This window comes from Vanellus vanellus (genome assembly GCF_965231255.1).
Source record: "Vanellus vanellus genome assembly, chromosome: 10".
NCBI lineage: Eukaryota > Metazoa > Chordata > Aves > Charadriiformes > Charadriidae > Vanellus > Vanellus vanellus.
The window spans coordinates 22,750,939-22,871,425 of record NC_138915.1 but is presented as its reverse complement, the minus strand read 5'-3'; the positions used below and the strand labels follow the sequence as shown (position 1 = coordinate 22,871,425).

General features: G+C 50.4%; 1 protein-coding gene across 2 annotated transcripts; it reads right to left on the bottom strand.

Moving 5' to 3' along the window:
- Nucleotides 1-18,038: 18,038 nt before the first annotated feature.
- Nucleotides 18,039-79,058, bottom strand: MBNL3 (muscleblind like splicing regulator 3). Of its 2 annotated transcripts, XM_082488262.1 has the most exons (8): nucleotides 78,184-79,058; nucleotides 50,267-50,431; nucleotides 40,295-40,495; nucleotides 38,592-38,828; nucleotides 30,328-30,478; nucleotides 25,832-25,926; nucleotides 24,225-24,298; nucleotides 18,039-21,494 (listed from the first exon to the last, which is right to left on the bottom strand). In XM_082488262.1, the coding sequence occupies exons 1-7, from the start codon at nucleotides 78,355-78,357 to the stop codon at nucleotides 24,242-24,244; spliced, it is 1,080 nt and encodes a 359-aa protein (XP_082344388.1). In that variant the 5' UTR covers nucleotides 78,358-79,058; the 3' UTR covers nucleotides 18,039-21,494; nucleotides 24,225-24,241. The 2 variants fall into 2 exon arrangements, 1 of the variants encoding a protein (XP_082344388.1); XR_014269544.1 differs by lacking the exon at nucleotides 25,832-25,926 and having other exon boundaries at nucleotides 18,040-21,494.
- Between the last annotated feature and the right edge of the window lie 41,429 nt (nucleotides 79,059-120,487).

Sequence of the window (120,487 nt, the reverse complement as noted above, 5' to 3'; positions counted from 1 at the left end):
GAGCCTTCTCCAGGCTGACCCCCCCCACCTCTCCCAGCCCGTCCTCCCAGCAGAGGGGCTCCAGCCCTCCCAGCATCTCCGGGGCCTCCTCTGACCCCGCTCCAACAGCTCCGTGTCCTTCTGCTGTGGGGACCCCCCGAGCTGGAGGCAGCACTGCGGGGGGGTCTCCCCAGAGCTCAGCAGAGGGGCACAATCCCCCCCCTCGCCCTGCTGGCCACGCTGCTGGGGATGCAGCCCAGGGTGCTGGTGCCTTTCTGGGCTGCGAGCGCCCGTTGCTGGCTCAAGTTGAGCTTCTCATCTGCCATCACCCTCAGGTCCTTCTCCCCAGGGCTGCTCTCCAGCCATTCCCCACCCAGCCTGGAGTTGTGCTTGGGATTGCCCCCAGCCATGTGCAGGACCCTGCACTTGGCTTTGTTGAACCTCATGAGGTTCTCCCACAGGCCCACCTCTCCAGCCTGTCCAGGTCCCTCTGGATGGCATTCCATCCCTCCAGCATGTTGACCGCACCACACAGCTTGGTGTCATTGCCAAACTTGATGAGGCCACTCGATCCACAAAAGCATTCCCACCCATAGGAGAAGCTGCCCTCTAATCTAACCAAATTTGTTCCTGGGCACTAGGCCACTGCTTCTCAAAAGTCTGCAGAATTTCAGCAGATACGTGTGAGATGCAGGATTTGTCCCTTTCCTTTGTGCATCTCCTCTTTGGTTGCAAGTCTGAGGCAGACACAGCTGTCTGTCTGCGTTGTGTCCATCCCGTGCTTCCAGCAGGTCCTAGAGCGGTGCCTGCTCATGCCTAAGCGTCACCCAAAGATGCGGGTAAGGTACTGTAGAGGGGTGGCTCTGCTTGTGGCTGTTTTCGCAAATAGCATTATTTTATTCACTTTCTTTCCATAAAGAGAGTATGTCCATTATGCGGAAAGCTCAGTGAGGACTTTTAGCCGCCAGAACAAATCTTACATAAATTACGCCAAATCTGAGTTACTCTTCTTTATTACGTGTAAGTAATAACCCCTCTCCTTCCTTTGCCATCGCCTCCAAAATTGTTTTGTCGAGTGAATTGCTGGCATGAGACAGACATGCCTGGATGGAAGATGCTTATGTGGCTGGTGAATCAGCTCAAACCTGTAAAAAGGTGAGCATTAAAACAGGCTGTCTTCAACCCTATTATAAATCATGAGTAGTTGCAAAGCACCTAATGCACTCAAGGTGCTCAGGATAAAGGAAAGATGCTGTAGGAGCTTCCCATCTAATCTTAACCGTGACACAATCAGCGACAGTGACAAATAGGGGGGAGGGAGAAAAGGGGCAAGGGAGGATGAGGGTGACAATAATGAGATTACACGGTCACTTAGGTTCATTATGTGCATGCCTTTGTGGCATTGCCGGTCCATTATGTTTGCCATGGGTTGAGGAATGACTAAGGGAGAGGAACTGGGGCAAAGAGCACAGCGATGGGGCAAACCGAAGAAAAAAAACAAATACATTTTGGTACAATTTGACTTAACCAGCGATGCCTCACTCCCGGGCTGACTGGACAGCCCAAGGGGATGGGTGCGGGATTGGGAACCTGGATTTTTTTCCTCCGACTCCCTGGTACATAATCAGTATCGGTTTAGATTCTGGGAGATTTCTTTCTCAGCTTACGGCCCTTTATACCTGGCCTTACATGTCTACAGCTGAAAAAAAAAAAAGGCTGATGCCAAAGTTCATTATTCTTAAGGCGAGTCATTCCCTTCGTTAAACAGTTTGCTCAGCTATTGCACTGCCTTGGACGCTGCCATGGACTTGGAGCCGCAAAAATAGCTGGTGATGTAAAAGGTTTAGAAACTCTGGGTGGGAATAGCTGCTTCTGCCATAAATGGCCAAGCCCTGAGCCGGCCACGCAGGGCACCTCCTGTCGATACCGCCGCTCTGCCACTGCTGTCACCACCTCTGTACCATACCGGTGAGGTGTGGCATACCCCAGGTCAAAGGTCTGATTTAATCTCTGCTGCCACTTTCTCCCTGGCTCCCGCCAAGGAGAAAGGTGCAGGGCTCAGTCCTCCGTGCTGCCCCAGGAGGGTTTGCTCTCTCTCAGCAAAATAAACCTCCCAAATGAGCATCGGGGCAGGATTTGACTGCTGCCAGAGCGGCTCTGTGCTGTTGATGGCCTCAGCTGCTCCATGCCATGCCCGCAGCCAGCAACAATCAAGCAGGCTCTTATTAAATTAACCTGCTAAGGCACAGATCCTGCAGGGACGTTGGTGGAACAGACAGATGGCACAAGCAGGGGCCAGGAAGAATTGCGATCCCCATCTCACCAACGTGAGGGATGAATCCTGCCTGGCGCTGTGTCCAGCAGAGAGGCAAGAGGGAGGGCAGGCAGCACCCCGTCCTGCAGAACCAGCCCCGAGAGGCGGCAGAGGGGCATCCCCCAGCTTGGGAAGGAGCGAGGGCTCTGGAGCATCTCCTACGGATGCCAGCGTGGGATGGCACCACCTCCCCACCCCAGCCACGGTGCGGATCCTGCCGCTGCCTCTTGCAGGCTGTCCACGCGTCGTTATCGACCGGCTCGCTGCTGTGACTCACTCTGTCTGCCTGAGCTATAAACCAGGCTCTTCTCCGCCAGGAAGCCTCCATCAGGCTGCCGAGTGAAGGCGGCTGGGTAGACGCGGAGCAGCCTGGATTTCACCTAAGTTACCGTCTAGCTGGGCACATCATTTGCGTAAATACATGCAAAACCAGCTTAAGACCCAGTGTCGTTTCTTCTCCGCCTCTTCCAGCGGCTTTGCTAATCCACTTATCGTGCCTTATGGTGCTCAGCGTGTAAGCTGCGGGGTAGGGACTGGCTCCTCGGGGCTGCTCTCCCATGCGGCTCTTTCCAGGTGGTCCTGTCGTACCTGTCGCGTAACTGTAATGCCAGCTTTCGATTTCAGCTCCGTCAGATTACAGTGAGATATGTCTTAGGGGCTGGATGTGTTCGCCTGGCCCAGACTCCTAATTCTGGGGCTGTTTCAGGCAGTACGACCTGCAGAGATACTTGCCTTCTTTGCCAGCCTTTCCTGCCAAAGTGGAGATGACTCACAGGCAAATTCCGAGGACCTTTCTCAGAAATTTCTTACTTCTGCCACCCGTCAGCTTTTAGCCATTACTTTAGCAGCACTAAAAGGCACGCTGGCGCTTAAAAAAAAAAAAAGGAAAAGGACGTTTTCCAAAGCAATTACTGATTCTGGGGCAGAAGTGGGGCTGCACTGAATTATAATTGATACAACAAGGAGGTTTTGGGGATTTCTGGGAGGAGAAGCATCTCTCTCTGGTCCCCAGGCACTGTACCGACGGGTGGTGATCACCAACCATTTAGAAGAGCTTGGCCCAGGAGCTGGTGGTTGCTGACAAGCCGCGCCGCAGGGGGAGATGCTGTCGCTACCCCAGGCTCACAGCCTGCAGCCCCTCACCTCCGCACCAGCCCTCTCTCCTGCTTATCCCCTCTGACGCTGCGTCTCCTGCCTGCGAGATCAGCATCTCGCACTGGGCCGGTGAGCGAGTCTCCGGGCAGCGACGAGTCGCCCCTCCGCGCGAGGACGCCGGTGGTGCAGCAAACGAGCTGGTTTCACAGGTCGCTCCTCTTCCTGTTTTCTCCAGACACGGAGCGATCTCCTCACTGCCCTTCACGGTCCGAGCTATAATCCGTACCGCAGTGCCCAGGAAGCACCTCCAGCTATCGCTTACCGTATCTGCGTCGGGCTCGTGCCGAGCCGCAGCTCCATGGCTCCCCAAAAATGGCCCGTCCTCCGCACGCACCGCGTGATGCCGGCAGGGCACGCTCTCCTTGGGTACCAGCTTCCACGAATTTCTACAAAGCTGAGGGCACGGGGCTGTCCTCAGAGTTGACCTAGTCAAATCACCAACACATGCGACAGCCTCTCCCTAGAAATATATACACATACATATTTTAAAGTTTCTAGCTGACATTGTGGTAGAATAAAACTGAAAATACAGCTCCTGAAGGATCAAAAGCCAGAAGGCAGCAGGGAACACATAAACCAAACCTGTTGCTTTAAACCCCAAATGAAAAGAAAGGGGGAGGGGAGGTAAATACACTGTCAAGATACATTTTTAAGAGCTGTGAAAATAAAGCAATTTTAAGCTGTCGTCTAACAGAAGAGTTCCCATTCACTTTTAAAATTCCATGGGTTTTCCTTTTTTGATCACATTCCTGCAACATTTGCAATTCAAATGCTACAGAAATTTGCAAACTTGTGCATGAAATGCCCTAGCAAAATGAAGCAGCCAACAATTAATTAGAGTGAAACCCTCTGCTTTGAGAGAAAACGAGAGAAAACATAAAATTCAACCCAAATAGAGTCCTGAGAAAATACTTTAATATGATGCTGATCTTAATAAGCAAAACCATTTCTTTCTTCTTTTTAATAAATTACTTCGCACTTGACAATTTCCTTGTAGCAAAGTGACAAGTATTATCCCGAGTCGTTAATTCTTCGGTGCCGACTCCAGCGCTGAGCTCATTAAAGCACGCTGAATCCCCGGGCGGGAGCTGCCAGGTTGTGCTCCCACCCAGTGCGACGACCCAGTGCGAGACCATTACAACCCCTGTGCAGCCTCATCTCCTCCAGCCCTGGGACAGGCGGTGCCACCCAGGCGGCCCAGCAGCGCCCCTTGGGTGCTTTGGTTTGGTGACATGGGGACGTTTCTGCTGAAATACCCGTGCCTCTTTCCCAGGGCAGCCCGGAGCATCCCTCCTGGCCGGGATGGGATGCGCGCACACACGAAACGCGGGTCCTGGCGGCACTCGCGGCACGTGGGAGGGATGTTTCCCAGGTGGGCAATGCCACCGGCACCAACTGCTGTGGGGTGGCACATCCGCGTGGCACGGCCTCGCTCGCCCGCTGGCGGCACTCGCTTTCCCGCCGGTCCTGGTTTGAGGTAAAACGACCGATTTTGTTCAGTAACTTCGCTTCTTAGCGGGGCCTCTTCTAACTACTGACATGAACTGCACATTGCGCAGACGGTGTTCACTCTCTCAGAGTGATGAGACCCACGTTTACAGCTGACGCCCGGGCATGGGATGCAGAGAGGCTCTGCTTATACTTACTGCTGTGACCCCCACGGCCAACCCACTTTGTTATGTGCCCCGTTGGAGGGTCGGAAGCGGAAAAGCGCAGTGGGGTCCCACCTGCGGGGAGGAGCGGACAGGACAGGTGACCCCAAACTGACCAACGGGGTATTCCATCCCATCTGCCTCATGCTCAGTATAAAAGCTGAGGGATCAAAGGGTCACAGGCTCTTCCTTCAATGGCCGATGTCTGAGGAGGACTCTGTCTGTCCGTCTGCCTGTGATCCCGATCCTGAATGCAGATCTGGAATCCAGTTCCCGTCCGTCACTGAGTCCAGCCTGGGACTGCCCCAGTGCCAGCCGGTGACGTGATTGTCATCTCGGGAGCTTGATACGGTTTTGTATATATTTCATTATTTCTTTTTATTTTATTATTAATATTTCATTAAAGTAGTTTAGTTTTGTCTAAACTCATACATCTCTTCTTCCCTCCTCTGCCTCTCTCTTTGAGGAGGGGTAGAGGGGAGCATCCGTCGGTCCTATCTGGGGTCCCCCAGGTCCCCAGTAGCTGATTTGGCCTCAACCGCACCACCACCCATCGCTTTTCCCCAGCTGAGGACTCACGTACGTGGCATGGTCACTGGAGAACCCGTGTGTCAGGCGCATGTTCCCGGACGGCGGCGCCGCATGTGGCTCTCGCACGGGTGGAGGCAGGTCATGGGCTGAGATGCTTCTGGAGGAGATCAACCTGAAGGACGGAGAGAAAAGGCATTCCAGGCAATGGCATCGGCAGAGCTGCAAGCAACGGCCAGCCAGGCCCAGCTTCTCCCCAGGCGGCGTTTGCAAAAAGCTAACAAAACTGTCCGCGAAGCGAGAACAGGGCGAGCTCCTTACGAGGTGCTTTATCAGCCTTCCTGGCAAGGGAGGCCGGCGGTGCAATGCCGCGTGTCCTCCGTGCCAGAGCCTGTCAGCTCCCCCTGGAAACGGCACCTGCCCGCTTGGAGGCAATCCAGGCGCCAGCGAGGGTCTTCGTGACGCTCCGGAAAGCTGCAGCCTGGCTAACGCGTGGCATCCGTCATCCTCATCCCGGGGAGCCGAACCGTCAGACCTCAGAGACCGGCTGCTCCAGGAACCCGGCACGGGAGATGAGAGGTTAAAATGTTCGGCCAGGGAAGGTCCTTGGAGGAGGAAAGCACCGAAACTGCTTAATTAGAGTATTCAAATCGGATGGGGTTGCAAAGCAGTTAATTTCTCAACTTGAAAAAAAACCCAGAATTAATATTTGCCAGCCAGGATGAGACGCAGCGGGGGCTGTCAACAGCCTTGCTGGGGCTCCCCGTACTGGGGGGGGGACTCCAGAGGTCCCCGCTGTAATCGCCCGCGGTCTTTAGCGTTTTGTTCTGCAGTTTAAGAACTTGCTCGAGTTCATTTTGTGGATAAAAGCTGGCGATGCAAACCCCAGCTACATCTCTGCCTTCAGCAGCAAGGGGCTGCCGGCTGGGTCGGTTTTGCAGAGCGGCGCTTCGGCCTTTCAAAGAGTTTCCTAATTTGCACAGTCTGCAGAGGATCAAACCCGCGGCTGGCGAGAGCGAGGGGGGCTCTGACGGGGCCGGCGCTCCCCCCCAGACTCCGAGGGAGCCGGCCGTCCCGCTGACCCGGCGCGGACGGACAAACAGAGCCCGGCACAAATGTCGAGGGGCCACTGCCTCGTCCATCCACGGCCGGGGGTGTCTCGGCATCAGCAGCCCCCGGGCGAGCCCAGCTGTGCCGGTGCCGGGGAGAGGATGCTCTCGCCGCTGCCTGTGCCACGGCAGAGCCGGAGGGGAAGTGGGGTGGACCGGGGGTGCTGGGGGGTGTGTGCCGAGGGTCATCCCTGGGCCAGTCCTCATCCACGGGCCGGCAGCTCCCCTTGATCTGGTCCATCTGCCTCATCCCTCAGGCTTTTCTCATCTCCTGCTTTTTGCTTTTCTAATCTTTTCCCCAATATTTAATCCCATGCCAAATTCTTCCCCATCCTCTTAAAATTCTGCAAGTCTCGTTTATTTATTTATTTTTTTTTTAAGCTTGGCTGCATAATTGCAAAGCGCCCCAAATCCTTCTGTGTCTAGTCTTCATACCTCGTGCCATCACTATGTTCTGATCACTTAAACACGAGGTCTTTGCATATTACGCCTGCTCGACACAATTTTTCCCGTGTTCCCTAGAAAGAAAATCATCCTTTGTTCTCCAGTGGATGAGAGGGGACGGCAGAAGCAGCAGCCGAAGGTCCTCACCCCGCGCTGCACCGCGAAGCGACGCCGATGGCTGAGCCGCGCTGGGGTTTCTCTCCTGCCGACATCTGGTTGCCCTTCAACGGCCGCGGGCGAAAGGCTTCGACACCCTCCATCAGCACCGCAGCAGGCGAGGTGGCTGCCACCGTCCCTGGTGTCACCTGCCGAGTCTCAGCAGGGTGGGAAGGGGGAGGAAAAAAAAAGCCGCTTCCCCGCGCACGGAGACGTTGCGCCGAGAGCAGAGAAAATCAATCTCTGGCTGCTGAGCATCTCTGGCACTTTGTGCTGCTGAAAGGGATAATCAAGCCCAGCCCCGGAGAAGACAAAGATGGGAGGAAAATAAAAGCTTTCCCTCTCAGGCTGACTTATGCCTGGGGTTGGGGCCCTCCCGGGGGATCCCAGCGGTGGTTTTTGGGAGAGGATGCGCCGGGGATGCTCTTGCTGCTGGGGCTGGTTCAGCAGCAGCTGCCGTGAGTGCTGGATCCGTGAGGATCCCGCAAATTTGTGCTTTTCCTGCTCCCTACGGCAGGTCTGGAGGGACAGGGGAGGGGAGGGTGGCTGCTGGGGCCGCAGGGCTGCCACCTGCACTCGCGCCAGGCTCGACCGGGGGACGTTGCCGGAACCGTAACCACAACCACAACTTGTCCCCTGTCCTTGCGACAGCCACATCTGGTGCAGGTGCCGGTTCTCCCCGGGCTGGGGCTGCGCGCGGCTGCGCGGGTCGGAGTTAGGAGAGGAGGAGCAAAGTGCCACAGTGCCCCTCGTGGGGCAGAGCGGAGGGAGAAGGTGCTCGAGGGCTCCTCACCCACCTGCTAACACAAGCCAAGGGCTGAGCTTTGCCCTCCGCAAGAGGGTGGAACGCTTTCCCACAGCCACCACCACCTTGAACCCGGGATCTAATACTCTGTTGCCTCAATGATCACCAGATTAAAAGAAAAACCCACATGGGAAAGAGGAGTCCTGCTCCCGGCAGCACACCCTGAGCTGGCCCAGCCCCAGCTTTGGCTGCTGGCAGCGCGGGCAACACACATTTCGGCAGGCAGCCCCCTGGCCCCATCCTTGCCGAGCCGTCCGACAGCGGTGGGCAGAGCGGCGGCAGCGCCAGGCACCCGCAACCAGGGGACACGGGGAGGGCCATCGTGTCCCCGCACTGCCCCAGGGGAGCGGAGCCGTCACCCCATCCCCGGATGAGCGCTGCCGGAGGGATGCTGCATCGTTTGGTGTCCTGTGGAAGACGCCGGTGGATGAGGTGTGGGGAAGCAGAGGAGGAGAGAGGCAGCCGGGGCTGGAGCAGCTCTTCTCTCCCCGCTCCTGCCCGCGCGCCGCAGCCCCGTGCCAGGGCTGGCCGGGCTGGCTGGCGGTGGGCGTTCGTGACTCATTATCCCTGGTCACCATCCGATGACACATTTACCGCCAGCAGGACGGGCCTCCTGCCAGCGCGGCAGCCCTGGAGCCTCGCGGGAGGGTGGCCGGGCTCTGCCAGCGGCTGCAGCGGTGCAGACGGGCTCAGAGGGGTGGTGGTGGTGACCGGCTGCAGCCCTGGGATCCCCAACCCCATGTGCACCCTTGGCTGGGTGGGTAATGGGGGGTCCCTCTGTCCCGGCAGCGGGTGCCCCGGTACCCAGGGTGCGGGCACGGGGCCGGCTGCGGGCGCTGGAGCTGTGCGGGCAGGGTATGGGCAGGGCAGGTCGGGGGGCCAGGGGCTGCCCGGCACCCCCACCGCCCACGGCACCCACCCTGCTCACCCCAGTATCCTGGCTCGCGGTGAAGTACCTTTAAAACACTCTATATTAAATGAAGAATCCGACTCTGCTCCCCATGCCAAGCCCTAATACAGTGCAGATCTAAATACAGCACTAATGCGAAAGCTTAAAGGATTTCCCATAATTGAGCAAAGCTGGTGGAGGGGCGAGAGCCTGGCGGGGGAAACTGCAGCCAACCTCCCCCACCCCAGCACGGGCCACCCTCTGCCCAAACCTGCTGGTGGTCCAAATCTGGCTGCAGCCCCCACCCTTGGGCTGCATGACATGGGAAAGTCTTTCAAGGCTTCATCCCACCCAGCCTAGAGTCCCAACTTGCCCTCTTTATCCTCTCCAAAGTCATAGAATCATAGAATCATGGAATGGTTTAGGTGTGAAGGGACCTTGAAGATCATCTCATTCCCACCCCCCTGCCCTGGGCAGGGCCACCTCCCACCAGCCCAGGTTGCCCCAAGCCCCGTCCAACCTGGCCTTGAACACCTCCAGGGATGGGGCAGCCACAGCTTCTCGGGGCACCCTGCGCCAGGGGCTCACCGCCCTCAAAGTGAAAAATTTCTTCCCAATATCTCATCTAAATCTCCCATCTTCTAGTGTAAAACCCTTCCCCCTCATCCCATCGCTCCCCTCCCTGATCCAGAGTCCCTCCCCAGCTCTCCTGGAGCCTCTTTAGGCACTGGAAGGGGCTCTGAGGTCTCCCCGGAGCCTTCTCTTCTCCAGGCTGACACCCCCACCTCTCCCAGCCTGTCCTCCCAGCAGAGGGGCTCCAGCCCTCCCAGCATCTCTGGGGCCTCCTCTGGCCCTGCTCCAACAGCTCTGTGTCCTTCTGCTGTTGGGACCCCCCGAGCTGGACACGGGCACCCCCAGCATGAGAAGAAATCCCCTTGCTTTATGCAATAGCAGAATATCATCGCCATGTGTGAATTCCCACCCCCCCATCCTCCCTCTGCAGGCACTGTGGGGCGCGATGGGGCCGGGGGAGCGGGATGGGGCAGACCCGGCTCCTGAAGCCCAAAGGCTGCTCGGAACAGGGGATCTGCCAAGCCGGCACCCGCTCCCCCCGCACACCCCGCCGTCACGGGGATGGGGTGGCCGCCAGCGCCCTCCACCCCACCAAATCCGCAGCCTTACCGTTGCACTCCCCCGGCCCTGGCGCTGCCGCACGCCGCCTCTGCCAACAGCGATGGCTTAATGGGCAACGTCCCGCGCGTCTCCTTACCGGCGCGGCAGAGTGTGACCCTCGGGCGGGCTCACCCCGCAGGGCCAGACGGCCGATGGCTTTGGTTCAGGCTTGTGTTTCTGCAGGGGAAAGCAAACAGCACTTTTCCTCAGCAGTTTGCCAACAGCCCCGCAAAGCGCCCGCCAGCGCCTTTGCTTCGGCGCAGACACACGCACCCCAAAACACCACCCGGTGCCCCTGGGCACGCCGGTGCCTTCGGCGGGGGCAGCTCACCAGCCCGAGCCCTCGCAGGCACCCAGCCGGCGCCGCGCCGCGGTTCGTAGGGGCAAACCGGAGGGCTGGCGGGGCTGCGGGGTGAGCGGGGCCGCCAGCGGGGTCTCGGCCACGAAGCCCTCCGCCGGTGGCCGCGGCGTGCACAGGGCATCCAGCAGCTGCAGCAGAAACACCGCCGCCGGAGCTCAGCTGAATTAGGGCGGCGTGAAGCATCAAAGCAGAAGCCGCATCGGTTACAAACACAGGCAAGGCTGGGAAGGCCCAAGATAACAATTTACGAGCAAATAATTTACATGCACGGTGGAGCAAAGCAGAAGTACCTCTGCGCAAGCCAGCCGCAGCCGCGGAGGGCTGAACGGCGCGGCGGCGTCCTACCACGGGCTCCTGCCCGGCTGCGGCCATCCTCGCTGCGGCAGCCGGCGCGGGTGTCGCAGTGCCGTCGCCTCAGGGCTGGATTTACACCTCCGGATGCAGGGCGATGGCGGAGGGGAGAGCCGGGGAGAGGATGGAGCACGCTGCTGCTAAACGGACGGGCAGAGCCACCCTGAAAAAGGTGAAATGAGGAGGAAAGGGGGAAGGCATTGGCAGCAAACATCTTCCAGCCGAGCCAAGCCCGGCCGGGATGCCGTCGGAGCCACCTCGCCGGGCGCCTGCTCCTCCGAGCCCATCCCCGTGGCCTTCGGGCTGCGGCTCTTTCCACCTCCGAGCAGGTCCCTCCTCCCCGGAGGGACATTCAGGCCCTTCGCAGGGATCGCTTGTTGGGATGCGCCGCCATTTCGGAGGTGTGCCGGAGGCAGGGTCCCACCCGGGCTGGAAGGGGCACATGGGTCCACAGTCGGGCAGGAACATTTCGGAGCACAGGCGGGAGGGGACGGGCTATTCCCCGTGCTGCCGCCCGACCCCCTCCCGGGAAGGGTTAACGCGCTGCTGGCGTCGGAGAGGGTATTTTAGATCCACGGCTCATCGGGGATTAGCCAACCACTTCTTTCTTCAGTCTCCTTTTTCTCATAATAAATAGATCGAAGTGATCTATTTAACCAGCCCTAAGTCCAGATTGAACAAAAACTGGCTGTGGACCACAGAGGCCCATGTGAAGATGGAGCAAACCTTGGAAAATAGATTCCCCCCCCCCCCACGTTTCCCACTGAAGCTTCAACAGCCGAAGAGCTAAACGGAGATTTTTACTGGACTCGGCTTTCCCGCGCACGCGTGCCCCAGTGGAGAGGCAGACGGATAGGGCGGGGGCTGTAGTATTTCCAAATGACACGCGCCGTAAATACAGCATCGCGTATGGTTTGCGCAGATCCTTTAATCCAACTCCGACTACAAAGCGGTTTGCAGCAGCTCCTCCTGTGACTTCTGCAAACGGGCCCCAGGTGACATCCCACACCCGTCCCCGGCCCAGGGATGCTCTTCACCCTTGGAACACGATTTCAACTCTCCTGTTAACGGGCCGCCCTCTAATTTCGGTGCTGGCGTGGGACTCCCACCGCTCCCCACCGGGGCTGCGTCTCCCGAGAGGAGCTGTTGTCCCCCGGGAGGAGCCGTCGTCCCCTGGCAGCCAGGGCTCAGCCCTTCCCACGGCTCCGAGGAAAGCATCCCATGAGTCCCCATCCCCTTCCCCAGAGAAAGCCAAACCAGAGGAAAGCTGGCAATAAAAGCTCAGACGCATTCAGGAAGGATCCCGCACCACGACCGGACCACCACAGCCTCCACCGCTTGGAAAAGTTTCACTTCCCTGGTTTTTTTTTTTTTTTTTGGCTTAAAAAGCAATTCGGACGCTTAATTGTGCCATCAGATGAGGCAGGAGACATTTATAGAAAAAAGCCGCAAGTGGCCTTGACACGCAAACGGAGTCAATTAACCTGCCAGGAAAAAGTCAGGGAAACGGGCTGATGAAAAAGAAGGAGTTCTATAATTTATCCTGGGCTCGCTCTGTCTTTTCTCAAAGTCAACGGCGCGTCCTACTACGGGTGATGGGGAGGAGCGGTACCCGCACAGCCCCCCCTCGCCGCGCGCCTCCTCGCCGCGCCGCTCCGGCCCCCCCGAGCAGCTCTACCCAACCCGCATCCCCTCAAATACTTCTTTTCAGACTCCCATTTCCCCCCGCCCCGGCGTCAGATTCTCAAACTCCTTTGGGAAAACGGCCCAGGATCCCTCCCGCCCTGCGCTCCCCCGCCCTCCCGTTGGCATCCCACCCCTCTGGTTGGCCCCGTCCCGGCTCACCCATGCCCGTGGCGTCCCCCGCCTCGCCGCAGCCCGGGTGCCGAGGCCGGACCACCGCTCGGACGCTTGCAGAGTCGTTACTCGCATCTTCGGGGGCTTCCCGACGTCGTCTTCCGCGGCCGCCCGGCAGACGAGCGACGCCGCAGCGCGGCACGGCCCCGCTCCCCCGCTCGGCGCCTCCAGTTGGGCCCAACAAGTGTCGAGAGCGGCTGGTGAAAGCTAAAAGGGGGCGAGCGGCGATCTCGAGCCATTTTAAGGGTAAAAGCCCCCTTTGAGGGCAACGCTGTCGGCAGGCAGGTGGCAACCAAGGCGGTGATTTTCGCAGCCCCCGGGGGTGGGCACTCGGGAGGAGCGCCGGGCAATCCCGACTGCTGTGTTGACCGCACGGCAGCCGACACGACCGCTGAAAGAGACAAATTAACACGCAGATGACCGCGCCACGAAAGCCGCAGGCTCGGAAGGACAGTCCGTTTTATTCTCCGTGGTTATCTCGGAAGGCAGAGCTCCCATCTCCTCTCGGATGGCAGCGCGGATGGGGTCAGAAAGGAAGCGCGGAAAAGCACACCCCCCGGCGCACCACGGCACGCGTGGCTCGGAAGGTCTAAGGCACAAGAGAAACCAAAAGGCAGCATCTGGAAAGTTTTACTTTTTTATTTTTCTAAAATACAAATGTCTTTCTCGTGTTAGTAACTTTGAATAGGATAGGCCCAGTGCATCCGATAAAAAGGAGGCACTGGCTACAGAATTCAAAATACTGAAGGTATTTTCTGGAAAGAAATTTATTCTGTCGTTCTACACTTTAGATATAACATTGAATCAAATTCATTAGTTATTATTTTTTACATCAGAACCTTTAAAGTTTGGGACTAATAAACCGGAAAAGTTTTTAAAGTAAACTCCTATTAATGTGTAGATATGGATCCATAAAAAAAACATAACCGAGAATTTTATACACTTTATTAAAAGATCAAAAAATAAACAATAACAATATAGAAGTAACATACTAAAATGAGTAGCATTATGCACATTTCTAAAGCACGTACAAGCACTACAGCAATATAACGTGGCGAAAAGAAAAAGAAATTCAAAGCGTACACCCTGTCGGTAGCAGTTGAGGGAATGAACTATCGTGTTATGGAACTGACATATCGCATTAGCCTACGCCTTGTCTGGATCCGATGATAGTTTAATTTCTTACAATTCCACAGGGCTAACTGTAATTGTTTGTAGATATTTTTCTAAACTATACCATTAACTTGATATCTAATGTTTCCCTTACTTCGTTTTACCAGAAATGCCTACGAAAAGAAGAATGTGCTTCGAAGATCTCTACTTTACACAGTACAGTATAGATGTTTTCATATATTTAAATGCAAAACCGACAATTTAGGAGAACGGTCTCTCTTTGATTTTAGTGATTGCCTAAAACACAATTCTCTATTTATAAAAAAAAAAAAAAAAAAAAAAATAGCGATCTGTTGTCAGGTGATAGAATAAAGAGTGTGGGGAGTCTCGGTTCGTTTTCGTGATTTAAATAAAAAACAGAATTAAACCAAAGCTAATTGGAAAGAAAAAAAATAATAAATCCCATAATCCAATCTAAGAATGGTCTTATCATCCCCTCATCTGCTAGGATACAAAAGCCATGGCAACAAAATCATTTGGCTTCCACCACTATCAAATAGCATCTGTGTACAGTAATAAAGAACTGGAACCTTGTAATTCGGTGTCAGGTAATTCTCTCTGTTGTGTGTCTGGAAAAATAACTTCATTTTATTTAAGAGTTGCGTTATTTTTTGCATGTTTAAATATCTCATTTGAGAGGCATACAGAGTTATTTTTGACGATAGAGGATGTCAGTAAAGATCACTAGCAAAGATTTCAGCAGTGTTGTGGTGATCACGACCACCCCAACGAAGTCTGACCGGCTACGACTCATTTCATAGTGCAAAATATTTCTCTCTCGTAACCCTCCAAAGGCGAAAGAGCTTGATTACAAAAATCGGCGAGGGCAGAGGCGGCTACAATTCGCCCATTATTTCGTATTAAAATCGTGGTTAGTGTAACACCCACGAAAAGAGGCAACAGCTGATTTATTATTATTTTTTTTGCCCCCCCCCCCCCCGGGTTTGAAGACGGAGCGCAGGGCGCTACAGCTCCCGTTCAGCAAACCGCCGCCTTAACCGCAGCCCGCGGCGCGCTGGCCGGGCACTCGCCGCCAGCACCGGGGCTTGGACCACCCTGTCCCCGTCCCCCCCCCTCCCCGAGATGTCGGCAGCGGTGGCCCAAGAGCAGGTCCTGCGCTGGGCGGTGCCACCACCGCGGTCCCCAGCCCTGGACCGGGCAGGGAAGGGGGACGGCGACACGGGGTGCCACCACCCACCGGTTCCACTCTGGTGGTGGTGGTGGGGGGGCTCAATCCATCGCTTGAGTCAGCATCAACCCCCCCCCCCCAACACTGGCAAAACATGCGACCTTTCTGAAGCAAATCTGGGGCTTGGATTTTGCCAAAAAATTAATAAAAATAATAATAATAATTAAAAAAATACGCATTCTAATCAAAAATAACCGGGTCAACACAGAGGGGCTTCAGCTTCTCCAAAATGGCCCCGGTGCCGCAGAGCCCCGGCAGCACCGGCGCGGCCACGGCGGAACGGCACCCAGGAGGCTGCCCGGAGGCCGGGGGACGCCGGCTGTGCCCTCCTGCGCTGGCAACGCCACGCGGGGCTCGTTAAGCCCGGCCAGAAGCACCAACCTCAGCCTCCACCTCCCTGCCCCAGCGCCGGCCCGCGCTGCCGCGCGGCGCTCTCAAACCGACACCCCCGTTGCCGTACGGCAAAAAGAAACCAGCCCCAGACAACCCAAACCCACCCCCGTCCTCCCGCTGCGCATCGCACCCTTCCGTTCTGTTGCCGTGCCCCAAAACGCTATAAAATAATAACATCATAATAATAATAATAATAAAAAAAATCAGCATGTCGCGGCGCGGCAAATTCGCCCCCCGGGATGTAAAACGTTCGCTGCAACGACAGTCACCTCGCAGAGATAAATGCCCCCCCCCCCCGCCTCCCCCCGGCCGCCCCCGCCAGAAATAGGATTAGGAAAAATGCGCGGGCACCGCCACGGACCGAACGGTCCCAACGGGATTCACCGGGAACGCAGCCTGCCAGAAACCCGACCTGAAAATGTAGGCCGATTAAAAAAAGGAAAAAATGGGGGGGGGGGGGGGGGGGGAAGAAAAAAAAAGAAAAAGAAAAAGAAAAAAAAAAAAAAAAGAGGGATTCAAATCTTTGCTAGTGACCTTACTAATTAATTAAGCACTGTTTCCCATTTCTCCGTGCTGCAGGTTGGAGCTGACCTGGTATCAGTCTGCTGTATAATAAGCTATGGCAAACTACAAAGCTTTTACAACAGCAAAGCAACATCATGCTTTCAGATAAGTTTTATAGCAAAAAACTCCTCCTTTTCAAAGCCTTAGTAATACCTATCTCTTTTACAAACTTTTCCTGTATTATTACAGACTTTTTATATTCAAAATAAGTTCCAAGGATTTCTTTCGTGGACTATGTACATAAGTGCAAAAAAGGTGTGTCTCACACATTCGTACACGAACTGAATCAGTTTAACTGCAGCATATTTGTATCTTCAACACTGTTACGGGGTCATTCCACAATATTTTATTTTTTTTTTTTCTCTCTCTCTTATGTACAGTTTTTGCTAATATAAATTAGTATTAAAATAGTTCTATGCTTAATTACTTAGCCCTGATCGTAACGTAATCGCGTGAGCGCTCGATTCCTGGAGAAAAGAAAATCGCCGGCAGAGCTACAGTACGGAAACGGATCGATTCTGAATTCCCACCGCGTGACTGAACGTGAAACGAAAGCAAGACCGGTCGCTACGCCGGAAAGACAGGCCGTCGTGGTTTTCGGAGTGAAAATACTGTGGAATAACCCTTGCCACACAACAATTTCTACAAGCTATAAAACCTGACTCTAAATCCATGTGTTGTAAACTTCTTGACTGAAAAAGTGACGTTAAAGACACAAATTCAGCGTTCACATGGGACTTTGGGATTTTAAAAATATTCAATCATATCTTTATCTGACAGTATCGAACTGTACCTTTAACAAGCTCATACTGTTACACATCACTTTTAATTTACATGTGAAAATTTCACAAATAATGTATACAAAGGTAGCCATGTTGTAGTTTTGTTGCCATAGCAACAACAACTTAATATAATTAGTTAACAATGAATCTATCATTGTAGGAGTTACATACAAAGTTAATTTTGTTCTTAAACTGTAAACTATACAAACTAGTTATGGACTGTATTCTATACCTTACCATGCTTCAGTCTTGGTTTAGAATATAACTAAATGGGCTGAGTACATGTATTAAAAATCTTAAACTTTCTCTAACTCTCCTTCAAAATTAAATTCGTTAGTTACTAAAGATATCAAAAAAAAAAGCAAGAACGAAAAACCTTAAAAACTAATGGTAGAGAAATGAAAGTAAATGACGTGAATGAGCGCGTTGTAGCCCAGTGACGATGTGTTGTAGCTGTATTTACATTTGGATTAGGCTAGCAACTATTTTATTTTTTTTTTTTTTTTAAAGTTATTACAGTCTTTAACATACAGTATATACTCTAAGGCCTTCAACAGGCACATGGTAAAATCAGGTCCATATCAAACTAAATCCATTCAACAGGAATGGGAAATTCGCTTCCCCCCACTCCCCTCCCCTCCCCCCCTCCCCTCCTTAAATTTCACCTTTGCCGCTTTTCACGTTCTGTGAAACGTACAAGGGATAAAGAAAACGAGGACTCCAGTTTCTCCATCGCGCCGTACCCCTACAGCTCCCTCCGCTCTCCCGCCCCGGCCGGCGGCCCGCGGGAGAAGCCGTCTCGCCCGGCCGCGCGCCCTCTCCTCCGCCGGCCGCCCTGCACCCACCGGCCGCAACCCCATCTCCAGCTCCGGCTGGGACGCCACGCCACGCCGGGAAGGAGCCCGCCGCGGGATGCCGAAGCACCGGAGCGGCTGCGGCCGGTACGGCCAAGCCCCGGCGCTGCCGCCCTTCGGGGAGCGCGGGGGGCGCGGGGCTGGAGGGAGGAGAGGAAAAAGCGTTGCGGGGTGTTCGGGGAAGGGGGTCGGGGTCGGGGTCGGGCTGGCCGGGGGAGGTAACGGCTTCTAGAACATCGCGATGCAAAAAAAACCAAAAAAAAAAAAAAAACCAAAAAAATACAGAGTCAAAAAAAAAAAATCATCATCAGCTAGAAATTCCCAACTTAAAAAAAGAAAAAACCAAAAACCAAAAACCAACCAAAAAACCACGGCTGATTGTGAAATCGTGTTCCAAATTACTAAAAACACTGTATTTAACAAAAATAATCTTAATAGTTTTATGAATCCATTTTATTTTAAATCCCTCTTTTATTGTCTGCTTATGTTACAGTTTAGTAGTAGTACTTTTTATTGAAACTACTAACAACCTTTTTTTTTTCGTGAAAATGATCAATCTCAGCTTTCATTTTCCCTCTGCATGACCCGTTTTATCCAAGTTTCAGCATTTCTTGCATATTGTTTGCATAAGGCTGAGAGAAATGGACAAAGAGAAATAACTTTGGATAAATAAAAAATATAGGTTCATGGAAAGTGGGAAGCTTATAAAAAATGTCACTAAAATTATATCGATTTAAACAAACTTACATACATCTCGTCAAATAAAGGATGATATTCATGCTTTTATGACATTTGTTTAGAGTCACTAACTAGCTCGGTGACTTTGTAATAGTCTATTTAGGAAATTTATAGTCTGGCGACTGTATTTTTTTTTTTTTCTTTTCTTTCTTGAACAAAGAAAATTAGAGCAAGTCATTGCACAACTAGTTTAAATAGTGCTACCTCAAAATGGCATTTTTGCCGAGATTGTTTTGAATTTGGTGAAGTTTAGTGCTTCAAGCTTTTCTTTCCTTAAACTCATTTACAAATTAACTCTAAATTTGCCAGCAATATAAAAACTGTTGTGGCACCTAATATAACTACCCTGAACATCCCTCATTGGACCTCTTTAATAAAAAATAATCCTTAAATCCTTTTTTTTTCTTTTTTTTTTTTTCAGTGCTTTAAATGTGACATGAAAACAGCTGTATTCTAGGTTTACATTCTATGCACATCTATGCCAGATGTTTAAGTCGATAAATAAAATAGGAGGTTACATCAAAGTGTCAAGATATACAAAAATCCATTTAGCACTGAAAAAATTCCAACCTCCTGGAACTCATAAAGCCATACAAGCTTGAATGCATCCTTTCTGGCTTAAAAGATCAGCTCTGTTCTTTGTTGAGGCACTGGCACAGGTTGTGCAAAACCCATTTTTGATACACAAATAATTTCAAACAGGAAGTACTCAAATCCACTTTTTTTTTTTTTTTTTTTTTGTTTTTCCCTCCACTAACAACGTTATGGTTTTGGGAAACAGAAACTCCGTGGTGAAAAGAACAGGGATGCGGTCGCCAAGAGGAATGAAGAGTCTCTGATTTCAGGCAACGCTGCTGCTTGTCAACACCGATGGTTGGGAAACGTCTACGGACGCAAGCGACTGGCAAAGCACGGGGTTCGTAAGGGGTGGTCTTGGGACGGGGGGCGGGAAATATATTTTCCCCTCTCTCGGGGCTTGGTTCGAAGCCCGCTGGAATGAATGGAGAGATTCCTTCCAGCTCGAGGTCTTTTCGAGCCGAGCTCTTCAAAGGTTCTCGCTAGGAATGTGTCTCCACGGGGGGATGGAGACCGCTCTGGGACACGCTGGTTGCGCCCCAGACGCCCCTCCGTCGCTCGCGGTCTGTGGAGACACACATCTAGCGAACTACCTGTGCTCACTGCTGGGGCAGAGGGGGGCAAGGGAAGTCTCTAACCAAGGCTAAGGAACTTGGAAAAGAACATACAACCTGCTTGTCAAAACCTGGCACCCTACAGGACCACCGTGAGCTGCAGGTGGCCGTCCCTCCGGACACGGGGAACTTGCTTCTTGCTTGGTTTCAGTAACGATTCTCTTTCTCCTAGAACAGAATTTGTGGATTTACCGGAGCAAATCCGTCTCTTCCGTAATGCCAATGATACCGTAGAGCTACGACAGGGATGAAGGTGGCTGGATGCTCAACCGAAATGCATTCTGCAGCCAGATTGTTCAGCAACGCAGCGGAACGACAGGTTGGGCTGTCCAGGGCGCACGGGCTGGAAATCGCATTATTCGTGCGTATGAGAAGGAGGTATTGAGAACTAGCCCTTGTTGTGTGGCAAACATTGCTCTTGAGCAAGTAGAAGGTGCCAAAATACATCCACTGACCTACAGCAGCTCCATTAAGGTGAATGTTTGTCTACGGTGCAAAGCTTACGCTGAGCTTTTCCCTGCTGCGTTTGCTTGAACGGGCCAGAGACGGCGGGGTAAAAATCACCCACTTAAGGAAAAAAGGGGATTAAATAACGGGTGCACGCTGACAAAAATTCAAGAAGAGCCACGTCAGATTTCAGGCCGAAATGTTTCAGCGTGCTTAGAGCGGAGAAGCCCCCGGGCAGGGTACGACCCAGCCTGGGCTAAGTCACGGCTACGCTCCAGCTATCGGCCGGCGTTTGCTCCTCTCCAGCGCAGTGAGTCTTTGCCCAACTGAAGCTCTCGCACTTCACCACCTATTATTTTTAATTTTTTTTTTTTTTTTTTTAACTGCACCATGAGGACAGCAGGAGAGATTGTGCGCCGTTTGCAGCTGAGAATGCACTTCGACGGACAACAGAGCTGCAGAAATCCCTCGATGCTCACCACGGTCGGAGCAAATCGTTCCTGTCCCCTTACTGAGCGTGGGCTTTTGTGGGGTTTGTTGGTTTTTTTGGGGTTTGGTTTTGTTTTGTTTTGTTTTTTCCCAAAAGTTTCCAGAATCAGCTCATTGTATTGCAACAAATACACTGAACTGGCCTAAAAATGAGAGCCGTCCTTTCCTATCGCTTGTACTAAAAATTTGGAGACTCTGTCCGAAGGCAAATTTTTAAATGATAAAAGGAGCATTTAACACAAGCAACTTCAGCTGACGTTAACAGCGAAATCCAGCAAAGGGCAGAACATTCCTGTGTCGTGTTTTTTCAAGCACATAATTCCTGTTTCCCACAATAACATTTTTAGTAAAAAACAAACAAAAACCCATAAAACCTACAGTATATGAAAACTTAAGACATAACAATAATGAAAAAATGGTACTGAGTATACTTGATAATGATGTACACTTTAAAACAAATCAATAGACTATGATGTAAACAAAACAGTAAGATAACACTTTAAAAACAAGACAAACATTTATCCATCGATAGTATACAGTAAACCAACAGTCCGCTGTGCAGATGCACTTATCAGGATGGTAGTCATAAAATGATTAAGTGTGTTAAAGTAATGTGTTATAAAAGTCTATTATAATTTTCTACTTGTATATCTCATATAACAGAGCGCTGTTTGTTAATTGTTTCTATAGTGCTTTTTTTTTTTTTTTTCTTTTTTTTTTTCTTTTTTGACATTCCCATTGATCAGTTTTTGGTTAACATGTAGGCTGCAACAGGCTTACTGTAGAGGTGGTAGAGAACGATAGAGGGAAGAGGGGATATATACAGAAAGGCCATGCGCAGCTTCCCACCAAGAAGTCCTGGTGCTCCATAATTTTACTGTTCAGAATTTCAACATGGTCTGCTGCAGGGGAAAGAAAAAAAAAAAAAAAAAAAAAAGAAAACAACAACAAAGAAAGAATGAGAAGTTAGAGAGAGAAATAGCTGTATTTTAGTAAAAGTCATTCTAATAAGATACATCTGCATCCTCCCTGTGGTGCCCGAGAGATTGCCGTTAGCACGTTGCAGAGAGAAAACATTTTATTCCCTTAATTTTCTGACGTAGGGCGAAATTGCTAATAACACACTCGGTGTCCCCTTCGATCTGCACTTAGGGCTTTCCACTCCCAGTGCGCTTCGCACACGCTGACAAGACAATTAGCGAAAGAGGGAGGTGGGCGAATAATTTTTGAGACAGGACGGTAGGTAGAGAGTGACCAGGGAGAGGGCCAAAGAAGTCCCCGACCCCTGTTAGCTCCCGTTTCCTTCAGAGAGAGCCACAGATGGTCACATCAAAAACTGATGCTAAGGAGCCACGAGCCAAAGGAGAATCGGGCCCCGAGACAAAACACAGACGCGCAAACCCTGTGCTCGGAGGACCCTCTTCGGGGAGCAAATCGCCTCGATTGGGATGGACCCATGAGGATCCTCCCCTGAAGGACCCCAGCCTTTTGTCTCCGGCAGAGCTGGGCCAGCCGGCCTGGACACGAGGACCTCGTCAACCATGGAGGGAAAGAAAACCATCTGCTAGAGCAGCAAGGGTTTCAATTACCCAGTTCCCACTCCGGGCAGCTTTGGGAATCGCCGCTCCACACTGCACAGTGCCAACCAAGGACCTTCACGGTGCCAACCAAGGACTTTCACAGTGCCAACCAAGGACCTTCACGGTGCCAACCAAGGACTTTCACAGTGCCAACCAAGGACCTTCACGGTGCCAACCAAGGACCTTCTCTGGCAAAACACTTGAGCACACGCACAACTCCATGTGCTCGGGTGGTAGCACGAAACGAAATGTTCTCGAGAGATTTGCTCGCCTTTATGCACGGACACAGGAGGTAACAACCCAGGAAAAGGATCAAAACGTGCACACTGCCACATGGAAATGGTCGCTGGTGGGTCTGTGAGCACTGGGGACGCCAGGGGACATTGCCCTTTTCTACCAGCCTCCAAATGTGGTTTAAGTCCTGCATCTGCGAGGTGTTAAGAAGACAAGTGGCAGAGCAGTGGCTCATGAACATGCTCACACTGCCCTCACGAAGCCTCTGACCCAGACCCCCTCCATGCCTGATCCCCAGCAAATCCCATCAAATTCAATATGATGACCCTATTTCGTTCAAGCAAAGGTTTTTCACGGTCCTTAACAGCACGGCCGATGCTTTATTCGGACAGACTGCGCCGTGCTCCCTACTCGCTAAAGAAATATACCCCACGGAAGTTCCTCGCCTAGTCTGAAATCACTAACTATTGACAGTGCGAGTTTAGGGACACAACATAAGAGTGAAAAGAATTCAGGAAGAAAAGGGTTTCCCAAAATAAATGCTGAAAACAATCTCAAAGAGTTCAATCTCGAAGAGTTCAAGAACGAGGCTCTTCCCATGCAAATAATTTCCTTATCGGGGGCAACAGACTGTTTTGCATGTGTTATGGCAACGGGTTAACATGTCAGGTGTCACGTCTGTCTGTTGTTTGGGAGAGCAGTAAGCTGGGTAACACGCAACACTTTCACTAAAGGGGATGGCTCAGCATTCCCCCCTGGACTAAGAGGGGTCCACGGCCACAGTTGGTGGGCCATTTATGCGTACAGTAGTTAATTCAGGTCAGCAGAGATGAGGGCCACCACCAATATGAGTAACTTCTGTTGAGAGTTTTCCTCGCCAAATTGAAATAGCTGCCTGTAATACGTGACCTAAGGAAGAAACGGGCTGCGTATCCGTGTACGCTAAATGGCCTGCGTTGGGAAAATCCGGTGACCTCTTCTTGAGTTGGCTGAACTGCTCTTTACTCTCTTGGGGTAAAAAAGTAGAGTGATGAACTGAAACCCTCAAGGGATTTTCTCTCGTGAACATCAGCTAACGCTCACAAGTAGAAGCAGTGGAAAAATGACACTGCTGCTACGGCTGTGAAATAATACTCTAAATCCAAGAAAAGGACAAACTCCTCCCTCGTTCCCACTCAGAGAAACCCAGGAGCCCAGGGAAGCCCAGGATCTGCAGGGAAGGTGAAGGATATATGTTGCTTGTGGCTTTCATCCAGGTCTTAAAACACGTACGAGGACCTCTGAAGAATCCCGCCGTGAGCCAGGCCCCCGCTGCGGCTGATCTCTGCTCAGAGCGAGCCTGCCTTGCAGAGGCACAGCAGCTGAGGGTGACCCAATCCTGCTCACCCCGGGAAAGGAAATATGCCACCAACAGCAACAGAGGAGCGAGTTACACCTTTTCAGCTGACTCGTTGTACCAAGAGCAGTCTTTGCCATCAATAGCGCAAATCCCTGAGGCGCCTGCGGGCAGCCGGGAGCCGCGCAGAGCAAGAGGAACAGTAAACACAGCCGTCGGACTCGGGGGGATGCAAGAAGGGAGGCTGCAAACACCGTAAACCAGATTTTTTTAGACGCAAGGCAACACTGCTTGTTGTAAGCCGTAGGGGCCGGCCTGTATCTGCGCTGCAGCTGCGGAATTGCCCTTGAGTTGGCAGAGCGTGAAGCCACCGGCGTCCCGCCGGCTCCGTCCCCCTGCCCGAGCCGGCCCCCCTTTTGGGGGATGCAGTGCCCTTGTACCGAGCAATCCACCGTAAAGAGAAATACCGAAAAGGAACTTACTGTTCTATCGGGAACTTCTACATCTGTGAAACAAACATGCTGCTACTCAGTTCATCTACTGATAACTGGGATATCTACAGCAAAAAAAAACAAAGAACACAACACATTAAAACATTGTCTTGAGATTGAGCCGCTCATTCTGTCTTCAGTTTCAGGTTAGTAAGTACATCAGTGTCTTATAAAATGGGAACAATTCCCAAGATGTCTTTGTTTTGCCACACATTAAGTATACAGAGTAGCCGCATCACTACTGATGCCTCGTGGAGTACGGACTGGGATTGTAACCCCGTAGACTACGAGAAAGACAAAAATACCCTGAAAACTATCTGGCTGAACCAGGACTCATACAGCCACAGTAGCAACGCTGCACAGGAATTTCTCGCTTGCTTCTCCTGACCGATACGAGGATGAGTTAAGACCTGCTCTGCCTGAAAATAACAACGAAGCACAGAAAAAGACTAGCAATCCCTACTGCGAGCAGCAAAACACTGCCTAGGACTTATGCAGGCAAAACTTCTACTCAAAGCCTCGTGACCTCGCGCTAGTGAAAGCCTAGAGGAAACCCCCTGAGATCTTACTGACGTTCGGCATGGCCAACAGCCTCCTACAGAGCAAAGTGACACCCCCTTTTCTTTGCAATAGCTCTAAACCTGAGAGCGTGACAAATAAAAATGCTAAAATTAGTACTGGGGAAGGGGGGGGGGGGGGGGGAGATGGGGAGGGGATAAAAAAAAAAAAAAGTGTTTGAAACGTCTCTGGTCTAACTGGGAAAAGTTGTGGCACACCGAATTGTCAGGAAGCATCACTAGGACAGGTTGTGCGTCTACAGTTCAGGACTGGTGCGGAAGCGGCCATCGCAACTCAGTATCTTCAGAGGAAAGTTTGGGAGAGAATTATGGCTCGGCAGACATGCATGAAATCCTGTACACTTATGGCAGTGCTGCAACGGCACGTACTGCACATCCAGAGTCACTTCTGTAGGGATGGGTGACGTTCCTGGTGTAAATAAGCTTCAGATTTCATAGCCTCGCCCCCGATCTTTTGGGTTGGTTTTTTTTTTTGTTGTTGTTTTTTTTTTTTTTTGGGGGGTGGTGGTGGTGTTTTTAGAGTCCAATCTTGCGGTGGGGGGGAAGCCGCTTTTGTGTTTTCACTTCCACTTTCCAGCCAGGAGAGGACATGCCAAAATACCACGGGGAAGGATGCTCGGGGTGGTATTTCTGCTTGAGACTGAAAGCAGAAGTGCTGCAGGTCTCGCCAGCATGGTGGGGAGTTTTACAGCCTGGTTTTTAAGGACCCGCGGGGGAAAACGGGAGACCGGTGGTGATGGTGGTGGTGTTTTTGGAGAAGCGCTTGCACCCCTGCCAATCGCCCATCCCTACGCTCCGGCCGGGCTCGCCACCCATCCCTCACCGATCCCCGGACACACACACACGCACACAACACACACACACACACACCACACACACACGCGCACACGCTGCCTCTGCGTGCCCGAGCCTGCGCCGAGCCGAGCGGGTCGGGAAGGAGCTCGGCCCCGCGCAGGATCCGGCCCTCGCCCGGTCCTCGAGATCTGAACACGTGAAAGAAAGCCATTGAAAGGGCCAAACCTGATTGGCGGTAGCTGTTGCAGCGAAGGGGACGCTGGTGGCAGGAGTTGTTGCTGCAGACACAGTGGTGGGCGTAGCACCGTGCATCATGGGCACTTTCGGAAGGGAACCATGGAAGCGACATACGGGAGGGTGGAGCGTATATATATATATTTTTTTTTTTTTGGTTTTTTTTTTTTTTTAATGTAACCATGGCAACATGTGGTGGATTTGGGGGCGTGGCAGGAATCACAGCAACAAGCCATGTGACATCGTCATGAAGGACACATCGGGGCGCAGCATGCAATCACAGTGCAAAGCAAGACAGCGTTGGGAAAAAAAATAAACAAGAGAGAAGGGGAAAAGCCAATTACAATTATAATTAAGGAAAAAACCAAAACATTCTCAACACTTAGTACATTTATAAGCAGAACAATGATGTATTAGACTCCGAGGGCCAAATTTCCGAAGGGGGGAGAGGGCGGGTGTGCTAGCAAAAGCCCACGTCAGCTCGCACCCGTGGGGAGTTAGACACAGCCAGTGCACGTTCCTTTGGGTGGGGACATTTTGGCAAGCGCACCCTCCCACCCACCTGGGAAAGCTTGTCCCCTTCCCTCCCCACCCCGTCCCCGCCAGCAACCAGAGGTACATGATGCACTTTGCAGCGGCTGCCGCAGCCCTTTCACCGGGTTTTCTTGCCTCTCTCTAGCGGGGACGACGTTTCGGCACGGGACAGAGCCGGAGGGGCGGCAAACGAGCGGCTGGCAGCCCGAGCTCTCTCCGTACAAATTCAGTGTGCTTCCTTTCCACCCTAATTCTGGAGGATTTGGCAAAACTCCCCTCGTGCGGGGTTGGGGGAAAGGGGATGGAGAGGGGAGGGGGCCGAGAGGGGAAAAATACACGAATGCACCTCAACGGCTACAATTTGCAGAAAGAGCATCCTAAAGGACAACACAGCAGCAGGGAGCTCGGCAGCCTCCTGAAGCTGCGCATCCCGCAGAGCGTGGTGCTGCAGGGGATGCTCCGGGGGCATGCCCCAAACCCGGGGAAGGTTTGCGGGGCTGGGGAGCCCATGGGAAGGCCCGGCTGTCCCCGCAAACGCGTGGCGGGGAAGCAGACTTGCCTTCCCCCCCGTCCCAGCGGACACCGCCGGCCCCATGCATGCCCGCGGGCCGGGCACGCTCCGGCCATGGGACGCTGGAGCACATGGGTTGGGGTTTCCTACAGGCAGAGAGGTGTGTTTGAAAGGCTCAGCTCCCCGTCATGCAAGCGGCGTGTCCTCCCTACGCTATGGGGACGGGGAGGTTCCAGAGCAGAGTGCTTCGCCATTCCCGCCACAAGCCCTGCGCCCGCCCCGGGGGCTCCCGCTCCCTCCGCTCTCCCTCTGGCTGAAGCCGGCGCACAGCTGGATGCTGGTCACCTTGTATGACCTTGGTTGGAGGATGAAAGCTCGGCTTTCACCCGTCCTGCTGTGCCCGGCAGCTGCAGACAGAGGGGAAGGTCCCTCAAAGACCTGCACAGGTTCCCAGTAAGACCCAGATGCTGAGCCTGAACATACTGGATGCCTGCAGCAGCGACGAGCGTGTTCTCAGCCCTACCGCTTCACTGCGTCCCACGTGCACCAGCAGCGGTACCTCCCTACGGTCCCTTGTACCTGCACGGCTGACACTTCTCTAACGAGATGACTCTTCAGCCCGTCCACGGTCTAAGCCCTGCTCCTCCCGCTGTACAAGCAGCGCCCTGCTCCGGCAGAGGGGCTGACCCTAGATGTGTTCCTCCTTAGCGCCTTTATTGAACCAGCCTCCTAAAATGTCCTCAGAAGGACAACCGAAAATCCAAACTCTAATCCACCTGATGCCTGATACAAAAAAAAAAGAAACCGACAGGATCCTCCCATTGCTATTTCCTTTTGTTGGATGACTTAAATGGGTTGTAAAGACATTTAAGTGACAAATTTTTGTCTCTGCAGCGGAACTAAATAGGGGTGGGAACACTTCACCTTGGATTCTCTTATTAGTCACACGAAACACTGCACTGCACAGAAATTAAAAGGGATACAACCATTTAAGCCTCAAAGAAGACAGAGGATAGACAGTCACACCACTCAGCCACCCAGGTTCTCACTGATGCATACTAAACTTGCTGTCTCTTTCAGATTAGGAAAAGTTGAGAAGTTTGTGTAGAAAAACCTACCAACGCTTGCAGTGGGTGTCATGCACAGAACTGACCCTGCACACCATGCATTGAAGCGTGGAAAGATGAACAAAAGGGATATTTCATTAGTGAAGCTTCAGTGTTAGAAATCACTTTAACTAAAAAGCAGGTATTCTCTTTGCAGCATTCAGTATTTAAGCACATGCAAACAGATTCTGCATATTGGTACGTAAATAGTTTAAACTCAGTTTTAAGAGATCATAGCAAACCAAATTAATTCTTGAATTCTTGGGTAGTAGAGAATGTACTTCTTCTCCCACCCTGGTATTGAATTATATGATCTATCCTAGAAATCTGGGTTGTTTGGGGTTTTTGTTTGGTATCGGGTATGTTGACTTCTTTCTGATCGTGTCAACAGAAAACAAATTGCCCTTAGAGGAACATCATGCTCATGTTAAAACTGACTTTCCAAAAGCAATTCACTCCTGCAAGCTGGGACCGGGATTCAAAGTCTCTAGGTTAAGTTGAAAGAGGCAGTTTTCTTCTGGACTTGAAACGATCGTTGTGATGACGCCATTTTCAGTAGACACCCCGACCTTCCTCCCCCTTCATGGCAACCCATGATGCTGATCTCTCAATAACCGAAGAGGAGAAACTAAGAAAAGCAACAGCTCGCTTGCCCTCCCCACGGCGTGAGCTGCTACGTGCCGCCTCTCTGCTTCGCCTTCCCGAGCGCTGCAAAGGCTGAGACCAGACCCGCAGTCTGATGCATAAGGGAAAAGGGGGATACGTAACGTAAATTCATCAGAGATCCGTCCTCTGACTGGAAATTTGCTGCTCTGCCCAGCATTAATGTCTTCAGACGAGAGCAGGTGCCAGCAAACAGACCTGTTACGCATCAGCCCCGCGCGTAATTTCATTGCCATGAGCCAGGGCACAACAGCACACCGGGAGTGCCGGGTGAAAAGCTAATTTACGGCGCTCGCATCAGAAATGCGTGTCCTTATGTCAACTTTGGCAACGGCGACCTCAAGGAAGAGGAGCGCATAGCCAGCGGGGGGGACTTGGCATTCTCAGAGGTGTCAGTGTTTCCTGGAGAAGTATTTCATTTGGCTCCTAACAGAGTTTCGGGAAGGTCAGCTCAGCCCGTCCCCTCCAAGAGCGCTTTGCTGAGCAAATGCCTCCCTCAGTCTCTCCGTACAATACTCCACTTCCCTGGAAGAACATCTCGGCAGCTGCTGGGTTCTGAGTGTCCCCAAGTGCTCTCATAAGAGGAAGGTCACAGGAGCACAGGGTTCAGGTCCCAGCTCTCTGGACCCACCTGAGACAGTTTGGTCTCAGCCTCTAAAGCTCTTCCCCTGACCCCAAGGAATGGCAAGGCCAAGGCGCAGGTCCACGGTGGTCACCTCGAGGGGCCAGCCCAGAGAAACACTTTGTATATATTTGTAAATATCGTCTGGCAAGCGAACACAGCATTAAATATTAAAAACACCAGGCCTTTGTTTTCTTACGATGCTCTGCAATGATAATAATTATACTAAAAAACAAGCTATCAGCTCTGGAATATTCCTAATTCAGCCACTTATAACAGTTACTACTCTAAGCAGGTTTGGTTTTTCATCTGGCTGCAGTGAATAGAGGTTAATTGGCCAGTCAGCAGTCGCATCTGCCACGTCAGTATTTCAAGTCCTATACGAATTACCGAACTGCATCTTTCAATTTTACTCTGAGACCTTAAAAGCTGGGAGTTAAATTGCTTTTAAAAAAGCTTAGGCTATCGCACCGGTCAAAAGACAAGCAAAAGGGAAATATATGCCTTTAAAGAGGATTATGTAATTTGTATTTACTAAAGAGGAACCGTCCCCTCTATAAACATCGTGGCTGTTGGGATACGTAGGTCACTGAGACAGGAGCTCAGAAAGACACCTGCAGCTTCAAGTCAGCAGGCGGATCTACACAGAGGTCCACAAGACATTTTAACATGAGTCCGTAAGAGTGCTACGCAAGAGTCAAAGAATTAATTTGGGATTGACTACTTGAACCGTAAAGAGGAGAAACAGGAAGTATGAATTCAAGAAACATGCAGACCTTTCTCTTAGTTCGACCACTTAAAAAAAAAAAAAATAACCCCCAAAGCAAAGAAAAAAGGCTAAGAAGGGATCTTTACAAGTGAAAAGCTCTGAATTGTAGTAGACGAAGAATAAAATGAGTCAAACAATATACGTTAACTTTTCATCCATTTTTAACACGAAACCACGCACTAATACTCTTTTACTAGGGACTATTACAAATCTGCTCATTAGCTCAACGCCTAGGTCATAAAAAGACAACTATGCTGCTGGGGAAAGCAAGGAGACGCTTACCTGTAGGGATGAACGTAGGCTGTTGCAACTGCATGTTGGCTAGAGCCTGTTGGTAGTGGAAAACGCTTGGGTTAAAGACTGTGGTGGCACCATTGTTTTTTTCAAGTGCTGGCCTCTTTGGTAAAGGTTGAAGTGCACCAGGCGGCAGGGCCTGTGGATAAGGGAGGCATTAAAGACAAGTGGAGTAAAAAAAAGGGGGGCCCAGATGTAGATCAAGCATGCAATAAATAATAGGGGGTCTTGGCGGCAAGTCACCTGCAACTGCGTCAGCTTAGGGAGGCAGGGAAGAGAAGGGCGGCCAAATCACGGTAGGAGTAGTAGGTGAAACAGTTAGTAACGTACCAGGAGGAGGGGCAGAGTCGAGGCGGAGGGATGCTAAGGGAGCTTTTCAGCAGGGCTGACTTGGGCACGCAGGGAAAAAAAAAAAAAAAAGCCCGAGGAGGAGGAGGAGGAGGAGGAGGAAGGGGAGAGGTGATCACCTGGACAGGGTACTACGAAGAGCAGTTGCAGGCAACAAGCGTTTAGAAAAAAAAAAACAAACAAACAAACCAGCTAAGAGAAACAGAGTAGATGACTATTAAAAACCAAGAAGATTAGCGTAAGCAACAAATGCCATGGAAAAAAAAAATAAGGGACACTTAGGCCTGTCTCAACACCTCCCTACACGTACGCGTGCAAGTGTGCACACTTGTGTGCAGCCAACCCATGTGTCCAGGTGGTAAAGCCGTCGCTGTTGCCAATCACACCCATAACGTGACATTCATATTAAAACTCATTTCCACTCGTTAATAGCGAGGCTGAGCGACGCGGTCAAGAACAGGCCTGATTCTCCACCGCTCGCACCGGTGGCACAGCTCACCACCAGCCGACCTGGACCCGCTGCCAATTTCGAGGAGGTGGCCTCGCACCGTTAAATACTGCTCGCTCCGTATTAACAGTGGAAAAAGCCGTCGACAAATCTGGTGTTCGAACAAGATTTGGGTGGGCCTTGCTATCAGGCAAATCCTCTCTTTTTGTTCTATCACACCACCGGGCTTCTTCCACCCCGTCAAACCTGTTTCATGATCAGACTTGGTAAAAAGCATTAACCCAACTCAGGGACTTTTCTCGGTGAGTTACTCATCATTCACCCGAGCGTGTCTCAACAGCAAAGTAGTATGTCAGGTTCTTAGGAGACAGGAATGTTTCTAATGATTTACAGCTTTTCATTGTACCCGAGCAAAATCCACATTTTTTTTTTTCTCCACGTTGTGATGGAAAAGGGTCCTTTCTAATTATGCCCCGCAGTCCTTTTTGCACGTAACACTCCCATTGACGTCAATGAGACTTACGCACGTGGAAGTCATGCAGAATCAGGTCATTTCTGCCTAGCTGTGTTAGTCTATGTCGTGTAGCAAAGCAATAGCTGAAAAATAGGGTTATCACTTCTATTTTTTTGTTTTTAATAGGTGACAGTGAAGGGTAGGTAATGGAGGAGGTTTAGCTAATGAAGGGTTAAGGCTACAAACACACAGTACTTGGAAGAAAGGACACAAGCGGAGATTTGAAAGCGTTATGAAGATCAACACACAACAGAACATAAGTGAAAGCTTGCAACAGTTTGCCACCATCTAGAAACAGGTTTCACTTTAAATTTAATTCGCTATAGGAGACTGCTCATCTGAGAAATGTTAAGCAAGATACTTCCAGGCAAAACATTACTCCATCCTATCTCTATTCGCATGGTGGTTTTAATATTTAAAAAAAAAAAGAAAATTAGAAGAAATTGCATCTGCAAAACTGCCCTCAGACATGCACACATCCTCTGCTAATGCTAGCAGGCATCCAGTGCCAGCATTAGGACTTCATCTTTCCACACTTCTTCTTGCTAGTACCAAAAGACAGCAGTCAAACACGGGACAGCGTTCTCAGACACAGACACCAAAACCTTTTGCTTAAGGTCCGTATTTTGGGACAAGATCTTCTAGGTACAGATCTAAGAGTTTCCATTTCTAGGGAAGCCTTCGTTGATATCTACGTTAAATCTGACCATATCTACATCTCGCCTATTTAATGATCGCTCCATGAACGTTCCTTCAGGCACGGGACAGATTTGCAGCTTGTAGAGACTGGAGTAGCTCCGCTTACATCAGAGGTGTTCCACAGATTTACAGTGACTGAGGAACTTGCTGCTTAAATTCATGCTCCTTACTGTGCATGATTGCAAAACATTCTTTTTCAGACGCTTCCAAAATCTGCCTCAGAAAAAAAAATAATTACTAATTATAGCAAAGCAACTCTGCCAGGCACATAATGGACTTTTGACTCCTTGCTTCTCGGCCAAAGGCTGTCACCACCCCAAAATGCCCATTATCCCATAATGGCAGTGCCAAAAGCAGAACAGCTGAAGGCTTTGAGACCTCGCCGTGATGTCCTGGCTCTTTACAGGACAATTCCTGAGCCCAGCGCTGCAGTCAGAGGGAGCACACAAACACCCACGGGCCATAGGGATGTTAAGGCACAACGGTCTTCCCCATCATCTCTCCACCATCATCTTTCCTCCTAGCCTGCTAAAGCCGCTTGGGAGCAAGGGAGAGAAAGGAGCTATGGCAGTCCCTGAACAGCAGCTGGGCAGAGAAACTCAAATAAATACAACATTTCCAGAGTCTTCTAACGAAACAAGCACACTTCTGTGGGCACAGGAGCCAGGAGCCCATCGCCATCTGCTTCTGGTTTGACCCAGCCTTGTGGGTCACGTCTCCCACCCCAGCAGCTGGGGGAGCATCCAATACAGGAGCACGTCCTAAAGATGTGCTCCTCCTGTTGCCAACCTGTCTAATTTCAGATATCAAGGTCCCGGAGGGCCCAGGGAGACAGAAGGATGTGGCTTCACCACTTCTTCAGCCCTCGTGTTGAGGTAACGGCCTCAAGTCCGGGGCACGCTCACTGAAAGGTCTATCTACAAATGCCTGGGAGAGGTGTCTAAAATTGCACATGATGAAGTTGGGCCAATACAGCTCCTGCGCAGGGATCTGGGATGGACACTGGAGCAAAGAAGTCTGTCTCTTTGGAAACAGGCCAGCATTCCTGTAATGGTCTCAGGACCTGCAGGAATTGTAATTGCTCATGGGGAGACATTTCTGTCACGGGTTTGAAGGAACGCCCCAAGCGTGTCCTGCAGCACCTACAAAACGCAACAGGAGACTCCTCACCACGTTGTGACCTTACTGAATTCTGTGGCAAGTACCTCCCTGCTGCAGGACAGGAGCTAGACTAAATCCTTGTAGCAAAGAACTTACTTGCTGAGTTTACCTCATCCTGCGGCTTGTCATTTCCCTCTGGACAAGCTCTGACCATCACAGGCCTAGCAGTGACCTCGCACAGTAACCTTTTCTGACTTTCCAAGAACTTTTTTCCAGTACCTAAAGGGGGCCTACGGGAGAGCTGGGGAGCGACTTTTTCCAAGGGCATGGAGTGATAGGATGAGGGGCAGTGGCTTCAAACTGGAAGAGGGGAGATTTAGATGAGATATTAGGAAGAAATTGTTGACTGTGGGGGCAGTGAGCCCCTGGCGCAGGGTGCCCCGAGGAGCTGTGGCTGCCCCATCCCTGGAGGTGTTCAAGGCCGGGTTGGACGGGGCTTGGGGCAACCTGGGCTGGGGGGAGGTGGCCCTGCCCGGGGCAGGGGGTCGGACTGGGTGGTCTTTAAGGTCCCTTCCAACCTAAACCGTTCTATGATTCTATGATTCTTTTTTGCCCATGTGTGCGCATATGTGTATGCGACCTATGCACTGCTGAAAGGGTTAATTTGCTTCAGCATCCGTGTGACAGCCTGCACTGATCCCACTGAAGAATTCCCACTACAAAAATGCCAGACACTCTCCCATTTTGGGGCTGGGAAAGCCACATTCCTGCTGGAATCAGGCAGGAACCAAGCAGCTGAACAAAGAGGTTTGTGCCACTTCTCCGCATGGCATGGAGAGCAATCTTTCAGCATGACTGACAGATAAAAACACTCTGCACGCCAAAGTCAAAATTTCCCACGTGCTGGTTAACAACCCTCCCTTTTAATTTTTTTTTTTTTTTTTTTTTTTTGCAAGACGAGGACTGGATTAAATCTTTGCAACTAACAATTTAATTGCACCTCAAAGTTCCCCTCAGATCGCTATCTCCTGGGAGAGGATCACACTTTCACCCCCTCCGCACTCAGCAAAGCGGGGCCGGGTCTGCATCTGGCTCTCTGCTTCAGTCCGAGGCACTACAAAACACAAAACTATCTGAGAGAGGGCAGAGGTGGCGCCCGTTCCCTGGTGAGCAGCAGAAGCGATCTCAGCAGCTTCCTCTGAAGATTATACACGCTCTTATCGCCACTGTGAAGCCTCCTCTGGTGCAGCCTTCCCAAAGGGTTCAGAGGAGGTGACACATTCCAACAACGCGGTTTGCAAATCTTCAGATGTTTCAGAGCAGGAAGACTATTAAAAGTAACTTATCTGATAGGGTTTTGTTAAGCAGCGGAGGTCAGGAGGGTAGGGGAGTTACAGGGCTTTCCCATCCTCTGCCAGACCGTGGCTCCTTGGAGAGGAGGCTCTTGGAGAGGGTGGTGAGGCACCACACAGGTCACTGCCGGCACCTGGGAGTGAGGGGCTGTCACGTTGTCTACAGCGTAATTCCACAACTGCTGGCGAAAGCTGGTCCCTAGCAAGGTTTCCTGCTGCTGCTGTCTAATACCCTGATAAGGAAGCCTCTTGACTACTTAAAAAACCCCAAAACAAGTTTTCAGAGACGAAGGCGAGCAGATCAGCCTCTGCGCCCCAGCTCTGGGAATGGGGAGCAACACCGGCTTGAAGGCTTCAGGGCTGCCCTGTGTCCACTCTTCCCTTTCCCCCCTATAGCTGGGCGGCAGGCGCCATCTTTTGTAGGATCTATTGGATCCCTCATTATTTGGGTTGAATGGGAAAGAGTTGTCTTCTGTGGAGCCAGGACGGACAGCAGACTGGGAGGATGGCTATTGCCTCGCTATAGACCCATAGAATCGTCTAGGTTGGAAGGGACCTTTAAGATCAACGAGTCCAACCACCAACCTAACATTGCCAAACCCACCACCAACCCATGTCCCTACAAGTGCCACGAAGATAGATAAAACACATTTGAGACTCAGAAAATCATCAAAGGTGGCTTACATGAACACGGTTTGCAGACAGAAGCCTGGGGAGCAGATCCTGCGCCTGCAGCAAAAGGCACCCACAGCGAGGTCCCTTTGGTGACACTGCAATATTGGGGGAGGAACCAGAGCCAGAACCAGCTGTAGTCACCTCCCCACCTTACTGAACATGCCACCAAAGTCCCGCACTGAACCCGGCACAGATCTCTGTGGGTGCTGTTAGCTCTCTCCCTCTGCTTCTCCTAATGCCAGGAACCACCAGGACTGCAGAGGTCCCACATTTGCGCTGTGCCTGTTGCACAGAACACCGTTTTGCAGGGCGGTACCAGCAGGACCCTGCCAGGCAAGGCTGTGCTCTTGGGCGTACCACCAAAAGTTGCTGGATCTGTCCCGCGCCACCCGGTCTTCTGGCACATCCAACACACCGCAGACCTAATGAGTTCAATTCTCACCGCAACATCGGGTCTCACAACTCCAAAGCTTCTGCTGTTTGGAAAAACACCTCAAAACTCAGCGCTGTCTCCCCCTCCCCCCCCCCCCCCCCAAGGTTGTCCGCTGCCTCCAAAACGCAACTGGGCTTCAGGAGGCAAAGCGCGGATGGTTAATGGATGGTGTACAGGGAGCAGGATTGGCATGTCTGAGCGGACACTGCAACATTTCTGGCCGGGATGGGCAGTCTCCCCAGGCACTAACACCACAGACCAAGCGCGGAAGGCTTTCATGCAGACTACGATGGTTACGTGCAAAGCCAGAAGGTGAAAGGTCCAAGTACCAGGTCAAAGGTTGCCTCCAGCGGTCGCTTCAGTGATCTGACAGCTGGCTGAGTCTTAATTAGCAGGCAGCGAGCACATGATGGCAATGGGCCGGGGAGGGGGGCCAAGCACAGTAACAAAAACAGCAAGCAGAGGTGTGTCAAGAGAGAGCGACATTTTGGGGAGGCGGAGAGAAAAAAAAAAAAAATAAAAAAAGAATGCATTATACAATATATTAAAAAGACGAGGCATGCACAACGCGGGGTGGCTGAGTAACTACCTGGCCTAGCGGCTAGTCAGCTATTTCGCCCCAGTAAATTTTAAAAGTAAAGGAACATCATCACGGGACACGTGCGGTGGAGCATCCCCACTGCGGCTGGCGAGGAGCCCCCGGGGTGGACTTGCACTGGGCTTCAGCCCTCGGTCTGCAGCTCCACACCACACGGAGGGCAGCGGGAGCGCTCGTGACAAGGGAGGGACCACCGGTAGAGAAGGGAAGTTCAAGCACGTGCTTCAGTGCCATCCTGAACTGGGGACTGAGCCTGGCCCAGTTCGTCTGACTTCGCTGCACAGACTTCAGCCAAGTGCATAAAGCCACTCCTTGTGCATGTGACCCCCAAGACCGGGTCCCTCAGACCTATCTTCTGAATTTAGGTTTGAAGTCATTCCAAATCTATTTTAGAAGGCACACCCAATTTGGCTGGTGTATGTTGTTTTGATCCAAGAAAACTGGGCACCGTTCTTCCCTTTATTAAAGTCTTATTCCTCAACAGGTACAGTAAATGCACCAAACCTTGAAAAGTCAATGAATAATGTAATCTGTTTTGGTAGCAGGGGTGATGCAACAAGCCATCAATAAATATTTTAAAGGTTCTAGTTAACGGCATACAAATAAGGTTAATTACATTTTTAAGAGAAGCCAGCAGCATGAATAAAACACGCACTGGCTTTGGTTAAGTAGCATTGTCCTAGTTAATTAGTGAAAAAGTAAAGATTCAATTGTTAAAAAACACAAGTGTGTCATTTCAGAAGGTTCTTTTTCAACAGTCCTGGGATCTTCTTTCAACAATAACAAAAATAGTACAAAATCTAATAAACAAACTCTGCAGGACAAATACATACTGCAGTATAAACTGGTTCTTCAAATTACATTCCAGGTAATATTGATGCTACAAGGAGGGCAGTTGTTTAATTTCTAGAATCTTCTTGGTTGCGCATTACGTTTCACTGTGAATGAAAAGCAACCTCTTTTACTGTCTTTAAAATAAAAAGGTATTTAGAAAAATTTTAGCAGCCTTACTTCTAAAACAAAACGGAGGCAAGAACCTTTTTCATATTAGTTATTAAAAAAAAAATTAAAAAAAAAAAATCACAGAAGAGATGAGGTTGGAGGGGACCTCTGAAGATCATCTAGGCCAACACCCTGCTCAAAGCAGGGTCAACCAGAGCAGCTCGCTCAGGACTGCGTCCCAGTTCTGAGTATCTCCGAGGACTGAGCAACCTGTTGCAGTGTTAGGTCACCCACATGCTAAAGCAGTTTTTTCTTATGTTTAAATGGAATTTCCTGAATTTTGATTTGTGCCCACTGCCTCTTGTCCTTTCACTGGGCACCACAGAGACGAGTCTGCCTCCGTCGCCTTCACTTCCCCCATCAGGAATTTATACACATGGGTAAGAACCCCCTGGGCCTCTTCTTCCCTCCCCAGGCTGAACGTCGCAGCTCTCTCACCTCCAGAATAAATAGATGCCATTAAACCAAACGCAACAGAACGGCAAACATTTACTCCGGCTAGGAATTTGATCTGGTAAGTCTTCCTTGACTCGTTTTTTAGAATTGTGGGGATCAGAAGTCACAATTCAAACTAAAATGCAGGTGGCACCTTCTCTACCAAGTCCACAGTATCCAACAGGTCAGGAAGTCACCCTCGGTTTGAGCCCTGTCATCTCACTAAGCCTTGGCAAAGGGATCAGGCACAAGTTTGCCCAGCTCGAACAATCGCTATTTGGTCTGCTTTTAAGTCAATGGAAATTTTGCTACCGACTTCAACAGGCCAGGATCTCCCTGCAAAGGACGTATTATGGGATGGGCAGTCTTTGCGTACTGCGGAAGCTAAAATGACATGTCACGTCATGATGTCACGTCAGAAAAATCACAGGGTTTGCCACCGTGTCCCCCGTAACTGGCGAGAAGTGCTGCGCCACTCCAGGCTTCATGCTATGGTGAGCACATAGAAAGGATGAAGAGATACTGCACATGCTCTCAGCTCTTTAGTCAGCCATTTACAAAGCGCTCTACTTTTCCACAAATGACACATATGACACGAATGAAACCTCTCAGCAATGGAAATACAGCTTGAGAAGAGCTCTACTTACCATCGCAGCTGCAGCTGTCTGGTTCACCTGGTGTTGAGCTGCCTTGATTTTGGCTTGCAGGTGTGCAGGGGGATGAAAGTACTTGCATTTCTCCCTAGAGCATCGACCTTTGATGTAATCCATGCAAACTGTAACAGTATTTTCATTTGTGTCTATCATTGCAATATCTATAGGGTGAGCATAGCGGCAATCATTCTCACCACGTGTGCAATTTCCACGCTGAAACTCTCGACAAACCTTAAAAGAAAGTCACATTGTTGAGCAGGACATCAAGTTACTCTTCAGTCAGTATTTTCAACACATAGTATCAGTTCAGTTGGCCACATTAAACTACGCGTGTACGCTAAATCCACGCTCATATACCAACACATATACCAACAGTCACAGGCGCAACTGGTGCTACGCACAGCTGGTGAGGGGTACGAAAAAACCCGCAACAGTACCAAGGCCAATTATCAAATTCAAGTGAAGTACAGAATTTGTGCAGAACGGAAAGCGACCCTGGGTAGTCAGTACCGTTTCTCCAAAACTTACGGAGTTCAGAATTCCTCTCCTGCCTCTAAAGCTTAAATGTTAATAACTGCCATTTGTGTCTCAGTTGGATTATGTATTCGTTATTGGGCATGCTCTCAGGTAGGACATTTAATTCAAATGTTGCATGGGGCTGTTATTTGCAACAAGTACCTTTTCTTAACTATGAGGAGCCCTTTCACATAAACAGTCTCACTGCCCTTCACAATAAAACTCTGACCCTGGGTTTACTGACAGCGCGTTGGATCACACTGCAATGTGTTCGTAGGGTGTTACCAAAATCGCTAGCTTTACGAAGATTTTGCAGATCCTCCTAAGTTATGAGCGCTGAAGCAGAGAAAAAGGTTTCACAAAAGGGATCTGTAAGATCTCCTTGTCTGAGGAACTAAAAGAAATTGTTGAGGATTATAGCTGGTGGTATAGATCACGTACCAGTGCACTATCAGGCTGAGCGTGGGGAAAGGGGAGACATCATGTGAGAAAAGAAGGAATCAGCAGGGCAATCTAAAGTACATAACACGAAACAGTGTGTTTTGAAATTACAGCCTTCTCCACTACCTTCCTGTGTTATAATTTACACCTGCAGGGGCCTCTGAATTCAGGTTCTCAGCCTTTATCTCCTGCAAAGCTTCTGCTTAGGGTTGGAAAGACAATTACAACTCCCCGAACACTGAGCCCCAGCATGCCCAGCCAGCTGGGGGGGAGCGGGGTGGTGGTGTAGGAGATGCCTTTCCCATGCCCATAAACAGCATTTCCAACAGCGTATTGCTCGAAGCTTTCTGCAAAAGCTCAATAAGCTGATCTTGAGACAAGCAAAGCGTCTATTACTTCCAAAACATTTCCCACTCAACTCAGCGAAAGGGCAGACCATCTAATCGCATTTTTTTTTTTTTTTAAGTGTGGCAGATCACACACAGGAAACAACAACCCCAGCCCTGCTCTAATGCCCGCTGAAATCAGAAGAGTTCTCCCAAATTTCCAGTGACTTCCAAGGATCTGGCAGCGGAGCCCACACGAGAATCTGCCCGAGCAGAGAGCGGCAGACTGCGTGAGGAAAGCTGCAAGTTAAACTCTGCGCTATGCTGCGCCGGGTCATTCTAGCAGCGAGCAAGAACGGGGACCACACGCCCTGTTCATTTCCATCAGCAGTATCGTATCAGATGTCCAAATACCTCCAGTTTATCCGTACGCATCAGTTTCTGCCCAGCAGAGCCTCCTGGTACTGTAACAGTAGGATTTCCGGAAACCAGGACAGGAGTATTTGGTAAAAGCTCTGCAGGAACCAAGCCCATCCCAGGAGACACGTGACTCAGGTAGGGACTAAAAGCCATCGTGGGGCTCGTTGCAAGCGATGGAGTCACAGGAAACGTTGTCTGCGTATGGAAAGAGGAAAAACAAAATATTAGTTAAAAAAGCTCTGTCTTGGATTACCCCTCAAAGCCTTGCAGCGCTTCAATCCTCTTACACAATTTGATTAGCGACATCAAAATGCCGTGCTCTCCAATCTGTTCATTTATCGCCATTTACTTGCGACCCGCTCGTTTCTCCTGACTCACGGCTTTGTGACTCACCCTGAGCACAAGGCATCTTTATTTGTCAGATCAAAGCATATTGATGATCTTTATAGTTTAATGACACAATTAAGGATTTCACGCCAGCAATTAGGGCAGGCCCAAATTAAACAGACTTCTCATTCCCAAATAAGTGTCTTAGCTTCTGTATGTCTGTACAGAGCCCCCAGGGCAAACTGCAGCTCCAGGTAACCCCGTTAGCTGCACGGTTGAATTCACTACCAGCCTGCACCGGGCTCAGCGTTACCACGGCTGGTCTGGCCTCAGGTAGGCAAACGGGACCATTTAGAGTCAGGCGAGGCATCTCTGCGACGGCACGCTTGGAGGTCTACTGTTCTGCACGTCTGGGGTTTGTTTCAGACGTCAACAGCCTCCGAGCAAAAGCCATTTTGCAGGAGCATCCTGAGCCTACGCTCCATGTGAATGGCAGCAAGAGGACAGCAAAGCCACTAGTGTCACAACGTGCTAGACGGAATCACGGAGTTTTCAGAGTTGGAAGGGACCTCTAGAGATCATCTAGTCCCACTCCCCTGCCAAAGCAGGATTGCCCAGAGCACATCACTCAGGACTGCATCCAGGCGGGTCTTGAACATCTCCAGGGAAGGGGACTCCACCCCCTCCCTGGGCAGCCTGGGCCAGTGCTCTGTCACCTGAACCGTAAAGAAGTGTTTCCGTGGATTTGAACGGAACTTCCTGTGTACTAACTTGTGCCCATTGCCCCTCGTCCTGTCACTGGGAACCATTGACAAGAGCCTGGCTCCATCCTCCTTCAACCCACCCTTTAGATACTTGTACGCCATAATAAGGTCTCCCCTCAGCCTTCTCTTCTCCAGGCTAAAGAGTCCCAGCGCTCTCAGCCTTTCCTCATAAGGGAGATGCTCCAATCCCTTCATCATCTTAGTTGCCCTTCGCTGGACTCGCTCCAGCAGTTCCCTGTCCCTCTTGAACTGGGGAGCCCAAAACTGGACCCAGCATTCCAGTTGTGGCCTCACCAGTGCAGAGTAGAGGAGGAGAATGACCTCCCTCGACCTACTGGCCACACTCTTCCCTATGCAGCCCAGGATTCCATTGGCCTTTTTGGCGACAAGGGCACATTGCTGGGCCGTGGATAATTTACTGTCTACCACAACCCCCAGATCCTTCTCCTCAGAAATACTTCCCAGCAGGTCCGCCCCTAACCTATACTGGTGCCTAGCATTCTTCCTCCCCAGGTGCAGGACCTTGCACTTGGGGAGGAAGACCTCATGGCTTTGGCAAGAGTGGGTGGGTCATGGGCTTGGACAAGCCCTGCACAGAGCATACCAGGTGAGATGGCTCAGGTGGGCTAGCACGAGGTCCAGGACCCCAGCTGGGCTGTGAGGAGCGACGTCCCCATGAGGAGACACAACAACGAGCCATGAAGACCTTGACCGCTTCTGACCCCTAAACGGCATTGGGCAGGCCCTGCAAGCGCAGCAGAGCTTCAGCGCCAGTGGCCAGAGCAGCTCCCCAGCACGAACTGGGAAAGGAGCCGCCGTTCTGCCAAGCAGGCGAGATCACACCAAGCTCCTATGCAGGTGCTCGGTTTCCAGTCTGTGAACAGCCCCTACGGCCAGGGAGCTTGTGAGACCTTAAAGCACCAGATCTGAGGTGCGTTTGGGAATGAAACCAATTCCAGCTGATGGAAACCCCCACCCTGCCCACCCCACAGAGTCGACCAGCCCCAGGACAAGCAGCCCGTGACTCAAAACCCTTTATATCTTCCCCTTCTGTCACCTGCTCCACTGTCAACTCCATGTTACGGTTAAAGCCGTTCAACTTTGCGGGTGTACGTGATGCTGCCCTTGGTAGCTAAAGCCTCTACTCGGCAATAAATGCAACTGTGCATACAAAATGGCCTGGGGTGGGGTTTTATTTGGCCACACACATCATCCCCTATCCCCCTTGCTTTTATTTTTGTACTTCTAGTCTTGTGGGTTTCTAAAAGAAACCACATATGGACAGCGTGTTTCTCGACGGCATCTTCATCCCAATACTTTTATACGCTAGGAAACACTTTGCTGTTTGCAATCTGGAAGAATCCAGCCCACAGCAGCACCAGCCAAGCTGTCCTAACCTATCCTTAGCTTAAGGATGCCCCCTTCCTAAGGTCACGGTGACAGCGCACAGCTCCTGAGCTCATGGGAAAGGGGATGACAGGTCACTTCCAGCATCCGTCCCACTTTCTCCTCCACGATGAGGAGACACGGCCTCCGGAATCAGCGCTGCTGGGTGCTTTAAGCGTAGCAGAACCAAATAATCCTCTCTCTGGGATGGATTTCTGATTTTCCTTCTTTTGAGCCTAAGTCAAGCCCCGCTTCAGCTGATGGGAGACTTTAACCATTAAACCCAGAGATCCTCCAGTCCACAGCCCTTTATTAAATCATTTTCTTCTCTCTTTCAATTCTCCATGGCTCCCAGACATTTTACACCTTTTGCTGCTGGAAAAAGCTCTTTAAGGATCTTCAGACACTGTGACTCCCTGAACACTGTGACTCCCTGAACACTGTAGCGAGAAGGCAGCATCCATTAGGCTGTTTTCTTTTGTGCAAGCACCAGTAATTACAGCGGCATCTGCTGAACTTCTGTCACCGTTTGCACTGTAAATGCTATTTTAAGGAGTTTGTCCAGCCTGGCCAGTCTGCACAGGGTTGTGCTGGGGCCCAACACATCTTGTCAGCACTTGTTTTGTGTACCCATTTTGTGTACCCAAACCTTGCAGCGCATGTGGCTTGTACAAATGTGGGAGCAAATCTACCCCTATGGGTTTCCAGCACCCAACACATCTTGGAGATCCCGACAGAGAAGATGTGGCACAGACATTGCTCTAAAACTTCAGAGATCCTCGAAGTCAGGCTGCCCCTGCCTGGGCTCCGGCACAACCAGAAGCCACCGCCAAGACTGAGCTGGTTTCTGAGACAGGGGGGTGATCTTCCTCCCACTGCTCAAGTGGAGGATGCCAGGGAGGAAGGCTGGGGGCTTGCAATGCCTCGCGCTGACCCAATTCACCAGAAACCGGTTGGAAGGGGTGTGAAACATTGGCAAAGAGATGATATACCAGACCCTGCACCAAAGCCACTACAAAGTGGGAGGCAAGTCCCCCAAAACGCAGTCCCTATCTCTTAAGGGTGTTCCCCAAAACACAGTCCCCATCTCCAAGGCTGTTCCCTCAAGAGCAGCCCCTCTCCTCACTGGGAGCAACTGGCAAGGGCCGAGGGACCTGAACCCAAGCTGAGGTGAGTGGAGAAAAGATGTCAGTGAAGAGCAACGGAGGAGTACAACCTCCTCCTGCTCCCGGGACCTGCAGAGGGGTGCACAAAGGAGCAGGATGGGTTTTTCTTTAAGACTGCTGCTGGTTTTTCACCCGTTTCCATGCCCTGACATCTCCTGCCACGTTCCTAAGGTTTCTCAACCACTTCTTCTGCCCGCCTGAACCGTGCGCCTGGTGCTGCTGACGGCAAGGGACAACTCTGCTCCACAGCCTGCCCGTGGGCAGGGGACCGACACTCGGTGGCCACATGGGGGTCTTCAGCGGAGGCACAGCCAGAGACCTTGCTCACCGTGTTACACCCAGAAGCACTGGGGTTTGTAAGTCTGGAGCGCGCGATGCGCGCCGAAAACTGCTCCTTTGTAAGCTGGCATCAGGGAGCTCTGTATTTATTGTGGCTGATGAGGGGAAAAGATGGGCTGCGCTCATTGCCAGCCCCGACTGCCTGTCTTGGATTGGGAAATCCAGTCTGGCTCACGCATCAGTACCAGTAATAAAGATGCTGCCAGCCAAATCTCTCCTCCCTTTACGTCTGTGCAGGTCCCTCGTGCCAGGCCTGTCCTGAGGGATTTTGAGCGCGTTTCCTCCTTGCAGCCAGAACCTGACTGTAATTTCTACTCCAAACGGCACTGCTCTCCTCACCACGCGTCCCATCCACCTCTCGTGACTGCATCCCACCAGGGCACCCGACACATCAATGATATCACTGTACGCTGAAACATAAAGCCTCAATTTCGTTGCTGGTGTGCTCTAGGGCAAAACAGAGGGATCGGAAGTATCCCCACTTACCCCCTGCTGCCCCCCTTAAAGCTCTTGCAAATTCAGGAAATACAGGGGCAGGTTTCCTTGCAAACTGCCTTTTATTAACCACAGCACGTGCAGACACTACCAGTAACTCCTGAGCAGAGGGGAACAGGTTACAGGGCAGTGCCAGAGGGGTCCAGACTGGTAACAGCTCACAAGACTGGTTTACTATTAAAATGCTTATAAGAATAAAATTTAAAAAAAAAAAAAAAAAAAAAAAAGAGGCTGAAATAGCTGTTGAGAGAACCCATCTCGGGGGGAGGCTGCCAAGGACTGAGCTCCTCACAGACCCCAAGCACGGGAGCCACTGGGTTGAAGGCATAAGCAGAGAGAAGGGACAGTCCCAGGGAGGGGCATCTGTCACCACCGGTGGTGACAGAACCTGGAACAGCTGATTTTGTTAACAAACTAGAAGTTGCATTCGATTTGCCTAGCAGAAATCGTACCAAAGCTAGAGAAGAAAACACAGAGTGGGTGTGAAGAGGAAGGCAGAGGAGCGGCTGGTGTTTTGTCAAACACAAGCGCTGTCTCAGCCGAGAAGTGTTGATTCTGAGTTACCTCAGACCCTAAAAAGGGAAAGCCTGAAAATGAGAGACCCAGTATAAATACAGAGGCGTTGACGGCCTGAAGGAGGGGAGACAGGTCCCTGCTAAGCAGCTACGCAAGGAAAGCACACAAAAACCCGCAACAGCTTTTATTATAATCTGGTGATAGACACATAGAAGATAAAGATCTCCTACTGACAAGACTGAAGACCCTGATATTGAAAACATAATTGATGCTGTTCAGAAAAAGCAAAAACCTGTGTTCCCCTCCAAAGCAACTGCACGGGGCTGGCTGTACAGCCACCCCTCTAACGAGAAGGCTGAGCATGCGGGAGTGAACCCGACCGGCCGAAGCATCCAGCTACCTACCACCACAGATGCTCATTTCCCCAGTCTGACCACAAAGACACACTCATAATTCAAAGGATATCTCATTTGTGGGCTGTTGTTGTGTAAAAGTCGGGTGTTAATGCCCCACAGCATTCGGCAGACACCAGCTCCTGGGTGGACCGTTCCTAATGTGTCTTTGACTAGAGGCCGAGATATAGATCGGGTTTTTGCTGAATGGAACGAACGCATGCCCAAAATACCTATCGAAATATGCTCCAGCGCTCATTCCAAGCATCACTGGCCAAGTGAGTTGGTCACCCCGTGCTTTAACCTCTCCATCAGCACCAAGGGGCGGCAGCAGCAGGGTCCCGCTGCCGCAGGAGGGGACGCAGGGCTGGGGCAAAGCCTGGGCTGCCTTTAGAAGCATGGGGGAAGCAGAGCTGTCGAGACACCTGGAGAGACAGTCCTGGCTACAAAGACCTTGACAGGAAGAAGAGATGAAGGCCTTGAAAACAAAGAGAGGGGGAACAACCTCCCAGGGTGGCAGCAGAGGCAGTCGGGTCAACACGGCCGTGCTCTATCCAACCGCGGGTTCAGACACAGCTAACGGCAGTGCCTCGCAAGCCACTGCTCTGCTCCACCAGGTCAGCCCAGAGCCGGTGCTGAAGCACCTCCATGGCCAGCTCCAAACGTCTGTCTCACGCTGCTGCAAAGGGACAGAGCAGAATGGAGAAGGTGGGGATCAGGCCCAGGGTGCAGCACTTTTTGGGTGGCCTTCCTTTGGCACACACACGGCTCACAGAGACATTATCTTGAGAAACCAGAGACGGCACTGACCAAAATAGCTCTCCATATCGATGCCAGAGCACAGCTCCATCCACCTTCAACCTGGCTTTTACACAGTCTAACAGAGACAGAGGCACAACAGCAGTCCAGAGAGTTTCCAGCACAACCAAAGCCAGCAGTCAAGGTGAATTTGGACTTTCAAAACCCAAAACTTTACTAGAGTCTCCCTACTTGGTACCTACATTGTCTCTCCAAGGTCTCTCTGGACAAATACACCATGCTGAGTAAATACGCTGCTCCAGGTCCTTGCCTGACTCGTTTTAAAGTGCTGTAGGAAGCAGTCTGTTTAAAATTGCATCACGGGCACCGAACATTCATGTGATTCTCAGCTTTGCACGGACAGTTAGCAGCAACAGCAGAGAGCAACCACAGAGACTTCGGAGAAATAAGCTCACACTAGCAACCATTAATTCACACCTAGTAGGCTTCCGTCAGCAGCGTGCGGCAGGCAGCCCACCGGGGACACGGCCCTCCTCCGAGCAGCGCCTTCATTAAACAGCCATCATCAGGGTCCCGGCTCTCCGTTCGACTGGAAGATTAGCTCTTGCTGGACGTCAGCAGCGGTGCAAGAAGATCTGGTGGCGAATGTTTAGATGCAAGCGTATAGACACATTCAATGCCGTGTCAGGAAGCGTGGTGAGAAGCTGCTATGTCAAGTGCTGGTTCTTTCAGTTGGGTTGTTTTTGGTTTTTTTTTGGGGTGGGAGAAGTGTTTGGTGGTGGGTTTTTTTTGGTGGTTTTTTCTTTGTTTTTTTTTTTTTTTACATGGTAGCTTTTCTGGTGAAAACGCACTTTAAAACGTCTAAGCATTCAGCTATTGTTTGGAGCTATTAAGTGCGCTGTTCCAGATCTGGTGTCTCTGGCAAGCATCCCAATTAAGCAGGCATCCCGTTGATCAGCTTTCTGATCACATGGGATTTGTTCTGCTGCTGCATCTGATATAATACTTTCTGCTTTGAAGAATTTCATGCGTAGCCAGAAGGAGGCCCCACCCTTCTCGTTTAGAGAGGAAAAAAAAAAAAATAATTCTCATAGGCGCCTTCCACTGGCAGCATCTTCAGGAAATCAAAGGCAGGTGAAAGAGCAATCTCTTGTTTGTCCTGAAATTGGTGTGGAGCAAGTCAGGCAGCAGGAATTAGACCAAGAGCTCGTTTACTCTGCGCAAAAAGAGTGTGGGAAAGCAGGAAGGGAGCAGTCATCGCAGAACAAAGTTTTATTTTTCTTCTTTGCCCCGGTCTCCCTCATGGCACAATTCAGAAACCAGGGCCCTTTCTCATCAGATAAGGTTACCTCTGAAATGAGAGTACTAACCAGACAAACTGACAGATTCCGCCTCAGAGGCAATTTAAAAGGCAGGAGTGAAATTGCAGGAGCGAACTGGACCTGCAAGATTGCAAAATGGGAAGATGGGAACTTTCCAAAGAGGAAATCCCAAAGATGTTTTGAATAGCCAGCCAAAGAGCGTCCACTGTGAATTCCCCACAGAGGAAAACCCCAAACAGGAAAGGTTTGCTTTTGGTATAGGGCTAGGAAACCAGTGCTACCATTTTGTGGGAATTCAGGATTTTCTTGTGATGTACTTTCAAACTCCATAAAAAGAGGTGCCGAGATCACAGCAGATTAGAGATTAAGGCGCAGAGCAACTAAAGACTTTTTTCCGTGGCCCAATTTTTCTTCTGCTTCACTTTTCCATCTTCAAAATGGGAGGAATAAACAGCATTTTCCCAGCTTACATGGCAGGGTGAAGATAAAGCTGCTAACGCATGCAGGATGACCAGACTGAGGGCAAAAGTGGAAAAGCCTTCACAAGACAGGAGGAACATGCCAGACTGGGAAAATGCCCCAGTATGGTGGCAGCGCACCACCACGAAGGGACACTGGCCAGCTTTCCCTGCTTGAAACACAGCTCTGTCTTTTGGCTTTTACACCAAACAGCACAACAGCCTACAACAAGGAAGAACCCTTCACCCGTCTCTTGTGAGGATAAAGCAGAGACACCTGAGCTTGTCAAAGCCAGGGTGGCAGACGCCGAGTCTGAAGCCCCATCTGGGCAGAGGAACCAGGAGCTGTAGGTGGGACACCAGGAGGCCAAGCGCAGGCTTGTGCACCTTCTGGCTGGACGAGATTGTCCTAGGGATCCAGCCAGAACTCCTGTGTGCCACAGCACAAGGGACCTCAATCGACAACTGCACATCAAGGGCACGTTGCCCCAGGAAAGATATTTAGCCCCGACTTTAAATGGAGAATTCCTAATTAGGCTCTGGTTTAAAAATGTGCAGCTTATTTATGTCAGCACTGAAAAGCTGCTTCAAGACCTCTGATGTTTTCTTAAAATATACATAGCGACAGACTCAAACTCCGCTGACAAATGTCACCCCCCTCCCAGACACACCGACCAGCAGACACAAGCCATCCCCTCCCTGGCGTAACAGGGTTCTCCAGCCTCAAAACCTGTTTTTAACCAACAGGCAAAAGCAGGACAGAGCAGTGAAGGCTGCTCTGAGCTCCCTGCTCTGCTAAAACCTGTCTCCCATGGGCTTCCCTCCCTACCTGAAGAGAAGGAAATCTTTCCTGCTGTTAGTATAAAACAACATTACTGTGGAAAAATAAGTGCGACGGCTGTGAAATTAGCACAACTCTCTGCTGGAACAACTGCAGTGAAATAGGTCTCACTCCCAGACATAAAACAGAATTAAGGTCTGGGTAGGATTCATCTTCCTCAATTTTAGCCCACCGGTACAACACATCCAGTCGAAGGGTGTCAACTGGCCTCTTGCCACAGCATGGGAGAATCACATAATGGTTTATGTTGGAAGAGACCTTGAAGATCACCTAGTTCCAACCCCTCTGCCCTGGGCAGGGCCACCTCCCCCCAGCCCAGGTTGCTCCAAGCCCTGTCCAACCCGGCCTTGAACACCTCCAGGGATGGGGCAGCCACAGCTTCTCGGGGCACCCTGCGCCAGGGGCTCACCGCCCCCACAGGAAAGAGTTTCTTCTTAATATCTCATCTAAATCTCCCCTCTTCCAGTTTAAAACTGTCACCCCTTATCCTATCGCTACATGCCCTTGGAAAAAGTCCCTCCCCAGCTCTCCTGGAGCCCCTTTAGGAACTGGAAGGCCGCAATATGTTCAGCCTGGAGCCTTCTCTTCTCCAGGCTGACCCCCCCCAACTCTCCCAGCCTGTCCTCCCAGCAGAGGGGCTCCAGCCCTCCCAGCATCTCCGGGGCCTCCTCTGGCCCCGCTCCAACAGCTCCATGTCTTTCCTATGCTGGGGGCTCCAGAGCTGGAGGCAACACTCCAGGTGGGGTCTCCCCAGAGCAGAGCAGAGGGGCAGAATCTCCTCCCTCGCCCTGCTGGCCACTCTTCTTCTGAGGCAACCCAGGATACGGTTGGCTTTCTGGGCTGCGATCGTGCATTGCCGGCTCATGTTGAACTCCAGCATCCTCACCCCAGTGTAAAACAGGTACCCAAAACAGGATCTGTTGGAATTGCGCCACTCAGGACTTCTGGGATATACATGAATTAACTGGTCAAATATCCACCTGGTGGGTGAGACCTTTCCAACTTGATGCCCTTAATCTCGCAGCTCCTTAGTTATGCGAAGAAAGGGGAGCCACAGCTTGCAAGAAGGTAAAATCAAGACATCCCTCTGGAAGACGCAGCACAACCAACCGCCTGAGCGAAAGCAGAGGGCTGGGGCCTCCGCAAGCCAACGGGAAAGAAACACGGAGCGGCGTGAGCCCAATTCTCTGCTGTGACTTACGATGGGCTGTAGCTGGGTGCCTGGGAGCATGAACTGCATCTGCTGAGCGAACATGGCTGCGGCCGTCTTCTGCTGGATCAGGTTGTTGCGTCCATTTATTTCAAGCTGTGTTTTTAAGTGTGGGGGAGGGTGGAGATATTTGCAGTTCTCTCGGGTACACCGGCCCTAAAAAAAAACATAATGAAACAGCTTTTCAGTGAATGTAACACTCGGGGCAGCCAGGGAAATTCAGTGAAGGATTTGCTTGGGTTATTGTAACGTCACCACCGTCCAGGCAGAGGCAGCTTGGTGGCCTCCGTGCCTTTTTTGTGATTTTTCTATAGCCTTGCAATACTTAAGTGATGGGAAGAGCAATGTGACTTCTCCCACAGTAACACTAACCAAATACTGTCAAACTAAACCCAAGTTAAGCTTCCTGATGTTGTAAAAAAAAAAAGTAATACAAATATCAGTATTTTCAGAAGCTGGTGGCAACTGTTCCAGAAACAACAACAAAAATTCGCGGTTTTCTTGTGTGGCTTGTTTTTCCCCTCCCTCCCAACACCAGAACACTTAATCGGCCCTGACAACCAGACAGCCAGAAACAAAAACTGTCTCCATCACTTCCCCAGCTGCGCCGGGGAAAACACGAAGAGAACAGCTCTGTGAAGCAGCACCTCTCGTCTCCAACACGCCTGTGCTGAGATGCTGAGAACTGGTAGTCACGGGAGGAAGAGTTGGAACAATTTTCCCTTCGTGCTTTCATTCGTTAAAAGCCACAGTATGTTGTAAAAGCCACAGTGTGTTGCATCACTGATTACTCCCGCTCCCAAATAAACACAAAGCACTGGCTCCTAAAAAGCAAAGGGTCACAAATGTTACAGATCACCTCAAACCAACTGAGACCATCCCTTTAAAAAAACCTAAATCTATAAACTGTGCCTTGCTCGTAGTGTTTGCAAGTAGACATAGGGAAATAAATACCAATAGTCCACTGAAGGCAGGAAATTAGTAACAAATTTTGTCATTAAGATGGAGTAATTGTTGAAAAATAGGTTTTTCCCTCCCTCCTTCTCTGTATATTCCCTCCTCAAGAAATCGAGGCATAAAGAATACAAGAAACATTTTATGCAACTTCATGCGTAAATGTTATAAATAACTTATGGTAAATTTTCTCGAGGAATTAATTCTTCTGTAGCTACTCAGAGCCTAATAAAACAAGGCCAGGCGTGGGGACCGCAGCGCTGCCGCGTGACAGATCACTGATAATTGCTCCTGCAGCCAGCGAGGGAGCGGGACCATCCATTACCCAGCCTGGCCCCGGCACTCTCGTCAAGGGCTGGACACCGAGTTCTCAGTCTCGATATTATTTCATTTGCTTTCAGAAAAAGGGACACATGGGGTGACCCCACATCCCTGCTCCTGCAGGCGGGAGCACGCGCGGCAGAGCTGTCACCCCATCGCCATGGGTCTGCCCACTACACACCACTGCACCCAGGGCATGGACTGGTGGGAAACCCCTAGGATGGGACCCTGCCTGCACCCTGGGGATTTTTAAGACCTGTCTCTGCCCGTACAAACGTAGGGGTGGAATCATTGGACAGCCTGGGTACCACTGCACAAAGCCGACACCGTGACCCACCACAGGGGCTGCTTTTGAACCCCCAGCCAGGCTCCTCCGCATGCCAAGAGAGGAAAGCAGCCGAAGCTTTGCAAGCTTTCTGTGTGTTTTTTTCTGCCCCTTTTCCTGGTGGGGATAACGGCTTCACCGGGGAAGGGGCTGCAGAGCCCATTTGCAGCATGAAAGGGGCCGTACGATGGAGCATCATGAGAAACAGGCTTCTCTCTTATCTGCTCCAAGGAGATCTGAGAGTTCCTGGCTCCCTGTTGTTATTTAGAAGCAAATAATTAAATGCAAAAAGTGATGGGCTAAACCCGCTAGGACAGGAAAAAAACAGTCCCAAGCTTCAGCAGCCTGCCTTTGTGGAGTGAAACTCTCTGCCCTGCTCCTAGAAGAGCCCAGTGGCTCTCGACAACCCAACTCAAAAAGAAAGAGGCTTTTTAATGCTATTGTTTTGGCTTCTCGGCAATCCAACAGCCCCAGATCCCCAGCAGTGAGTTAATTGCTCAGAGGCCCTGAGGACATGAATCTTCATCGCCAGACACCGCCTCACATCTGTGTAAAGCGAGGGTAAAATGGTACTACGCAGCTGGATGGTGCTCCGATGACCCAGCGCTACTGCAAGGTAAATAACTGCATTAATCTGGAAGGAGAAGGAGACTCATCAGCACTAGGCAGGTCTGGGTCATCCTTCCAGCTGCACGGGACCAAGGTCCCTCCACAGCCCCTTCCCGTCACCTGGGACCCAATAGGGTCTGGCATTCAGGCTCAGAGTGTATCCACAGTGTCCCACCACCACCGCTTCTGTGGGGCTGCCGAGGTTGCTGCAGCCCAGGAACGGATGCCACGGAGCAGCGGGTTGTCCATGGCCAGGCAGCTGCTCTGTTCTAAGCTCCAGATCCATCAGCTTTAGAAATTCCTCCTGGTTGAAACTTGGCACGAGTGCTTTGGGTTGGAAAAACACTAATTTCTACCAAATTTGGAATAAAACTGTGTCGCTGTTTCTACACTGCAGGAATGGAGAAGATAAAAAAGAGCTACTATTTTTTGTAAACAATACTCACAGGGCCTTCTTCAACTTGAAAAGGACTTTGCTATTCTGACTGAAATTTTGCATGTCATTGATACCAGCCACCCCAGCTTGGTGTGAAGCTTTGTTCTACTTTTTTCTCAAAACAGAGTTTGTTTAATTCCAACAGGGGGTTCTACAAACAGAACGCTTTTATTACCAACAAAAAAAAAACCCAACCCCGTACAGCACGAGGCCTTGATCCTGCAGGCAGAGCTGTGAGCAGAAACCAGTGCCCACACAGAGTGCTGCTGGTTTCAATGAGGACGTGTATTTGCAAGGAACAGAGAGCCGCACAAACGCTGCTGCAGAGCGAAGGCTGTGCAGTGCGGCACGGCTGTCAGCCTTCCAGGGCTCCAGGAAGACTAAATGAATCACTGCTGAGCTCAGATTCAAAACCGCACCTCCAGCCCAGCTCCTCCTCGCCATCGTTTTGATCCTGAGCATCATCAACTGCTGCATTTCACCAGGACGGGTTAGACGGCACGGCTGAGTCAGGCTGTCCTCTCCAACACCACAGTAGGTTCTTCATCTCTCCGACAATGAATTTTAGGAACTGATGATGTGACTGAGAGTGACACAAAACGTTCCCAGTTTAGACAGCCAGCTATGAAACAACTTTCAAGATGTCTCGTTCAAAAGTGATGGGCACCTCTAGTATCCTCTGAACTCCGATACTGGTAGGGGTGATCCCTTCTTCTACACTCCCATCACAATGCCCACAGTTCTCAGTACTTCTCAGCAACACAGACACTCTTCAAGACCAATTTCAGCCCTACAAAAGCCACCAGAAGGACAAAGGAACTGCCATTCTTCACTTCTCAGTACCAGCTGCAACACAGCAGGGAAAACAACAGGGAACCGGTAGCAAATCTGCTGTGTGGATACCGGGCTGGGGACAAATAAGGACAACTCCATTTTATACCTGGGTGGCCTAGGAATACAACATGAGACAATACAACAGGAGTCAGGCCCCTAAGGTTCAGATAAGCATCTTTATGCTAAAAGGCACAGTTTCTGCTGCGGTGACTAGCTGTTGCTCCAGCACATGGAATGCTCAGCAGAGGGACCAGTGCCCTGCATAGAGACCTGCTGAGACGCTGTCCAAGCCGAGCATCGCCCCAAAAAGCGCCATCCCAGCACCGGGAGGGGATCGCTGCACGTGTTGGGAAGAGGCACGGTGCTCAGAGACCGAGCTGTGTCAGCAAGCAGCGTGCTCAGCCCGCTGGGACCAGCGCAGCCGTCCTGTTGTAAGTGCAGGAGTTCTTTGCCGGTTCTGTTAATTCAGCACCAGTACTGACTCCAGGGAAGGTGCATTCCCACCCAGTCCCAGGTGGCATGTGAGCCTGCAGCCAGGGAATCACCACCCAGCAACAGGCTCTGCTGCTGGCCTTGGAAACACGCTAAATATAGCCGTATTTTCTGGCTCTTCACAAAATGGAAGGAGTCTGGAGGACCATATTTCGTCAGCTTCTTTGCCAACTACAGCCAGGAGGGAAAAGCATATGGACTGCACTTCCCAAGGCTTGCAAAATGGATATTAAAAATAAATCATTAGAAGATTTTATAAGAGTATCTTCTCCCCCTTTCTTCCCACACACTCTCCCACCCTTACAGTAAGGCTGCTGGCATGTGATTGACTCTGTGTTGCCAACTTAAGTCATGCTGTGATGGCGCATACTGTAAATGGCTGGCATCTGACACTAGCTAACATGACAGCAGCTTGCACCGCAATAAAGCCAGCTGTTTCGAGTGCGGCGCTGACGGCAGCACACTTAAATCCAGAAGAAAAACCTGCATTACACCTGGCTGGCTGGAGTCTGCTGGGCTGCGCTTTGTCATCTGCATCCTAGCTGGGAGGGATGCAAATAAGAGCACGCTGCCTACTGCATCGGGCTGATGAATGTACCCCAAGCACGCTGCACAAATTCTCTTCTCGCTGGCTGCTGAAGCAAGCTGCACTGTGCTGCAGAAACCCGGCTTCCAGCACAAACCCAAGCCTCGCTCACGTTCGCACCACTAATGCAGTTTGTAACGGTCTCTTTAATCCTGGACACCAGCGAAGAGCTTCCAGAGCAGACACATTTCTGGTTTTAATGTCTGCACTGTATGTCCTGTCAGTCACCAGCAGTTCTCATGTGAAAAATCTTTAAGCTAATGTTGCTTTTCACACACTGGAGGCTGCAGTAGGCTTGTGCCCTGACTGTGCTGTCTTTTCCACAGACACTGATGACATGTGCAATGACTGACAGCAAAAAGAATGAAAAGAGACCAGGCAGGAAAGGATTTCCATGTTTTGCACAAAACCAGGCACCAAAGCACAGCTTGTCTACATAACTTCTCCCTGCATGAAACAGCAGATTTCCAACCCCCCCAAGAGGAACTCGGTGGGGAGGCACATTCAGAGATGCGCTGGCCCTGCTTACTCACTGCCTGTCGCTCCAGCGCCGAGGCACGAAACGCTCTCTGCTTTCCATCCCACTCAGCACGTGCACACAGAAGCCGCCTTCTCCTGGCCGGGGATCCTCACTCCTGCCAGAGCCTTGCATGGCTTTCACACATACACTACCGCCTCAGCCTCCATGGCATGTGCCCCCGCGTCTGGAGGGCAGAGACCGGGCTGCAGGACTGCCCACGGAGCATGAACGGTCACGCAATAGCAGGAGGCAGAAAGGGGGGGGCTCTGGGCTTCATCCTGGCATCCACACAGCACAGCTGAGAAAGCGGATCAAGCAGCACACGCTGCTCCAGGTCCACCCCTACTGCTCTCTGGTCTCTACGAAAAGAGAGGTACTGGGAGACAGACTTGGTACCTGGTGAAGCCCGAGCTCCAAGTCCTTCACCTGCCCTACAGGGACTTGCAGCTTCAAAGTTACCCTCCCAGGAAAGCAAACCACCAGGGTGTTGGGAACACTGTCCATCCGCCACCCCAAATCAAGTGCTTGCCATCGTTTGTCCCTAAACAATTATGCTCCAGGACTCAGCAACTGGCATGGCTGGCTGCGTGGCCTGGCTCCTCCTGCCGTCCCCACCGTGTGGCCTGGCTCCTCCTGCCGTCCCCACCGCGTGGCACATCACATTCCTCTTCCCGCACAGGTAGAGAGCTGCACTGGAGGGAGATGGCTGTCCATCTCACTGCCGAGCAAAACACCTTCCACTCAGCAAACACCATCAAATAGCATGGAAATAGCATGTTTTCAACCGGCAAACAAAGGCGGCTGGAGCAGACAAGTCAGCCTGATCATTAGCGAGTCTTGCGTCTCACGGAGAGGTGTTCGTGCCGCCGAGCTGTCACTCGCTGCAGTTCAAAGCCTAACTTTGTTCATACCTTATCTGCAATTCCTTTCTACCGGCTGATGAAACGTTAAAAGTTACTCTGCCAACCGAGTCAGCGAGAAGTACAACCTTGCAACCTCCCCCGAACACTGACCCTGGCGCAGTACATCAGGTAACTCCTGCTTAATAGCCATGCTTTCCTCCTCGCAGCGCTGGAGCCACTCGCTTTTACAGAGAGGTTTTGGAGTGTAACTATGTACAAAGCACTCCTTGAATGTGTTCTCACGGAGAGCTGGTAACCCACCTAACAGGGATGGTAAAGAGCAGGTCTAGAAGGACACAGAGACGTGACACACCACCCCCAGGCCTACACAGATCAACTCCGCCTATTTTACTTTGTATTTATTACTCCTGTATTTCCCAGACAAGGGACTCCAACACACCGCTCTCCTTGCAGCTCTAAAGCCCTTCCTGATTCTCGACTGCAGTTTTGCTCCTCCTGCAACTGAAGCCTATAACTTGACTTGCCCCAGAGGGCCAGAACAGGCATTATTCCCTCCTTCCTCGAGGAAGGGCCCATACTTCAAGGCTGCAGTCACATATATCGCCCTTCCCCAAACCCCTCTGCTCTAGACTATGCGAACCACGCTCTTTCAACTTCGCGAGCGCAGTCTCCAAGCCCTTCATTAGGCTGCTCCCCTGACAAGGTGCGTGCACACACGGGGCACTGGGCTCCAGATAACCGCTTACCACTGCCATGTACGTACCAAGATTACTTTTTTTTTTTTCCACATCCTGCAGCTGCTGCTGCTGCTTATACATCCCTGCATGACATTTTCTTTCCTTCTAACAGCGTAACATTCTTGAGTCACCCTCAACAAGCCTTTTCCAGAACTCCTGCCTACCCTCCCATGTTGCATCCTGCATCGCGTAGCCGATTTGCTTAAATGCAGTATTGCACACTGCTTTTATTAAACTTGCACCCCTTTTCTACGGATTATTTTTCTGACCCATCACAATCTGCAACTCCAGAGCTGGTTCTCTGTAGTTCCTCCCAACTCAGAGCACCCTACAAGTTTAACAAACATACTCTCTATTCCATCATTCAAGTCATCAAAACAAAATAAAACAAAACCGAACAGCCTCGCCAAGCACATTCTTCCGGATTGCCGCCGAACTCAGTTTTCCAAGCAGTTGCAGGCTGTCACATAAAAGTTTCTCCTATGCTTTGTTTCCTGTCTTGCTTGGAAACAGATTCATGCCACGTCAGAGACTCCCAAATCTAATGCCAGTGCTCCATCCTCCCTATCTCCTCGAAATAATCCACCTCAAAGGCTTTTCAGTTCTCCTGGTTTTTCTGCTCCTCTCTGGACATCTGCAGGGATGCTGGAGAGCCAGTGCTCCGCACCCCTCCTGTGCCAGCTCTCCTGGTTGCCACCAGGCAAGCATTCGCACACAACGTTTGGTACAAAGGAACTGGTGGTCATAAGTTACTTGTAACAGCAATAAGAAAAAAACACAGCATGGCTAGTTGCTGACATTTCTCAAATGCGGGTGTAACACCCATTTACAGAGAGCCCAGAGACTGCTGTGATGGTGCAGATCCTGCTGTGATCAGATCATCGCTGCAAAGAAAAAGCAAAACGTACCTTCTGGTTAGCATCACCAGATGGCAATCAGCCTCGAAGGGAAGGGAAGCAATGGAGACTTCCCATCATAAAGAAATTCCAAATTATGTGGATAAAAATGCTAGAGTTAAGGTTAATCTGGTAGCTTCCAGGTATGGATGATCTAGACCCTGTGAAACGTGTGTTCTAGCTAGGAATGAGCATTGTTCATGAATACATAATGTGCTGGAAATGGGATTCAAGCAGTCCTTAAAAAGCACAAATCACAGTTTTGCACCATCTCTAGGACGAGCTTTGCCTAACTTTTTCAAGTTAGGCTCCAAAGAGCCACCTTCCTGAGCCTGTGCAGACAGACGAGGAGAAAACTGCTAAAACCATCCCACACGTTATTTTGGCTTAACTCAGCTCCCCTGCAGTCACTCAAGAAACCTCTTCAGATTTTATGCTGTTCTGAACGATGCTCTGAGCTGCAGCAGCAGCGTGTCAGCTCCAACCCGGGGCTGCTCAGGTGAAGAGGGACACGTCTTTTGTCGGGAAACAGAGGATAAGAGTCAGACCTGCCTTCCCACACAGCTTCAGTGGAAAAACCTGAATATCTATCGCAAGCTCCCAGGGCTACCAACGCTCCCAGCACCCTCAAGGTAGCCCCGGCTCGCCGCCGAAACAGCGACTGAATTTCATGGCTTCAATGAATGTCAGGTCAAGCCCTTTCCGAGCAAGCCCAGACTTGATTTTTGACTGAAATGAGTTGAACCCTGATGTGTTGCATGATTTGAAATGAAAGCAGGTGACATTTGGCAGCTACAACAAGAGTTTTGGGTCCTTTTGAACTGAAAGCTCAGAGCAAAGCTCAGTGGCATGTGCAAGTGGAAGGCAGCTAGAAAGCCCTCGGAGCAAACCAAGCAGAGAAAGTGCTGCGTTTGCCCTGCCGAAGTGAGGCTGGTGCATTCTGCACAGTCCCAGTCTGCCCAGTTCTCCTCTCCCTACAGCTGTGGGGCTGCGCCCTGGGAGGCCAACAAGGAGGTAAAAAAAAAAACAAAACCTAACTGTAGGGGTCTAGGCTTAAAAAAAAATATATTCCTCTGCAGCTTTAAAAAAGGAGGTCGGACAAACAGCCACTGCAATCCAAGTAGGGTCTTCACCTCCGGTGAGTTAGAAAAATGCAGAAGGAATGTGAAGCTGAGACAAAAATCCCTGGTTAGCACATCGCTGCCGCTCTTCAGCCTCCCCGTCTCACCCGTGTGACTGCCCCGCTAGGATATTTTTGCTTTGCAGGGAGATGGAAGGAAGGACAGGAGGAAAAAAAAAAACACGTCAGCATCATTTTTGCAAATGTATTCGAGTCCAGACAAAAGCTGCCAGCAGCCAGCTGAGCGGACTGCTGAACAAACACTGCGAGAGACCTGTAACACCTCCATCTCGCTGTCATTCCAGCCTCTGTCGATGGAAGCCAACCTCTAGCACAGCCACAAACCAGGGCTGAAGACCCCGTGCACCGCCGGCTAGGGGCACAGGCTGTGCTGAAGCCCTCTCTCCAGCTGCCACTCGCAACCAGAGGCAGAGCCGCTGCGGCACATGGTCACAATGAGGGGGTTTTGGTCATCTACCTGTCCTGCAGCTGGATGGGTCCCCATCAATAGGTATTATGTGAGGAACAGCAGCATTTTGTCCAAGCAGGGGACATGCTTCCCATCGTGTGGCAGAAACAGTTTAGCAGCTGAACAATTTCACCAGTATATATTAAAAAAAAAAAATAAATAAAGTATACTGAGCACATAACACTGCTTCACTCACACCAGGGTAAGAAACAGTCATCAGATGCAAAGTGATGGGAACAAATAGATGCACAGCATGGACAAATCCTACTGCAGATGCCGGTCCTTTCAAACAGTGCGCACAGCGCTGCAAAGCACTTGGACGGGGGGTTTCTCGAGACGAGATGCACTCTGCTGGGATTCAAGCACGCTTATCTAGGACTCTCTTTCAAAGTCTGCAGCCTCAAAACGTTTGTCAAGCTTGTTTTTGCTACACAGCTCAAACCAGAGCAGGAGAGAAAAACAAAGCAGAGACGGCAGCGTTTCTACATCGCTGTCTCCTTTTTTGCTATCACCTTACCCAGTGACAGTTACTCGCAGCGACTGCCAAGGACTTCAAACTCAGCAGGCAAACCCAGCTCCAAACAGAAAGGATGGCTCGTTAGCGTGGAGCTCAAGTATTTAAAAAAGTACCATCACCCCGCTATTTTTTTTTTTTTTAAATTTTAATTAGAAACAAGGAGGGGGACATAAAACTACCGTATTCCAGTAGACTAAGCAGCCACAGGCACCAGCCTAAACTCCCAAAGCCTCATTCACCTGGCAATTAGGGAAGCCGAGAGCTGCTGTGAGTGAAGTTTTACTTTTGCACATTGCTGAATGCAGCAATGTTCTGCTGAATTTCCCCAGGACAGCACAAAGAGGTCGTGGCTGTCCTGCTTTCACGCAGGATTTTCATTCTAAGCTGTTTGTTGTACTTGAAGGTTCTTACAAACTCGGAGCAGTTATTTTGTTGGGGAAAAGCCCTGTAGCTCCTTCATTATATTTTTACATCTTGACAACTCTTTCCAGCTCTGTTCTCCTGCCAAGCTCTCTTCATTCAGGCCAATGGTATGCTCTGTTATGCTCAATGAAAAACGTGTATTGATTTTAACATTTTTGGTTTGTGGAACATTTTTGCTTGCTCCAAGCAATGGACAGTGTTTACCAAGTCCAAGAAATATATATTAAAAGAGTACGGCACTGTCAAAGTATATTTTTCGTGAGCTGTAGAGCCACAGAGCAGAAAAACATGTTTATCTGAGAGATTACTACTCGCAATGAACAGCAATCTCATTCCACAAAAGAAATAAAGACTTCATCGAGCTCTTTTCTTTTGTATTTGCTGATACATTTTGATTAGGGTACGTTTTGTGAACCATATCAGTCCGTTATCACCACATATCTGAAATGAGGTTAAAATAGAATAGAAGTATCATCAATTTAGAGCTCTGAACTGATCATTTTTAATGTCTTCCAAGTATTATTCCACTACTCTCTGAGGTTCAGGAATGTTAAAAGCACAATAAAATAGGTTTCTTTAATACAGTATCAAATACAGGCTCTCTCCGAGCAAAATAAGCTTTTACAGCCATCCCTGGCCACAGGACCTGCTCAAGCAGCTGATCGATAGCAATTACGAAGGAAGGCATTTAACGCCCAGGGAGGAGAGCGCCTTTAGAAGCGCGTTTAGCCCTGGGATCACTGCGTGTATTTAGAGCAGGAGGCGAAGCCGGTGACATCCTGCAACGTTAATACTCCTGCGGGTGAATGTTTCAGTGTGGGACTATTTGTAAGTAAAGAAATCAATTCTACCTGGAAGATAGAAACACTAGCACGTCATTGATTTTTTCTTCTGTAATAAATTACAAAAAACAAAAACAAACAAAAAAAAAACCAACAAACCAAAGCAACCATACCCGCCTCTGGAACAATATTGCACAAGTACTGTATTAAAAAAAAAAAAAGACCACAAAACCCCACAAAAAAACTAACAAAATAAAACTTCTAATATGTCTTCCACCTTTCATCTCCCTCAGTTCCGTCCCTCGCGATTGCTATTACACCAGGCCAGCTTTTGAAAACACCAAGTGTAGTTTCTCTTGCCCCTTAAACCACTTTTTCATTGCAAATCCCATAATCCAATTCTACAACTTTCACCGGCTGATTGAATCTGTCAAGGTCGTATGGAAAGTTGATGCTTCTGACCTTCCTCTACCTGCAGCGTCTGTTGAATATTACAATTGCAGCAGGAAAACCACACGTAGACAGAACCAAGCAAAGCACATTAAAGCCCAGGAGAATGAACGTTAAAGCACTGTGTTCATGAATACAAATATCGGACGCGTGACCACCCCCGGCAGCCTCGCTCCTTCAGTTTACACAAGGGAGAAGGCAAACAGGGAAGCGCAGAGATTGATAACTAAGTGTCCGACCCAAACCCTCCCTCCTGTCCCGCGGAGGGCAAAGCCGCGCTCAGAAAACCTCCTTCGCGCTGCCTTTTGGAAAGCAAAATGAAGATGCAAATAAGATTTGTGTGTGGCTGGGTTTCTGGATTTTTATATTTTGTTTTTTATTATTTTTTTATTTAGAACTTGGCAGCATATAACTATTTACCAACTGAGGATTAGCCCAATTTTTGTTTGTGTTGTTGCTTTGCTCAGAAAGCAACAGCTTAATGGGCACAAACAGATTCCTGGTTTTCAAAAAATAATGAAAAAAAACTTTTTTTTTTTTTTTTTATAAATATTAATTCCATCTGGGCTGACAATTCCCAGGGAGAATCTTCAGTCTGGAAAAAATAACTCTGCAGGATGTGCTTCAGCCTCGGCTCCTGAGGGGCTGCCAGGGGGTAACACAGCACCACCCCGAGCAGGGAAGGATGCGGGCTGGGTTCTGCTAAGATGACTCCTGTTTGGGGCACACCACAGCACTGCCACCCTGGCCATCCACCTTTCGGCTGGAAACACCAACGTCTGTCAGAACAGGACACCACGGTCCCTCTCTGCATTAGCTTAACCCACCAGAGGAGGTGACCACAGGGCAGCAGGCAGATTCAGCGACGCAGGAAGGTGATGCCCTCAGTTGGGTCCACAAGATCTGATCCCAGATGTCTGTCAGAGCCTGGGTCTGATGCTCCAAGGCACAGGGGACCTTTCTGCTCTTAGCTGAGATCTGCCCAAGAGCAAAGAGCAAAGCCAGCTCCCCCTGCCCTCACCTTGCTGCCTGGCCCACTCACGTCCCCAGCTCTTCTCCATCCCATTGCCTGGCTCCCCTCACTGCTTCCCCTTCGCCTCGTCCCTGCTGCACGTTGAAGCCCACCCCTCCAGCCATCTTCTCCCACAGCAGTGCCTCCCTGGCCACAATAACTTTCACCAAAGACCAAGCTTTGTCCTCGTGCTCCTGTTCCAGCCACACGTGCCGGCAGGTTTGTGCGCAGCACCCCATCTCCCCTTTGGTCCAGCTTAGCGGAGATGCTACCAGGAGAAGGGCTGAGGGAAGATTTACACTAGATATAAGGAAGACTTCTTTTACAATGAGGGCGGTGAGCCCCTGGCGCAGGTTGCCCAGAGGAGCTATGGCTGCCCCATCCCTGGAGGTGTTCAAGGCCAGGTTGGACGGGGCTTGGAGTAACCTGGGCTGGTGGGAGCTGGCCCTGCCCAGGGCAGGGGGTTGGACTAGATGGTCTTTAAAGGTCCCTTCCAACCCAAACTATTCTACGATTCTATGACTGTGTGCCACCAACTCCACATGCCCATACCCATCTCCAAATAAAGACCCCAGGTCTTTCTGGTCCATGCCAGGCCTCAGATTTCATGCCCATGGTATAACGAACTTGCTGCTGGTCAAAGGATTAAAGGTGCAGACACAAAAAGCACCTCCAAGAGAGCTCTTGCGGCCTGCCAAGGACCACACATCTCACACGGGCCTTGGCTTCCAAAGAGGGCACCCAGGCCAAGCGACATTGAATCCCAGCCCTCCTTCAGCCAGGAGGCAGCAAGGCTTGAAGAAAAAGGCAGGAAGAAAAACAAAGAGAAAAACAAACAAAAAGAAAAAGAAAGCCTGCCTTGCCCTAGGCAAATATTCCACCTCGGTTAGCTTTTGCAGAGTGATCTATTTTAGCGTGTTGTTTATTACAGCCAGGAACGTATGCACATTTAAGTCGCAGAGGGGATTTTTCTTCTAAGAAAACACCTTCAGAAGTGCTCTTTAAGTGCCTGGCACCAGAAAGCTGATACGCGATGGATCTTTGCTACCACCTCAAGTGAAAGGGAGGTTCAGGCAGTGTAAATGTTTGTTTGGAGTTGAGCCCACGGAGCAAGCGCAGCGGCAGCGTGACAGGCCCTTTTCCACAGAGGTAAACCCCACGGGCTTTCAACGCCAAAGATAACGCGCTGCCATCTCTATGGGCAACAGAATTTTGCAATCACACTGTTCTGGGCTAAAACCGCAAGCGGTGGGACATGTATAACTGCCGTTCCCATGCACCAGTCACAAGTACCACGCAGGCAGCCAGCCCTAAGAGACAGGATGCCAAATTCTGTGCCAGCATCTGAAAACCTGTTAATTTATGACAGATTTATTAAAACAGCCTCAGCCAGAGCAAAACTCCTACCGGTCCCAATTACAACACTGGGTGACTGTTCCCCCGGTCCGTGACCCGGCCTCGTGCAGGTCTGCTCCGTACCTCGCCCAGCCAAAGCCGAGCCCTCCCCTCGTCCCCAAGCGTGCACAGCCAAGCAGTGAACCCTGCCCAGCACACTGTAGGTCAACACGGAGGCTGCAGGGCAGCCTGCTCACCCCGTACGCCTCGCTGACCTACAAACCCCGAATTCAGCGTCACTACGGTGATGTACAGCCCAAAGACCCCCAAACCTCGGAAGAGCGGTCTGTTTTCTCCACACAATGCCAGGAAAGGGGATTAACTGACAATGCGTTTTGTAGAAATCATCACTCCAGACGCTGAAAGGTTAATTTCACGTACCCACTGATGAGATCTGTTCCCTCTCCTGTGACAAGAGCTGTAAGGACAGGACACTGAAAAGTTTGTATGGCCATATGGGGTGGATGTACCCACTTTTTCCCACGGGATGCAACTTTTTCCCTGCCAGAAATCCTGACCTAAATTCTCCTCTGAGTGGCACTGGCCTAAGTGCCAGAACAGCTAAGAAAGGAATGTGTCGCGTGCGTGCATGCGTGTCCGTCCGTCCATCTGCCCCAGCAGACCCACAGGAATGGAACTGATCAGGGCTTTCGTTTCATTTGCTTGGGTTTTTGGAGTTTGTGTTTTTAATAACTGCTTATTTAGGTTTGAGAGCACAACAGAAAAGCTGGGGGAGGTAGAAGCAGCTAAAGCACATCCACGTGGACGTGCTTGCTTATTCAGGCTTCAGTCGCAAAAAGCAAACCGATCAAATTACTGTGGGCTTTTTTTGCCCTTTCCGTATTACTGCTCTGCTTTCCAAACTCCTGCCCTCAACTTCTACTCTGAGCTGCTTATCCTCCTCCCGGTCAGCGGTGCAGTACAGACCACCCGATGCTCAACCTTTTGTAGATGAGGAGGAATGCAAGGATTAGCTTTTAAAGGCTGTTTTGTATTAGAAAGCAATCTCGGCAACACGGCTTCCTTAGGCAGGCAGATACCTGACCTCACGTATTCAGCTTCTGCCAGTGACAAGAGATACCTTCAGATGCAGCACGATGCCTTCTTAAGAGGACAACAAGAAAAGAAAGACCTTTCACTGCCCTGATCGGGTACAACTGGGATGAGTCAGCCACGATGCGGACATTCGTTTGCTTTTAGGTGAGATGGGACCATACCAGCCTCGGAGAGGTTTTTACTGCAAGGAAGAGTGACCTTTCCTGAGGACATCTGCAGCCTCTCCGCCACGTGAGAGGAGTAGCTGCAAAGGAGCTCCAGTGTCATTAGCGAGTCTGGAATGCAGCACCACGTCAGCCAACACCCAGCTGGAAAAAATGCTCTCACTCGCTTAAACCCAGATAGATGGATTTCTGATAGGGCCCTGGCGGAAATCCCTGAGCAAACTTCTGGGCAAGTACCTCTGATACAAAGAAAGAAGGAATATGAAGGCAAGTGGTAACGCTTTTGCTCTGGCTGGGCTACGCTCTGAAAGGATGCTTAAAATCATTCTCTGAGAATTCACACCATCAAAACAACAATTATTTTTTTTTTTCAGTGGTGTTTCTGTCTCAGCTACTGTGAGTTCTATCCTGAATAAAGACTTCTAAAGATTTTTACATTAACGCGGACTCTTCAAAAAACCCACGTAGAGAAACACAAAACAACAACAATGAAAATCCTCTTAATTCATTCAGTGCTTTATCGCACAAGGCCACAGCAGGGGATTTTTGGCTGTGGGAATACAAATCCTCATCGATGCTACAGCTCAGGGTCCGGCTCCGATTACTACCCAAACACAGAAGGAGACGGTCCCATCCGAAGAGTTTTCACTCTAAATACACCAGCCTTGGTGGAAAGCCCCCAGGTGGCGAGGGGAAGCCTCAGCACCACCGAGGCTGCATGCCAACCGCTCCACGCGGGACTGCTGCTGCTGCGGAGCTGCGGCTGCGATGTCCTTGATGCTCTCCCAGCTCCTGCCTCCCGGCAGCAGGCAGCCTGCCCTTCCCATCTCTGCATCACCAGCCAAAAGCGATGCTGCCCGTTTGCCTCTCAGCCCCTAAGGGATGCTTTTTCCCCTCCCCTCAACTCTCCCAACTGTGGTGCAGGAGCGGTTTGAGTGGGCTCTGGTGACAGAAGCGTGACACGGAACTGGCAGAGAGGCTGTGCTGATGCTGTGGGGTAACCCACGCCACGTTGCGCCAACCGGCAGACGCTGATGAAGCCGACAGCAATGGGTGGCAGGGGTCCTTGCTGCATCCCCAAGCTCCCCCATCCCGCGAGTACAGTGGCCTGGGGAGCCGCTCTGCTCCTCCCCGGAGTCACCCCCACCTCCTTCCCTCGTGGTGCAAATCGCAGCTCGGTGAAGGTTTCAGACATCCCTGTCCTGCTTTTATCAGCCCTGACGGCTTTTCTGCTCCCAGCGCCTGAGTCACTCAGCCTGCTCGCCTTGCTCCAGCTCCCACCCCGCAGCACGCCGCAGAGGCTTCGCAGGCAACACGACTGACACAGCAGGGAGTCAAAGTCTGCGGGGAGGGGAACCGTGATGATTACTTCTTCATTTGCAAGTGCACCGATGCACTGAGAAATAAAAATGACTGCTGAAGCAACAGGAGAGGTGGAGGGCAAGAGACTTGCCGGGTTGTCTTGTTCAGTCCCCGCAGCCACCACGCCTAATGACGGGGACGGAGAGGACAGGGGAGCTGCAGGAGGACTTGGGGACAAATAAGCCCAGAGGGAAGGAGGAAACAGAGCAGAAAGGAGAAACAGGGCATAAGGCTGCAAGTCTTGCACCACGGGAGCAAGATTTAGGAGGGCTCCTGCAGAAGCACCAGGTGCACCAGTAATACCTTCCCCTACAGCACGTGGGAAGGAGCAACATCCCCTCCAAAAACAACTCTCTGCCTTGGAAATCTGCTGTTTTATGAGATGAGATTTCCTCATGGGGAGGAACGCGCTTTCCTTCCTACAGCTGACCTCTAACACCATCACCTTTGCCATATCTGGATGGCCTTCCCAGCCCTCCTTGAAGGCCCATCTACATGTCTGGCTCCCAATTCCCCACTGCCCTGGCTACTCAGGCACTACTGCACAGGCTGAAATGTCCAACCCACGAGGCTCTCGCTTCCTCCTGCGCTTCCTCATCCAGCGCTTGGTACCTGTAGCATCACATAGAAGGGACGCCGGGAGCAGAGCCCAAGCACTGCACGCAGCACAACGCTGCACGAACCCACCGTGCGGCATCCAGCAGCACTTAACGGCGAGAAAGCAAAGCTTTACTCACGCTCTGATACTTCAGGAGCTGACGGCAAGAGGAAGAAACACCGGTCAGCAGGCTCGGCCAGCGTGGTTGGGATTACACGCTGGGGTTTTGTTTTCAAACTTTGCCTGGTTGTGGTGGGGCTCTTCAAGGACCTAATCTCCGTGTGACTGTTCCCTGCGCCAGCCGTGCTCCTGCGGATAATAGGGACTTAGGGAAGCACTGTCTAATGACAGCGGGTTCCAGCTCCGCCGTGTCTGTGCTGCCCCATGCCATCTCCTCCACCCCAGCTGGACACCCCAGGCTTTCCCAACTGCCCCTCTGTTTGAGAGCTGTTTTCTCCGAATAAGCACTCAGGGCTGCTGCTCACAGCACCCCAGGGCTGCTCACTCAAAGCAGAAGTAAGGCAACAAACAGAGTTAAAGCAGCACAGTCTGGGCTGATAGCTTAAATCCTCATCAGAACCTGGTGTGGGTACTGCTGGGCAGAGACATGAGCATCACTACTGCAACTCACCTGATCCAAACACTGCTGTCTGTAGTAGTTGTTTTGGGGCTTTTTTTCCATACCCGTGTATGAGACACCAGCTAAAAGCAAGTGCTGTGCTAATGCAGAGTATGTTCAGAGGCATGATAAAACTCAGTGCACACCACTAAGCAGTCATCTGACTGGGCAATGCCTTGTGATACCATTACTGGTCTGTAGGACCAGCTAAACTGCTCCCGGTTCCCATTCTCTGGATTGTTAATTAAAACAGAAATTGTTTCCACTTTTTAATAGTGCTCTGCACACCTACCTGAGCGAGGGGTGGGGGCCAGCAGCATCCCCGCAGCAGGCGCACTGGGTCCTTCTCTCTACTGTGCAGCCGAATTAGTTTTAAACGGTACAATAAGAGAAAACTTCTCCCCCGGAGCGCAGGCTGCCACCTTTCAAACAAGGTCAGACACCAGCCTCCTCCCCCACCGCCAATGACCTTATTAGCACCGATCATGATTCTAATAATATCCTGCATTGTAAGCGGGCCATCTGCCGTAACATTTCACTACAAACTTGGGAAATTGCTTGGTTTGAGTACACTCACGTCCCAGCAAGCCAATTGTCCCTCTTCAGGAGTACGCACCTTCCCCACAGCTTTAAGCTAAATGTTGCAGAAAGGCACCTCCAGCTCCCAGCGCGGGGTTCGAGCTCGCAGAGAACAGCACAGAGCCATGCCCAGGGGCTGCCTTCAGACAGGGGAGGTTGGAAAGCAGAGTCAGAGGTTAAAAATCCATCGCTCCAGCATCAGCAGCCCCCAACTCCTGTGATGGTGGGGACACCGAGTAACCACGTCACTGAAACCCAAAGCCAAGGCCAAACACTAACCATATGTTCAGAGAGTCAGAAGTAAAGCCAAGGCTGCCAAGAACAGGGAGCAGCGTTACTTCTGTGCCATGTACTTTCTACTGCACGGACAGCAGGAAGATTTTATTATCCTAACACGTTAGCTACGGTTAAGCTGAGTATTTCCACTGTCGTTACAGGAGAGGGGGTTTTTGTGACAGACAGATTAACCTGCGGAAGAACTAACCATGTTTGATAACTATTCATTTAGAAAGAGCCAGGGTTTTAAATGCTTACTCAGTTAGGACATCTGTCTAAAACACCCAGAGTCTTGTTACTACAGTAGCTCAGCTCCACTCAGTCTTCAAAGACATTTTCTTTGCACTGCTCCCGTGAGGTCAAAAAGTGCAATTAGGCACAGAGACTGACATTGCCACACTTTAGAGCAGCCTGCATCATCACAGGGCTTTGAAAGCTGGCTTTCCAAATCCTTGGTCTTTCCTCTCATCAGCCATGGCATGAGAGGCTACATGGGGCAAAGAAGGGGGTCAGTGCCTGGTTCTCCGCTGTTTTATGAACAGCAATAAACCAACATCAATAAGCCATAAGTAAAACTGTGCCTGTATGGGGCAACATTCACCCAAGTGCCTCAAAGCATTTATTGCAATACCAGCGTAACAATATTTGTAGGGGCCGATTTTCAAAGAGCTCAGCTCCTCACTTGGAAATCTAACCACTTATTTAAATGCTCTGTGGGAGATGTCAGATGATGGGCTCTCCAGAAAGCCTGGCACATCTTGTTTGTATTTGTTTTAAAGCTTCCAAACAGCTCAATTACTTAAATGCATGTTACTGCACCCTCCTTCAGATGGGTGAACCAAGTGGCAGAAAGCTATTGTCAGCAAAGGGATTACATCAAACTGGTGCTATGCTGCTGAAGAAATCCATCAACTCCACATGCTCGTTCAGAGTCATTCTCCTCAAAGGCGTCTGCCACTGCCTTTCCCTCTGCCGGGCTTATGAATTGGGAGCAAGAGAAGTAGCTAGGTAACTTCACTGACACAGCAGCAAGACAGGACACCATGGCCAAGCGTGGCCCCATGTTTACAAGGATCCTCTTTGTCCCAGACTCTATCCAGGGATAGGGACTCGCAGGTTTGGGGCATCAACTTGAACCCCAGTGTTAGCTACTGCTATAGATCAGGGCTGGAAGACGTAAAGCTTGAACCTCCTTCCCCATGTGGATCTGGCAGTGCCACAGCTTGTAGCACGGCACCCATCGAGGTGCCAGAGCTCACTGCACCAACACACAACCCTCCCTTGGCCAACCTGACTCACAGCCACGCAAGAGTAAACGCGGGAGCTGCCGCAGCTTGCTAGCCGGGCTTTAGCGTCCCATCTCCCTCCTTCAGTGCAGAGGAAACCCCCGGGGCACTCACGCTGGGTCACGGGCACAGGGCTTGTCCTCGCAGATCCAAAGCAGACTCGGCAGTGCTGCAAGCTCCACGTGTGGACGCTGAGCACGTGCAAAGAAACCCTCCCAAACTGGAAGGCCACAGGTGGCAGAGAAGATGACCACAGGGAATTCTCCGCCTTCGGAGAATGACTGAGGAGCGTTTCCCTCTCTCAAAACCTGAGCAAACAGCTCACTTGAGCGCAAGGAGCTCTTTGCTGCCCACAGGAATTCTACAGTGCTTAAAATCAGGCTTAAGTATTTTGCAGAACTGGAACCTCAGTCTGGAGGGCTTTGCCCTTAAAGAAGGAAAGTAAGCCTCAGGAGCAGGAGATGGCATGCCATGGCCCGTGCAACATTGCAATATGCCCATAAAAGGTTTCAAAATGTATCTGCTTAAGCGCTCGCAGCAGCTCAGAAGGGTTTAGAGTCACATCCCAAAAGAATTTCGCTTCTGCTTTTTTAGGCAAGTGCGAGCAGCAGTCAGCACTTTACCATCATCTTCCCAACCAGAAAACCAAGGTTACTCTTGGCTGATATTAATAATGTAAACGCTGCTGGCTTTCTCCTTTGGGGATGGCGGTTTGCTCACGCCACGGGGAGACGACCGGGGCAATGTGAGCTGCAGACAGAAGCAGAGAGGAGAGGAGAGAGGCTGGCAGGAAAATGCCACTGCTGAATCTGCTTGGCCTGCCTCCCCGAAGAGGCCGGCCTCCAAAGCTCAGTCTCAGGACAAATCTGTAGCTGCTGCTCTGCTTTCCAACACGTTCAAGGGAAAACGCACACAAGTCTGAGGCCCAAGGAAAAGCTGTAACCAATTAATTTGTTAGCTGCAGGAAGAAAAAGTAGTACAGCGGTCTTGTGCCCGCCCCTTGCACCAAGAGTGCCTCCCAACGTGCCAGCCAGCACCTCTGCCAGCCTCCAGAACCTGACCCGGGGACACCACGCGTGAGACTGGCACCCCCAAACATCGGGTAACAGCAAAGGCACCTGCCCCGTGGCCAGCGAGCCCTCTGGTGACAGATGGGGTCTGGAGGTCTGGGGCACAGACAGTGCTCTCCACGTTCAGAAACGGAAGACCTTTAGGGGACATTTTTACAAACACGATGCTGGACCCATTGCTACCCTGCCACGGACAGGAGATCCGCTCAGCGTACCCCAAATGAGTCAAACCCCGTCCCCACCCCAGCGGGGACTGCCCACCCCTCGGGCACTCCAGGAGGGCCGCCAAGACACTCTGCTTATGGGTACCCATGGGAAGGCAGAAGAGTCCCAATTAATTCACCTTCCAGCACAAGATTGGTGCCAAAGACCTACGAGGGTCCCCGCCCACTGATGCTTTGGCATCATCCGACCAAAGCCACCCCAAGCGTGAGAAGACTGCCTTGGAGGCTCTCACTCCCAGGCCTGGCTTCAGCAATGGCACGCACCAGGCAGGGAAAGAGTCACCTTGCCTTGTGCCATCAAAGGAGTCAGATGTAGGACAATGCAAGAGGCCTACCAGAGGTGGGAGAGGATGGTGGGAAGAGATGTTCTCCTCTCTACGGGAAGTCATGGCAGACATGAAGAAAAGTGTTCAGAAGTGACTTTCACTGTTATGGCTATTAGTTGATGAATGTGTCCACGCTGACCAAGCCTGTGCAACAGTCCTACAGCTTTACATGGGGAAACCAACACTGAGGCTTAGATTTGCCAAGCACGCACTGCAAAGCAAATACCCAAATTCACCTAGTATCCATCCTCCACAGCAGTGAGAGCCCGAAGTCTGTTAGGTAGGCAAATCTGGCATAGGAGCGACCAACACTTCCAGGAGGAAGATGCCCAAGCCTAATCCATTAAGATAACGTGAACTCCCAAGTATTTGACTACTGCTACTACTACAAATGTCACACTGATAGCTTTGGAGGGCACTTCCCTTTCAGACAACTCCCTGCAAGCCTTCTCACAGGCTCTGAACACCCACCTCCATACTGATGGCAGCAACCCCTGTACCGACTGACTGGCATCAACACTGCAGTCCCTCCAGCTCATACCTTCAGGAGCCCCCAGGAAGCCCTCTATGCTGGGACAGGTCTCACTTCTCACGGTTTCCATCAGAGCTACATAGTACTCCCAGAACTTCCTCCACTCTTCCAGCAATGAGCTAACGAGGGAGGACCCCTCCAGGATGGCACCAAAACTAGACTATGTACCAGGAAACCTATGGACAGCCTGTCTTTCTTGCTACATTATCCCTGGACACCACTGGAAAGACCTAATGGAAATAAGGACAGGGCCAACGTGTTCTCCCTCTGCAGCACACCTCAAAAATCACCTGCTCGCTTTAAAGCACAGACAAGGAGTCCCTGCCAAGGACTCTGCCTTACATCTTTGCAAATAGCTGCAATGAGTAAGACCTTCCCACCCCTTCCTGACTGTCGCAGAGCCACCAGGTAACACCAGCCTGTTTCCAGTTACATGCATTCATCACCCAGCATCTCCACGCAGAGCCAGGACCAAGGGGACTTCAGCTCAGATGCTGGACTTAGCGTTCAGCACTAAGGCACTCTGTCCTCCTGCTAACCCTGCTGTAGAGGCAGTAACCTGCAACGGAGAAGCACAGGGACAGCTCAGGGCAGCAACCTTTTAAACCATGATAGCAAGATTCACCAGTGTTCATCTGTCATGGTTTAGCTGTCAAAAAGTCACAGATAAATGAAGTGAGACTGCTGGGACATCAGAGAAACCTATGGATAATGCTAAATAAATCAAACATGCTCTGCACAGAGCTCTGTCCTAGAGAAAGATCAGTTAGGTAGATGAAAGCAACAAGGTGTATCTTTCCCTGGGAAGTTGAACATGCCTAGGGAGGTCACACACCATCCACGTAACCAGCCTGACCCCAACAGAGAGCACCTGAAGTCCAGACACGGGGGCAGGCTCAGGAGATGCTCAGCCACAGGCACCTCCAAATGAGCATCTCCACCCCCCAGCTGTGCCAAAAACCTTCTGGAGACATTGCAGAGGGCATACACAGCTCGTCTGCCAATTACGTCATGCCGCAAAAACATGGAGCTTGTTGTAACCCATACACAAGAAGGGATCACACCTAAACATTGTTTTTTCATTTAAGCTCTCTTATTCTCCTTGAGGTACCACTCTACTTTAAGAGAAGTACAATAGCAACAGCTCTTATAAGTCTAAATACATTTTTCCCTGCTTTTAGGTTCAGTAAATTATAAAAAGCACTTACGATGCGCCCTAAGACACACAAGCATCCAGACAAGACAGAAAGCTGCTGCAAATCTACTTCTCATCACCAAATGCTGTTGCTACGCAGGTAAGTGCCTGAATGACCAATGGAAAGTAAAGGTTTCTCACAAAAGGGACTTGGCTCAACACGGTTCATCTGGTTTATTTGGGTCTCCATTACACTGAGCTGAGACATGCAGTCAGAGTGTCTCCAAAAATATCTCTATGGCTTTGTTTGCTTTCTTTTTCGTCTATAAGAACGTAACCATATGCTAAGTTTAGTGGGTGTTTTCAGTTGTTTCCTCGTTTGGAGTTTATTTAAATTTAAAAAAAATAGGTTTGACTGCAAACCAGTAACAGTCAGAAATAATTCTAGTGAAGTCAGCATAAAACAGGTACAAATTAGCATGAAAACTATAAGGAACAGCCTCAGGTACACCAGTTTCAAGATCATATAGTATGTTTATTGCTCAAGTACAGTGAGCTTTTTAGATTGCCATGGGACTTTGAATACTATTACCAGATAATAACATTTCTTTTACAAAACAGACAATTTAGACAAAACTGTAGTTTTAACTCCTGATTTTATGCCTGTTCACAGACAACTCACTGTTTTTTTTTTATATAACTGCTTTGAAAGATGCAATAGCTTAATGATGTTTTTTAAATTAGACCTCCCAAAGTCAAAATTCATACCCCTGAAATTTTCACCACGCTATTTTCTGTCTTTCAAAATGCTCTTCAAAACTTTGATTTGCATACAGAAACATCTACATTCATAAAGCAAATTTAAAAACACACCACCACACCCCACAAAGCTGGCCTTGTGATTCTTTTTATTTTTTTAAACCATGAGTCCATAGACCACATACCCAAACTGTGAGCAGAATAAATCAAAGCCTCTGTGAACACCTGGTGTGCATTACCTGCATATTTTTATATAATACGTCACTATCTCCTAATACCCATCCCTCAGTTTACTGCTCAATTAGCGTTTCTAGTGACCAAAAAAAGTGGTATTTTTTTCTCTTCCTGACATCTTTAGAAACCAAAGAACACAACTAACGATTTGCTGGCCTGGGAATTAAGACTCAGACAGGCTCATACCACGCCTGCCTGATCCAGCCTGAAGAGGAAGGTTAATGACTGGATGAGCACTCGCTGACAGCCCACCTGAGTGCCAGGACAAGCCTTGGTACAAATTACCACCAGCCAGCAAACTGTATCCTGACCCTGGCCAAAAGTCCCACCTAAGGATAGGATGGTGCACACCAAGCCCGGGAGAGAAGCTGATGAAGTTCAGTGAACCCCAAAGCCATTTGGGTTTACAGTGATGACAGTACGCTTCTCTCCGTTGCTCGAAACATCTCAGAGGGACCCATGGGACCTCCACAGGAGGTACCGCAGAGCATCAGCCACTGTCCAGCAGCCCTCGTGGTCACTTCTGGGAGGGGGGTGGCCCAGCGGTGGCCTGCTCTCATGCCTCTGGACTGCCCTCCACCAAGCAGTGCAGTTTGCCCTTCCATTCACACAAATTAATTCAGACAACACTGTTCTTCCAGAATAACGAGGGGGGAAGCACGAGTAGAGAGCGAGAGCTCTCTTGGCATCCGATTCAAATCTGTGAACAGCTTCTCACAAGGAACTATTTTTAAGTTTCATATCAATCTGCTTGAGAAAGGTTCCTTCTGCTGCCTACGAATGTGCAACACCCCCCACCCTTCAAAGAACCACAGCTCAGGACAGCAAGATCCTGCCCTGCACTTGCAATCTAACCAAGACTCGGTATTTCGTGACCAAAACAACCACACAACGCTCCTGCAGAGCGTGCCCCGGTGAAGCCCACCCGAGCACCAGTGAAGCCCCTTCATTACCTTCAGAAGTCCTGTGTGTTCTTCACAAGCTTAGAGGTAGCACACATTCACCCGTGAAACAACCCACACCGAGGCAAGCCTGACTGCTTCGGGAAGCATTGCTGCTCTTACCGCTGCAAGAGGCAGAACTGCTATAGGAAATTGAGGGGGAAAAAAAAAAAAAAAAAAAAAGAAGAAAAAAGGGAGATGCAGAAAGCGTATAGATGCTGTGCATGACCTGACCAGCGAGGTGAAACCATTGTACACTGGGTTATCAGAAATTCCTGTATGAAGGCATTGTTCGGGCTTAAAGAGGTCTGTGAGAAAAAAAAAAACAAGGAACAGCACTACACAATGGATGCAGATAAGCAACCTCTGAACAAAGCCCTGGGTGACTGCAAGACAACGGGAAAACTTATTAGCTGCAAGCGTTCTATATCCTGTCTCCAATAAAGCAACACAGATGTTCTGCTAATGCAGGGCGTGAAAAGATGAAAAGAGCACTAAGCAGCTATGGAGCCCTGGGCAGGAGAGAGGGTCAGTGTTCAACAGCTGTCGGAGGGAAACGGCGGCTGAGCGTACCAAGATGTCCACAGGATGGGCAAGAAAAGGCTCTTAACAGGTCTAAGAATGTAACACCTCTCTAGTCACTCGTAAGGGAGGCCACTGTTATGACCACCAGCCCCTTGATACCACGGCAAACAGGGCTTTGCAAGCCCAGCTCCAGCTCAAGAACAGAAAGACCATTGTTTGAGAATTTAGTCACCAGGGTGGTTATCTCCCCTGGGAAACGCATGGTGTACACGCACACACAGAGGCTGCACCTCTCCACACCACAGCACAACTGGGGCTCTGCCCAGTAACAGCAACCAGAGCCATGGAGGAAGGAAGGGCTTCAGGACCCACTTCTTGTTTGAGAAGTGGGGGGCAGAAACATCTATCCTTGGCCACATGCTCGTCATAGTCTGACCTCTCCCCTGGTGTGCTTCCCAAAGGCAGAGCCGTCAGCCCTCCACGAGGCTTTCCTAAGCCTGAAAAATCTGGAAAATCTGTTCCCTGGAAAAATTCAGGCCACTTAACTAGCACATACTGGGCATCTGCTACTGTGTCGAGAGGAAACTGCAATGAGAACATTAGTTAACAGCCCGTTACACAGGAAACATGCTGAGCTGCAGAAGATCATACTCTACTCCTTTGGCACCTTTTGCTTTCTCAAGATGACATTCCCCATCCCGTTCCCCACCGCTGAAGGGGGAGAAGTGTTCGCTCATGCCGGTGGGTGGGATTTGAACCCCAGCTGCCCGTTACGCTTGGTCCTGCATATCTCAGAGCCCCCAGTTGTGCAGAGAAGGGCCGGCACAGACACCGCACCCCAACCAGCACACACCGGGAAGCGTCACCCACTGAGCCGGGTGGCCACACAGGGGACACCTCCCCAGGACGCTGCGAACCTCAGGCAAGCTCTGCAGGGGGCATGGTTACTACCCTGCATGGCATGACAGCACTCCTTTCAGTTCACAAATAAGTGCTACAAAATGTAAACATATTAATCTCTTCATTCAAAGTATCTGCACTGCCACTGGCTACAATTCGAAAGTTGCAAGGGCATAAAGAACATGCCTTTTTTTCCCTCCGATAAAAATATTTTTGTCTCTCGTTGTCACCAAAGCAGCAATGTAAATGCACATTTGAAAGTCACTGTATAACTAGAGTCATGGCATATAATCAGATTAAAAAGAGCAAAACCGAAGGCAAGCAGGAAGCCGGAGCTCCTTGGTAAAAGGCAACAGAAGTGAAAATATAAAGCCACAAACAGTAATAAAATGGGTAAACCCGTGTTAGACCGGATCCAGCCCCAGTCTGAACCTGTACATACATAATTCCACCAGTTCTGTTACTCATTATGTTCATAAAAATAAACCCAAATCTTTTCAAGCAACAATTCAAAGTTCAAGGGAAAACTTTATGCTTGTAAAATTTACCAGATTCCTTCTAGAAACTCAAACGGGTTAATTACTCTGATCAAGACATTAAACACAATGTCAAGAGTTCTCAAAAGCAATCCATTATCCATATTGTCTCAGGGTTTTTACCATCCTACTTAAAACACCTTTGAGTAGCCACACTTTTGGGAAAGGGGAGGGGGGGGGAGAAAGGTGGATGTTCTTTTCCTGAAAACTGCGGTGAAGCAGCCCCAAACAGAGATGCTCATCCCCTCTCCTGTGAGCCCCCACCCCCGCTGCCCCAACTCAGGACCTGGGTATTTACTGAATTTTGGAAGTCACCCCTGGAGCTCCAAGAGTGACAAGCAACCTAAAGCCATTTACTGCCTGCAAAATCGACTCTGCAAAGGCAAGCACTAGCGAAGAGGCTCAGCTATAACTCGGACAGGCCGAGCAGAGCCATCGGTACTTGCATGTCCCTTGCAGAAAGCATTTTCCCAACGCCCATTTTTCTGGGAGCGCTGCCCTCCACATATTTTTGGCTGTTCCTCATCTACAGGACGGCGTTACAATGCATCTGCAGCTCTGTCTCCAGGAAATACACATGAAGCTGATTCATTATCTTAAAATGCTGCTTTCATTTCTGCTCATTAAAAGCACATTTCAGATCCCTGCGCCGAACGCGCAGCCGATGTGCTCTGGACACAAATTAAAGCACTGGGTTTCAGTTCTCCACTTTTCTCATTTCGGTTTCATTTGCTGCCCACATCGTGCATTCTCCATTTCAAGGACAGAGATGTCAGACCTGAGCTACCACCGGAAAACGCCCTGGATAAAAAATAAAATAAAATCCTCTCTCCCCCTGCGATGCCTGGCACTCCAGGCAACCGCGCTGGATGTCAGACCCAACCCTGATTTCGGGAGCCACAATCCCGCACCAGCAGCATCCTCCCTGCAGAAACAGAGCAATAAACAGTTGTTCTGCACACCCCACAGCCCAGCACGCCGAGCCATTCCGAAGAGAAGGAAAAGCAAGTGAGCTTAGGTAATGCACGCGTTAGACAGTCCTCACCTTTAGGGAGTCAAAGCAGGCAATAACTCGACCATTTTCCACATGGCAACTCCGTGACGGATGGGCGAACTTGCACTCTGCATCAGACCGAGAACAAGTCCCTCTCTGAAACTCTCGACACACTTCTAACGTCAGCCATTTTGTATCACGAACCAGGGAAACGTTTACAGCCATATTAAAAAAAAACCCAAAAATTAAAATGCAAGCAATCGCACCCTTCTTCAGGGCAATATTTACTGCTGATCCTTTTTTTTTTTTCTTCTTTTTTTTTTTTAAAAAAAGGGTAAAAAAGTGAATTCAAGTTAAACGTGAAGAAATAACTAACTTGTTGCTTTGGTAGAACTCCTATTCATCAGCACTTAGGTTTTCATTTAAGTCAAATCGTGTTTGTTTAAACAAGAATTAAACATAAAGCCAATCATAAAATAGAAATCTTATCAGAACAACTGAAAATCAAATTAGAGGCCAGCTCCTAAAAGTGCAATTGAAGAAGTTAAAATATAAGTGTTATATTTTGTGCCACTGCCGAAGTTACTTGCAAATAACTGGCAGACGTTCAAAAGAATTCTGTGCTCTCCAGTTAATGGTTTCAATTATTCTTGCAAAAAGCATATGCTGCTGGCAGCACTTCAGTTTGTGGAATGGTCTCGGTCCTTGGGGAGAAAACTTCGGGTTGGTTTGTTGGTTTGTTTTTTTTTTTTTTTCCTTCTATTTCTTGCTTCTAAAAATCACGGTTCGCAACCATCAAAACGAGCAAAAGGACGTCTGAATTTCTCTTTCTTTCTTTCTTTCTTTCCTTTTGAATATTTGCTACATACTCGGGGAAGGAAAAAAAAAATAAAATGGCTGAGCAAACTGCGTGTAAACGGGGAGAGAAAAAAAAAAAAAAAACACCCAAAAAACGGGGGGGGCAAAGGCTGAGTTGCCGTCAGGGCACGAACCGCAAGCAACGCCGAATTAAAAAAGAGAAGGGGGGCGAGGGGCAGAGAGAGGCAGCCCTAGACAGAAATCCAAGCAGCGGTGGCTTCAGGAAAGGCACTTTTCAGCAACCTGCAGGAAAAAGAGAAATAGAATCAGCCAGGAGCCGAGGGCCGCCCCCGCTCAGGCGGGCGCGGGGCTGCCCGGCCCGGCCCCGGCCGCCATTGTCGGCACCGGGGGCATTTCCCGCACCAGGCTGCGCATGGAAGGCGGAAGCGACCAATGGCGTTTACCCTTGCAGCGGCAGCCCGCGCAGCCGACCAATAAAAGAGACCGTTTCATAGCGGCCCAGGCTGGTGGTAGAGGTTGGGTTTTGCGCCCGCCGCACGGGAAAAGCGCCTCAGCCCCGGGGCCCGGCCGGCGGGGCGGCCCCAGGCCGCGGCACCCGCGCGGCGCCCGGCAGCGCCCGGGCGGGGACGGGCCCAGCTCAGCCTCCGCCCAGCCTCGGCGCGGCGATAGCCCGGCCACCCCGGCAAGGGTCAGCAGCGCGGGGTGGGCTGCATCCAACAAGCAGTCCTCCCAGACTAGGGATTGATATTCTCCTCTTTAGTCTTTTTAATTATCCCCCCCCACCCCACCCCCTTCACCACCCCCCTTTTCTGTAGGAAACGTTCAGGCAGGAAGAGCTGCCGGTGGCTTTCTTGTATACAAAGCAGAAGGAGCTGCTACAGCTCAGCCCCGTAACCACTTCGCATTTTTAAAGGTGTTTCATTTAACCCATCGCTAGCTGCAGAGCTGTTCCAGCAGCCGCCTGTGATGGCCCATGAAGACAAACCACTGGTTCACAGTCACTCCTCTATGGATTCAGAGCCTACAAAACTAAAAGCAAACCCGACTGGGAAACCTAAGCCACACACACGGAAAAAATTAACTCATTGCTCACAGCTGTAGTTTTCCACCAGACTAAAGGCAACTCATATTACTCCGACTCCAGCAGCTCGTGTTATACAACAAGCAACTTTCAATGCATTCCTATTCAAGGCTTCCTTGGCATCCACTAAAATGTTAAGCTGTCCCTAGAGTTTCCCATTCTAATATTAGCTGTACCAATGCCGCCTGATAGGATTGGGCTGTTTCCAAGTTCCCAAAATCCAGCCCTTCATCTTCCTAAAGTACAGCCGCCCAGTTTTGCAAACACTTGACAGGCGCGGGATGTTGCTCGTGTGACTGCTATGAAGACTTCAAGCTTTCGCAGGAGAAGAGCCTTCAACTACAAGAAAAGGAAGCTTAAATTCCTCTTTTATTATTGGTGTGTTATTGCAATTACACTGATCAGTAACTGAAACCTACTGGAGCTGGAACAGTCAAACAATGCTACCAAGGAAGAAGTGTGGGAAGAGGCTGTCATCAGCAGCAGGGGGTGGGGCACAGAGGCTGTTTGATTCACAGATCGAATTATTTCACATTAAAAAAAAAAATTCATTAAACCTACATTGCAAGTATTTTCTAGGCTAATTAGAGTCAAGTTCACAACCAAAACGGCCCAGATCCTTGCAATCCAGCTCGCAGCATCAGCACAAAGGTTAGTCTGACCCACGCTTCTGGAAGGACCTTTGTATTTTTGCACATCAGGTGGGGAACAGAGACTGCAAACATCAGATTTGCTAAGCACATTTTAAACTTCAAAGGGAAGGGAAAAAAAGCACATCTAGCCACGCTCACGTCTTCTGGGTTTCGTAAGGCACAGAGATGCTCTAAATCAATTGCAATTTTGCAAACGGGGCAAATTTATACAGGAATCCCATTCACTGATGTGTGGGCTCCCTGTCCAAATGAGCTCAGCAAGCAGGAAAAGATCCGTGGAAACCTTCTGCAGGGAGCTAGGGACTGGCTGGGCGCAGCTCTTAAAAACGAGCTAGAACAGGTCAGATATGGGTGGGGATTAGAAAGAATGCTCTCTCAGAAGCTCCTTTGAGCAGACTGAAATCCAACCATCTTGTGGATTAAGTGCCTATTCCACAGCTTCAGACTCCCAGGGAAGCAAGGGTCTGAATATGGTGGGACTGAACTTAACACAAGAGTTACACCAAGATGCACAAATGGTGTTGTAACATCTGCCGCTTCCCAGCCCTTCTACCTTGAGAAATCCCAAAGAATGTAACAAACCGAACGTTCATCTTGCTCTCACCCGTGTAGCTCAGGAGCTCACATACGCACAAACAGACACACAGGTACACGCCTGCACTAAGCTGCTCAGTCCTCAAGATGAAGGGAATCATGTTAATGGAAGGTAAGTCAAACGAATCCTATACAACATTAAACTACAAATATTAAGACATTCAGATACATGTAACATGGTTGATATTTTTCTTTTATAGCTCTTAGGAGCGAAGAAAAACAAACAGAAAACTCTGAAGGAATACTTGCCGATGTTCTACTGATGGAAACCGAGACCCTCTGCCCCACACTCTGCAGAAGCGCACACTCCTCTGTTCAACGCACAAGAGCGAGACACAAGGAATCTTCTGTGCTACAGAAACAACCCACCTTCCTGCAGAAGGACATACTGTCATCTCAGACCCTGGGACTTGGGTTCCTGTACTGGGGGGAGCCAAATAAATGAATAAATTTTTAATACCAGGGGCCAACTGGCAGAGCACAGCAGCAGCACACGGTGCCAACATCACTCGTTTGCTGTGCGCTCTGCAGAGCATTTAAGCACACGCTTAACTTTGAGCATGCCGACCATCTTACTGGAAAGGAGAAAACCTGAAGCGTGTACTTAAGCGCTTTGCTGAATTAGGGCCTAAATAAATGAATCCACTTCACAGGTTTATCAGGGCTGGGAGGCCAGCAAGCATAGGCAGCAGTCATCGCATTTCGGCTTACGTGACCACAGCCCAGAGGAGCACGAGTTAGGCTTTTCTGCAAGTCAACAAATACAGTTCTGCAAATTCCCTCTCCGAGTGCACGGGCAAAGCCGAAAACGCGCGCAGGCAGGGCTGCCAGCACACCGTGCACCGCTGCAGCGAGGCTCCCGCGCACCCCGCCACAGGGTGACACACAGCGCACTGCAACCCGCCACTGCCACTGTAGAGCTTCAGTTCTCTGTGTTTCAACTCCTGGCAGCAAACAAGTGTAACCGTTCTCACCACGATGCATCCTTACAAGTCCCTTGTATGACCCTTTTTGGGGGGGAGGGAGGGGGGGGGGGGGAACTGGAATTTTATTCACTTTGTTCTCCTGCTTATTTCAAATGGGAGGAATAAAAGCATCCATGCCAAAAGCAACATACAAACAAGGATAAAAAGTAGCTCCAGAAAACACGGGCTTCGTTAGCGTGCAGGAAATACAACAAAGGGTAGGTGCTGCCTTTTGAACCCTTCCCAGCAAGCCAGATCCGTCTGGCAGAGCTCATCCCCTCCGCTACCAGATGGGCCGACCTCGTTTCAACAGCAGCAGCATCAAAGCTGGAGAAAGCGGCGGAGCAGAGAGGAAAGCCTGTCGCCTTTATCCCTGTAAGGAAACTACAATATCCCTGAAACTCCTGCTCCAGGGCTGCTTGCTGGGCCAGGCTCTAATTGCCTGAGATGCAGGAGGACGGGGCTTGCTCCAGATGTCACACCCAGCCTTGCAGCTACCGAAGTGAAGGGGAACAAGGGCAGTCTGAGGAGCAACGGTCAAGCTGGGGCTCGTCTCTGGTGGGACTGAGATGCCCTCGCCTCTTGAGGTAACATGAGGACAAGCATTCACTTGACGCTTGAATGCCTCCTGCTTTCCATGAAACCGATCCTCTTCCACTGACACCCCCCATGGATGTCAACTCGTGAGGATGCTTCCTGACAGCCGAGTTCAGGGATGGCAATTTATGTGACAGGGTGGATTCAAGCAGCTCCCAAGTGTAAATGATGCTATTTAAAGGAGTAGGGTTTTTGTTGTTTTGGGTTTTCTTTAAGAAGGAAAAAAAAAAAAAAAAAAAGACTCTGTAGAAGTGGCAAGGTGGGTTCCTTATTTATTGTTCCTCAAGGATTTCTGGGTCACGACTGCTCAGACAAGAAGCAAAAGCACCGTTGCCCTAACTGACAGTCCTGGTGAGTGAGAACAGCAGCTATTCCCCTTCACTTGAAGTGGAATGGGGACAGTGTGGACAGCAAGGGGACACTGGAGCTTTCCCAAAGCCAAGTTCCAGCCATGCCCTTTCTTTAGCACATGTGATGCAGTCCATGCTCCTTTCCTCAACACGAACCACCAGCACATGACAGAGGAACCAAGGACCCGCTCTCCCGACTCCAAGGTCAGCCCTATACCGCCAGGCAAGTTATGTTTTGCAAGTTACGGCCAATGAAAGCTCAGACCCAGCCAGCCTGGATGGGTGGACGGACACCCTGGAGGCACCTCAACAGAGAAACTATGCTCTTAAACTTGCAGAATTCAGACCTCAATTCTTTCACCAATTCCACTACAACTTACATCCCACCCCTGAGCTATTAATAGTCTCTGAGTGTCTAGTTATTGTCAGACCCCAAAAAGACTACTTTTTTCTTTTAATGGCCTTTCCTTAAAGCACTAACTTCAGCTAGCAGCACAAATGACACTCTCACTCATCAGTCCTTCACCTTTGAGGCGGTTCTGTAACCTTGGCTTTTCATTGAGCCTTAATGGGTACGGAAGATCTTGGCGCACCCACCACCCCCGCCTCAACAAGCCAGAATGGGGGAAGTCCTCACTCAAACAGCATGATATGTTTCCACTATCAAAAAAATCTTCCAAATAAATGCTGTGTTCCTGGAAGCACTGCATGGCAAAGAGAAATGGGAACAATGAAAACAGCACATTCAACTGTTTTGTTCTGAAAGAGAAACAAAAGTCTTTAGGCGAATACCACTACCCATCCAACAGCATTTTCACATTCTCATGGAAAACTAAGTCTGAGCATCTTCTCCAGTCCTTTCTTTCTTCCCTACTTTCACAGCAGTAATAAAGAAGAACATATGAAGCTGCTTCCTTGCCCTCCAAAGGAACCAAAAGGGTATAGTTAAGGGCAAGATTTTACTGGGGAGTGTTATACTGGTACATTTATTGGCAGCGATGCACGAGAAAAGATAACCTACATTTGTGGGGAGCTTTCAGTCAGTGAGAAGGGGTAAAAAAAATTAAGTATCATGTAGGACCCATTGAGCCAGGAACACAATGACATTAGTTCAGTTCGCTGATGTTAGAGCAGCTCATTTTGGGCCTCACAAAAGCCCGCGGCAAGCTAGGTGCTGCCACGATGGGACCACAGGGCAGCTCTGCTTCTTTCGGGACCGGTTCAAAAGCAGAACTAGCAAGACTGTACAACAGCAAAAGAAACCACAGAAATAACACCCATAAGGCCAAGGCGTGGGTCCTCCACTGCTCAAGTCCCGATTAGTAAGGCTCTTCCCCTATCTCACATAAAACCCAGCAGCGCTCAGATTCCTATAGACTCCAATTCCTCTGCTGCTGCAGCGCCGACAGTTTGCACGCAGCAGGGCTGCCTCCGACGTGGGCCGGCTCCCGCCCCCCGCGCTCACACGGGCTGTGCACTTGGGACAGGAGCCATCTCTGCAAACGGCGGCTTCTCCATAGCTTCTCGCCGCCCGTGCACTTAATGGGCTGCAGTATCAAGCCCGAAGGTCAACTGCTGCCTGCAAAAGGTATTTTCGCTTTCAAATTAGAAAATAATATTCTATTTTTCCACTCTGGCCCTCATATTTTAAAGCAAACACTTTACAGACACAGTAGACACTTTGAATATTTCCTTTGTGAACATTCTGTACCTGGACACTTTCTCCCTCAGGGAACAGTTTACTTAATTTAAGGTAGACCTTCACAGCTAGAAGAAAATAAACCTCCTTTTGTTCTTCTAGCCGTTACTCTGAAAAGGTGCAGGTTTCCTCTACCATGGCCATGCATGAAAAGTTTCTGTTCAAGGTCTAATCGCAGATGTTGGGGGCCGTGAATCACCAGGGATCACACCACGTGCCAAAGAGTCACCTCAGCCCCGAGTGCCGGCTGTTCAGAAGAGGACAACAGAGCCCAGAAGCCACACGCGCAAATAAAACAACCCCCCCCCAATGCTGCTGCAATGGAAAAACTTCACCAGCAGGAGACAAACCCACTACAGAAGTGGCTGCGTGCACAAGGTGGATGTTTGGGCATGCAAATTCCACACATCTCTCTGCTGAAGGAGCTACTGATGATCATCCTTCTTCCCCCACACTCGCTCACGCCGCCAGCTTAGAGTGACTTTGCAGCGTGTGGGTTACTGGTTGTGACCTCTATGGAAAGAGCAGCGCAAGAAAAATCCTCCCACTCCTCAGCGGGGAAGGCTGAAGTTGCACATACTGCGTCCCACCTCTTCGGAAGCTCGCCAACCTTGCTAAAGCTCCTGGATTTATGGCACCCCAGAAGATAGCTGTGGGGCTCTGTGGGGACAGCAGCGCTGCTGTCCTTGGGAAAATGGACTGTCCATCACTCACCTTCGGGCAGTCCCCACTGCTCTTAGCTGCCCTGGCATGACCTAGGCATCTCTCTTACCTGCAGAGGTGGCAGCTGAGGAACCGAGGAGGAAACCCACCCCTCCACCCCCCAAAAATAGATAAAATAAAGCACTGTGAGGGAATGAAGCCCTTCACTGCAGAGTGGGGAAAAAAAGAAAGTACAAATAAACTTGGGGAACTTTATCCTCCCGTGTGTACACGCAATTCTCCACAATTACACCCTGCAGCAAACAATCACAGGAAAATAAATGCTAAGTTTAAGGAAATATACGAAAAAAAGTCACTTTGTTTCTGAAATCTACCATTCTTCACTGTGGACCATGGTGCTCCTATTCTGTCTGCCACCTGAAATCTTCACAATCTGTTTTCCTTCTTCATCAACCTCCACCACCTCTTGTTGACCAAAGTTCAAAGAACTCTCCCCTTTGCTCCTGCAGGATTCGCTCTTCTCCAAAACGCTTCCAACAGGCAAACGGCTGGGAGCTATTTGCCCCTATTTGCTGGGGATTTCTAAGCCAAAAATGTATTACAAAAACATTGCAATTTAAAGAGCTTTTTTGTTTATTTGTTTGTCTTTGAACAAAGTCACAGAAGCTGCTGTGCTGGACCCACACACACGTGCCTCGGCAGAACAAATACCTTTCCACAGGGTGTTCCAGGGCAGCATGCGGTGCGGTGCTTCAAAGGGAACTTCCCCCGTTTCGCTGAATAGATTTGTTGTTAGAATAACCACACACGCACATTTTTGTTCTTCGGGGCTTTTGATTGCCTGCCATCAGCTTATTTGGGACCAGTCAGAGGACAAGATCCTTTTCCTATTCCTCTATTAGGAGTGATGGAGATCCCCTGCGATCCCACACCCGGGGGATATGGGCGTTCCTGGGGGATGCTCCGCCAGGCTCCAGCACAGCACCCATCGCTCCCCAGCCACAGATACACGGAGAAGGATGCTCCCTTCTATTGGGATCCACCTGGCAAATCCCTTCTCGCCTCCCATGGGAGGCAGCTTCCCAGTGCCAAGGACCAGGGAACCGCGTTAGAGCAGGGTGGCTAACCTGAAAGAAACATTTCCTCCGCGGTGCAGAAGCAGCTACTGCACTGCTGTGAAGCAGTGCTAAAATCCCCTCCAGTGCCAGCACCACTTGGGAGGGGTTAGGACCACAATTACACCAGCTGCAAACACAAAAGGGGGGGGGGGGGGGAAGTTGGCAGGGATCTCTGGAGGTCAGCTAATCCAAACCCCGTCTCAAAGCACAGCCAGCTTCAGAGGTGGATGCTTCCATCTCCAAGCACAAAGAGAGCTGTCTCACACAAAGAGAGCTCAATTGAGTCAAACAAATTTACAGAGGAGACAGGAAAGGCCAAGGCTCATTAAGGCTTGTTCCCCACCACGTAATCATAAGAAATAGGATCAAGCAGATGTATCCCACAATCTATCTGATTATCCTACTCAGTGTGCAAGAAACCCCCAAGGTCCTTGCCAATCAGATAAGTGTCCGCGCGCGTGTTTGGGCAGGCTGATGGGGACAGCTGACAGGAGGGAATGCCTTCACCCAACTGCCCTTCGTGGGATTCTGCTGGCAGGAACGACCTAAGGGCCCCTCCTAAGCTCCAAGCGTGGCCCTAGCCCTCAAGCCAAGCAATATACTCCGTTAGGCAGGAGAAATACTGAAATAGGGGCCCAGCTCAGCCGTTCACCGCGCTGCAGGAGGCCTGGGGCTTTTGGGAGGTATCAGACTTGCTGCACACACAGAGAAGACTTGCCCAGGTCTGGTGCGTCATCGATGCCTCTGCCCGTGCGCATGTGCTTGTGCCTGGAAAATTCCTGCTCCAGACTTCTCAGTCACAGAGCCTGCTGTTCAAGGAGACAGATCTTCTCCAACAAGGAAGGCGTTTTCCATTTGGGTCCCATACCGCGTCTCCTCAAAGCACATACATGCTCCTAAACACACACACAGCATAGTTTCACGCGCTCACGTGTTAGCTGTCCTACCTGGTGACCACAGGCCTGCAGAAGGAGGAGACAGCATTTGGACAGTGGTTTGAATTCTTTCTCAGCTGGAAGAATTCGCAGAAAACAAAAATAGTTTTTCTTTTAACATTCTTTGTACTGAGCGCTTGGATAAGCCATAAGTACCTTGGCAGCAACCCAGTTTGGTACAAACACAGAACACCAGAACACAATGCAGTCATCACAAAGCCACTGCTCTGGGCCAGACAGTAATTTTCCCCTTCGCACAGGGCAGGCCTCCAAAGGCTTTCTGCTACTACATTCAAGCCCATCTGAATTACACAATGTGTTAAAAATGAGGACTCATGCACAATAACGAAAACACCTATCATTTATGGGCTACACGGAAGAGCATACCATGCACAAAGGTACTCAAGAAACATTTGTGGAACAATTCAAGACTCAGGAAAAGTGACTTATTCCTCAACTCAGACTTCTAACAGCCTCGGGTTGCAAGTCAAATACATGATGACAGAAGGAGGCTGAAAGACCAGTAACAAAAGCATACAACGTATTTAGGATTATTTCTTTCAGGATTAAGAGAAAGAAGTTCGAACATGCAGGAAGAAATCAGGAAAAGCAAACACAGTGACAACTGACAGTGTATTTTCCACTTCCATACACCAGTGAAGATCCAGAGCAGCCTAGTCCCAAACCCCAAAGGCATTATTGTCACGCAGGTAGTCATCACAGGTCACCACTTAGACAGGAAAGATGCTCTAGTCCCTAAGTGCCAGACTGGGACCCTGGAAACAGGGGCTCAACCCTTGCTGCAGCCCCATGTGCCACAAGTGACATGTCGCTTAATCCCTCTGCAAACAGGAGCCATTATGTCCCTATCTCTCAGTGATGTTTGGCAGATAAAACCCAGGAATGGCAATCCAATCGGGCATTAAGAAACTACCATGGTAAAGGCTGTACGAGCACTAGATGAATAAATCCATCTCAGACCCCATAGTCGTTACAGTATGAAAAAGGATACAGGAGGGGGAGCAGAAAGCATGCACGCACACACGTATATCCACCCCATTAATCCAGCAGGCTGCAACAGGATGAAAGGCATGTCCAACAACTCCGATCTTGCTTAGGCAGCAATAAGCACCCTCCCAGCATGGAAGGGAGGCACTGCTGCAGTGTATGTGGGGGAGCAGCTGAGCCAAAAAACCACCTGGAAGGTCTAAGCACCAGTGTTGGCAGCGTACTTTGGCACCAAGTGCCACCCGCTCAGCTAGTGGACCCGGGCTGTCTGCCTGGTGTCCCCATGGGACACAGAGGGGTTGGGGATGCACGCAGAGAGGAGCCAACACAGCTAAGCCCTGAAAAAGGCAAAGGGAAGTCAAAGTCGCCCTCAAGGCACTTCCCAAGCCATTCAGACTTAAGTCTGTTGGCCTCTCCTGCCTTCCCTCCACACACCCCAAAATCTGTTATTCATTGCTCTTCATCTCACTGCCAGCTAGATGAATCAACTTTTCAGGGACTGAACATCCTCTGTTCTCCCCGAGATGCCTGAGTCATGAACACCAACTGAAGTCCTCAGATCTTCAGGTCTCTCCTTACCTTCCTGCATCTGTAACGCAACAGCCTCCAGCCTCTCCCCCTCCCCCTCCCCGTGGAAGTCCTAGTGACTTGAATTACTTCCAATTTCCCACTCAAGGCCTGTGGTGTACAATTCTTGCAGAAATCATCTGACTCGGCATGAAACTACTGAACTAGAACCATGAGACTGAGAAGGTGGGCTCTAGCTTGCCAGGGCAGATGTACAGATGAACAGTACCTTCCACATGCACTGTTCTTCGTCCTTCCCCTCCACCCCGCAGCCCCCAGCCACCCATGGCGAGCGACATGCAAACGTACAAGCACCCACCCCTGCCTGGCTGGGTATCTGTCCAAGATGATTTTTAAAGCAGCAGACAAAAAAAAAAAAAAAAAACAAACCAAAAAACAAATAAGGATACAGACCCCCAAACCTTGAGGGTGCACTATGAACCATCCATCAGTCCACCTATTTCCCCCCCTGCCAAGGGAAGGAGCTTGGGTGATGGCAGAGGGGAGAGGGGATATATGGCAAGTGGAGTCTTTGTTTTAATTGGCTGCTGTTAAGAACATTAGAAGGATGTTTGAAGGAGAATGATTACGGGCAGAGTGCAGAGGAGGTAATCAAAGGTGTCCAACGAACTGAATTTATGATGTGGCTTTGCAATCCATCACCTGGCTATCATTCCTAGGTACATGCACATACATAAGCCTCAAAATACATTCAGCTTGGGGGGTCTGGGAAAAAGCGGCTGTTCTTCCAACACCAGCTAACAGCACTTTGCTCCTTCTACCATCACAGAAGCAATTTATTTCAATTTGGGGAGGGAAATCAGTTCAGATATACAGGATGAAATGTTTTAAATTCTAAGTGTGAAGACAACTTTGTTTACTAAATGCATACAAGGGAACACATGCATACAGCACAAACACAGAAGCGGAAATCTGGGTCCCTGAAATTCCCTGTGATATAGATGCATTTTTTCCATAGGAAATCCAACGGTCTTGTTTGTTTCCACCGCTAATAAAGGAGTTCAATGAAATTTTCTATTGGGAAATTCTAATGAGGTCAGAACAACAGAACAGAGTAACTAGGAAGGAATGTCCTTGCATTTTATTTTTAGAATAAGGATAAAGGTGGGGCCTTGCAAGAGGCAGGGGATGGGCCTGTTTTGGCACACATGGCCGGACTGGAACACTTCGTCCTGTGAGCTTGAGGGGGTTTTGAGCTTTTTTTGCTGCAGCGAATGCCTTGCCGAAATCAGCAACAAAGAGAGTGGAAGGGTCCGGCTGGGAGAAGAGCAGAGCGATGCCTGGGGGTGCATCGACAGTCCCGGGGACCGACTGCAGCTGGGCAGCTCTTGGCCATGCTCCCCTTTCTTTCCTGGGAAGACGAGTGCCTTCAGCAGCTCCGCTGAACTGGAGATCTCTCTACTTCTGCACATTAAAAGGAATCCGAGTTACAAGAGGGTAAGCATTGTAGAGGGAATCAAGAGCAAGAACAGCCCGACGCAGCAGCACTACGACAGGGAACAGGATTTACTCTGTCATCAAGGCTGGATGTCAAAACCCATGGAGACAGCCTCGGGGAGAGAGGAGATGGGCCAGAGTAAGGCTGTGAAAATGAAAAGGAAGGAACAAAGCTAAATAAAAGAACTGAGGCGGAGCGGGAAGTGGCTTGACTGGGATAAACAGGTAAGGAGGAAAAAGGGTGCATTCAAGAGCAAGCAGGCCGTGGTCTGTTTCCTGGCACCAGCTAATCTGATTGGCACAGGGATACAAGAAACAGAGGCTTAAATAGCTCATGGGAGCAGATCTTCAGCTGGGGAGAGCCATCATCACTCAGCAATTAACTCCCTCACAGGCTCTGCCCCTAAACCCGAAGCGCAGAGCTGACCCTGCCGAGCACAGCCAACGCAGAGTAAAGGAGAATAAGACGAAGCGTCTTTGTAAGGGTTAACAGACAGCAGAGAACAAGCTGTTCCATGCATTCAGGTCAGGAAAAACAGGACTGGGACTTGACACAGGCACCGTGCACACATTGCTCTGCCAGGATCACCAGGGCTCAAGCGGAGGAGCAGCCAACTCTGCCCACTAGGAATGAGACTGCAAGGAGCTTCACCTTAAAATCTGCAAGGACAGAGTTAAACCAGGGGAGCGTCTCCTGGGGGTATAGTTTAAGGAGCACCAAGGGATCCAAGAAAAGCAGAGACTAGCATCCCTGCTCTGCTGCTTGGTATTCTCTCTAGGAAAGAAGTAAGGGAAGGCTAAGGAAGGGGAGAAGTGTGCAGGACAAGGCGCCAAGCATCCTTTCACCCCTCCTGTGCTGCGGGTCTCCTACTTGTGCTGAAGATGTAGGTGGAGACAACTCAGCAGACTGGAACCAGAACCACAGGAATGGTTCAGGAAGGGGAAGAAAATGCTGTGACAGGCTGTCACGGGAGACTGGACTTGCCCTCCAGCATGCAAGTCCTCAAACATGATGTTTTGGAGTGGTACGTTGCCTGCAAGTCCTTCCTCCTCTCCTATCCACAGGCACAGGGCAAGCCTCCTGAGCAGAAAGAGACCGGAGGAATGACCCTCCTTCCACCCAAAGCCCAGCTGGAGACAAGGAGCTGGCAGCACCCACAGATGCCCAAGAGTAACAGCAAGGCAGACATGCACCATCTCCCTCCCCGATGCTCTCCAGCCTCCCTCTATTTCAAACTCTGAGGGCTTCCTGAGCCTGCTGTGGTTTGCCTGCTCACTATTCCCCAACCAACTCCTTGCTTCATTCTCACCCAGTCTCCCCAGCAAGCTTCACGTGCCCACAACACCCTTTGGCAAGGACCTCTGCAGATGCACCACGCCTCATGTGAAGGAGGAAGACCTCCTTTGGAGTCCTTGGCCACAATCATGCACTTATCTCCCTGCCTTCCCCCTGGTTGGTTTTACGATAGACTGCAGACTGAGCATCAGTTTTTCCCGGAGACACATCCTTTTAGACTTCTAGTATCAGCGATGAAGTTAAGCTTTGTAAACTGTCGTACATAGATTGTTACTTTCCTCTTAGACAACTGGGAGGGTCAGGGTGACACAGAGTAATTGTGGGATGAAATGCCACAATTTCCAACCCTTTCTGGGAGCTCGATGCAGCAAGTCTCATTTGCAACCCCAGACTTGGGAGCAAGCTTGCAATTAAAAAAATTAACAGTGACCTTGAATACAAGGGCCACGATTTAACTAACCCACATTCGGGCTTTGTTAATAAAGAAGCTCTTCTGTAGGCTACAGCACAAAGGCACTTTTCCAAAGATCAGGTTACCTCTGCCCAGCTACTCTACGGTGGAAATTTTTAGAGACCTTTACATAAAAGCTCCAAGAGAATGCTCCTCTGCGGATGGACACCTCCCTGCCTGCTCTTCACCCTCCGCTCTGCAAGGAAGAGGGTAAAACTCAAGCCTGGCTCAATCCATGGGTAAGGCAGGGCTTGCAATTAAGCAATAATGATCACAATCACAAGGCATTTTCAAGGGACTGATGACCAACTGGGTGGGGTTACATTACAATCCATTAACCTAATCAGCATTTAAACCTCAGAAACTACACGGCAGAGGCTGCCACCGGGATTATAAAACAAAATGAGAACATACTCTTAAAACATGCGTCTTTCAAGGCTCTGGAGAGCCTTACAGCTACGTCTTCACAGATAATCACATCACAGGTACAGAACAAGGTTAGCAAATTAGTGCCCAGAGCTAATGAGCCAGTTTATTCATCTTATCTAGCAAAGAAGTGTTTTTTTACCCTCCATCCCATGGTAATGTTACCTTGATGGGTGCAGTGCCTGCAGTAAGTACTAGGTTTGTCCCATATTCTGAATTATCCCTTTAGGGATGAGAGTAAAGGTACATATTCAGGGAATGGATGCTTCCTACAGCCTCCTGCACAGCTCGCAGCATCAGAAAATGAAGCTTACTGGAAGAGCAGATCTTGATGCTGCCTCTAGAGCAGAATTTGTTTGGTATCATCACTCATAGGCCAGTTAACTAAGGAATTACTGCTCTGGAGCCTCTTCTGCTTATTTCTTTATAGGGCAAGGGGAAAAAAAAAAACAAACTTCAAAGAAATGTCCTGGAAATGCAACATGCTTTAGGACACCCCATGTAACCCAGTGGCAGTAGTGCTGAGCCTAAATTCACCCCTCTCCTTAATTGCTGCTCTACCTCTTAACAAAACATCCATCGCATACCTTTGTCCTTACTGACTAGCTGGGATATCACTGGGAACATGGTGGCAGTTGGTAATTGATATTTTTAACTCTTGGGACAGTCTTTTGTATGGCAGTACTTCCTGCTGGGGTGGGTTCTAACATGCTGTCCTCACTCCTCTGGAAGGCCGATGAGCCAACAAGAGGACCTCGGGTGAAGATGTACGTGCATGTGGATGGACCAAGGTCTCAGAAGTGCTATCAGACTACAAGGGACCTATCAGGTCCAAGTGGTCTCATCTCCATCCAGGCAGATGTTCAGCCCTGCAGCATGGATTTTTCCAGTTTTCCCATCATTCTTCTCTTTTTGTAGTTTTAGTCACTAGTTCAGTACATCCCCCAAGCTCCACGCCATTTCTGCCCAGCTGGTGGCTCTGCCTGCAGACAGGAGGGCTCTTTTTGTCTGGATCTTTGTTCTTTCAACATCATCTAAATTTCACTCCCTTAACACCTGATTTAATATTTCAACCCCTTTAATTACGCACAGTGGAGATTTTATCGGAAATCTGATTATTGTTTGAAAGTCTGAGCATTTCATCCCAGCCTCGGAATTGATCTATCGACTGCTTTTAAATCTCCCATTTTAATTTAACATTTAACACTTTTTACCCGCATTAATTACATTTCCCATGATCAATATCAACAAATACAGTCTCTGGCCCTCTCCCGATAGAGAGACCTCGGAGACTCTGCTCTGCCAAAACTCCGAAGATAGCTCTGCTCTTGAACACAGGCGTTCACGGGGCTGATCTCTCCGGTGGGAGAGGAAGAGAATGAAAAACCCATGAAAAACGGCGGTACTGCGTAAGTAGCAAGGTTTAGTAAGCAACTCCACTGGCAGAGATGGGCAGGCGCAGACCCGGCCCCGGTGGTGGCACGGGGACTGGCCTGGCCCCAGGACGTGGGGAGCAGAGACTCCAGCCAGCTCGCCATCCATCTGTCCCACCCCCATCTCGGCTGGAGGGGAACTAGGCTCTGATGCAGGGAGCCACTGTGTGCAGGCTCCATCGTAACTCCTGCCCACGCTGAGCAGCAGGTGAGCTGGGCTTGGCCTGTCCAAGAGCTGCACACAAGCACCGGGGCACAGAAAATGATGACAGGTCCATCAGGGAAAGCTGAGCTTTACCCGCTCAGTGTCTCCTGGCATTTAAGGCACACTGTGCTTGTGCCAGCCTGCAGGTCTAGGTCCCTCTGCTTGCCCCACTGCAGCACAACATGGAGAGCAAAGCACTTCTCTAGGTCCCTGAGTGGAGCAGATCACAAACTGCATGGACTAATTAAGAAAGACACCTATTACACTGCCTTTATATCCAGCCACTGCCAGCTCTCAAAGGCAGCTGCTATAAGGCACTGGAGGGGCTCAGCTTTGCCAGAAGGACTGTACCAGATTTCCTTCTCCAGACCATGGGAAGCAGAAGTGGAAGTGCTTGAGGGGGGTCGGGTGCTCCTCTTACCCCATCTGCAATGCATTTGTGTTTCTGTGTTGCAACTGGAGATGGAAGAGGAAGATAGCGTCACCAGCGTCGCAGAAAACAGGAGTATTTGTCCCTGAATAATTTCTCTAGTATATTAAGCACAAGTCATTCTTATGCAAAGGCTGCCCTGTACAGCTGCCAAGGTCAGTAAGACCTTGCTTTATTTGCTGCATAAGGGCTGGCTGCGCAAGTTTTACCTTGTACATATTTTTACCACGCGTTCTCTTGTCTTAGATTTCCCTGCTGCTAGTGCCTATGCATCTTGCTGTCTGTTCAGTAGGTCACGCTACCTTCTCCGGCTGTTGATAATGACTACCCAATATCCCCATCCTCCAGAACAGTCAAAATTCCAGCAAACCAATTCTTACGGTATGTTTAATTCAAAAGACACCAAGGACAATATTGAATAACAATTTTCAAGGAAAACATGCTCCACAGCTTTTGCTAACAACATCAATATGTTTCAATTTTCAGGGGGTCTTGACCCGCTATCCACTCACACAGCCACCACTGTTCAAATTCTAGTAGCTACATACAGATGATTTTTTGTGCAAGGATTGCATCCAACCAAATGGCATTGCCTGCACACACGAGCTCTGGGTTACAATACCAGTGAGTGTAGATTTCAGGAAGCAGCCAAGTACTGAACAGCCTGGGATCTAAATAGATGCCAGGCTCTGAAAATAAAGCCCTATGCCTTTTAAACCGCACACACATTCTTGCAGACTACAGCCAATGGTTATAGCCAGGCTACGGACTGCTCCTCTCCCCAGTTTACCGAATCCTGTGACATTGCAGGGGCAACAGTCAGATTTAAATATTTCCATGAGGAAGAAAAATAGTATTTTGAGACTGTACAACATCGTGATACTGTAAAGGACTCAAATGTCAAGGAACTGTAATCCAAGCGGTCCCTTTGCAGAAGAACAGAGTTAAGTGCCCTACTTGAGGGCACAGGCCGGCCAGGAAAAGTTCACAACAGCCTGCCCTGCTCAGGAAGCATCCTGCCCTGGCCCGGCCTCTAAACCCCCATCAATGGGGAGATGACAAGTAAAAATGTCCATGTCCCCTGATCTCCCAGGGGCAGTGCAGCAGAGTCCCCCAGTTCTTTTTTCTTGCTCATTTATTTCGAGCTACACCTCACCACACCGGACCGACCACAGCAGCATTCGGTGAGCAGCTCTTGCTTATCAATGTCTGATACAAATAAGCTTCCAGCTAGCGAGAGGATCTGGTCTGGTGGGAACAGCAAGCCAGGACTCACACATCCCTCTTCCAGCCCAGATACCAAGCGTTTCAGCCGTCTCACTTTGCCCCTCTGATGTTCCTTGAATCCCATTCAGAAGTTACCGTTAATAAGACTAATGTCACATCACCCTGAGTATTTGCCCTGCAGGCTACAAGCTCTTCAGGACAGAAACCCTCTCGACCTTTATTCTGCAGCAGACCCTGACCTTGGTAGAACCCCACAGCCATTGCCGTAACACAAACCATCATTCAAGCTTAAAACACATACTGGAACCAGCAGTCTCTCAACTGGAGACCGGTAGCATTACAATGGGGCTGTGCGGAGGGGTTAAGAAGCGCTGCTGAAAAGGGATGCAAACAAGGACTTCAGGCTCTGAGCAAGCATGCTCTGCCATACACGCAGCTCAAAAGGTTAGCATCACTTGTGAGCAAGAACTGTCTGGCTGAACGTACTGCCTTTGTTAACCGAGAACAGCTACATGATGGAGTGGACTAATTAACTGCATTTTACTTTTGGGGACCCAGGCTTAAATCCTGGCTCTTGTCACAGCTGAAAATGAATTTAGGGACTACAGTGAGAGCCGAGATCATTTATTTTCCACAAAATCATCAAGTAATTGCCAATCTCCTGACAAAGAGGCCCAGAACTTTATGCAAGGACACTAGTGCTTACACTGCTATTTCCCCAACTAGAAAAGTTATTAATGGATTGATGTGAGCAGTCACCTCAGCTATCAGTGCTGCTTAGCTGGACCGAACACCCAAATATGAAAGAACCTCACCACACAACACACGTGTGCTTCGTGATGCAGTGCCATGCAGACTGCATGCCCTACAGGGAGAGAAGCCATGCCTGGCAGCATTTAAAATTAAATTTTCATATGGATTCATGTATCTCTTAAATTTAGAGGGCCAAAGCGCAGCCCTGGTGTAACTCTGCTTCCCTGGAAAACCACCAGGGCTGGTCATGGTCCAGAGGAGCTGAGGGTTATTTCCCCACTTCCTCGTGGCTGAAGGCTGCCCAGCAGAGCCAGCAGGGAAGTAACTACTTTCCCCATAAAGTAATTCTCTATTTTTATCTTGCTAAGAAAGTTTTTCATTTAGAAACTAAAACTCCTGCTTCAGGGAGAAGCCAAGCACCCTCTTCCTTTCAGACTTTTACCACAGAAGTTTTCATCTAATCAAATAAGCCATTTTTTCCACTGAAAGGAATAATCATGGAAAAAAAAAAACAGAACAGCAGACTAGCCCCTGAAGGTCTCCAAGCAAGAAGTATGGATAAACTGCATTCCTCGTGCTGGTGATGGCACACTCCTCCATGCTATTGTCTGCAGTGTCACCCCTCTGTGCCTCAGGTCACCCATCCCAACCGATGGGCATCCTTGGTGTCAAAGCACTTCCGAGAGCAACATGCTCAATGTGTAAGTTAAGCAGCAGCTTAATTGTTCACAGATCGCGAACCACAGTTCTGGACACAATATGCTGCTCTACTGTAGCACAGGGGTTATTGCTTCTGAAGTGCCATCATCCTCTTTCCTCCTCTCTCAGCAAAGAGAGAGTCTCCAGCATCCTCAGCCGTCAGCACAACTGAAGGTGGGCAGGAAGATGCAACAGAGGTCAAAAGGAGCACAGACATGTGTTCTGAAACAGCCTCTGGCACATAACGCTCAGCAACACAGCACGGCTTAGCAATACAGCACCTTTCATCTGCACCGAGCAAGAGACCTGGACACTTAACCCTGTAACACAACAAAGCAAGGGGTGGGTATTGTCTTCATGGCAGGGTTTTACAGCAAGCCAAAGGCTTGTGTGGAAGGCTTCCCTTGAACAGCAGAAGAGGTAAGCTTAAGTCCGACTTCTATCCAAAACATCAGACTCAGGGGAAAGTGATCAGGCAGAAGACATTCATGAACCGGGGAAGAAGGGAGCAGCAGCCACAGTGCTCTGGGAGCTGATGAAGAACCCAGGGACCAGGTTCTCCCTGCTCTCAGGCAGGGAGAGATTCCCAAGGCCAAACCAAATTCTGCAAGTAAGGGCCATGCGTCTCCCCCCACCGTTATCTTTAAATCCTCTTTACTCCACAGAGCTATTCTCCACCCTCCTTCCCTTTTAATCAGGCCTGACCTACAGATGTCAGCCTCATTTCGGCTAAGTCAACACAACTGCCACATCTAGGATGCTGTTACAGGAAAAACCTTACTTACACTCTTGGCTGGATTCCAGAGTCTACTTCTTGGTCTAGACCTGACCTTGTTCCTCTTCTGCAAGCTTAATCCTTTACCCTAAGGGTACAGCGAACACACCGGGACTCCAACGTGGGCCTGTCTACGCTCAGTCTCCCCTTCAGCCTGCAGAGCCAGGAGGCTTTTTTCATCACGCTGCACAAACACTAACGATTATTGACGGAAGGCTCCCTCAGAACTCTGCATTTTTCAAAAACACACGTTGGTTCAAGAGCCAAAAAGCAAATGTGAAACACATACTTTATGTTCTGCAAGGTAAACCCCTACCCTAGAGTTCACCCAACAGGACACCAACCTTCAGTCAACAGTCCCCAAAGTTTCCTCACATGCAGCTCTGGCCTTAGATCGAAACCATAGCCGCATCTGATTCATCCAGCTTCATCTAAAGATAAGAATAGAATAGTTTGGGTTGGAAGGCACCTTAAAGATCATCTAGTTCCAACCCCCTGCCATGGGGGGGGGACACCTCCCACTAGACAAGGTTGCTCCAAGCCGCATCCAACCCATCCCTGAGCACTTATTCATCCTTCAGCAGAAACACAAGACATTAATACAGAACACTAATTGAAGACAACCAGCTACTACGTCACCCTCCAACAGTACCTTACCAAGCACAGCCCAGCAACTTGTTGCCACAGTATGGTCAAAGTAAGAGCCAACTTATGGCTCCTCCGCTGTGTCATACTTGGCCCGTTCCTTGTTGTCCCCACCCTGCATGGCCAACACATAGGAGTCACAGGCTGGAGGTGGATGGACAACAGCTTGTCCAGTCATGCGCAAACACATCATATAAACAGGGTATCAAGACTGAGCAGGATCTGGCTCATGCACTCCACCTCATGACCCAAAAACCTCGACCCTGGCCACGCATCAACAGCAGCAGTGGAAATATCAACCTGCGAATGAGATATTAGCAAGTAATCTGTTATCAGCTTATTCCAAGAAGGCAGCTAGCTGCAGATTCAACCTTCAGGCAACAACACAGGTGTTTCTTGGCTCTCAAAAACATTTGCACAGTGTTTTTTTTAAGCATATGTGGGGGATGTTCAAAACCCCAATTATCTGTATCTGACATGATGCTGAACCAATACGCTCCTGGCTCATGGAAGCTGTAAAAACCCCCACCAAGGCTAGGAGGAGCCTCCAGATCAAATTCTCTGAGCTCCAAAACAGTCCTTGAATGCGTGCTGCAAGAAAACCTCCATACAGATGCACCTTTCATATCACCGGAGGAGGAGGGGAGGGAGAGGAAGAGAGATTAAAAACAAGATAAAAGCCAGATCCTCAAGTAACAGAAAAATCAAGAGATGCTCCCTCAGTTTACACTACCAAGGATTTGAGCCAAAGGTGCTTTTAAAATCCTTTTATGAAATATTTTAATCTGCCTTTCTATCTGCTATGAGTGCAAGCTAGGCAGTGCTTTTCAGAGAAATTATTTATTCAGTTTTACAGTGACTAACTTGAATTTCCAGACTGCTTCAAAAGAAAAACTGAAGCATTTTTTACAAAAGGCAAGGAGCATTAGGCTTCTTCCCCCCTTGTTTTTCCCCTTTTCTTTTTTTTCCTCCACCTCTCAGCTGAAATATCTCAACCTCTCATGTAACAGATAAACAAACTGTTTATCTTTCCATCAAAAAAAAAAATGCTCTTCCCTTCACCTTCGTGCCAAAAATGTACTTACAATTTTTTCAGGTTTTTTTTGCTGAAGCTGCCCGAAGTGGAATAAATTCATTTTCTTTTATTATTTTTTTTTAATGGATTTTTCAGTTTAGTAGTCTACTTGAAAAAACAGCTAGCCTTACATTGCTGGCTGCAGTCTTACAACCTGGAATAAACCCAACATGAAGCTGAAAGCGTGGGATTACCACTGGCTTGGCGTTAGTGGGGCACCCTACCAAACCCATCCAGGGTCAAAAGCAAATGACAGGGTGAGTGAAAGCGGCCGCACTGTTGCACAAACCACCTCAATGTTACTTCCGAGATTAAAGAATTGAAAGTAGCAGCGCAAATCTTAAATCAAATACAACTAAGGCTCTAATCCAAGGCCATCAAATGAAGGACCGGTTCCAGAAGGCATGGACTCACCGGGACGTGCTTCTGGCACCCTGAGGAGGTGTCCTGGGGACGGGGAGCTCCGGTAGCACACAACTATCTGCACCCAGGCGCCTACTACCTGCCTGCCGCAGGGGAAGCAGTGTCACACACAGCAGGTCTGGTTTAACACCCTTACAACAGTATTTCATCACGAGTAAGCTCTAATTCTGGAAGGCGGGGGGCAGATGTACATTTTTCTTGTGTGGAGATGCCCTCTACTCAACCCAGCCTAAGACCTTCACTTACGCGAGGCTGTGATTAGGGGATTCAGGTCATGAGCAAGCAGATCTCGCGCTTTAATTCTCTCTCTCTCATTTTGGTTGCCTGAATCTCCAGGATGAGCAACATCACATTCGCACAGAAACCTAAGCAAACTTGCGTGCACCAGCTCTCTCCCTCAGAAGTTGATCGCGATAACCTCCCACCCGAAGGTGTCAGATGCTGCCGCTGTGCCTCAGCACTCTCTCCTCACATTAAAGGCTCAAAACAACAATCCTAAGGCCAGTCTCACCTCTTTGTCTCCACAGTGCAGCTAACAACACTGCATTAAGTACATCAATACTGGTGCATTTGTATCTCCCCTCTGGTACACTCCCTAGAAAGAGGTACATCCAAGAATACAGCAGCCTGCAGCCCCTCATGCTCTCCCAGCTCAGGGAGCTTCCGTCCAAGATCACCCTGCCGAGAACCACTTTAGCAACATACAGGTTTAAAACCACCCTAGAAACAGCCACACACCCAGTATCAGAGTGCGGCCCTCGTTCCATCCTCCCGTAAGCATCACGCAGGATCAGACCCTTGCTAAGTGATCTGGGACTGCAGCAACACACTCCTAGCATTGCTACTCATTCATGGCAGTTTTCACTACCTGCAGATGCTGTCCAAAAATATAGAAGAAAAATTTGTGCTCTCAGGAGCTCACAGTCTAAAGGCAGAGGTCAGGAGAAATGCTCTGTTCTTATTAACGCAGTTCTATGAAGAGGAAAAAAAAAAAAAAAAAACAGTCAAGCCTGTATGCTTCTCTGAAGCAGATTATAGCTAATAATACAAAGATTACTGACATTAAGTGAATTTAAATTCATTCTTCTATCATTCAGGATATTAAGTTTTTTTTACGTTCCTCCCAGTATCACTCCCATTTGTAGTCAGCTTCACTTTCTGCCTATCACAAAGATGTTATATTTGGACTATAATCATCATAATGGACTTCTCTCCCTCAGCAGTTTTGTTGTACTAGGCATCTTAAAAAAAAGCATTTGTAGTGTTAATTTAACAAGCATCCCATCTTTTTTTATTTTATGTTTTTAAGGTAATCACTGCATAACTCCGCGAATTCTACAGTCCTAATGGCTTTTTTTTTTTGCCTATCAACAGGTAAGGGGGCAGTCTCAGGCACAGGGGACCAACACAAAAAAGCGTCTGTTGCTGGTGACCAAAACACAATTTTGAATTCAGGTTGCTCCTCGCCAGCACTCGGACTCAGACTAAAGACATGGCTCTGCACTACCCCCCAGGGAATGGAACGGTTTTAAAGCCAGCAGCAGCAAACTGAAGATGAGCACAGTAATAGGAGCAAAGCCAGCCACAGATTTACTCTCAGGAGGAAAACCTTCTGAAACTTAAGAGCTCCAGTTGAGCTGTAGGATCCCTATCCCCAAAGATCTGATTGACAAACAAGTATCTAAGAACACTTAAAAGAAAGCCATCAGTCCAGCAGATCACCAGCAATGCGTTTGCTGCTGGACATCACGAATGTTCGTGCTAAAAGCTTCTCACACACGTTTGCATCAACATTTTACTGAAAGAAAGGGAACTCCTTCCAACAGCAAACAAACTGCAAATCCCTGCCTGTCAGCCCCAAATCTGGAGCACTTGGCTGGGCTGCGGCCCCAAGCTCCAGCCTTTCCCATTTGCTCTCCTGGTCCCACACTGGGAAGACAAGCCAACGCGTCCCCAAGCCTACAGAGCAGGAATCAGTGGGCAGTTATCCGAAATACAGTTTGCATTGAATTACCGTTGCATGGCATCAGCCCAACTCAACCGTCCTTTCGTTTCTAAAAGGAAGTTACTGCTGGTAAAAGGCACTTGCCTTAGCTCACAGTCTCATGCAAAGGCTGTACTAAGCATTACTCTTATTAATCAGTACATAACTATAATAGTTTGTGTTTTATTGAATTAAAAAAAAAAAAAAACCCAAACAAAAAACCAAAAAAAACCAAAACCTTGCACACAGCCATCAGTGACCAGCTCAACCCCACCTGTGCAGATGCTCTCCTGCAGGTCTTGTCATCGCCCAGCTCCGATCCCACCACCATTTCCAGCTGACCCAAGTTTAGGCTGCATCGGCCAAGGCAGCTCTGCCCTCCCTGGGGCCCAGGCCTCCCTGGGGCCCTCTCCCTTGGCCAGGACAAGCGTTTACAAGACCGAGCACAAGGCAGAGGAATGAGGACAGCAGCAGGAAGGAAAGAGAGTGCACCTTTCGGCGTCATAACCCATTTGAAGGGCATGAAATGGCAGGCTCAGCTCCTCATGGTGCCCACGGAGACCAAGGGCACTCAGCACAGCCTGGGAGCTGAAGCAGCCAGTGGTTCCGCCTCAGCAATGCCTCTCTCTCAAGAGGCTTCCACAATTCCCCCAAATACACACATTCCCCACGTGCACCGAAAGTCATACACATTAGAAACACAGAGGAGGAACAGGGTGCAGACCCTATGACAGGGATGAATCCAACCAAACGCCCGTCCCATCCAGAAGTCACCTGGTACTGCATCCCCTAGGTCAGCTATGCGGGTGGACATGCTCCAAGACCTGGGGGAGAAACTGTTTATCCTGTAAGCTGGCATGCAAAATGATGTAATTGTCCAACTAAGAGCATCCAGGACACACTCTACAGCTGGGCTGAATTTACAAATCTTGGTATGTCTAGAGGAACAAGATGGTGGCACTGCACAGAAAATAAATTAATCTATTAGACACCTCAGATACTTCCCTGTACCTCATGAATGGATCTCAGGGTCTTGTCAGAAGGATAATCTTCCACCTAACATAAGACACAGAATGAATTTGCCTTTCAGCAGCAGCGCCCTCATTCCAACCTTGGTATCTGAGCATCAGCTACCAAACGCGTCATATTACAACACAGTCACCAGAGCTGGAAAGTCCCCAACCCAGCAGGTCTCTCCCTTCAGCAAGGCGGGTATAACCTCATGCAGAATCCGCCCTGCAGGCCTTACTCATCTCCTCAGTCTCAGAAGAAACATGCATCACAGCTACTCAACTGACTGCTCCAGAGACCCTGAAAATCATAGCGAAGGTGGTCAGCCTCAGGTCAGAGCCACCCATGGAACTACCTGCCTGCAAGATGGAGAAGGCTCGTGGCATCCAGAAGCAGCAGGGGAGGTGTCACTTTACTGCAGAAGGAACAGCGAGCTCCTTCCCTCCTGCATGTCTGTAGTGGAGCAACCCACTCTGGTTGGTCTTATTTACATGACATGTAGCATAGCTTCCTCAAGCACCACCCAAAAGGTGCTGCTGCATTAGCCAGACCACGCCTGGGGCAGAGCCGACCTTAGCTCGTTACCAAGGCTGTGCTTAACAAAGGGTACTGCGGTTGTCACACTGTGCTCAGCGCTTCACTGAGTAATTAGCCAAGCCAAATCCATGGGTGGTGGACTTGGTCTGAGGAACAACCTGAGGACCTAGGACAGAGGCGTTCAGTTGTGGATCTGGGAGTCCAGTGCAAAGGCAAGGTAGAGATGCCAGTGCCAAGACCTGGGCAGTCTGTCCAAGGGCATGGAGGCACTTCACAAGACACCTCTGCGCTGTGGCATCCTTGGTCAGATACAATGCCAGCATCTGGAGGCTTCAGAGGAAGAAGGACAGACCACCTGTAACCCTATTGGTGGCTCCACGCTACTGTTTCTTTTTTGTACCTTAAAAATAACTTTACTGAAATGTATCTGAAGATGCAACACGAGCCCCTTGGGCCACCACTGCACATTATTAAAAACATTCAGACTGTATGTAAAAGCATCCCACTGGTACCTGGTATGGCTATAAAAAGATCCTGACTTGCTGGCTGTGGACAGGGTAGGAGATCCTACAACCAAGCAGCTTGATTAAGAAGTGTGGACAGTACTGAGGAAGAGTTTTGACCACATTTTGGGGAGGGAACCCAACGCCCTTTTGCTGCCCAGCTGGGGAAGAGCATTACACCCTACCAAGCGTAATCCATCGCCGCCACCACCACCCCCCGCCGCAGTCCCAGGACCTTCCACCAAAAGACCACCAAATGCTTCACAAACATTAATGAATTAAGTCCCAGCATCCCAATTAACTCTGGCAGCATCATCCCCTTGTGTCCAAGGAGAGCTGAAGCAGGCTGAAGCATCCTTGCCGAGGAGCCAGACCTGCCGGCTCCCTCCCTCTGCTGGGCTACAGAGCCATTTCGAAGGCTTTTTCCAAAAGAAAGAAAGAAAGAAAGAAAGAAAAAGCTTTGTTTTCCTTGAAAAGCAGGTCTGCGCAACAAAAGAAGGTACTAATAAAGGTTTCACCATCCAAATTAAAAAGTCAAAGGCAGCAATAAAGAGCTTCTGAAATACAAGCAACACGTTGTGCGTGGTGTGAAATTTATTGCCGCCTTGCAGAATGAAGCCAAACATCTTAATATGGAAAAACACCGCTACTTTTGACCCAAACAGATTGGGAACAGGAAGTAAAACACAAATTACCCAGCTGCGGCCTCCCCGCCTTACGAGCAGCAGCAGCAGCAAAACCAGCGTTTCCCGCCCACGCTCGCCCCATCGGCGGCCGCCCGAGTCTGCACGCCGATTGCCCGGGAGGCCAATCCCACCCAAACCTCTCCGGGGTGGTTATTAAAGCCCTTGCAGGCAAGATCAGGGCTTCAGCGAAGGGGAATCAGCCCGGGAGAGCCTGGGAAACGGGGACGGCAGGAATCGCCCCAAATGCTGCGCCCACTGGCAAAGCGCGCAGGGCCAGGCTCCCCTGTGAGGGGATTCCCCCGCTGTCGGTGGCTCTCTTGATTTTTCACCAACCAAATTCCTGACTCGGGACAGGCACATTTCAGGAGTTAATTTTGGTTTTACTGCATCATCACCAGCAAACCCTGAGAAATTAAGTCAAGCCTCAATTGGCTCAAAACATAATTGCATGTCTTTTAAATAACACCTTTGCATTACTTCATTTTTTTGTCAGGGTTGGTTGTTTTTTGTTTTGTTTTTTTTTGTTTTTTTTGTTTTTTTTTTTTTGAGCTTGTGCATATTACATCCTAATTATATTTTCAAGCTTTCATTTGCAGCTACAGGAATAACCCAGAAAGACATACAGATGAACTAATTTTCAAATCATCACTTGAGTAAGAAGCTTTAAAAAAAAAAAAAAAACAACTGACAGGTAGACCAAGGGACCTGCAAGAAAAAAGAAGCAGGCAAAATTGACAGTCTGGCATCTCTTTCCTTAAAACTGGGAACTCAATGACAAAGAGAATGGCTTTAAGACCTTAGCATAGCAAACACTGAATATCACACATATAATGCAACAGAAAATGCCATGTACACAAACGCTACGCACTAAACAGCAGCTCAGAACCTGACATTTTCATTAAAACTCTGCTTTCAGAAAATCTTACAAGCATCATTTTTACTAGCTCAAGCAGATTTTAAAAGATTACATGCCAGGTGTAGAATACCTCATAGAGCAGAATAAGATTTTTTGACTTATGTGAATTTATTTTTTTTTTTTTAAACTAATAGCAACCAGTAAATTAGTGCCATTAGTAAAACACTGCCTTCACAGCAGATTATGTCAAAGTGGAATTTGACTCAACAACACTTCTGGGTAACACAGACATCTGGAGAACTGAGAGAAAAAAAAAAGGGGGGGGGGGGCATAAACATGCATAACCACATATTTTGTGCATTACCGTCCAAGACTTTTACAAGGACGAGTATTTTGTGCCACTGTTTTCTGAGAAAGTCCCCCGCGCATGCCCATGAGTCCACTCTCCTGCACACAGCGAGCTCCAGTCCTACCTCATATTCTTTTAAATCCATCTCCTAAATGCTGCTTTGGTGGAGGGGTTGCACTGCGAGGAAGGAAACTCCCCCTGCAGCCCTGTTATCGTGCTGCATGAAATCCTGCCTCTGCCCCAGCAGGAGAAAAAAAAAAAAAAAAAAGAAATTAAAATAATCCAAGTTTATCACGCCAAGGAAAGAACAATAAGTGGGAGTCCGAAAAAGCAGTCAGAAGTGCCGCCAAAAAATCAGAGCTCCTTCTCAAAAAAAGGCCCTGCCTTCGGAAACCTGCCAGTCAAACCCGATCACGAGGCTGTTTTCCGAGGGTGAATAGAGTTCTTATTGCCACGGCTTATGTCTGCAGCATGCAGCCCTCCGCAAGGCTTTCAAGAGCAGATCGGATTACACAGACACATTCTCTCTGATTTTATGCATTCAGAAGCCCTCAGACATAAAATACCCAGCTCTGAAGGCCACCGGTTTTTCAGCTCACTATCAGCCTACGTGCTTTTACAAAAAAACAACCAGAAACAGGCGAAGAGATCCTGGCACCCTTCCTCGGGCTCCAGAGGACCTCACCCTTGCTGAGCAGGGCTATATAATTTGGAGGCCAAGCCACAGATTTGCTCCATGTGAGTAATACAGGACAACTCATTCCCATGGTGGGTACTTAGCATCAGGACAGGAGAAGGGAAAAAATAAATATCTGCTGACACCACTTAAAATGGGGGATGATAACACTGCTTCAGGTAGACAATGCTTCCTGGAAGATGGCATGGAAAAAGGGGAGGATACACACCTTTTAAAAGAACACCACACGCTGCAACAGCTTAGCAGGCAAGAGGTGCCCAACTGCAAAACCATCACAAGCACAAATTCATGTAAACCCTCTATCCAGAGCCAGCAATTTGCACGCACATGGGAACCTAGAGAAAACAAACTAAAAGGATCAATTTATACTGTTTCCATACTTCGGGGGCCCAATGAGGAACTCCATTCCAGGAGCAGAGACGTGTACAAAGTCTGGGGTACCTGAGATGCTGCAGTATAGGTGAACAGAGAATTACAAAACGTTTCGTTATTTTAAATGCTCCAGCTTAAAGAGTGCACTTCAGCAAGAGAGACAAGTCTGTGCTTAAATCAGATGACAAATGAGGACCTGAGCGGTGCCCTACAGAGGGGTGCATCCACTGCCCAGAGGTCTGGACTACACTGATTAAAAAGAAACTCACAAAAAAAAAAAAAAAACCAACCACAAACCCACAACCAGTTTAACAGGCAAACCAGTGCATTACGCACAGGTAACTGGTTCCCTATCACCTAAAAGGGAACAACTCCTACATCAATTCATCCACACTGAACTGAAACTTCTGACTGAAATACTACATACGGCAAACACAGCAAATCAAGCAAGCCTGAGCTTCAGAGCTTTTAAGGGATTTTAAGAGCAAACATACACTGTTCAATACAGACATCCTCTCCCCCCTGCCCTGGCTTCCAGGCTGCGATCACTCCCCAACCAAGCGTTTCCATCATGTCACAAAAGATTTTTCTCACATTTTTGCTGCTGGGTGCTTGGAGGCTGGACCAGGGTAACCTAAATGCAGGATGCCATGTCTGTCTGCAGTGGCAGTTCTTCTCTGGTTGGACGTTTGCACTCTGTTTTCAACGCACAGCAAGAGAGCCACAGCTCCTATGACTACCTTTGGAAACTGAGATCTAAGCAAACTCTGCTTTTCAGTGCACAGCCTCCCTCTCAATGAGCAACCTCGTTTTTCTAGTACTCATTTGAGTTTCCACACGTGACTTCTAGTATGTTCATGGTTAGAAAAGCCTGCTCCTATGAAGGCTGCATACTCTTTCCCAACACGTCTGAGTCACACAATGGTTTGCTCCACTGCCAAAGCCAAGCTCTCACCACACTGGCACGGCAGGGGTGTCCTGCTGCAGGCATCAGTCACCAAATCCTGACTGCAGATTCATCTTCATCACCTGTGCCTGCATTAGCCACAAAGAAAATCTTCATTTGCTTTCAGGCTCCTGACTAAGCTGCAGGCACTGGTGACTAGGAAAGCCATGGTTTGGCTCGTGCATGAAGAAAGACCCATTTTCGAGACTCTAGCAATGCAGTTTTGCCGTCAGTTTAACTGGGCATAAGCCGGTGCTGTTAATAAAAGCAACAGTCCAGCCCCATTCTGCCCTGCCCGTGCACCCCAGGTCCTCATGCCAACACAACTGTTTCTGCAGCCACACGAAGAAGCGAACCAAGCAAGCAGTGATAGTTAAAATGAGCACCGCTTCTTCCTTTCTTTTTACTCTGCAAGGTTATTCTTAATCCAAAAAGATGGTGAAGAGACTAGAGGAAAGGGCTGGAAGCAGGACCACTTTTTCCAGCACAGCACCAGCTTCAAAACTGATTTGTAAGAGGTAAGAAAGCCAACCTCCCCCTCTTTGCAGTCACAAGTTTTTAAGTGGTGCTTTGAGATTCCCTTAAACGCACAGAACAGCCTCTCAAAACCTCACTTCTGGTGGCAGCACAAATGTAAAACTCTAAGGTCCACGTATCCATCTTGCTAAGATGGGCTAAGTCCACGAGAAAACTTCTAGGTCTGCAAAAATCTAAGAATAACATTTAAGCCTCATGCCAGCCATTCCCCAACAGACGAGGAGGAGGCAGAGTAGGCCATCGCTGCTCGTGAGGTGGAAGTGAGCATGAAAATCACCAGAAAATCCCCTATGTGGATGCGACACTCCAACACCTCAGGCTCACAACTTCCCAGCACCCCTACATGCCAGTAACCTTCCTGCAGCCCCTGGACCAGCACTGGGAGGGAGGAATGGCAGCCCCAAATCCGCTCCCTCTTTCCCTTCATGGTGGTGGGAAGGATGTGGCACCCTGACTTCTGACCTGGCCAGATGCTGCAGGAGGTTGAGCAGCACAGAGGGGCTAATTTCCTCGCTTTGGGTCTGCTTTGGGCCCCTGCCTGTATATCCCAAACCGGGATAGCACCAGACCCGTGACAGACACACATCTGTGTGCAGGCTGAACCAGGCGCATACCCAAAACTCAGCTGCTTCTGGGCAGGCTGACTGCGCCCGAGAGCAGACTGCACCTTCTCCTGCTGTAAGCGCATCTCATAATACCTAGAAGCTTCTGCGCAGTCCATTGTCTTTCAAAGAGAAACACTCAAACACTGAAATAGCGCTCTCAAACTTTTCTGGGCCATCACTACTTTAAAAATGACTTCATTTAAATATCCACCGCGTCTATATATACACACAAGCACACGCCAAGGGAAATGAGCATGGCGCTGGTGCCCACACCCTGTACCTCTGCGCAGCCTCCCAGGTCCGCCTGGGCAGGACTGTGCTCCCACTGCTCCCCACCACTCCAGGGTCACCCGGAGGAAACCCCCATCTGGACCCTGCCCCACTGGCAGGAGTGCTGGGAAGACCCCAGCCTTCGGGCTCTCCACCAGACCCCTTGCTCACACACATCTTTTTTGGGGGTATAGAGAGCAGAGGGGGCAGGGGAGTTTTAAGACTAAATTACAGAGTCCTTTAAATCCTTCAGTTCTGCACAAAGCTGAACACCTAAGTTCTTCCTTCAGGAGTTCCCCCCTCACCAGGGCATGATTTGGACCTTCGCTTGTAAATAAAGCTCGGAGGAGCAGAACCGTGCCACGTAAGGCATTTCTCCAACCTGGAGAGCAGCACCATCACAGCCTTCGCGTACTACCTTAAAAGCAAAATACCCGCAAGGAGGACCCATAGGGGGAAAACATCTCTGCAACCCCATGGAAGCTGCTAGATGGAAACTTTAACTGCATTACTTCTGCTTCTGCATAATCCCAGAAGAACTAGCTTAATTCAGACTGCTCCAACTCAGACACTCGATAGTTTCAACATGGTACAGACTATTACCTCGCTCTAATTACAGGATCACGTTACATGTCCAACAACTGCTGCAATTTACTCTCGCCTGATACACCCCAGCTCAAAATTGCTCATCCCACCTCACACACACACGCTTTCTGGCACACTTTGAATAAAGGCAGGGATACTGAGCGACACTTCAGCATCTGACACAGGCGCACCCCAAGCCCCCCGAAAGGTAAAGTCATTATTTCCTTGTGGTAACGAAGGCAACGACTTTCACCAGTGCAGAACAAACTAGTTTTACGCAAATAGCACAGGCACGACAATACCGCTCACACACTTGTCTGTGCAAACACATTACCAGATTCCTGCTAATAACCACTGCCGCACAACACCACGAATTTGCACGTCGCTCCCCGAGCCAGGTGTCGATCTTGCACGGCGCCTATTCCAGAGAAGCCAGAGCTGCAGGATCAGGCCCTCGGAGTTTCACCACCTCAAAGGCAGGGGACGTTCCTTACAGCAGTGCACGTCTTGCCTTTGAGCTCAAAACCGCATCGGCAGCTCCCGCTGCCATGAAAGGGAAAGGTTTTTTCTCCCTGCAACCGTCCGCCCGCGCCTGAGCCAAATGCTAACAGGTCTCTTACTTGCGTCTCGCCTCGCCTCGCCACCGCCTCATGCTCTACGGGGGAATATGTCGTTCCCCGAGCGGACAAACTGTCCAGCCATCGCTCCACGATGATTCAGCAAGGGGGTGGCTCCCCGTCGGAAGGCACACCTACCGCAAACTGTCATAGCACGGGGCTGGGGGAAAATGGGAGAAGTTGCTCTATCTATCATGGCTGCACTTTCTTTCCAAAACGTGTAGACCTGGCCTGGTAGGGTCGAGAGGGGCGACGGGTGGGAGGGAAGGATGGGGAAGGGTGCGGGGGGTTGGGGGTATTCCATCAGCAGGCACATGGAAATAATTCAAGGAAATATCTCGAGGCTTTTAACTATGGCACGAGTAAATGAGGGGAAAAAAAAAAAAAAAAAAAAACAACCCAAAAAAGAAAAAGCCAGACACTTTGGGAGCCAGCATCAACTTCGCCAGGCTGTGTTCTTTGTTTCTAGGCAGACTCCAGTGCGGTGGCAAGAATGAACAAATGCGCATGTCTTCATAAGAGTCCAAAAAAAAAAAAAAAAAAAAAGAAGGGGAAAATAAATAAATAAATAAATCCATCCTGCCACCCACCCCCTCCCTCCCCTCCGCCGTTGCTGTAGCGGCCGGGGAGTCCGCCACACACTTTGTGCTGCTTTTTCAGAAGTAAAAGTCCGCTCCCCCCATCCCCCCCCCCCCCCCCCCCCCGGCATTTCGCTACGCGACGCGGCCTTCAGCGCTCCGACAGCGGCGCTGCAAAAATTACTTTTACTACGTTGTTTTTTTGGGGGCTTTTTTTTAAGGATTTGTTGGATTTTGCGTGGGTTCCCCCCCCCAGTTGAACGAAACGACGCCCCGCGCCGCGCCAGCCGCCCTCCCGCAGACAAAGGGCCGATACGCCGCCGCGGAGCCGCGCCGGCACCCCCCGGGCCCGGCCCGCCGCCGCCGCCGCTCGCGGGACACCCGCCGGCGGCCCCACCACCACTACCACCACCCCCCCGGCCCCGCAACGCCTCAGCCGCCGTCCCCCGGGGGCTCCCGACCCCCCGCGGCCGGGCCCGGCCTTACCTCAGCGGCGGCGGCGGCGCGAGCAGGCAGCGGGCGGCCGCACCGTGCCACGCGCGGCGGCACGGGGCGAGCCACGGGGGCCGGTTTAGCGCGGGGGCCGGCTGCGCGCCGCCATTTTAACACCTCCCACCCCTCCGCCCCCCCCCTCCTCCTTTCCCTCCCTCCCTCCACACCCCCTCCCGCCGCCTCCCCGCGGCGGGCGGCCACGCGCGGCGTGGAAATGCCACTCAGCGGCGCCCTCCCCCCCCCCCCCCATCACCATCACCCCCCCACACCTCCGCCCCGCCGCCGCCGCCGCCGCCGTCGTTACATTGACGCAGCGGCTCCTGGTCGCCGGGCCCGCCGTGGCGGAGCTAACAGGACAGCAGCCGCCGCCGCCGCCGCCGTCGTCGTCGTCGTCGTCGTGGCCCCTCCGCCGCCGGGCGCACATGGTACGCTCCGGGGCCGCGCCGCGCCGCGCCCCGCCGGCCGCGCGCGCCGCCGCGCCGCCTGGCTGCTGCCATGGCAACCGGCCGGCCGCGCCGCGCCGCGCCGAGCAGGCCCGGCCCGACCCCGGCCCGCCCCGGCGGGACCCGCGACCCGGCGGCGGTCCCGACCTGATCGGTATGGCACACGCACACACACACACACACACCCCGCCCCGCCGTCCGGGTGACCCGACAGCAGCTGCGGGGCTGCCGCCCACCGCCTCCACCGGCGTGACACGGGCGCCGGCCGGCGCACCGGAGGGGAAGGCGGGCCCGGCACCCGCACCGCTTGCCGGCCGCGGGACACCGAAACCACCGCCGCACCCCCCCACCGCGTCCCCAAAGCCACCGCCACAGCCACCTGCTGAGGGGCTGCGTCCCCGCTGTCCCCAAAGCCACCATCACAGTCACCTGCTGTGTCCCCTCTGTCACCAAAGTCACCATCACACCTTCCTACTGTGTCCCCGCTGTCCCCAAAGTCACACCTCGCTGCTGTGTCCCAGCTCTACCCAAAGCCACCACCACAGCCACCTGCTGAGGGGCTGCATCCCTGCTGTCCCCAAAGCCACCATCACACCTCCCTGCTGTGTCCCCGCTGTCCCCAAAACCACCATCACAGTCACCTGCTGTGTCCCCTCTGTCACCCAAGTCACCATCACACCTCTGCACTGTGTTCCTGCTGTGCCCAAAGTCACACCTCCCTGCTGTGTCCCACCTCTACCCAAAGCCACCACCACAGCCACCTGCTGAGGGGCTGCATCCCCGCTGTCCCCAAAGCCACCATCACACCTCCCTGCTGTGTCCCCGCTGTCCCCAAAACCACCATCACAGTCACCTGCTGTGTCCTCACTGTCCCCAAAGCCACCACCAGTCACCTGCTGCATCCCCGCTGTCCCCAAAGCCACCATCAGTCACCTGCTGTGTCCCCTCTGACACCAAAGCCACCATCACACCTTCCCACCCCATCCCTGCTGTCCCCAAAGCCACCATCACACTTCCCTGCTATGTCCCTGCTGTCCCCAAAGCCACCATCACTCTTCCCCACTGTCTCCCCACTGCCCCCAAAGCTACCATCACATCCCCCCATGGTGCCCACCCTTATCTCCAAGGTCATCACTGCATCCCCTCCCTGAGGGGTTGCATCCCCTCTGTCCCCAGAGCCACCATTGCCACCCTACTGTGTCCCCTCGGTCCCCAAAGACACCATTGCCACCCTGCTGTGTCCCTTTGGTCCCCAAAGCCACCAGTTGTGTCACTGTGCTAAGGGGCAGCATCCTCTCTGTCCCCCAGGCAACCATCACATTCCCCAAACTGCGTCTCCTCTGTCCTCAAAGCCACCGTCACACCATTCCCCTGGGTCCCCTCTGTCCCCAAAGCTACTGTCACCCCCCCCAGAGGGGCCGTGTCCCTGCCAGGCTTGGCCACCCTTACCTGGGTCGGGGCACAGCTCTTCCACGCTGCAGTGCTCATTCTCACTCCTGTTTTGCAACAGCAAATTGCGTACGCCAGGACAGTCGCGAGGGAAAACAGGCGCAATGTGAAGCAGATGAGCGAGTAAATCATAAAGCCGTCGTACATGTTCTGCATACTGCAAACGAGGAGCTAATTTCCTGGCAGCCGTCTGCAGGAGGCTTCAAGTCACTCTTCGCCGCCGTGGCCCTCGAAAACCTCACAGGCTTTGGCTGCGAGCAACCCCTCTCGTTTCTGACTTTAGCATCTCACTCCTGCAAAACGGAGGTTATTTAATCACGCGTTTTGTCGGGGTGAGCTGAAAACAACCAGCAACGACCGGATTGCTGAATAAAACAAAGTCAATCGCAATTTTTTCTTTAAAAAAAAAAAAAAATCGGCTTTTTAGGGGGTTCGGTGACATTTGTTACATTTTGTCAAGCTCAACCAGAAGCGGGAAGGAGCAGCCGAGGGTTGTTTATTGCCCGCAGAGTGGCCCTCCCTGACAGCGGCACTAATGGAAATGGCTGTAATAAAACCGCCGGCGCTTGTGCTCTGCGCAGCGAAGTGGGAGCCCCGACTTCTGCACCGCTTCCTCGGTGCCCAGGAGCAGAGCGCTTCGCCTCTCTTCCTCGTTACCGCCACCCGTTCGTAGTTGAGATCAATTAGTTAATGTTTGCAAAGTCAGTTGAAGATAAAAAAGCATTACGTACTGCTAATAAAACAGTAATGATCCCACTGTTAAACATTAAACACACGATGATGTGTAAAAAAAAATAATAAATAAATGACATTTATGGAAAATTCTTGCTGCAAGGACAAAGGATTAGCTCCTAAAAAAAGGAAGGATGGGCTCAAATTTGCATCATAGGATTGCATCCTGGTGGGGGGAGGGGGGTGGTGTCTGAGTTCTCTGCTACCGATTACCTGTGTGGCCATGGGCACATCACTTGTGGCCATGGGCACGTCACTTGGGCCAGCAGCTGCCGAAGCCCGAGCTGCCGACCCTCCTGAATGCGGCCAGTTCGTCCGCAGCTAGCCAAAAATCACCAGACGCTTTTGGAAAATCCTGGTCCTGCTCATTTCGCGCCTCCGCTTCCCCGTCCGCCGACCGGGCAGAGGATCGCAGCTGCCTAGCCTGGTTTTTGCAGGCAAGATGAGAACACAGCAGCGGGCAAACCCTGGCAACATGGTCCCTAAAAGCCAGGAGAGCTGAGCTGCTCACGGGACACTGGCATCGCACGGTGGCGCGAGGAATAAAAGCGGGCGCGTGGGACTTTTTAGGAGATTTTTCTCGGCGGTGAATCTCGCTCTAGACGTAAAACCGGTAGCTGTGCCACTGGTAGGGCTCCGGGTCGCCGCATGTAGAGCAACGCATGTCTGATGTTCTGACCTAGGGGCAAGAAGGAGGAACCAGGAGAACCACGTTTGTCTGCACCTTTGGGCCTTCACGGGGCCATGTTGATGGTGATGAGGCACCGGTGTTTCTGGCAGGGCAGAAGCCATGGGTAGGGATTTGCACAACAGGAGCTCCAGGCGGTTGGGGATTTGGCACAGCGCTCTCGGAGAGGAGAAGTCCTCTCCAAGAAGAGCAGCCCTTTGACAAGGTAACCCTCGGTTCCTCAAGCGAACTGCCCTTCGCAAGGAGCATCCCTGAGCTGCGACAGCCTATTGCATCTTCCTCCTGAAACCTGACGCTGCCCTGCTTTGATGGGGATCGGTTGTTGACTGCAGAAAAGCTGAATCATGAAACAGAGGTTATAAACAAGGTTATTTTTAACAAAGGAAACGAATCCCACGTCATGCAGAAGTCGGAGCAAGGGACTGGCAACAAGAGCTCACGGCTCTCACTCCCGCCCCGATACGCTCCACGTCCTGAAGCAAACCTTTAATTTACCTGCGTGTAACACGGGCAAAGCAGCAGACTCCAGTTGTGCTTTCTTGGCCCAGCAAAGCTCCTGGTGTGACGGCGAAGCGGTGCTGGGCGCTGCGCGGTGCCAGGGGCTGGCTTTCGCTGTCGCCCAGCACCTTGCGGAGCTATTTTCAGCCGTGCAAACTGCTCGCACACGGCGTATTTCGACAATGTTCACAGACGTTTTGAATGCAGAGAGAGACTACCCAGTCTGATTCCCCTCTCCAGTACTTCACAGTCTTACATTTCAATTCCCACCCGCAGCCCAGTAACTTCTGCTTCATTTCGCTCACTGAAAACTCAAAATAGACAAGTTTTGTAGCCCAGAGTCTCACGTTGCATCCTCCAGGCACCGGCGTGCTGCGGGGTGTGTGTTGTAGATCCCCAGCCCAGGGGGAGGGAAGACAAGTATGGTACACCCACAGCTAACTGGGAAATTTCCCCATTGTGCCACTTCTTACCTCTCTCCCACACCTAAATTCCACCCAAGCAAAGCGTATTCCGTTTTCCCTGGGAAAGATGCCTTAACTGGGGGAAGCCAGGGGTGAGGCTGGGGCTGGTCAGGCTTCCGCGCGCTGCCCGGGGAGTACCAACAACCCCACAGACGGATCCTCGCCAACCCGTCATCTCTGCTCCATGCCCTCGTTAACGAGCGCTTTGGGTGTGTCTCTAACTTTACATAGATAGCTACTAAGGTTAAACAACTCTAGCTTTTTTGAAAATGTTTTGTAAATTTATTTTTGCCTATGTGTATAGACACACACACACATAAATTTAGGAAAACTTTAGGAAACTTTCCTGCCATACTTTATCTACAACCCCTCTAGAGCTCTTTGCTGCTGGAGGGGCTTACCTTTCTCGCTCACGTTTTCTTTGAGCTACATAGTGATTTCCACATAGAAAATATCGAATAAGAACCAAAGCATCGATGGATTCCAATCCAGAGCAGGTTCTGCTCCTGCTGTCCCATTCACCGGGGCAAAGCCCTGGCCCGTCTTCACCAGCCTGCTGTGGAAGCAGACACCAAACTCGCACACGCTGGGGACACGCACCAGCACCTCGGCACCGGTGCCCGGGCACCTCCAGCGCGGCCGTGAGAAGTGGAACAGGATCAACCTTGCAAGCCAGTTCCCTCTTGCAGGTGCCTGCAAGGACACATGGCCGCGCGCCAGCAGATGGAATAACCATCGCCCCGTGCTAGTTATGGGGCAGGGATGCTGCAAGGCTGCGTTAATTAGTGCTTGAGACGCCTCTGTGATCTGTAGATGAAAGGTGATTTACAGCTGCAAATTATTGCTCTTCTTCATGTGAAGCCTATTATTTTCTGGTGTCCCTCATTTTGACTCGCATCATGTCCCGTGCTTGGTGCGGGGCAGGCTCCTCTCCGTAGGTGGACGTATAGGTGCTTTACACCTCCGGCCGGCTGCATGCTGCAGGAGTGTCCACAGTGTCCGTTGGAGGCAGCCTGGCCATGCCGGTGTGTGGGTACGTCGGGCTGGGATTTGCACAGAACTGCAGCACTTAGCAGGGGAGCCCCTGGTGCAGGGTGCCCCGAGAAGCTGTGGCTGCCCCATCCCTGGAGGTGTTCAAGGCCAGGTTGGACGGGGCTGGGAGCAACCTGGGCTGGGGGGAGGTGGCCCTGCCCAGGGCAGGGGGTGGGACTGGATGGTCTTCAAGGTCCCTTCCAACCCAAACCGTTCTATGACTCTGTGATTCTATGTTTGCTTAGCTGGTGGGTTTAGAGGGCCAATATTCGAGGATGGATACTCAGCCGGGTTGTGCACTCAGCGCTGTGAACAGGCAGAGGACCAGCTGGGTGAACCTTAAATCCTGCTGCGGAGAGGAGAAACAGGAATATCCCGAGCCTCTGCGCCTGGGGCTGCCCCAGGGAAGGGGAGGAAGCCAGAGAGGACCAGACTGGGGCCCCTCCGTCTGCAGCTTCTCACCTGCGTCCCGAAGCTCCTTGGCAGGAATTACAAAGCAGGAGAGGTTCACGTCTTCGGCAGGCGTCTGGAGGAAAGGGATATTAGGGTGATTTTGTGCACAGCCCATGGATAGTGGAAGGAGGAGATAGATTCGATGTGCTCCCTGCATTATGCACCGCGGCACGCTCACCCCATCAGGCTGCGGCGAGCAAGCGGCCTTTTGCTCTTTACTGCTAAATAAAACAGTAGAATGTAGCACGTGGTGTAAGGTAGTTGTAAGGATGGAGGAAGAAATATCCCCGCTACTCCTCACTGCAGAGGGCTGCCAAGCACACGCGAGTGGGAGGGCAGGACTGGTGGCACTGGGTGGGCACGGCCGGCCGGGCACCGGGGAAATCAGCGCCTGCAAACACCGTGACACAGAGCAATTCCAGCAGAGAGTGGGATTTCCTTCCACTGCACTCACCGGGCTGCTGTCCAGCTCGGACGTAAATGACCACTCACACAAGGCAGCACAAGGAAATCAGAGATTTTTAGCGTCAGAAGAGATCTCCCTCCCTCCTGCCCAGACCCGTTTCCCCCTTCTCCCCCAAGGTCCACCAGATTTTAAACCCCTTCAAGGGAGGAGATTCCCAGGTAGCCTCACACACCGGTGAACAAGGGGGTCTGGATGGAGCCTCCAGTCCTGTCGCAGCCCTCTCCCCACCACCCTGTCCCCCCGGCTCCACACCCCACACCCCCCCCCCCCGGCAGCTGTTTGCCGACACAGTGAGCTGCTCTGGGGCTGCCATTGCCCTCCTCCCCGTAGGCACCGCAGTCGTGCTCTAATTCCAGCTTTGGCTTCCTCCCAACAAACCCACTCGGGTCCCATTTTCACGAGCAGCGGCTGCGGCACAGACAGGCACTCACCGCATCGCCCGTCCCAGCAGCCGGGCTCCTGCCTGTCCCTGCCGTCCCCTCCGGGGCCAGCCACGGTAGTGGCCCTGCTGGCCACCTCCAACACCCTGCTAACGCACACGTGGGTGCCCGCGGGTGCAAAATGTGAGCAAATCCGCCCGTGGAGCAGAGCTGTGCCCAGGTGGCAATGTATCTACACATAGAAAGGCTATTTCAGAAAAGTTTGGGCCAAGAGGGCTAACGAAGGCTGCGGTCATTCTCTGGGCCACTGTCACTTTCACACCCGCTTGCAAATCCCCTTATGGCGCCGCGAGAGCCGGCGCTCCTCTGCATCCCATGCTGGAGGGACCTGGTGCTTCAGGATGATGCTGTGACCCGCCCTGCCCCGTCCCACCTTCTTTCGGTACTGCGAATCCTCTGAGGTGCTACCAGAGCTACAAGCTGATTCTTTTTCTTGCTGTTAAAGGCTGCAAGATGACCAACAGAGCAAACTAGACACCGCTGTGGGGCGCACCAGGGAGATAACTCATCAGAGCTCCCACCCCTGCTGCCACAAACCCCAAGGAAAACGTGGAAAGAAAGTGTGTGGAGCAGAAGATCCACCCTCACCCCCACCATAAAGTCCTGCCCCCGTCTCTAACCTGCTGTTGTGGCGCATTCCTCTTGCTGCAAGGTTTTCTTAGAAGGTTTTGTCCTGAATCCGTCAACGTGCCGGGGCAGAGGGGCTCCGGCTCCACCGTCGCTCTGCGCATCGCTCACCCTCGCGGCAGCGAAACCCAGCGACTGCTGTGAGAGCGTCCTGCACCGTATCCCTGCGCTTCTCCACGGATTGTACTCTGGGAAATGCTCTAAAATAAGTCTTCAAAACCCAACCCCACTCAAGTGGAAGCTGCTTTTAATCGCCACTGCTGAATATTAACCTTACACATGTTACCGAGAGGTAAGCAGAGACGTGGGCAACAAGCGCTGCTTAGAAAACATAAAAGGCCAACAAGCCAGGATCAGTTTAACACCTTCAATAAGATAAACCCCTGTAGAGTATTAGAAATCTTTTATTTTTAGCAGCTGAATGTTTGCAAATAACAGTTTTTAATAACCATGAATGACGGTATCGAACTGCCACACCCCAAACCAAAACCATCGCTCACTTCTTCCGGCAGGTGAGGAGGGATTTCTCAGCTTTCCTCCTCTTTCTCAACAACCGCTGCAGCAAAGAGGCACTAAACGGTGGAAAAAACACACAGTCTCGCGTGGTGGTGACATTGACAGACGTGATGGTGAGGGCTGTACGTGACGGTGTGGTTTTTTATTAATAACTCTGCACTGCAGAGCTCAGTTAAGAAAAGAAGGAGCGCCTGAGTGCGTGGGGAGGACAGCTTTGTTCTTTGGACTCGCAAGAGGAGGAACGTAAGGTGGAAGGTAGAAACACCGGAGGGCAACAAGGACTTCCAGGGGAGGCAACGGGCCGTGGGTGGTTGTGAGCATCAGGTACACGCAGCAAAGCTGACCCCAAACATGGGGTATTCCGGGTTTTAAACGAGCTGATGGACCAGCAAAGAGAGGGCAGGAAAAGATGCTCTCAGTTAATTTATGGCAGAAGATAAGGGAGGCCCAAATGTTTTGACCAAAAAGGGTTTGGGAGTTTTTCTTTGCTGACTAATGTCATGGAGTACCCACAGGACAACGCTTGGTCCCTTCCCCCGGTGAAAGAGAGCTCCTGTCCCCCCTCCCGCGCCACAC

Bases quoted from the DNA above. Each gene is read 5' to 3' on its own strand.
- MBNL3 (XM_082488262.1), bottom strand. From the start codon at position 78,357: ATGGCTGTAAACGTTTCCCTGGTTCGTGATACAAAATGGCTGACGTTA. The intron at 50,432-78,183 runs GTGAGGACTGTC...GTTTTTTTTTAG, and splicing joins CCTGCTTTGACTCCCTAAAG to GGCCGGTGTACCCGAGAGAA. The intron at 38,829-40,294 runs GTATTTGGACAT...CTTTCTTTTAAG, and splicing joins TGCGTACGGATAAACTGGAG to GTTTGTCGAGAGTTTCAGCG.